Raw genomic sequence first — 138,728 nt, forward strand, 5'->3', positions numbered from 1 at the left:
ATAGACAACACTATGAAACTTAGAGTAATAAGAGCATTTATAAGGGAACACTATGGATAATTGTATGGAACCAAAATTAGATAAACAACATAAAATAGATAAATCCTTAGAATAAAATGAACTACGAAAACTGACTGAAAAAAATAGAAAATCTGTATAGATTTACAGCAAGAAATTGAATTATGAATCAATAAAGTTTCCAAAAAGAAAAACACAGGTTCAGAACCTGTTTACTAGTGGCTTCACTAGTTAATTCTATCAAAAGTTAAAAGATGAACTAATATCTATTCTTCACAAACTCTTTCAAACATTAGAATGGGAAGGATCACTTCACAATTCATTCTATGAAGTCAATGTTACCCTGATACCAAAATCTGACAAAGATATCACAGAAAAACTACAGACAAACATCCCTTGTGAATATGGGCACAAAAACCCTGAACAGAATGCCGGCAAACAAATTCCAGAAATATAAGAAAGATTTATACACTTTGACCAAGTGTATGAAAAGCAATCAATGTATACATAAAATGATCAATTAAATTAATTTAAAATATAAAACTCAATTACTTCAGTAGACACAGAAAAAGGGATTGGCAATATGTAATACCCTTTCATGATTAAAAAAAATACTCAGTTGGGGGTAGAAGAGAACGTATTCACCCTAATAAAAGGGCCTTTATGAAAAACCCACAGTTTATCATGCTTGGTTACAGATTACATAGGCACTTTTTTTTTTTTTGGCACGGTGTTGGGATTGAACTCAGGGCCTTGTGCTTGCAAGGCAATCACTCTACCAACTGAGCTATATCCCCAGCCCCTCATGCTTGGTTATAAAAGACTGGAAGCTTTCCTCTAAGATCAGAAACAAGACCTGAATATCTGTTCTTGCTACTTTCATTCAAAATTATACTGGAAGTTCTATCCAGTACAATTACACAATAAAAAGAAAAAAATTGTCCAGACCAGAAAGGTAGAAGTACAACTACTCTATTTGCATTTGAAAATAATCATGTATATAGAAAATCCTATGGTATTCAAAATAAAATCACTAAAAATATTAGAAATACAGCAAGGCCACAGGACATAAGATCAACACTTAAAATCAATTGCATTTCTAAACACAAGCAATGAACCATCCAAAATCAAAGAAAGAATGAAATATCACTTAAAATAGCGTCAAAAGAATAAAATACTTAGGATGAATTTAATATGCCCACATAAAGACTTGTACAAAAATGCTCATGATAGCATTATTCATAATTGCCAAAAATTGGATACACCTAGATGTCCATCAACTGGCAAGTGGATAAACAGAATGTGGTCTAGCCATGCCATGAAATACTATTCAGCAATGACAACAAACAGACTACTAATACACACTGCATCATCGATGAACCTCAGAACCATTTTTTTAAACGAAAAAAGACAAACACAAGTGATCAAATATTGTATGATTCCATTTCTATGAAATACCTAAAAAAGAGAAAGTAGGTCAATGATCACCTAGGTTTGGGGATAGGAATAGCAATTAAGTGTAAATGAACACAGGAGATCCTATAGGGGGCTGAAAATGTTCTAAAATTTATTTATAGTGATGATTACATCACTCAGTAATGTTCCTAAAAATCACTTTAAAATAAGTGAATTCTATGATACATAAATATATTTCAATAAAGTCCTTGTAAAAATTAGAACTGACAACATAGTATTTAGTATGCAGCAGACACTGTTTGAAGTACTTGGAATATAGCAACTCATTTAATAGCAACTCATGAAGTAGATAATACTATTTATCCCCCTTTCCTAAATGAGAAGACTGATGCACAGAGAGCCTATGTAACTAGCCATAGAGCATACAAATAATAATTTGTCAGGATGGAATCCAAACACAGTTTGTCTTACAATCTGTGATCTTAACCTTGGCTTCCTTGTAGGAAGAAAAGAATGTACAGATATACTTGAATATGGCAATGTGTGGAAAGAATCACAAGGAACCTTAATCTGTGATCCCCCCCTGGGCAATAAGAATGAGGTAGGCAAGAGAGACTTTCACATATTACTTTATACTTCTTTGAACTGTTTTTAATACATTTTTTAATAATTCATGTGTTCATTTCATGGATAAGCAATATCTATTTTTAGATCAAAACATTGGTTATCTTTGATTTGTTAGATTATACATTTTTAATTTTCCCTGAACCTTTTTATCTTTTCCAAATTCTTTGGGGTATATCTTTATGCCAAGTTCTCAAATAATTGCCTTGACTTGTTTTCTACTGCATTTCATTCTGCCAATGTGGGAGCTCCATGATTGGGTTGAAGCCAAGAAGGGTTGGGTAGGGGACTGAGGGAGACTTCATGAAAGAAGGGCCTGTGTGGTTTGCTCTGCTTGGGTGAAATGGTATTTGGGCTGGATTCAAGGCTGCACTGAGATGTAGTGTTCATCTCTCAACCTGCTGAGTTCCCCTGGGTCACACCAGGCAGGCTGGCTGCCTGGGAAATTGCTGCTGTTCTACAGGAGGATAGATTCTCTGCATGCATGTACACATGTGCAAACCAACCCATTCAATAAAAACATGAGTTTGGATTTGTGCCTATAGGGTGAGAGTGATTATGCCTCTGGCATGTGTCTGTGCAGCAGAGGTTTATTTAGTTTTGGTTTTTGTTTAACTTAATAAAAATATTCACATGGGAATATACTATGAAAGCAACCAAATGTTTTGGAGTATATTTAGTAACATAGATATTAGTATATAAACTTTAAAAAGCATTGGACAGTGTGCAAGGAAAAGAAAATGGGAGGGGTTGATGTTTAAACTGTAATTAATTCTTTGTAATTATTTCCTTTGTTCAAGAATATAGTGGAGGTCAGCAATAACAAGGGCATGGTATGAGAAAATAGGATACACTTTCATAAGGGTTCCTTTCTAAAGATTTCATATTTAATGGATTAAAAGATATTTTGAAGGTAGGACTTTATGTCTGGTCCCTGGCTATGGGCTGACACATAATCCCCTTTGCTATTAAAATGCAATAAAATCAGGGCTAGGGGCAGGGCTCAGTGGGAAAGCTCTTGCCTAGCATGCATGAGGGCCTGGGTTTGATTCCCAGCATCACAATAAAGAAAAAGGTGCAGCAAAATCCAGGGAAGAAGCATGGGCTACAAGCAGCTTTAAGTTCAAATCCCAGAACTGCAACATAGCAGCTGAATGACCTTGGGCAAGTTATTTAACAGTTTTTCGTTTTTCTGGAAAATGAGGATAATGCTACCTCCCCACATAGGTTAGACAATTGGAGCAATTAGTAAGAGCTCAATAAATATTCTCTTACCTCCCCTCTGGAGAAAGTCTTTGTGCAAATGGTCTTCTCTTATATACCATTTTCCTACTAAGGAAGTGCATGACCTTCTCAGAGAGAAAAGGCATGCAATGCCATCCCTTACCTCTCAAATTCCATTATGCTGTACCCTAGGTGAGTTGTCCTACCTGTACACATAATGTAACTACTCTACCTTTCCAGCAATGATTCTGGCTAGTTGTTTCACCTATTATACACTGTATAAACCTACATTTTAATTTATTGTATATACCCATATATCATATCAATTTGAGTTGCTATGAGGATGTTATGACTAGATTGTGTTTTCCCAGGAAATGTGGTGAGAAACTTCTGTTGCAGTAGGAAAAAAGCCTTTCCCACTCACCATTTTAATTTTTTAAATAATTTTAAGGATATAGTTATGAGAATACTGTCCAATCAAGTATGATAATCTCACCCAAAGAACTCATGTTCACCTGATAAATGCAGGTGACAGAGCCAATGAGAGTAAACTCTTAGAGCAGCTGCCCCATTTTCCCCAGTTCCCACAAATGGGGTTACTCTGGTGAAAGAGCTCAACATCTAATGAGTGCCTACTACTGTCCATACACTAGATGTTATAGGAAAGATGTTTTTATATTTTTAAGTGTTCATAATGCAAGGCTTTTAGGTGTTGGAGAGTCAAGGAAATGGAAGCAAGGTAAACATACAACTAAAGCACATGACCTGAAAGTAACACATTAGTCATGTTGATCATCCACATTTAATTCCTTAAAGTAAGGTTAGCATAATCTAAGATCAGAAAGCTAAATATAAGCCCTTGGGAGCTGCCACACTGGAAAAAAAGAAGGCAATTCAAATAGCAAACTCAACTAGAGAGAACAATAAAAGGGAAGAAAATCAGAATATTACAAAGTCAAAATGAAACAAGAAAAAAATTCAGTGGTATCAAATCAGCAAAGAATTCAAGAAAGAGAAGCAGGGAAAGTGATTTGATCAGGAGGAAGTTAGCAGTGGTTTCTGAGGTTAAGTGGTTTCTGACTGGGCAGGTGGTTTCTTTTATAAAAATAGTGGCTTTTTGGATGAGGACATATATTGGGGGTGGGAAGGGTTAGCATTAGGTTTAGGGTTAGGTTTAGGGTTAGGGATAAGGAGTGTGGTAAGAATGAAGGAAAGAAGGACTGTATAGAGGGAAAAGAGGGGTGGGAGGGGTGGGGGGAAGGGAAAAAAAATAATGAATCAAACATCATTGCCCTATGTGAACATATGATTACACAAATGGTATGCCTTGACTCCATGTACAAATAGAGAAACAACATGTATCCCATTTGTATACAATAATAATAATAATAATAATAAAAAAGAAAATGACTGCCAATTTGGCCTAGTCTCAGCTGACTGCATGCCCAGGAGGGAGGGTATGGCAGTAATAAAGCAGTTTAGTGGAGAAAGATAAAAAAAAATAGTGGCTTTTATAGAAAGAGATGTTTAGATCAACATCTTATTTCACACAGAATATTAAAAAGTAATTATAATTACACCCACTCATTCATTCATTTATTCATTGGCATTGACTGTGCTCTTACAAGTGCCTAACTCTACTAAGCTAGAAGAGCAGTAAACTTTAAAATTTTTAAATAAAATCTCAAAGTAGCTTATGTATGTTGTGAAGAAAAGCCAAAATGGTATTTAAACCTTGTTAGATTTTTTTCTACAAACACAAAAATACCCACACAGAATAGTCCAAAGGAACCAAAAGTTTTCTCAGTTTCACACACAAAAAAATGCTTACATTGCCTTGCATCTCATAATTTAACGGATTTGTTTGGCCACATCACTAGCAAAGTACCAACTTGGATTCTGACAAGAGGTTAAAAACAGCAAGTCTCAAAGAATCTTGTGTGAGTTCTGAGAAAAAACACAAATGGTAGTTATACCTTGTATTAGGTATTTATTTCCATAGAAGTTTGATGCCCACCATATAAAGCCAACAACCCACATGGAATAGACCATGGAAAGCTACTAGGCTTTTCATATTTTCAGAAAATATACCTATACATCTCTGCTTTTCAAAGTTGAGTTCAGAGCCACCTTGCAGTGAGAAATCTGGTGTCTGGAAATAAGGCAACCCACAGGATACATTTGGCACATCAAAGATGAAGAATTATTTTAAATTTAAACATAGATATATAGAAGAATAAAATATAAAATTTGCCAGTTTTTTTTAAAGAAAACTTCAAAGGAATTTCATTATGAAGACCAAAGTTCAGGCCTGCAACACTTGAGCAAATTTACTCCCTCTGCCATTAGGGATTGTCACCATGGAAAGATGCAGATGTACTGCACCAGTGGAAACTGTTAATGTTTAATTTACATCAATAGATAGCCTCACTCTAACCAGCTGTTCTAATTAGCAAATTATTAAAGGCACATAAACATTTCATTTCTCTAGTTATAATCAGGTATAATTAATGTACTCATTACCATCAGATTTAAGGTTTACAAACCAGTAAGCACATACACAAATGTCAGATGTAAGGGATTTTGGAGCCAGTCATCCAAAATAAACTCATTTTAAAAACAAACCAATGTTTATAGCAGCATAATTCACAACAGCCAAGTTGGAACCATCCCTGATGCCCATCAACCAGATGAATGGATAAAGAAATTGTGATTGATAGAAATCACAATTCTCAAGAAATTGAGAATGATAGATATATAGATACATACATACACATACACATACAATGGAGTTTTTTTACTCAGACATAAGGAAAAAGTAAATTATGGCGCCTGCTGGTAAACGGATGGAAGCGGAGAACACGCTAACTGAAATAAGCCAGATTCAGAAAGTCAAGGGTCAAGTGTTTTTCTCCCATATGCAGAAGCTAGAGCAAAATAAGGAAATTTTAAAAAGGGATTCTGTGAAAACTTAAGGGAGAACAGTGGAGTAGAGGAAGCACATTGATGAGGAGGGAAGAGAGATGGTAAAGGGGAGGAATTGTGAAATGAAATTAACCATACTGTGTGCATGTAAGAATATATCATAATAAATTCCACTTTTATCTATAATGTGCCAATTTAAAAAAAAAACAATGAATAAGTAAAATTAAGACCAGTGGAGTAGAGGAAGGAGATCAGGGAGAGGAAGGATAGGGAAAGGTAAGTACTGGGGAATAAAATGGAGTAAATTATATGTATGCATGTATATGTCAAATTGAACCCCCTATTATACATTTAACTATTATGTACTAATAAAAACAAAAAAAATAATTGAATCTACTGGACGTGTGATGTGTGATTTTTTTTCTACTTTCCATATTTTAATTTTCCATAATTATTTTTCATTTTAATGAAAGAAGCTGGGGATGCAGAATGCTTGAATAGTATTTGTGAGGCCTGGAGAAAACCTTAAAAGATTTTTCAAGGGGTTGGGGTTGTACCTCAGTGGTAGAGTGCTTGCAAAGCGTGTGTGAGGCACTAGGTTCAATCCTCAGCACCACATAAAAATAAAGGTGTTATGTCCATCTACAACTAAAAATACAAGGTTTTTAAGGTAGTTCTAATGAAAAATTGCTGATAATCCTTTAAATATTTGTTTACCTTCATTAATCCAAATAGTCAGAAATCTGATTTTACTACATCTGTAGTCACTATTTTTCAACTGTTTTCTTATCACTCTTGTGTCACAAAAGCCACTTACTAAATGTTCTAATGGAAAATACCCTTTTTATGCAATAACTCCAAACATTTTGAGACATGTACCCAGAATTAATTATTATTACTTAACTAGTTTTGTCCATTTTATTTATAACAGTAATTGACTGCACTTACTATCAATTTAAGAATTATGTGGCAATCAGAAATGAAATAGATTCTAATAGATGCATAAAGAGACTCAGAACACAATAATTACCAAATTTCAAGTCAAATTTTAGTAACTATTAATTCACTTATTATCCTAAGGTACAGGTTAAGTTTTCCCTATATAGCTTTTTAATACAAACTATACAAACAAAAAAGTCTGCTTTCTAGGAGAATGCTAAGCTATTTAATAACATGGAATATGATCCTATTATAAAACAGTTTTTTAAATAGGAACATTAATTTTTTAATAACACAAGAGTTAAGGCCTCAGCTTTCATTTCATACCTAAAAAATACTCCAAGTAGAAACTTTGGGCTTCATTTTCTCAGTGGAAAACAACCATCCCAGAAGACTTTTTAAAAGTTAAACACAATTCTTTTAGAGAAAAACAATATTTATTGAGTGAAAGACTTTTATTAAGTGCACAAAACTAAAACTATTAAAGTTGACCATAATATTGACAATTAAGTCACATCAATCAGGTAAAGAAATTTTAGGTAAAGTTAAATGAAAAGTTCCATTGAGTTTCTAAGGAAAATACAATAATTCTAGCACCACTAAAGTAGTAATTGGAATCTTTCAAACAATAGGGAAAGTATAAACACCAGTATAAACACCTTAATTTGGAAGCAAAACATGTAGATTGCATGCTGAACTCTGATGTATCACAGAACATGGGTAGTACCTTTTAGTTTCACTGCTTTAGACCAAGGCCTGAGACTATTACCACCACCCAGGAACTCCAATGATAGGTTCTATCCGATGACTAGCTGGAATTAAAGTATATAGTGTGACCCTCTGACTGTCAGTAAACAGAGACATGGAACATTTAACTTTCTTGATGTAAATTATACAATCAAACCAGATAACCTTAGCTGGGAAGGGACCATTCAGAAAGGTCAATTTTCTATCACACTACATCAACTAGCAAATTCAGAGGGGTCAAGTTTCCCTCAATTACACTGTATAAAAGAGCAAATTTGCAGTGCCTTTCAAAGGCTACACTTTGAGAAAAACAAGTCAAGAGAAACATAGTTTTACTTCATTTTACAATTTACTAGCTCTTCCAGTGTTTCAGAGAGATACAGGGTTCCAAAGGTCTAACATGAATGAGACATCATGGGACAGAAAGTGGACTTAGAACATACTGAACAAATATCTTGATTGAACCAGTCTACTGGTATACTTTTTCAGTCTACTGATGTAGTTTTTCAATCTACTGGTGTAGTTTTTTCAGCCTACTGGTGTAGTTTTTCAGCCTACTGGTGTAGTTTTTCAGCCTACTGGTAACTAGCGACGTCAGTCTTCCAACCAGGCGATTTTATAATTCACAGGGGGGACTTAAGTATCCTAAAATTAAAGAAAAAAAGTTAATTTACTTGTTACCTAAGTTTTAATAACTACAGTCATTTTTTACCTCAATGTTAATATATGTATTCATCTGCCCACATTCTAATCTATTCCTCCTACTGAAGATCTTCTCATCTGTTTCTCTTCAGTGGCTCAATTACAATGTGAAAGGTGCCCTTGGGGATTCAGCCAGCCAACAGGTCTCCCAATATTTTATTTTCCTCAAAATCTGGTTCCTGGTTAGGCATGATAAATTGATGGCTCCTAACAATAGTCAACCAAAAACATCTCTTTACCAAGAAAGCAACACTTGAAAGCACTAATTAAGACTGTGGTGAGCCAGGTACAGTGGTGCACATATATAATCCCCATGGCTCAGGAGGCTGAGGCAGGAGGATTGCAAGTTCAAAGCCAGCCTCAGCAACTTGGTGAGACCCTAAGCAACTCAGTGAGAACCTATCTCTAAATAAAATACAAAAAATGTCTAAGGATGTGGCTCAGTGGTTGAGTGCCCCTGGCTTCAATCCCTAGTACCCAAAAAAAAAAGAGACTGTGGTAAATGAAAACTAGGGAAAGGACTAGAGAAAGAACCAATATTGGCCAATGGTCAAATGGTCAAGAGCAGGGTGTACTTGCCAGGGAACCTCATGAATAAAGTTGCTACTGAGATTTTCTGCTTCAAATATGTGAGAAAAGGGATGACTACTTATGATCTTTAGGTTGCCATGTGCATGTAAACATGTAAATCCATAGGAGTTTTTCTGTTGCATAAACACAGAAAGCTAAGTTCTTCCTTTCTGGCCAGGTCTTGTATATAGAGACCTAACCTACCTAATGCAGGGCTTACACAGCATAAGCAAGATTTGAATATGCTACTGGACAAAGCTTGGCAAACTCAGTCCATGCGATACACACATAAGCTGGAGTAAATATCAGTGCTAACAGAGCTGAGACCCAAAATGAACGCACCTTAAAGTTGAAGAGAAATAAGCCCTTGTTTTTTCTGGTCACACTATCTCATACTGGTTATTTGTTATGGCACGAGAGAGGCAGTAGGCTAGAAAGATTCCAACTAGCTGAAAATAAAATACAAACAAAATTAAACACACATACACGAGATAGCTTGAAGACCTCAGGATACAGATGTAGTCTCCTTTCATTTGTAATTCCACCAATAATTTGAGTTTATATAAAGTTATGTTTGATATTCTGCAGACCCTAAATCACATTCAAAGAACATAAGTGAAGTTTTACTACTACTGTGGACCCAGAATTTCACAATTAGCACTGAAGGAAAATTCAGGAGTCATAAATATTGAAGAAACCCTCGGTTAACTGGAATAAAGAAGAATAAATAGAATAAGCATCTTATCAAGTAAAATCTCCATCTATGAGGGCACTGATTTCCTTGAAAAGCAATGCTGTAATGATGTAAATGTTCTAGAATATTCTAGAATGTGTTGTCCAATACAGTAGGCACTAGCCCCATGTTGTTACTGAGCACTTTGAATGGGGCTAGAGTAACTGAGATTTTAATTTTATTTAATAATTAGAACTGTTCAAAACGAGTTACTGGCTACTGTTATTAGTACAGATTTAGATAGTTCTACATGCTACTTTATATTAGGACTACCCTTGGATTCATCTTCTTTTTAGAATGTTGAATATAAGAAAAAAAAAAGCCCATGTCCTAAAAAAATAATTTAAACCACAACACAAATTTTTCATGTTAAAGCAAGAAACATACTTGGTAAAGACAACTCACCTACAAAATAATGTCTACAAAAAAATAATAGGCACATATTGAATGTGAAGTTGCATGGATCTTAATTCTCATAGGTTGGAAATTATATGCAACTAACTCACTAAGGCAGCTGCAGTCCAGGAAAGATCCTCATGTTTTTAGAATCTTGACTGATTTCTGAGAAAAAACAAGGTTCTCATCCATCTCAAGTTTTGTTTAGTTAACTAAGATGTCACTGCATCTTCCTATAGTTCATGCCTTGAAACAACAAAAGTCACGGTAATGGTAATAAAAAATGTACAGAACTCTGCAGTTGTGGAAAGTTGTGAAGGAAAACCTAAGATCCAAGGCATACTCCCTTCTTAAATAAAACAAACCTAAAGAATGACCCAATCACAAATCAAAATCAATACTATGTGTTATGGTTTGGATGTGAGGTGACCCCCAAAAGCTCATGTGTGAGACAATGCAAGAAGTATTACAGGAGAATTTTGTTATGAAAGTCTTAACCCAATCAGTGAACTCATCCTCTGATGGGATTAACTGAGTGGTAACAGAAGGTAGGTAGGGTGTGGCTGGAGGAAGTGGGTCGCTGAGGGGTGTGCCTTTGGGGTATATTTTGTATCTGGCAAGTGGAGTCTTTCTCTCCCTGCTTTCTGATCATCACGTGAACTGCCTTCCTCCACCACACTATTCCACCATGATATTCTACCTCACCTCAAGACCCAAGGAATAGAGCCTACTATCTATGGACTGAGATCTCTGAAACCATGAGCCCCCAAATAAAGCTTTCCTCCTCTACAGTTGTTCTTGTCAGGTCTTTCAGCCACAGCAGTGAAAAAGCTGACTAAAATGTTATGTATACAAAATAAGTTCAATCATCCCACGGTAAGGAAATTAAAAGGATTTCTATACTGTGATGGCTGAAAGTTTTTTTAAAATGTGACTTTTCTTATATTGTTCCCATTATCCAGACTCCTGAAGCAAAACCTTCAAGCACTAACAGTGAAAATCTAGCTTATACCTACAAGGGGAATGAGGAGACTTACCTGGAAGCAAGCAACTCCAAAGGAAATTCCGGCAACAACTCCCATTTCTGACTCTATAATGGTCATCACCTTTATAAAACAACCCTAATGGGAGGGGGGAAAATCATTAAGTATGACACAAGAAATCTTGTGCTTTTCTATATGATAATAAATACTTTGATTGTATACCTTTTGCAGAAAGAGAGCTTTAACAACCATTAGCCTGTCATTTTTATTGAAATCTCTTTTTCTGCAAATGCTCTCAATCCCAACTATTTCCACTTTTTCAATTACATATGTGAGGGCTGGGGAGATAGCTCAGTCAGTACTTGCTTTGCAACCACAAGGCCCTGGGTTCAATCCCTAGCACTGCATCAATTACATATGTGGAAGTATTACTTGTTTGTTGCAAGAAATCAAGTCATACTTGCCCTGCCTACTTTAGATTATGTGCATAAATGTGAGCAAAAATTAAATATTGAGTCAACTCTGTATTAAGTCCTCAAATATTGTCAAATAAATTCTAAATAGCTCCTTGCCGGGCATGGTGTGTACACACCTGTAATCCCAACAGCTCAGGAGACTAAGGCAGGAGGATCACGAGTTCAAAGCCAGCCTCAGCAACTAAGCAGGGCCTAAGCAACTCAGCAAGACCCTGTCCCAAAATTTAAAAAAATAAAATAAAAAGGGCTGAGTATGTGGCTCAGTGATTAAGTACCTCTGGGTTCCCCTGGTACCAAAAGAAGAAAAGATTCCTTACTTCTTTGTTTACTTTATCTGCATCTTTTTGTGGAGAACAATCTTCAACCTTACAGCAACTCTTGGGAAATCCTGTTTCTATGTAATATTTAGTATCTTTCCAATCACTATAATCGGTGACACCGCAACAATGCAACTGAAAAATCCAACAAAACAGTTCACAGGACAACTGTGGAGTCAAATATTTAACCAGACATTATCTTCTAACGCAATTTGTGCTCAAAACAACATTTATTGTACTCAATGGTCTCTCACCTCAATTGATTCAAGAGATTTCACTTGGTTCTGACACCAAGCATGACAATTTTGGACCGACCTTACTTTCCTGCTATAGTAGGCACTAACAGTATTTGTCTATGATGTAAGTGGGGAGGGAAGAAAACAGGCACACATGTGAGGAGAGTCCACATCACAAGTGAACAATATCTAGTAGCCTGGCTCTATCCTTTTCTCTGAGGCAACATGGGAAATGTTCCCCTCTTTAGAATCCACCACCTATAACCAACTTACCGTACTTTGGATCTTGTCCACTGCTTCACTTCTATAATCTCCCGTAGAGTTGTACTGCTTTAAAGCCTTCTCATAATTATTCTGAAAGCTGTTCTTAATCTACAGCAAAGAAACACAATGCCAGTAAACAAATATTCTACAAAGTTATTTTGATTTCTGGGGTCAAATAAAAAATTCTTGCATGTATCTTTGATGTATGATGTTCAACTTTTATTGTCTAGTCCTGTCTTCTTAGGAATAGAGTTTAGCTGAGGAGACTAAGCAAAACATCACAATGTAAGACAATAACCATGATGATTTCAAAGTGCTGTGAGAGCATTTATCTATCCAAATGGCAGCTCTGTACTGCCTGTTCCACACCCCTCACCCCCAATCTTTCTCCACTTTAAACTGAGTATAAATTTGATGACTACGGAATTAAGCTATGAAACCTACTTTGGGAGACAGTATGGTTTGTTAGACACTAATTAATGAGCCTTTGCTATTCATTGAATGATTTCCTAGCAACCCCAGGTACCTTTAATTTTCTTCTGGTGATTGTCAGTCTATAATTTCTAAATTTTCATTCATAAATTCAGTAAGAGTGGGCCAGAATTTTTACTAGAAAGCCATTAATGTCAGCTACAGGTTGAAATTAAGCTTTAAGAGACTTTTAACTATTGAAAGTTCCCTAATGCTGCTACCTAATCCATTTTTATTGTCTTAGAGGATATATTTTACTACATCAAGATTCCCTACCATCAGTTTTACCTCATGTCTGAAAACAAATCCTACGATGGCAGCAACCAGTTCGACCAAAAAAATGAGAGTCAGAAACATTGCATACTGTGGGATAAAAAGAAAGTACAAGTCAGCATAAATAAGATCACAGCTGCAAAGGGTGGAAAAGTATTTTTCTCAGTCAGTTCAGCATATTTTTATTGAAAAGGGTAGGGAAAAGAGTATCAAAATGTCTACTTTGAAAGTGGAAATTGGCAGAACTGTTTCTTGGCAAAATTTTCATAAGGAACAGGAAAAATTGTAAAGGGCTGTGACCAGTTCCAAGAAACAAAGACCATAACATATAAGATTTTTCAAAGGCAAGAATCAAATCTAAGGAAAACACAGACTCACCAGTTTCAGCATCCATGCAGAAGCTCGGCAGGTAGCAAAACAGCCAAAGGTGCCCAAAAGAATAATGACAGTGCCTGTACCGATGAGCACGAAGGGGACATTGGTAGCCTTCTCATTTAAAAGTGAAAAATAGTTTTCCAGGCTCACCTTGCCCCAAATGCCAACAGCAAGAAGGATAACACCTGTGATCTATGTGAGAAATCAAGAGAATAGAAAGTTAGGCACTGTATACACAGCATTTTCAAATCACAAACCAGGAAGTATTTAAAACGCAATGGGTGTAAAAACTAATTTAGTAGTCTGGGGGCCAGACCATTGTAGCTGGGATATGGCAGACAAGTGAGGAGGGTAGATGAGGGTATGAAGATCTTCCCACAGATGTAGGCCGTGGACAAAGCACCTTATCAAAATTCTTTAAATTCATCAGTTTTCTTGTAGTAAAAACAAGCTCATGGTATATTTGCCCGAGGGATCAAAACTTCCTTAACCCTTTTACTCCAGTCTTTAAAAAGAAAAACTTCCTGGGGGGGGAGGGGACGTCGTGTTTTTCAGTTCCAGAAACCTCCCCCATCCCCACTCTCTAGCTTAGGGTTGAACAGGATACAAAGAGATAGTATACAAAAGCAAACCCAAGAATAGACTGGCGGGAGTGGAGCCAGACTATACTTACCTGAGAGAAACACTCCCCTCTTACGAAGCAGTGAAAAGAAAGACACTAGTAGGCAAGCGAGCCCTCACTGGCTGGGCTAGTCTTGCCTCTCCAAACGTTCACGGACACCCCTCGCGTGCTCCGGGGGTTTAACTCCCTTCCTCGCCTCCCGCATCGAACTCGAACGCTTGGCGTGCCTGCGTCCTAGCTCAGCCAGTCAGCTGCCCCTTCCCGCACCCTGACCCCAGTACAGATTCGAAGCCCAGCTACTAGTCGCCGGCGCCCAGGAGCGACGGTCGCTCAAACCCCACCCAACCCTCGACCTGAGTTCCCTCCACTCAGGGTCACACCCCCCCCACAACTAAGCCCGGAACCCCAGGCCGTCCGTGGGCGCCTCCGTCTCTCACCCAGAAGATGAAAGTGTAGATCAAGAGAACGCTCTTGAAACAAGTAATGACTGGTTTAGTCTGCAGTCTCCGAGACGGGGACGCCATGACTATCCCGAGACCCTGCACCACCGCACCAGGCAATCGAACAGAGCGAACCAGACGCGGAGTCCCCGAATTTCTCCGGAAACTGCCGGAAACTTACGAGCGTCTGCAACTGAGAAGAGCCGGAAACACTGTACGATTTTCTAGAGGGTAAAGTCCGGGAGGCTGTCCGGAAAGTAGCGATGATTTCCGAGCACCCCCTGCCGAAGGTTACCGAAAACTGTATACAAAGGTTCTACTGTCGGAAATTTCTTAGATCTTCAGTGGAGCTTTCTTCAGTTTTTTTTTCCCCCTCCCAAAGAATCTTACCCGCCCCCCACATTTCTCCCGCCCTTATAACTTCGTCCTATTGTTTCTGTCATCAGCACCGCCAGCAGTGCTCTAAGATTCGGCCTCCCTGGCCCTGCTGCCCTAGAAGGAAGAAAAAGAATGAAAAAGGTTAGAAATTATCTAAGAATGTTGTTACGTGGTAAAATACCCACAAGAAATATATTTCCAAACAAACAAAACAGATTGCTAAGCAATACATACAGTAGAATTTGTTTAGACAAAAAGTTAAATTTACCTCTAGTGAAGTCCGGCTGATTTTACTCCTCACTTTTGCTTTCAATTTATGAACATTGTTTTATGGGGGGGTAAGAATAAATGGAGGGAAATAATCACTTTTTGAAAGAATTCCAAAGCTAAGTATTAAAAGAAAAATTTCAGAATGTCCTTCAGGAGTTTGCAAAACTCCATTAACCCACTGGTTAACATAGAATTCAGCCACTAACTGCAAACTTATTAAAAGCGGGGGTACTAAAGAGAATATCAGGTAAATGTGAAGCCCCTCTGAAATGTTAAAACTGAAAAGCACTATGTATTCCAGTCCCCCGATTTTTCCCATTAAGAACCAACTGATCACAGATTAAAACCTAAGGTCACACAGTTAATATCAAAGCCAAAACTAAGATTCCTGTGCTTTCTAATCCAGGCTGCCTCTTCTATTTTAACAGCTGTTTATGACACTTGGTTTTGGGGTGTCTTTTGGTGAAACTAAATTAGTACAACCATTATGAAAATCATTATGGAGTTTCCTCAGAACACTAGCAATGGAACCACCATATGGTCCAATTTAGATAAATTCCTTGATGTTTATCTAAAATAATTAAAGTCAGCATACTATAGCAATACATGTATACCATTTTATAGCAACACAATTCACAATAGCCAAGTTACAGAACCAGTGTAGTTGTCCATCAACTGATGAATGGATAAAGAAAATATAATATATATATATATATATATACATACATACATACACACACACACACACAAAGGAGTTTTATTCAGCCATAAAGAAGAAGGAAATTATGTCATTTGTAGGAAAATGGATGGAACTGGAGAACATTATGCTAAGTACACTTAGAAAGTCAAGGATCAAATGTTTTCTCTCCTGAGGAAGCTACAAAGAATAAAGGGGAAAAGAAAAGGGGCAATCTCATAAAAATAGAAGGGAGACCAGTGAGTAAGGGAGGAAATGGGAAAGAGGAGATACTGGGTAATGAGATTGACCAAATTACATCATGCGCATGTATGAACATGTCACAATGAATCCCATTTTTATGTATAATTAAAATGTACCAACAAAAAATAAATCCTAAAATACTCAATTTTCAGTTAAGTAGAAAATATATACTTCATGAAACTTTCTCTAGGTCTTCCTGCTTCCTCTATAAAAATATATCCTTATATGGGAAAATATAGTTACCTCAAGGAAATCTGAGTTAAAACTAACACAAATAGTATAGATTCATATGTTCTTCTATCCATACAGTGAAACAGAGCATTGAAGTTTTATAAGTGGACATCACTAGTAAATTATGTCATTTAAAATATGAAAGTGAAATTGTTTTCCCTCTTAAATCCTGTATGTAGGTTCATGTTTCAATAAGTATTGTAAACATATTGATCTATATTGTTACAGCACAGAACGTGTGTTAAGGTCTGATTTCTCAACCAAAGTGTTAAGTTTTTTGAGGGCAGAGACTGAATGTCAAATAACTGTATGTTATCCCTTAGAGCAGTGGGGTTAGAAGGCATTATCAGTTCCCTATCCATCCCATCTCATCACTGACATAAACTTCACATCAAAAGGGACCATTTATTGTGTTGCTAATGAAAAAAGTCCTGTTTTCATGGAGTAGAGGTGGATGCCCACATTTTTCTGCTTGAAATTTTGCTTTAAACATACACCACAGAACCAGAAAACAGGAAAGTTCCATTGATTTGGTCACACAGAGCTCCCCTGTGCTTTGAATATTGACCTAGGACCAGTTCCTATAACATCCTGCCAGACATCTGAGGTCCAAGGGAATAACTATTGGAGAATGAATTATTGCACTGCCAGTCTTTATCCTAAAATTAGAAAGACCTAACACAAAAAGACATAGAATGGATAAATTATATTTTATATATAATTTTATTTATATATACATATATCCTATGAGGGATCCTTGTACTAAAAACAAGCATCCAGAGAAGTCTTCTAACTGCTCATCTTAAACAGAAAGTTTCCTTTGAAGCTTAGGTTTGTACCATGTCCTGAAAAGGGTTTTCACTTTGCTCCTGAGAGCAAAGAAATATTTCTGGGGCTGACAGAAAAACAAAATTGCTAAAAGCAAAAGCCACATCTTATTTCCAAGAATGTGTTGACTTTCCTCCTCACCCTTCCTCTGCCACTCACAACGCTGCTTTTGTTTGAACAACTGTCCTTGCCAAATTAAACCAGAGACTGACATGGAAATTAATATTCCTATGACCACAACATCTTGCACCAGTGCCTCCCACCCTCCTGCACCCAGTCCCCCTCACCCCCCACCCTTGCCATACCACCAAACTCAAGACGTTCAGTTCAAACCTAGGCCTATGTCCAGGTCCAAACCCAAACCAAAGGGACACCTAATTCCATCTAAGGCAATTTAAGAAGTGTTTCCTTAGGCCATAAGATAAATTTATTTCTTAAAATAGTAACAAAGTAACTGTAATAGTGAGTGCTGACTATGTACCAGCCACCATTGCTAAGCACTTGACACTGGTTACCTTGTGAATACATCACAAAAGCCCTATTATGAGGTCAGCATTGCTACTGCCCTCATTTTATAGATGAAGATACAGGTTTGAAGAGACTAAGTAGCTTCCCCAGATCTAAGCCCAACCTACTTCTGTTTTCTTCATCAGGAACAGGGCCCACTCTCTGATGAGACATGGCTGCTGTTGTACATCTATCTTGACTCAGAATAACCTAAGCAAAGACTGCTGTTTCTCAGACATTTAGCCATCAATAAGGGCTCTTTGGAGCCCCTGAAGCATAAGGAACTTGATGATTGCCCAAATTCTGTCTTGCTCTTGGGATGTTTTTGTTGAGGTTTATTCTTGCCTTCCCTTACATAACGCAATCACCCAGGAAGTAACCCTGCCTGTCTCAGAGTGGCAAGGTAGAGCATTCAATAATTTCCAGTTAAACCTCTTAGTTTCTCCTTTCTAAGCACCAAAATACATTTGATATTAAAAAAAAAAAAAAACAGAAAAAAAAGAAACTACTTTAAATGGTTTCTTTGGCAGACATCAGGTAAGGGAAATGACATAAACAAGATTTCACTTTTAAAGCAGACCTTCCCTATGCTACCCCCACCTCCCACCCCTTCTAACCACCCCCCTACAACACAATGTTAACCTATTTCCCACTGCTTTCCCGGTGTGAATTCTCTGTTATATATTAAGCCAATATGATTATCCCCCACAATAAGCAAGGCCTGTTTTCCTACTCCCTGCCCACCCAAACCCAATTTATTCCTCTACACAATGTCCATCTTCACCCCAACTAAATGAGAATGTTCCCTTCCCCAACCCCACCTCTTTCTCTAACATCAGCACTCATAGTCTGACCACACAGTCACTCTAACTCGGACCTTTAATCAATCACTACAGTATCAGCTTTCCATTTCTACTTACCTACTCTACATCCTGCTGTCTAGATGTTCAGAAACTACAGAAGAGCCAGTGTGGCAGGGCTCCTGCATCTCCTTTTATACTACCCTGAACACCCTAGGACATAATGCTCAATTGATGAGCTCACTGGGTGCTCAGCCAATCCCTGTTGTGTTCATTGCTCAAAGGTCTTTGCTGGTCTCTAGGGGTACCTACACAGTAGTTACTCAAGGACTGATTATTTAAATTAAATAAAAAACTAAGTGTTTGAGCCACCCCAGTACCACACTATCATAAAAAAGGAAAATTAAGTTGAGCTGCTAGATAAGGTTTTGAGACATTCCTACTGTTAGGAACCAGTGAAAAAAGCGTTTGCCATTTCATTCAGAATACACCTCTAACTCACATAATAACCTTTCATTTCATAAACACACATAATAAACTTTAATTTTCTAGTTCCTTTACTCACATCTCTCCAATTACCCTTTGGCTAAGTGCCTATTATGAAATTTCAAAGTACCTCCTACTCATTTTCTGAAAATGTCATATTTTTACGTTATGATCATATGATACCTTATCTTTTCATCAGTTAATTCATATCCTCAATTTAAAAATTTATTTCCTGAATAGGAATATATATTTTATTTCCTATTGTCTCTTGTATGTTCTTGTTATTCCTTCCCTGAAATTCTCTTTTGTGTCCAGATTTTGATCACTTTTTCCATCTATTCTTTTCAGATTCTCCATGAAACTTTTCAATTCCTGATATTGTCTTCTTCAAAACTCATAATAATATAGTTTGGGACATAAAGAAATGAAAATTCTTGTTGAATGGTATCAAGCTTCACAATTCAATATCTGTTTTCTGATAAAGTTGTTTCAAGTCTAGCCTCATGGAGCTTTGCTGAGATCTCAGCTAGGTAAGTCAGTTTTTGTATCTAGTGTTTTAAAAATAATACTTTAGTGACTGCCTTTAGGATTAAGAGTCAAAGTTGAAAATGGTACCAAGCTTAAGAAATTTAATTTAATGTGTATTTTGTCTATGTCTTTGTCTTTATCTTCCCATCCAAACCCTACAGAGAGGTCTGGGGTTTTTTTAACTTTATATCCCCCACAGTGTTGAACATAGTGTTTTGTGCACATAGCAGTTGCTGTAAAAAAATATTTTAAAGTAACCCCAACTGTTTTGAGTAAGCTCTCCACATTACTCACCCCAGTGTTTCTCAGAAATGCTGTCCCTCTCCTCTCACTTATCCTCTTACTTTTATCTCCATATGATCTCCATATTCTCCCCACTTTGCTTTCTCCTTTGACCTTTCTCTGTTTCACTCCCTCTAGCTTTATGTCGGATTGAGGCCTTATGCATCTGTGTTAGGTGCTCAGAATATGAACAAGACTAAAACAAAGTCCTTGCCCTCTAAGCCCTCACAGTTTACTGGGAGTCAGAGATAAATAAACAACAATGACCATAAGTGCAGGAAGTCCTATAATTGAGATGTCCACAGTGTGTTGTGAGAGAAAAAGGCAGGCAAAGTGAACTACCTCTGACCCAGATGAGCTGGAGGAGCCCTCTCAGCAGAGAGGATGGATGCAGTTTCAACAGGCCAAGAAAGAAGGGAAGGGAATACAGAGTAAATATGTAAAAAGGCACAAAAGTATGAAAGGAAGAGCAAGGAAATCACTGTGTGTAGAATGAGGAATAACAAGATGAATGTTTAAATCTAGGCTGCAGACACAGGTACAGTTTGCTTGTGAAGGATATGGTATGCCATGCTAAGAAGGTCAGACTGTATTCTATGCCAAGAGGAATCCAGTGAAAGTTTATTTTAAAAAAGAAACAACCCTGTAGAATTTATTGCTTTGCCTATCCTGTTTCTCATATTCCATTCTTTCCCACTCTCTGTTTCTCTCCAACACACACACACACACACACACACAAACACCCTCATTTCTTATATTCATTTTTTCCTCTAACATATGAATTCAGAATCAACTCCTAAATTGAATCTTCTAGCCTAATCCTATTTATTACATTTTGTTTCCAATCACTCCCCTGAACCATCTTACCAATCAGCCACTCCCACTGTGATCTAACAATGGAGCTCCTGTCTATGTCAATTTCTTTGCCTGAAAATAAATCAAAGCCCACCACTTCCCAAGTACCTCTCACCTCTATCTTCCTAGAGTCCTCAGAGTCTACATACAGCTTCTAGCTCTTGGTTACTGTATACTGTCTCATTGTTTTCTAATTATCAGTGTCCCCCTTCTCATCCCTACTAAACATAAATTCTCTGGAAGCTTTAAAGTAAGCTCAAATAAGATGAAGGATCACACATTCCTTGCTCACCACTGTATCCCATATGCTTGCCTTATAGTAGATGACCAAATAAAGATTCCCTGAACACACACACATGTAATTAAGACTATTTCTGCCTGATGTCTGTATGCTCCACTCCATAAAGGCAAGGATTTTGTATGTTTTGTTCATCGCAGTCTCTCAAGTGCCTAAAATAATGTGAAGCACATAACAGATGCTCAACAAATATTTGTTGAATTAATTAGGATGTCAGGGATTTTGTCTTGTTCACCACTATATTCACCATCTTTGTTTGACACAGTACATGCTTGATAAATTTATTGAATGAATTATGCCAAGATCATGTCTTCCGCTACTTTATATTGCTATCACAATTGTGAACACATGGTATATATTCAATATGTATATTTGTGATTAATTAATTGGATATGAAACAGTTTCAACTGGTTACTAAACTTTGTATTATTTTAAGTATAGTTCTTCCCTTGATGACTGAGAGTTAACAATTTGCTTATATACACAGAAGAGAAACCCTTTCAACAATGGTTAAACATATTTTCATCTACAACTACTAATTTTTCAAGAGATAGAAATATCAATTGTGAGGAAAGAAAGAAAGTAAAGATCCAGTGTGTACTATGCAAGAACAATCTCATTATTTCTTTAAACAAGAAAACTTGATTAGTGAAGAGAAACAGCCCTCCATCAGAGACCACTAGGTGACTATTTAGCAATGGCTACCAATATGCCATGCTTAGATTTGCTTAAACAGCCTCCCACAAAAGCCTCTCTAGGCATGCTTTTCCTCCATTCTTAATATGGAAAAATCATTCTTGATTCTTCTGATAAGAAATGCATGGTAAAGCTAGTGGGGTAGTTCAGTTGCAGAATGCTTGCCTGTCATGTGCGAAGCCCTGGGTTCAATCCCTAACACCATGGTATTTTTTTGTAAAGATAATCTTATCAGAAACTGAAGTCCTGAGAAATTAGGTCATTGGCACAAGGATTTCAAAGTGTGTCTGACCCTGTACCATATAGGTGGAAAGGCAACTTGGAGTTTGAGAGTAGTAAGCAATTATAGGAGAAATCTCCAGGGAATGTCAGAGTCAGCTAACACTCTTCTCCTCAACACTCTTCTCCTCTCCGTGGGGTTTTGAGTTTGTGAAATTCCTTTTCATTCAGTCCTGATGTCATGCTGAGTCATAAAAAGTAATGTTCTTCAGCACAACACATCTCTGGAAGCCCTTTAACCAGCCTCTGTTAGTCATCACTATACTCATGGGCTTGAGGCCAGTGCCATTCACACTTCCCCCTGTTCTGCAGCAGACAGACGGAGCTCTTCTAATCCTTCTGTCTCTTCTCCCCCATCTCTCTAAAATTCTTCTCTAAGGGAGAAACAGCTATAGCTTTGGGGATAATATAGCTTTAAGGCAACTTTTGGCAAATGTGAACGTCCTAACATCTGGGCAGTGTTAACAGAATCCCGGAGGCCCGGACAAACCAGGAGCCACTCGTTCTAGGAATGTTAAAGTAGAAGTTATTTTTTCCCCCGACTGATGAGAGGAGCAGAAAGGAAGGAGAAAGAGGAGGAGAGAGAAAGAGCACAAAAAACTATAACACAGGTAAGATCTGCAATTAACTCCTCATACTACTCTACCTCGTTTCACAGCTATGGACCAGTAAGGAGACCCAGGACTTGGACAACATGGCTGGGGGTAGAATGGGGTGATAATCTTTTATGAAATTGGATCACATGCTGTTTTCATTTGTGCCATGACCTGGTTGCAGACAAATGTTCCCACTAACTTCTCAGCCCACAGTAAGGGATGGCTGACTCCGGTGAGTCAAGTTTTCAGTTTGAGAGATTGGGGAGGAGGTGGGCAGGTAAAGGGTCACCTGAGTATCGAGTCTGAAAAAGGAAAATCCCTGCTGCAGAACAAAGGAACTGAATTGAGGCTAGATGTGGGAGAAGGATCAGTGATTAATTTTATAGCTGTTCATTTTCCTGGATCTTTCTTTCATCCTTTTTTTCTTTTATTACTTCTTCTTCAATCCACCTCTTTTCTTCAGATTTTCTTTTTTTTCTAGCATCATTTCTACATCTTTCCACTTTCTTTACCTTCCCCATTTACTCTCACTTTTTTCTCTATCCAGCTTAATTGCCACTATCTAAATGCAATCTGAAGTTAAATAGCAATGAACTACAAAATGTCCTAACGGGACACTGGCCAGAGTCTGCCATCATTTTGCTTTTCCATTTCTGGAACTGACTCCTCCTCTGAGCATGACATTTCATTGAAAGCATGCAAGTGAATGGGTGCTTGCTAAAATGTCCAGTGGTCAGTTTTTACCAATGGGCAGCAAATTTTAACACTGTCATTTATGAAGTTTTTGCCCACTGGGAACCACAAAAAGTTCCCATCCCATTAAAGTGAGGGACAGATTTGGAAGTAAAAGGGCAACTGGAGCCTGCTCACCCTCTCCTCATGGACCTCAGTGGGTCCTACCTAACCTCTCTGACTTCCTGCTGGCTTAGCAAGGTAAAACTAGAAGGTTAGACTGGATTTGAAAGCCAGAAGCCATTACCACACCACTAAGCCTCAAAACCCAAAGCTAGGAACAGAGCCAAGATATAGTCACTGCCTGGGAGACTAGAGAAGGGAAACATCTAGTCCTGTCCAGTGTGAAGTTGGTAATAATGTTAATACATATTGATTGGTTCCCTATATGCCAGGTAATAATATATTCTTATATTATAAGAATATAATATAATAATATTCTTATAATAATATATTCTTAAGGTAGATGCTATTCTTATTCCCATTTTATAGATAAGGCAATAGAGGCTCAAATAAGTTAAGGAATTTGTTCAAGGTTCCATAGCTAATAGGGGACAGAATTGGATTCCCATCCTGATTTGTATAACTGTAGCGATCAAGTTCTTAGATCATATATGCTAATGCTTTCTCAGATCAATGGTTAGAAAATAAGAGCTGAATAAATGAAACCATAAACTGACAGCCTTTAGATCACAAGATTCCCTTCTGGTTCCGAGTGACTTTTTTTGTTAGCCTTTTCCTGGTCTTTTACTTCAGTATCCATCCCCATAACTTGGTCCAAGGAACATCTACATCTGATCCCGTCAGGATCAGTTGAAGAGTGTTCATTTAATGTCCCAGGAAAAGAGACCATAAATAACAGTCTTGTTATTCTATAAAGTGGAAAATATTTTTGAGGGGGACAATGTAACAGGCATTTATTAATTTTAAAATCTTTTTTCTTCCTCACAGATCCCATATATCTGTCCTTCTCACTTTTGGAAGCTTATAAGTGGCTGGCTTCTGAAAGCATTTTCTGGGTACTTTTGACCACATATCCCCATTTTTACTTCCATAACCCTCCCTTTCAAGGATGGTTGGTCAACTAATTCAAAGAGGAGCTCTTTCTCTGCTGCTCTTCCTAACTCCGGCTGTGACACCGACATGGTATGCAGGTAAGTTTTAGAGCTGTTGGCCATTATTTCCAGGGAGGGCAATGCCTAGACCAAGACCTGAAGAAGGGAAGAGTTGGACTATCATGAAAGATCTTTGTTTTAGATATGGAGAAAAACTACTAACAGGAAATCAAGATGACCAAACATTCTAACTGGCTACCAAGGTTAGCCTTTGAGGCCCCCTAATAAGAGCTATTTGAAAATAGTTTGTGAGAACACAAAACTGAGAAGGTTGGACAAGATGGCCTTTGAAGCTATTGTCTCTCCTGCTTTTGTACTTAACTTCCTAAAAACTGTGCTCTAAATCACTTCTTTATCAGTTAAATCTTTATTCATATTTTGACTCAATACTCTTGTCAAGATCACAAAAATGGATCTAAGTGGTCTATTGGATCTAAATGGTTTAAGTGGAACTTAGACCACTTATCTCATTTGGGAAAAAAATAAGGGAGACAGGCAATCCATCAGACTTTTTCTCTCCCTTTCCCCTCCCTCCCAGACCTTATATAAGATCATGATAGCACCTTTCTGGTAAAGCTGTTAATAGAAATACAGATCACATTCTCTTAATCAGGAATTCCCCAGTTTCTCTTGTTTTATTCCTTACTTCAAGAAGGGATGGAGATTTCTGGATTCTTCAATGTTTCATCCTATGTCCCTGGAGCCATAGAGAGCTACAAGAATGAACTTAGTGAGGAGAGAGAAAAGGAGTAGGGGGGATGAGGGAAGGATAATGAACTGACATATAGAGGTTTTTGATGGGGCCCAGCTGATATTCCAAGTGCTAAGAATATTCTGTGACCTGCAGTGTCTGTCCTCACAGGAGCTGGGGGTAGGGGGTAGGGGAATAAAATAGGCACAACCAATGGGGTTAGGAAAATATCCAGAGATGAGTAAATAACAAACTGCTTCCATCACAACCACAGTCATTGCAGCTAAAATTTTCCACATGCCCTTAGCTCCTGGTGGAGGCCTTTGGCAGTAGCTCTGTTTGTCTGAAACAGCTGCATCAAGCTTTCATACAAATATGCAAACTTCTTCCCCTTTTTGGCTTAACCTGGCTTTGTAGGGGGTGAAACACAAGGGCTGACATTGAGATGAAGAAATTCATATGAAGCCCTTGGCAGAGTACACACTGTTTGGGGTTAAAGGTGCCCCAAGTCTCCAGGAGGTAAATATGCAGCTGTCCTCCCCAGCCTCCCCCTTGCTTCAGTTCAAGCATGCAAGACCAAAATCCAGGCAAAGATCACAGGACTAAGGGAGCAGAAATAGATGGCACAAAACCCAAATCTGAATAACTGTGTGAAACCTCATTGCATGCAAAGGCCTTTGCCTTTCCAGGATGAGAGCCTGAACTGTTGGAGTTCTGAGGTCATGGTTGTTTTTTAAAATTTAGATTCATTTGAGGGTCTCAAAGGGCTTGTTTGCAAAGGAAGCAATCACTGCTCCTTGTGAGGAGCCCAAGCTGGTGAGGTGTCTGACAGCCCTACAAATTCTTCTTAGGAGACTGCATGATGAGAGACATTTGGGGTTCCTATGATTCTCCCCTACATCGGTAGCTCAGCCACTGAACTTGCCTCTAATCATTTGTTCATTCATCCAACAAATATTTATTGAGCACTACCTATACACCCAGGACTGTTTTGGTCTATTCTATAGCCTGTGCTCAAGTGGGAATGGAACAATGCAAAGTAGCCAAGTGTGAATTCTGTGCTAATCAGGAAAAGGGTCCAGGTATAATTAGCAGAGGGTGGGAAAGGTTGGGAATATAAATGAATCAAAGAATGGGTTAAAAGTGTGTATTGGCATAGCTGTGCTGTCCAGAAGTCAGACTGTATTTATCATCATAAGCTAAGCATTAATGAGGATCTTAGTCTTCAACTGTCAGTTACATTTCCAACCATTCCTTTATAAATGACTGTGTTTAGCAGGTCTGACTGTGCTGTGGAAGTTGGAGGAACGCAGTAATAGACCACACTGTAACCAACCACCAATTGATCTAAAGAACTGAGAAATGCTGCCCAAGCCCCTCCCCCAGTGCCAGAGAAGGACACGCAGTGGAATAATGTAAAGAGTGTGCTGCTTTAGTTTCATTCTTATACTCCACCTCAACATCCCAATATATGCATACAAATACTAAAAGGCAGGCAAAGAGGAAAAATGGAGAGGTTTAAAGTATAAAGTGGCCTGAGCCCATTCCTGGTGCAAAGGAAACTTGGCACTAGTCTACCTACCTCTGCACTGTTGTGGAGGCTATAATTATCTGATTGAGGCTTCTCCTCAGTTTTTCCACATCCCCTGTAATTCTGGATTGATGTAAAACGCTTGGTGGCCTTCCTCCCCCTCCACACACACACACAGAGTAAAAAAGCTGGATTCCAAGAAAGATTGTGGTTTTTTTTTTTTTTTTTTATCCATGGTACACATTGTCAGAAGATCTCCTCTACAATTATTTTTAGTGGAGTGTCTAACTTTGGTAAATGCAGGTCAAGTAGATCTGGACTGGAATGCCCACTCTGCTACTTACTAGCTGAGAGACCTTTAGCAACTTCCTTAATTACTCTGAGCCAACCTCTTCCTCTGTACATTGCATAGTGTTATTAGTATCTACCCCATTGAGATGTCACAGTGACAATAACATATGCTTAACACAGAGTAGAAACTGAGTGATGTTGGCAGTCATTGTTGTCTTGTTGTTATTGTTATCCAGCCATAGACTTCTGACACTCCTGTTTTCTCTTCTGGTAAACAGCTGTTTGTTCCCTGCTGAGCATTTCTTCCCAAGCTAGCTCTGTAACAAGTGTGGGGAGACCTAATACTTTAGGGAGCCACACACATCTGGTCTGTTTACAGGAGCTGTGAGGTTTTGAGGCTAGTACTAAACTGAAACAGCTGACAAGAATTCCATGCCTCACAAAGAAACCTCCCATGTGGGAAAAGAGAAAGCAGGGGAGATGAAGCCTAAGGAGAAATAAAGGGAAGCCAGAAGACATGAATTGGGAAAACTGAAAGAAAAAAAAGAAAAGAGAAAAAATGAACTTTTTCCTTTGGAATGAGGGCAAACCAACAAGGACATGATTTCATAAGGCAAACTTTCAGTTTGATTCATTCCCTCGTTCACCAAGTTGGACTGGTTTCCCAACACCCCCCACACCCCCATCTGGATCTGTGGGGAGTAAAGGAGCTTCATCATCTAGCTCATTGCTCCACCCTTTAGAGCAGGGGGCCCTCTGCATCTTCCCAGAGAGGAGTCCTCCAGCTTGTGGTCTGTTTATACAGACACCAAAACCCAGTCTTGTCCTAGAAGCACACCCTCCTAAAAATGGAGAATTCTCTTCAGACTTGAGCACTGGTTGGCTATCCTATTCTTATGCATGCATTCGAACTTAGGGGGGCTGGAAGAAGGCTTTCCGGAAACTTCATTCTGGAAAGGACCAAGTTGTTTTCCAATTAGTTCGTATTCATGACCGATTTCCTGCCGTCTGGTGGAACATACTGTTTAGTCTCCTAGACAGCTGCAGACCTGCCTCCACCAGGGAATGAATCACTTAACTGAATGGAGGTAGATTAAGAATGTTCTCTAGTTCAGCAGCCCCATACTAAAGCTCCTGCTGATTAGAGGAACAGGAAATTTATCCAAAGGACTCTGCCTTGGGCTGAGATGTAACTCAGTGATAGAGCATTTGCCTAGCAAGTATGAGGTCCTGGACTCCATCCATAGCACTGCAAAACAAAACAAACAAAAAAAGGAAAAAGAAGAAAAAAAAAGTATTCTGCCTCCTCATTTCTCAAAACCAGGACAAAGTGCTCATGAGACTGTTTTCATTCCTTCTTGCCTTTTGAGCCATCCATCTCTGCCTTGGCATGCCACCCCCAGCAACAGTAGGCAGTCAGGTGACAAAAATACTCCTGCCCTGTGGGCTAATAGGAGCTTGAACTGTTTTCCTCTGAAGACTTTGAGCAGGACTGTCACTAGGGGAAACACTTAGTTTTTCTTTTTTTTCCTTCTACCTGGGACAAGATTCCATACTCTGAGTTTGGTCATCAAGTGTCTCACCAAGAATCCCAAGTCACATCAAGGTCACTTATAATCCAGATTGATAGGAATGATGGATGGTCAAGAATTTTAATTATTTTTCTTTTGAAAGGAGTCTTCTAGTGCTATTGCTGTGTTCCCTGACCATGAGCTTGCCTTCTACAGTGATCCTCTTATATGCTGAGGGTCACCCACAGTAAGTTAATGCAACTTTGCAAGTCACCTGGCTCCCTGTCCATGGAGTACAAAGTTGTGGGGGAGCTGGGAAGAATTTAGGAAGAAATCTACACACCATCTTGATACTGTCTTTTTTTTTTTATAGGCTCAGGCTACTATCCAGATGAAAGCTACAATGAAGTGTATGCAGAAGAGGTCCCACAGGTCCCTGCCCTAGACTACAGAGGTAATCTTCACTTCTCAGTCTCAGGAACACTCTTTTTCTGGCCTAAGGCCTAGGCCCTTCCCTGAAGCATCATCCTCCAGGCTTGACTCATACGTGCCAAAAATGCAGCACAAGGAATTATCCAGGCTGATTTCTAAACATGAGCTTGGTTACTGACTTGCTGTGTGACCTCACCTCTCTAGGCATCTATTATTAATCCTTAATATTAACTGAGTACGTACTGTATGCCTAATCCTATGCAAGGTAACCCAGTGTGTGATGCAAAGTCTAAGATAGGGTTTTATCCTCCTTAAATGCTTGTATTCTATTGGGGATTAAGAGAGGATAAAATTAGCACATGCCAAGCAAGTAAGCATGAGACTAGGGGTAGCACTAAATGCAATGGGAGTTAAGATAAAGAAGTCAGGAAATCATTCATGAATGATGACATTTAGGCTAGATCTTCAATGATGAATGGAATTTTGAAAACTAGAAAGGGGAGGAGGAAAGGGCACTTGGCAAGGGAGGTGGCCAAAGATAGGAAGGTGAGAACAGACCCATTACAGGAGGGAGCTAAGAAAAAAATAGACTGATTGGAGGAGAGGGAATGTTACAGGAATAGTAGAGAATGAAGTTGAATATAAAAAGTGAGATCAAATTAGGAAGGGCTCTATGACATAGGGACCATTCTAAGGAGAGACAGAGGAATACCTGTGAAGAATGCTGAATAGCAATACCTGAATTAAAAGGAAGGTTAAGCCAGGTGATAACTAATATCCCTTCCATGTCTGATTCTGTTTCTATGCTTAGCATATCGTTGCAGAAAAGTTTAGCTGTTGTGCTAAGGGATATAAGGACCATAACACATGTTTTTGCAGTGGGGAGTGACATTGTAAATAATAATTTCAGAACACTAACCTGCTTATTCTGTTCAGAAAGTAAGGATTTGGAGGAGTCTGGGAAGCTCTCCAGGAACCTTATAGTAAGGTTAGCTAGAGATGATTGAGGGTAGTGGCATAGAAATGGAGAGTAAGGATATGCTCTAGAATGGGCCAGGTTGTAGCACAGTGGTAGAGTGCTTGCTAGCATGTGCAAAGCCCTGGGTTCAATCCCCAATACTACAAAAAAAAAAAAAAAAAGATGTACCCCAGATACATTTCAAAGAAAATGAGCAAGACTTGGTACAGATTAGTTGTACCAAGAAAGAAAGAAACTGATTCTGAAAGCATCCAATCTGAATACCTGGGAGAACTGTAAGTCTCCTCTGAAAGACAAGGTTTAAAAAAGAAAACTAGAGCTGACTACAGGGGTGCATACCTGTAATCCCAGTACCTCGGGAAGCTGAGGCAAGACTGAGGACAACCCCAGCAACTTAGCAAAATCCTGTCTCAAAACAAAAAGGGCTAGGGACAAATCTCAGTGGTAAAACACTCCTGGACTCAATCCCCAGTATCACACACACACACACACACACACACACACACACAAAAAAAAAAAAAAAAAAAAAAAAAAAAAAAAAAAAAAAACCAGAAGCAAGGAAGAAAGAAAACAAACTGGTTTGGTAAAGATACTCTATGGACAGTTGGAAGTAGAAATATGGAGCTTTGTGAGTCCCTGACTTAAATGAATGGGCTGTCTGAGGAAGCAGAGGGCCAAGGTCAAAGCCTTAGAAGATATCTGTAGATATGAGTAGGAAAAAAGGAGCCAACAAGGCAGAGAGAGTTAGCAGTCAGCCATATGAACAGAGATCAGGGTAGTGTCTATCATATTACAGAAGGCACATAAGAGAGTTTTAGGAAAATGGAAAGGTTAAGAAATCAATTATGTCAAGTATTGCAAAGAGATCACATTGAAAGGAGAAATTTTATTTAACAAAAAGGAGGTGACCTTTGACAAAACAATTTCAGTAGAAAAATGATCAGAAATTTTGGTTTTTCTATGCTACTTTTTAGCTACTTTCTTCTTATTATCAATGGTCCATACCCACTGCCTCTGTCTCAGTGCCCACTAATTCCTAAACGTCCTGTAGTCTGTTTTCTACCCACCCACTAATCTCCAAACTGCAGCATCTCTTGAAGACAGTGTTGCTCTCCCATGACCAAATCACATGACCTTGAGCTTTAGTCTCCTCAGTCTCTCCAGCAGCAATGAGCAGGCCTCTTTTTTCTAAACTCCTCTTCCTTGGGATCCATGACATTTTACTATTCTATTCATAGCTGAAGCAAGAAAGAAGATGGACTTTCTGGTGGTAAGAATAGGGAGAATGAAACTGGGATCTTGGGTAACCTTGACTGGTCTCAAGCTCCTGGACTAACTCTCCAATTGCTGCTAGACACTTCCATTTGGAGATGTCTAAAACAAAATTCTTTCATCTTGCCTGAAAAAGTTCTACCAGTTGACATTTCTACTTCTGACAATGGTACCATCATTCTCTTAGCTAGAATAACTTGATGTCACTTCTAATCATTGTCATTACCTTTAATAACTCCTTTTCCTCATTCATCAAGACCTACCACTTCATTATTAATCCATGGGAATAAAACTTTTATTACCTTACACCTGAATAATGGTAGTTGCCCCAGCTGCATTCTCTGACTCATGTTTCTCTATCCCCAAAACCTAGTGTCCCACTATAACCATTTTTCTTTTTCTTTTTTCTGGTACCAGGGATTGAACCCAGAGACATTTAACCACTGAACCACATCCTCAGTCCTTCTTTATTTTTCATTTTGAGACAGGGTCTTGCTAAGATGCCCAGTGCCTCACTAAGTTGGTGAGGCTTACTTCAAACTTATGATCCTCCTACGCCTTAGCCTCCCAAGCTGTTGGGATTACAGACATGTGCCACTATACCCAGCTCCACTATGATCATTTTTAATCAGAATCTGGTCACCATCTATCTTCCCAGCCTGACATCTTTTCACCCTTCTCCCCGCTTGAAATTTGTGCTTCATTCAGAGTGAGCTTTTCCTCACTCTCTCCCTTTCACCAAATATTGAAAGGTACTACTATATACCTCTTCTGAAATCAGCATTTATTGCCTAAACTACTCATTTGGCCTTCATCATATACTGACTCTTTAATCTACTTTTTATTACTCTCAACAAAGTGTCCATTTAACAGAAGGAACCATGAATATCACTCCCACAGAGCCTTGTAACAAGTAGATTCTGACCACTGACATCCTAGGAACAGAAGCCAGATTGCAGACTCTAAATGGGAAAAGTAGATAGTAAAAAAGCAACAAACATAGAAAGTATTTTCAAGGAATCTAGCAACCCTATGATTAATATTAACTGCCTCATTGGTCATTTTTAAATTAGCAAAAAGGCCTTTAGAAAAATATAAGTCAGTTTGGTGTGGTGTTGCATTTCTGTAATCCCAGTGACTCAGGAGGCTGAGGCAGGAGGATTGCAAGATCCCGCAACTTAGTGAGGCCCTAAGCAACTTAACAAGACCCTGTCTCAAAATAAAAAATAAAAAGGGCTGTGATGTGGTTCAGTGGTAAAGTGCCTCTGGAATCAATCCCCAATACCAAAAAAAGAAAAACGGAAAGAAAAATATAAGTCACATAGCAGCCTTTGGCCTTGGGGTCTAGTGTCTTTACAACTTACTCTCAGGACATAAAATGAATTGAATGAGGTTATTAATGATGAGTGGGAAGGAGTGACCAGGAAAAGTACAACCTGAGGTCCTAGCCTTCCTTGTAAGACACTTGTGACTTCATACACAACAACTCTGCAACTGTAGTGATTGAGGACTTTCTGTAATTTGAAGATGGTATCTCCAGATGACAACCATATGTGTCACAGGCACATGCCAAGACACTGGAAGTCACAGTATGTTGTTGCTTGAGGACTGATGAGACAGTGGCTCAAACCCAGACACTGATTTAGGAACTATCAATCATACGGCTAGATATTTTACATGTGCGGTTTTAATTGATTATAACCACACTTCTATAGAACTGGTTTATTATCCCTCGTTTTACAGATCAGGAAACTAAGCTCAGGGAAGTTAAATTTAGAGTCACAGAGCTTAGCAGAGACAGAACAGGAATTTAAACTCAGGTCTGTCTGACTCCAAAGCCATACTGATTCCATCTCTTTCATTAAAAATATAACTCATTACCTAAAAAGAAAAAAAGATAACTGCTAAACAATAAAAAGCATATGATTATTGTAGAGCAAACTGCCCATGTAGTTTGGTACCATTTTCACTAATCTTGCATTGCCTGTTTTTCCTTTTCATGAATCCTAATTTGGAGTCAGAAATTCTTCTCTCAGGTGTACCCTCAGTCTACGGTATTGCTGTGTTCCTCACAGCTTCCCTCAGCCCTGGGAAAACTAGTCACTCTGCCTGGGTTATCTGAAGATAATTACAGAGAAGGACCTTCCAAACCCGTTGCCAGTGCTCTTTTCATTACAGGACTTTTTTTTTTTTTCAAAAAGAGCCCTTCCATTTCTTTGTCCCTGGACAAACTCTTATTATGTGTCACTGTACTAAGTATTTTATAAATGTTATTTCATTTAAATAAATCACATGGTTACTATGTAGTGATATGGAAACATCTCTAAGATGCAACATTCATCCTATTTTTTAAAAAAGCAATGGTAGTAGCTGGAGGTATAGCTCAGTGGTGGAGCTTTTTCCTAGTACATATGAAGCCCTGGGTTCAAGCCTCAGGAACACACACACAAAAAAATCAATGGTGGAAACAGTGGACATAATATACTGTTCCATGTGTTATAAAGGATGGGAAAACAAGATGCTATACCAACATTTGCATTATATGCATAAACTATTAACAGTGGGGTCTTAGTGAGAATGAGTAGGATGGGGGGCATTTTACTGTGTAACATTTTATACTTCTGGGGGTTTGACCCATGTGGATCGACCTCTTCAAAACGGTCAATAAAGTCTTCAAAATAGCTGCTGCAATAGCAGATTTTGTGCTTTGAAAAAACATGGAATTTGGAGCAGAAAAAGCTCGGGTCCAAATCCCAGCCCTATTCCTTATTTGCTGAGGGACCCTGGGCAAATTGCTTCCTCATCTGCAAAATAAGGATAAATACCTACTTAACCTCAGAGGGCTGTTGGGAGAACTAGATGAAGTGATTTATATGAAGGAAAAGTATGTAGTGTAGTACCTAATCACAGTAGATACTCAATATAGACTAACACACATTTCCAAGCAGACATTTTCAGCATACAGTCTTTAATTTTTTGTTTTGTTTTAGGGATTGAACCCCAGGTCACTTAACCACTGAGCCACATTCCTCACAGCCATTTTTATTTTTTTTTATTTTGAGACAGTGTCTCACTAAGTTGCTTAGAGCCTCGCTAAGTTGATGAGGCTGGCCTTGAACTTGTCATCCTTCTGCCTCAGCCTCCCAAGTAGCTGAGATTATGAGCGAGAGTCACCACATCCAGCCACCATGCAGTATTTAACCATGTTCTTAGTTTCATTTTCACACTGGCATTCCTTGGGTATAGTTGTTCAGCCAGTTATGAATCTCTTTAACTGTTTTGTCACCTCTCCCATATTTCCTCATCTCATCCACATCACTGGCATGAAAAGTAATGACACATGCCTCACTTCATTTCTCCTGTTGTACCAGTCTGGTGGCCTTACCCGAAAAGGAAATGAGGTCAGTCTGGAATTACTTGTTCTCGAGGGCTCCTGGAGATCATCACTTCTCTAACAGATCATAAGTCATACATTTAAATATTCTAGAACACTATGCTGTCAGTGTCACCAGGCTATGGTTCTCAGAGGCTATCTTCTTCTTTATTTGAAAATGTGGATTGTTGCTTTGCCCTTCGCCAACCTTCCAACATTTTGTCTTTATGCCAGGATTCCTCTGGGCCAGCACATTTGAACTTATTTACAATAGTTGGGCCCCTCTAATACTGTCTCAGTATTTATCTTGAGCTTTCTATTTCCCTTTACCATTCTTTCTTCTTCTATCAGTTTCAATCTGATGTGTATTTTCCTTGACAGAATAAGGGGAAAAAATAGAATGGAAGTGATTGTTGAGGTCCCAGCCTCCCATTTAAGGTTGTTGTAATATGTGTTGTGACCTTATAATCAACAGCTCTACAACTATAGTGCTTAAGAGACTTTCTGTAATTTCCAGATGGCAGTCCTGTCACTGCCACAGGCTTGAAACTAATGCTGGAAGCCCCAAACGTGGTGTTAGTTGAAGAATAGTTTTCTTTCTGTCATTCGTCTTCATTTTCCAGCTGCACTCAAGCAGAGACTCAACCCTTTCTTTTATCCTATAGCTCCTGATGTGCTTTTGTTTAAAGTCTCAGGGTTACTTTTTGGGAATCAAATCAGCTCACATGGGGCTTTAGTCTTCCCAACCTTAGGCAAACAGATATGGTCCATGCTGTATAAACCTCCTTGCACAGATGGCCCTCCATTTGTTTACATGTGTCCCTTTAAAATCCAAATCCACTGAAGAGTCATTTATTTTGTACTGTATGGAGGCATCTTTATGATACCCTGTAACCTCTTTTGCTCAGTACTGAACTGAGATTGAACTTTCATTCCTAAGCAACCTCCTTTGCTGTCACATTCATTTTCTGACTCTAGTGTATATTTTTGTGTTTTTAAAATTTTTTGTTTTATATTTACATATAGTAAGATTCATTCTTTTGGGTATATAGTTCTGTGTGTTTTAACAAATGCATAAGGTGGGATAACGACCACTATAGTACAAAACGCTTACATTGCCTCCAAAACTTGCCCAGTGCTACTCCTTTGAGATTATCCCTGATCTCAATGCCTTATCTTCAACAACCACTGATCTGCACCCTCTCCCTATATTTTTGCCTAAATTATGCCCCTATAGCTTTGTCATATAATGGAATCCTACAGAATGCAGTCTTTGGAGTCTGGCTTCTTTCACTTCCTAAAATGCTTTTGAGATTAATAGTTGTCACATGTATCAGCAATTCATTCTTTTACATGGATAAACCAAAGTTAGTTTACCACTCACCCATAGAAATACATTTATTGCCAGCTTTTGGCAATTATGAATAGAGTAACTTTAAACATTTGTGTATATTAAAATAGATTTTTATTTGTTCTTTTTAGTTATATATGACAGTAGAATCCACTTTGATATATTTATACAAGCTTGGAGTATATCTTATTCTAATTAGGATCCCAGTCTTGTGGATGTACATGACAGTGAGATTCATTTTAACTTAAAAAAATAGCATATAAAAAATACCTTTGTGTACAGGATTTTTGTGTGGACCCAGGTTTTCATTTCACTAGGGAAAATACCTTAAAGTGGATTGCAGGATCATCTGGTAAAGATACTTTTCTTTGCAATAAGATATGGTGTTAACTTTATAACAAACTACTAAACTATTTTCCAAATAACTATGTTTTTGCATTTCACAGCCATATATGAGAGTCCCAATTTCTCTCCTTCACTGGCATTTGGTACTGCCATTTTTTAAAATGTAGACATTCTAATGTTTCTACTAATGATATCTCATTGTGGTTTTAATTTGCATTTTTAATGTCTAATGATGCTCAACATCTTTTCATGTGCTTATGTACCATCGGTACTTTGGTAACATGTCTGTTCATATCCTCTGTCCATGTTATAGCTGGATTGTTTACTTTACTGTTGAGATTTGATAGTTCTTTATATATTTTACATGTATTCCTTTGTTGGATATGTGGTTTGCAACTATTTTCTCCCAGTTTGTGCCTTGTCTTTGATCTCTTAATAGTGCCTTTCATAGAGCAAAATATTTTGACAATGTCCACGTTGTTGACATTTTATGAATTGTGTTTTTGGTGTCATATTTTAGACCTTTATGTCTACAGCTAGTTCCCAGAGATTTTCTATGTTTTTTTTCTATAAGTTTTATATTTTTTCTCTTTAAGTGCATCATTCATTTTGAGTTAATTTTTGTATAATTTCTTGCATTAGATTGTTTTTTCTTTTTCCCTTTTCTTTTCTTTCCCTCTTTTCCTCTTTTCTTTCTCTCTCCTTTCTCTCTTCCTATGAAGTTTCAATTGCTCCAGCTCCATTTGTCTGAAATGTTCTTTCCTCCATTGTATTGTTTTTGCACCTTTTTGTCAAAAAAACATTTTGGGGGGCTGGGGAGATAGCTCAGTCGGTAGAGTGCTTGCCTTGCAAGCACAAGGCCCTGGGTTCGATCCTCAGCACTGCAAAAAAAAAAAAAAAATTTGGCACACTAGTGTGGATCTATTTCTGGGATCACTGTTCTGTCCCTTTGATATATGTGACTGCCCTTTGCCAATGCCAGATTGTCTTAATTACTATGCTTGTAGCTTACTTTTCTTCTGTTGCTACAGTCCCCCGATGGTGTTACACATTAAATATCCAGGATGGAGAAGCCACGTGCTACTCACCAAGGGGAGGAAATTATCACAGTAGCCTAGGTACGCGTTGCGAGCTCTCCTGTGACCGGGGCTTTCGACTGATTGGACGGAGGTCAGTGCAATGCCTGCCAAGCCGCCGTTGGTCTGGAACTGCCTACTGCAGGCGTAAGTTGCGTGTGTGCATATGCTGACATGGTCATAAGAGAAGCCAGCCAGTCACTTTGGGTATCTCCCTGGAGGTGTTATTATGCCTTTCTTTCAAGTGCAAATTGGGAATTTTCCAGAGGCCCTCACTGAGGTCTTTCCTTATCCTAACATTCTACTTTATTTTCTATCCCTGAGGTTACTGTCTGAGCAATATGGGCATTTACGTAGCAGACAGCCTTTCTAACTTAGGAAACTCAGAAAAGCATGTAGGAGGCTGAGACTTGGCCCTGAGGCCTGATATGGACCTGGACCTTCTTTTGGAGCTCCAAAGGACATATAGTCTCAGATTCTTTCTGGCCTATAGCCTTAGAAGGCCTTGCCAGTAAAGCTATGAAACATCTACTATTCTTCATTTTCTTCTGAAAGGCAGAAAGGAGAATCCCTAAGGTAGGATAGGAGGATGCTAATAGACATACATTCCAAATCGTGTCTCCCTTTAGCTTCCAAACCCGCAGCTATTATTCAAGCTCCATAGCCTATCTCCTTTTAGCAGATGAGCTTTGACTGTTCACATGTCCATCATCGAATACTATTTGTAGGACATCCTCATGTGTGGAGTCCTGTATTGGACCCTGCAGGAGCTTACTCAATTCCTCACGTACCCTCAGGCCACTTATAGCCTACTGGGATAGAAATCCAAATGTGTGCACATGAATGCTGGACACAGAAGCATTCAGAAAAATGAGGTTGGTCAGAGAAGGTGCTGTGGAGAAACCTGATAGCCAGAAAGAAGTCACTACAATCCTCCTGGTGACTATAATTAAGTTGTTTAAGAATTTAAACCCCATTATTTCCAAAATAAATTTGAATTGGCCTGACAAGTTGAAATAAACAAGGCCATAAATTATAAACGAGCATAACACCAGTTAAAAGAATGGAGACATACATATTTCCAGGTTCCTAGAGTGAGTTGATTATTACATTGAATACTAAATCTAGCTTTGAGCTTCCTTGTAAGAGAGGAAAGGACAAACACTTTGAATCTATCATTTTCACTGTCATATAATACTAAGCAAACAAATTCATCTGAAGAGACAAACCTTTTCTCTTGACTGATTTCAAGATCATTTTTGCATAGGTCTTTACATAACAGGTATTGGGAAACAGAAAAGGCAATAAACTTCAAGTCTGGTTTGGCCAAGAAACAAAATGAAAATAGCTTATATAGAATCTTTATTCAAGGCTTCAACAATTCAACTTACACAGGATTTGAGCTTAGACAATCTAAAGAAATATATAGCCTACTTAAGTATCAGGTATCTCAAATAAGACTTCTGCAAACACAGGCTTACAATTATTTCATGGTGGCAGTCTCTGGCACATGTGCTGTCTAAAGCACACAGATTCCTCCTTCATCAAATACCACCACACCTGGCCCTCCAGGTACTGACCTGACTTGTACTGTCACATGGACAGAAAGTCATCCCACTCTGGCATATAAGTGGGCTTCAACTGAGAAGTGGCTATGCAAGCATCAGAATGATACTCACAACATACTCAACATACTCTTGAACATATGCAAGAGCTTATAGCATCTGATGAATAAGAGATGGAAACTAACAACTGCTTAGACTCTAAATGAGCCCATAGGTTTTTATGCATTGTCTCTGTTAATTTGCACAACAATCCTGTGAAACATACACATTTTACAGATAAAAAAACCGAGACTTTTTCAAGTCACAGAGCAAATAAGAGTTGGAGCTGGCATGCAAGCTCAGGTCTCACTCTGAAGTTCATGTGTTTGGAGAGATAATTTACTTCTTTGAGACCTCCCCCCCACCGTTTGCACACACACCAAGAGTGCTTCTGCACCTTATAATGTGAAAATAAAAAAGACAGTTAAGGGGTAAAGCAGTGTGGCATAAAAATGTAAAGCAGTTTGGGTCAGGTTTCTGTATATTCATTGTCTCTGATATGGTTCTCCCTTGAGCTAGATGCCCAGGCAACACCCCCAGTTAGTCCCATAGGCCACTGAGATTGCCACTTGCTTCTCTCTTAGAGATGAGATGTCATGCACTGCCATTCATCACTAGCGGCACCTACAGCTGCACAAATGGAGTGCTTCTTGACTCCCGCTGTGACTACAGTTGTTCTAGTGGCTACCACCTAGAAGGTGACCGCAGCCGAATCTGCATGGAAGATGGTCGATGGAGTGGAGGCGAACCTGTATGTGTAGGTAAATGCCAGTTGCTCCTATTTGTCTTGCTGCAAAGAGTCATCCTAGCATTATGTCCACAAGCAAAATGGAATTCTAATTGCAAAGACATTCCTGCTGTGAGGGTGGCACCTTGAGCATAAGCTTAACAAAATTATTACTTCCCCTAGAGTCAGGCTTTATTCCCCAGTCTCCCTAAAAACCTTGAACTTTTTACCTACCCAGTGGTGTATGGTATTGTTTCAATGGGTTCCCTCCAGGGAAGACAGGAGTCCCACAAATTAACACCTGATTTTTGACCTTCATAGACATAGATCCTCCCAAGATCCATTGTCCCCACTCACGTGAGAAGATAGCAGAGCCAGAGAAGCTGACTGCTCGAGTCTACTGGGACCCACCTGTGGTGAAAGATTCTGCGGATGGTACCATCACCAGGTGAGCTTCACTAAAACATGCCTCCCAAGAGCCTCCCAGTCCCTCAGGTTGTTCACATTGAAGCTGCACAAGCTGAGGCCACAGTGATGATGTTCTTCAGATCTCAATTCTAAGTATCTTTTTCCTTATAGCTCTTTCATCCTGTCTCAATCAGGGTAACACTTCGGGGCCCTGAACCTGGTTCTCACTTTCCTGAAGGAGAACATGTGATTCGTTACACTGCCTACGACCGAGCTTACAACCGGGCCAGTTGCAAGTTCATTGTGAAAGTACAAGGTCAGAAAAAAATTCTTCAGTTTCCACATTGTTCATTGTTCCTGCTCTGCTCTGAGCTTCTAGAAGCCCACTATGACCCTCTCCTCTCTATGCCTGAAACAGGATTCACCAAAACAGGCTCATTCATGAAACTTCTATTACATGTGCATACAAATGTTACAAAAACCTTGACTCTTTTTTCTCACTCTCCTAAAACTAGATAAAATTCACAAAGATATTCTGCATCCATTTTTTTTCTTGACTTTCAGAATTATCAAATCTAATCAGTCTTTATTCTGAATCATTCACCTCCTCTGAAACAGGTAGTGTTGGCTGCCTGATTCTTCCCCTTTGTTTTGTGTCACATTGTTTTGTTTAGCTTTTCTTATTATAAAAATAATTTGCACTCACTATTGGACATCCAAAAAATAAGGAACTATATAAAATGAAAAAAATCTATGACCCCATCATCCAGAAGCAATTGCCATTAACCTTTTAGCATTTCCCTTCCTTTCTCTATGCATACTTGAAAAATATAATATTGAGATTAGACTGCATATTCAATCATGTATCACACTTTTTATTTTTCATTAAAACACAGTTTTCCCATTTTCTTTAAAATTTCTTCAGAAATATTATCAATGACAGCAGAACATTCTGCTCTAAGAACATATCATGGTTTGATTAATTCTTCTCCAAATCATGGACATTTAAGACTCTTCCAACGTATTTCTGCTATTAAAAGTAATTCTGTAAGGTAGTCATTGTCACACAGGGTGTCCATAGAGTCTGCAAACATATATGACAATATTTTCTTTCACAGATTGATAGTTTTTTGAAGGCAATGTGTATATTCACCTCTGTTTCCAATCTCTGCATTTCAAATTTAATTCCTTAAGAAAGGAAAAGTCTGGCTCTATCTCCAACCATTGGAAACATAGAAAAGTCATTCATTCTCATTATTTCAAGTGTCTTGCTCTAGAAAACCCAGAGTAGGCTCCTTCTAGAGACACCATAACTCCTAACTTGAATTTCTCCTTCACAGTAAGACGCTGCCCAGTTCTGAAGCCACCACAGCATGGCTACCTCACCTGCACCTCAGCAGGCAACAATTATGGTGCCACCTGTGAATACCACTGTGATGGCAGTTATGAGCGCCAGGGAACCCCCTCCAGGGTCTGCCAGTCCAGTCGCCAGTGGTCAGGATCACCACCTATCTGTACTCGTGAGTGAAACCAGGAAAAGGGGAGAGTGGACACGTTAATCAAGGGTACTTTGGAGGATTCCCCCATGGCTTAGGGGTCCAATAGCAATGTGAATGATATGGGAATAGGGGCTTCTGAGACACATCTATTATGAGGGGCAATATTTCACTTAGAATACTCATACCCCAAGAAGGGTTAAAATCTCCAAGTTTCTTTCAGGATTTCTCTTCATGGAAGGGAAAAAAATAACCAGAAAGATTAACTCAAAAGATTGGAACTCCTTAAGATGTTAGCATTACCCATTCAGGGTGAAGGAGAAGGACAGTCTCTGACTAACCATCTGCTTCTGCTCTAGCTATGAAGATTAATGTCAATGTCAACTCAGCTGCTGGCCTCCTGGATCAGTTCTATGAGAAACAGCGACTCCTTATCATCTCAGCTCCAGATCCCTCCAACCGATATTATAAAATGCAAATCTCTATGCTACAGGTAAGACCCACTCCCCTCATGAGGACTTAGCTCCTTTGTATTACCCCCTTAGCTTTCTCAAATCAAATCATTGCTCTCTGCAACACAAACCCCACTTCTTCAAACTTTTCGTTGGTAGCATTTGATCAGTTTTATCATAGATGTATTTACTAGATGGTTAAAAACTGCTGTGTTTTTACTGAAAAGACAACAAGGCCACTGAAGCAGTAGATGTGACTTGTGGGAGACTGGGTAAAGGTTGGGAAGGGAGTGTGGCAAAGCACTCTAGCAACACTCATAAGACAGATATGATCAAATATGAATGCTAGGAATTAAATACATTTGTGTTTTCAAGGAGTAATTCCACTAATGAACACTTATAAGTGCTATGTAATAACCAGATTCTGATCTACATGTTTTGCACATACTCATTTAATTCTCACAACAATCCTTCTAAGGTATGTGCTATTATAATCTCCATTAAATAGGTAGGGGAACTGAGGCATAGTCAGATTAAGTGATTTACTCAGAGTCACTATATAGTAAGTGGTAGACCTGGGATTGAACCCAGACAGTCTAGCTCCAGAGTTTGTGCTCTCAACCACTACCTGTAAGAAAAGTAAAATTAAAGTTGTATGATGATTGTATTAGCTTTGCATCACTATGACTGAGATACCTGATAAGAACAATTTACCAAAGGAAAGTTTATTTTTGGGTTTATGGTTTCAGAGGTTCAGTTCACAGTTGGCCCACTCCATTGCTCTGGGCCTGAGGTAATGCAGAACATCATGGAAAAGGGGCAAGGTAGAGGAAAACTTCCCAGTTCCTGGCAGCCAGGAAGGCAGGGAGGGAGTGTGTGAGCACACACAGGGAAACAGAGACAAAAAATATGTAACTCCCAAGGGTATATCCCCAGTTACCTTCTTCTTCTAGCCACATTCTACTTGCTTACAGTTACTACCTGGTACAGTGGTCCTTTCAAATTATTCATTCATCACATGGATTAATCTACTGATTAGGTTGTATCAATCATAATCAAATCATTTAACCTCCTGCCTTAACATTAGAGCTTTTTGTGGGGGATACCTCATGTCCAAACCGTAACAATTATTTTTAACATATTAAGAGATACCTAGCCAAATTCACTGTTGGGGAAGGGAGAGGTAGATAGGATAGAATAGATAGGACCATGGGGACTTATATAGAACATAATAGGTTGCTAAAGAGAATTCAGGATGTGCTGACAGGACTAAGTGGCTCTAGGGAGCTGCAAGGGGCCAGATATTTAGGTAAATGAAGCAGCTATGTAAGGGTTTCCTAAAGGTTGAATCATAGAAGTTGTCAAGTTAATGTTCAGAGGCCCACGATGGTGGCAATTTAGCCAAAAGGATGAACCTGGGGGGTCTAGACCAAAAAGGATCTTGTTTCTCCATAAATAAAAAAAAAAAAAAAAAAAAAAACCAAAGGCAACAGCTTACTTTAACAGGAAACAAGAAAAAACATGTGAACCTGCCAGCAAGGACAGTGACTTTGAGGTCAAGACTAGATGAGGAGACCTAAGGCAAAACAGACATAGGGCACCAGGAAATGTTCAATGCCACTTTAAACCTCACCCTGGCAACTGGCTAGTAGGAGACAAAGAGCCAGGAAGGGTAGTTACAGGGTGTGCTGCCCAATGCGAAGAAGGGAATGAAGGGAATGAAGAGCATTGGCCATATTTTAGAGAAATCCTGGAGACTAGATAAGGCCCTGAGATGTAGCCTAGTGATAAAGAGCACATACTTGGATAAGTGGAATCAGTCCTCAGTTGAATCTTGGCTCATCATCTTATTGTCATACAAATTTTGGCAAATTACTTTTGCTCATTCAGAATAAGAATGACACCAACTACTTTGTTGGGTCTGTTGTAAGGATTAAATTAGATTATTTCTACAAAGTATTAAGTATATGTAAATAAGTAAGAAACAACAGTCATTATTATCATATCACAATAGCCATCCATTAAGAACCTAAGTAATTTAAAACCTATGAAAAGCTAAGCAATGACTGATTATGTTCTTGCAGTTTAGCTGTTTAGTGATTATGTTTTTCTTTTCTATTCCTCATTGTGTGACCAGTTTCATACACTTTGGGAGAAGGAAGGGAACACCTTTGCAGGAATGATGGAAGAAAAAGATTTCGTGGATCTCATATTGTGATCTGTGTGACCCTTGCAGAAGTCCCTCCTGTCCCGCCCTGCCTCATGTGGTCCCAGAAGGAATCAGTCAAGTAGCTTGAGGTTTGAGTGCAAAGGCCTGTCCCCTCAAATGTTCTCTCCCCCTTTCCAGCAATCCACATGTGGACTGGACCTGCGGCATGTGACCATCATCGAGCTGGTGGGGCAGCCACCTCAAGAGGTGGGGCGCATCCGGGAGCAACAGCTGTCAGCCAGCATCATCGAGGAGCTCAGGTTCAGGCTGGGAGGCTGTAGGGTGGGGGCAGGTAGAAACCCTAAACAAGACTTTGGTAACAGGGGGTTGTGGCAAAACCAGCAGGCACTATTGTCTTGGGACACTTGTGTTTGAACTCTTATGGATGCATTAATTGGGTAAGACCAGAGAGTGATTCTTAACACTGGCAGGACATGCAAGTCAAATGGGACTTGAAAATGCAATTACCAGGCCCCACCTTGGTGGTTTTTTATAATAGCATCTCAGGTGACTTTGAAGCACAATCAGGACTGAGACAGTTAACCTCAGATCCTGTTGCTTCATGACCTCCTCTTTTTAACAACAGAGCAAAAGGCTTCTTTAGGCACTAAAATTTGAATCATATCCATCAACCCATGAGGGAAGAGAAAGTTAGAAGTGACAGGTGTTAGAAACTGACTTTTCTCATCATCTGTACATTATCAGCCTTCCAATGCTTCCACATATACTCAGGGACAGTAAAACCATCCATGTTGTCTGTTCTAGAAACAACACTGGCTCAGTCTCAGTGGGAATATTCAATCTCAGTTAGAAAGACTAGGAAACACTCAGAGGAAGGAGACTTCAGACTTGCAGCCACAGACAGAAGAGGTAATCAGGTAGTATTTATCACCCTCAGGGCTGCCATTTATGACATGCATGCATATCATACTGTCTATGATGGGCGCCCCCTGGGGTTATTCCATGCAGGATCTTCTTTAAAAAAAATTTTAAATTTGTTCTAATTAGTTATATATGACAGTAGAATGCATTTATGCCTTTTGACAAATCATGCAGGACTCTTAGCTTTATGTAATAGTTCTGCTTAAAGGAGCCTACAATAGAAGCCCAGCCTGGGAATAACAAAGCTGCCTAGCTGGGGTGAGGAAAGGTCAGCTTAGCAGTGCTAGACACCTAGAAGCAGCAAGACTCAGACCTGAACAGAAAAAAAGCAAAGGGACTTGAGGTAGGTAGTGGAGGGGTTGGAGACAAGATGCAGGGGGGATTAGTCATCAGTATAGCTGTGAAAGGTCAGAGGGTAGTAGAGCCCTGTGGGACAAATGCTCAGTCAAACAAGGTCTCATACCTCCCTGGGCTGCTCTCTCTAGGCAATTTCAGCACCTTACTCGCTCCTACTTCAATATGGTGTTGATTGACAAGCAGGGTATTGATCGGGAACGCTACATGGAACCTGTTACCCCTGAGGAAATCTTCACATTCATTGATGACTACCTGCTCAGCAACCAGGAGCTGACCCAGCGCCGGGAGCAAAGAGATATATGCGAGTGAACTTGAGCCAGGGCAAGGTTGATATCAAGGGAAAATTCCCCCAATTAGCTGAAATTGAGGCCTAATTAAAGGAAGAAATGGTTTCCCACAGCTCTAGGGACAGGACTCTGAGGTGAGTGAGGTTTGCCAATCCAGGGATATTTCAAGACATCATTTTAGTTCTGTCATAGTTTTCCTAAGCAAGTCTCTGCTTCAAGTAGCACTGGAGAAGCCTAAGAAGCTAAGCAGGGACAGGCTTTGGGCAGTGGACTGGGGGTAGGAAGTCTTCATTTCCTGATCTGGGACTCTGCCCTGCTCTCCAAAGTCTTTCAGATAAGTAAATGCTAAATTCATTCACTTACGGGTTGTGTTTTAAATGGCTCCTATACCCTGAGGTGACAGCAGAGGGCAGCACAATTGCAACAGACATCCAGGACACTTCAAGAAGTGTAGCTGCATTTTCCTTACAATTTAACTATCTCTGGCTGGGGTGGGGTGGCATGGATCTAAAAAACATTCTTGAACCTCTTTGTCATTTCCCCTTATAGGGCATTGGGCTAAAAATATTGTTTGAACCATTGCTTCATCAAGAGTTAGAAAAACATTGTGATGGGAGGGAGTTTGGGAAGAAAAATTCAGTCACAGCGTAATGCTGTCTCCTGACCCTTCCAGCTGGCTCACAGGCAAGAACCTCTGCCTACTGAGGCCTCCAGTCCCATAACAAAAGGCAGACAATATTGTTTCTTTATTAGAGAAACCTCCTCCCATCCCATGATCTAGGGTACTTTAAAACCACCACTGAAGATAGTAGGGAAAGAAAGCAGACTCAGCCTCATGTATTAACTTCCTCAGACAACCACAGAGCAGGTGGTATCTACAGTGGCACAAAGTCAAGTCTTAAGGATCAGGCCTGAAAGTAAATTAAGAATGGGCTATTGGGCTGTTAGAGAGTGGAGCCAGAGTCCTGGGTTTTGTTGTTTTGTGTGTGTATGTGTATACTGGGGAATCAACTCATAGCCCTGCATAAGCTATGCATGTACTCAACCATGGAACTACATCCCCAGCCCCAGATCCTCCTTCAGTCCTACCTAGTGGTGTGTCAGTGTTTGAAAGAAAAGTTTTCTTCCCCTTGCTGTTGAGAACCTTCTTTTATAAATTCATGGAATCCAGAGTCATAATTAAACTAAGCAGTCTTTTTCCTTCTGTTTTAACCAGGGGATCATTAGTGGAAAACTAGAGGGGAGAGGAAGTAGACTGGGTGGGAGGCTCAAGCATTCACTGTGTACCAGGTGCCATTCTAAACACCCTGATGATTCACTCTGAGGTCTTCACAAGACCCCTATAAGGTAGGAACTGTTATTAGCTCCCTTTTACAGATGCGAGATTAGGCAATCTACCTAAGATAACTAATAAGTGCCACTTATTAGTGACAGAGTTAGGATTAAAACAGTAGCAGCCTGGTTCCAGAGTCAATGTTCTTAGCCAGTATGCCATCTGGCTACTACTTCTTTTTCTACTCCCCAGTTAAAGACAGCTGAATGCTCTAAGCAAGAAGAAAGGTTCCATCTTCTAAAATCCTACTCAGATATAAGACTCAGAGTAATCCCTGGAGGAAAGAGGGAAATGAAAGTCTCACCACCCAGGAAAATTCACTCTTTAAAGTAGTGATGGGACATAAATCATGAGTCCAGAACATATGGGGTTAGTAGTGAGTCAGAAAGAAGCTATTTCCACTGGGGGTATAGTGGAAATCTCATTTTCAAAATGCAAAATAAAATATTAGGCAGCTTCTGGGTGGAATGGAACATGGAAGAAATGATCAAACTTGGAAAAAAAATTCCTCCTCCATCTTCCCTCCAGGGGAATACAGAAACTTTGAAAGGCCAAGGGCAAGTTATGGGCGGAAGGCAAAATACAATGAGTTCATGTGGGAAATAAATTTCTGGTTAGACAAGGTCTGTCGTTCCAAAGGCAAATATTGCACACTGGGAAAGATAAATGCCCTTCCTTGTCTTTATCACTAATACTCCAAGTGGCAAGTCAGGACAGGCTGCAAGCCAAAGACCCAACAGATAACAGAGGGGGGCCCATTACCTCCTGAACAGAGTTCTCACCTGGACCTGATTCTTCCATGTTCCTCTAGTTTAAAACAACTTAAGAGCTTTTATTTCATTTTGAGTAGCAAAGTCAATCTTGCTTTTTTTAACTAGTTTTACTATAACCTCCTTTGTAGATTATGACTAGAGAAATCCCAACTCCTAAAGCAGGGGAAAGAAACTGGAGCAGAATCAGCCCCACAGCCAGACCCAAAGGGACTAGCAAGACCCTGATATATACATATCTCTATTTCTCTCTCTGAACCTCTCTGGCCCCACATACACACACTTACACATGTATGTGCACACACACACTCTCAGTTTCTCTTTCTCTCTATCTCACACACACATACACACACACACAACACACAAACAAGCTATAGTCACAAAGCTAAGTAATAACCCAAACATTCTGGTTTTTCTACTTTGTAATTAAACCCACTTCTCTAAGATATTTTAGAAGAGATGAGTCATCCCTTCCTCTTTTTCTTCCCATAACACATATACCATTCTCACATGCTTCAGTAGAATCAGACCTTGATTCAAATCTGTACTCTGTTATAAGGACTCAAGTTTCCTCATCTGTAGGAAGGGAAGATTTCCTACTGCAAAAAGTATATTGGAAAGATCAATATATAAAGCCTTGTACACAAAAGACATTTGATAAATATTAACACCCTTTTGAACAAGAGATCAAGAATCACTTGGGCTCTACCCACAAACCCAGCAACTAATTTCAGAGATGGGTTACTTAGCATCTGTGTTATTTATCTCTCAAAACTAAATTATGGTAGTAGAAGTAGAGCAAGAAATCCCCAATTCCCAGAAAAATGGAAGAATACAGAAAGAAGTGCTTATATAGCAGGGAATGTCTTCCCTCACCTCCTATGTGAATATCCCCCCCAACAAGGGAGTATCTATAAAGCAAAAGATGGACTTCCCTTGGTACCTGAGAAAGAGAAAAGGGGTGCCACTTTTAAGATGGATTTTCAGTTCTCTCCTTAGATACCAAACATACAGGACAAAGGATTCAAACTCAGGAAAGGTATCAGGCAGCAATGTAAAGAAAGGCAAATTTTCTTCAAATCAGCACAGGATGATTAGGGAAAGGCATTTGTCACTCTGGTTCTTACCCTTCAGGCCATATGTAAAATGAACAACAGTTAAGTCAGTATATCATAGACAATGGCTTCCACAGAACTAACAAATGAAAACATCTGACAAGAAAGCTTTATTGAAGCACATATTCATGTCAGGAGTGGAAAACAAAAGAACAAGTTACAGCCCAGGATCCCAAGTTATGCTTTCCATTACAGTATCAATGCACACCAAACAAATCTTTTAAAACATTCCTCAATTTAGTTCACACATACAATAGAAACTACCATACCTGCCCTCAAACCAGTGGCCTCATAGAAACATCAGCTAGCAACTGCCTCTACTGAAAGGTATTTCTTTTCTGGTATAGACTCCCTTCTACACACAACTTTGTATGGAATACACTCACATGAATAAAAGGTCAGTTTGGAAGAGTATCAGAAAATGAGTTAGTTTACTAGAACCCTCTTCAAAAAGTCTCAACACCACCACACCCATGTTACATGCAGGTCAAGTTGAGGAAACAATAGAAAAAAATTAGAGCTGAAACCATATCAGGTAGGAGGTCAGAATAACTGGGAGATTCTCTATCCACTTTCTCTTGGAGCACTAACAATCCCCAGCCTGGGGAAGCACTGTGCCATTTAGACATTCTTTGGCTCTTCTGACACAGAGGTATGTAGTCCATAGTCTGCATGGCAACATATCCCAGACACAAACACTGAGAAAGATGTGGTATATGAGAGTGAAGATGTCTCATCTTTTATTAGAGAAATGAGGACTTCGTTCTCTCTCAGTTAACTGCCATTATCAGTTTAAAACACAGAGACATCAGCACGGGCTGTGAAACACTTTACCCTCAGTCACTCAGGTCCTCTGGAATCAGCCAGAAGGTCTCACTGGGCATGTTCATGACTCCATCAAAAGGCCATTATCTAATTAAAGTGCTTTTCTAAACCAACTCCATTATAAGATTTTCCCAAAGGTCTAGTAAAGGCATCTAGAACTGGAAGGAACTGGGGAGTTTTCTTAGCATTTCAAAGAAAACCATATACCCAAGCAAGGTGAAAACTACTTAAAAACAAGAAAAGATAAATTTTCCAGATAGAACATGAATTAAAAGTGTAAATTAGAGAGAAGGAGAGGACCTATTTACCTCTCCTGATATTCCCCTCTTTAGTGACCCAACACTGTTTCCCAGAGTCTTAACCTCAGATCAGGCACACTTTGAACTACAGACTGAAACTAATAACAAAGGTAGCCAGGACTTCCTGGAGAAATAGGAACAAAGATATTAAAAAAGAAGGTAGAAAGTTGTTTTAAAAGATTTTTAAGTTAATTAAACCTCATAATTATGCAAGAAAGAATCTTAAAATATACTACATTGTGCACAAATAAAAACATTTCAAAGAGGTCCTTTCTCTTGAGCCTGCTTTTAAAAGGGGAACAAGGCCACATCACTCTAGCTAGCATAATGAAAGCTGCAGAAATAGTGCTTGTACATACACATCTAACACACACATATTAAATTAGAAATCTTTGCTCTTAGTTTTGTTACTTCCTCTGATTTGTCATGGCCAGGGCTGGACCTGTAGAAGGTCAGGAATTCATAAACCCAGCTTCTGCTTGGCCATTGAGGAACGGAGTTGCAGAGTCCCTTCAGCCCAAGACCCTGGGTATTGTCGCATCTTCTGCCACAGGCTCACTTCTTCCCCAGTCGAGTCCATCCAGTCCACCACTTCCCCATTACTGATCCCTGAGGAGAAACACCAGAGAATGCTGACCAGGGACCCCACTGCTTGACCCATCAATGATGAGTTATATAGCAAGGGTAACTGCTCCAACGACAGTGTGCTATGAAGATGGGCTGATGAGGACAGCAATCTGGGAAGTGTTCCCTGTTGATCCTGCTCAGAGTTTTCTATGCTCCTGAGACTATCAGGAGATTCTGGGTTGGTGAGATAGTACTACAAATACCACATGGTCACTAGAGACTTCTTATTCAGAGTATGTTACAGAGCTCTGGAGTCTGCCACCCATGCCAGAGCTACTGTCATTATATTATTACCAAATTGATTTAAATTTCTTAAAAACTGAACAGCTTTTTCTCTAGCTGTAGATTCCAGCCAGCCTAAAGTTAGAATTATGTGGCGTAATTCCTATTCTTTTGTTCATTCATTCTTTTGGTAAGTATTTACTGAATACCTTACTATGTGCCAGGTATTCTTCTAGGCTCTGGAGATACAATGATGAAAAAAGTTGAAAACTACCCCTGGCTTCAGGCAGCTTTAATTTGAATAAGAAAGAAAATAAAACAAGCAAATTAATGAGATAGTGAGGATAACATTATGAAGTAAATCAACAGGGGGATTTAGAGTATCTGGATCCGGACTTACCATAGAAGGAATGGTTTGAGGGACTCACTGAGAAGGAGACATGTGAGTTAAGACCTAAAGGATGAGAAGGAGCCAGTCTTTCCAGACAGAAGGAACAATAATTCCAAAAGTTCTGAAGTGGGAATGAGTTTGGTATATTTAAAGAAAAGAACTAAATCATCATGGCTGGAGCACAGTGAGCAAGTAGGAGAGTGATATGAGAAGGATCAGAAAGAACAGAGGATCCATATTATGCCAGGGCCTGTAGGCTTGGTACAAACTTCTCTTGTTTTCTAAATATAACAAGTCACTGAAGGATTTTAACCAGGAGACTGACATGAACTAGCTTATATGTACTCTAGATGCCTTATGTTAGTTATTAAATATAAAAATAATATTTAAGGCCATGGGAATACAGATTGTAGAGAGAGAAAAGAAGACCTGAGACTAAGCCCCAAGAAATACTAACATTTAGATTTTGAGTATAGAATGAGGAATCCACAAAGAAAACTGAGAAGTGGTAAGCAGTTGGCTAAAAGGGAATCAAAGAGTGTAATATCAACAGAAGTATTTCAGGAAAAAGGGAGTGATCAGCTATGTTAAATAGTGCTAAAAATTCTAGTGAGATGAGAACAATACTTGGACATGAGAACAAAGGAAAGGTTAGGAAGTGGAGACCATTCTTTTTAAGAAATTGGGGGATGTGTGGTCAAGAGAAGGTTTGTTTTTTATTTAATAAGATTTAGAAACACCAGAACATATCTGTATTCACCTCCAATAAGTAGGGAGAATGAAACTGATCATATGGGACAGATGGAGATTAAAGAAGTGAGGTCAGTGAGAAGGGGAGAGGGTGGTACAGAACACAGAGAGATTAGCCTTTACAAGTGAGAACCTTCATTCATTATGATAGGATAGAAGATGATAGTGTTATACATACAGGTATATAGATAGGTTTGTAGATTGTGTGTGTGTGAGTGAAGATGATGGAGTTCATGGCTGTCAGGGTGACAATTATCTGTACACGTAATAGCAATGAACTCAGTCTTGCTCTAGGCCTGGCACATAGAAGGTACTCAACAAATATTTGTTGAATATTACCTGAAAGGAAAGAAGACAAGTCCTGTCATAGAGAAGCTTTGTGTTTCTGGGGGTGGGAGTTGCCCCAAGTGAAATAGACAAAAGGCCTTTAAGGCAACTGAAGATGGGAAGAAGAATCTCACCAGTGCCAACACCTAGTCTGACCCCTCCTAGGAAGTCATTGCTGGCCAGGGGCTCCCGGTCCCACACAGTAAGTTCCAGGCACATGTGTTGTAGATCTTCCAGTCTCACACCATTGTAGACAAATGTATGGTTGTAGTGGGGATTCAGAGTCTTCTTCATCACAGGAGTTTTACGCTTACTGGCCTTGTTCCTTGTAGGAAGGAGGTATCTGGCAAAGGGTAGGGAATAATCAACACCTACTCAAAGCTGGCAGTATGTGTCTAAATTCCCCTTTCCCCTACCATAGGCCTAGCCCAGTAAGATGAGTCAACACCCAGATCCCAGTGCACACACCCCTCCTTTGAATCTGCTAAAGTTCCTACTCTTCCCACTAGATACTTCCCCTGATTTAATTCCTTTAACTTGGAGAGAAAATGAATATATTATTAATCAGGCTTTGTCTATGCTCTACCAAAAATGAGTTTTAAATATTTGGTTCCATTCCTCCTATGCAAGGTAAATAAAACCAATAGTAATATCTATTGATTTGGATTGGTTTGGTTTGACTTAACTGAACTGATTTGCTAGAGAGCATAAGTCAGTGAGTCATCTATAATTTGGGGAAAGCTAGAATTGCTTAAATATTATGGGAAACAAAGCCCTGAGTCCCCAAATTTAGTCAGGGAATACAGATTCTTTCCTAGGATTAATTAAGAGCATGAATCAGAGAAAAGTCAGAACCTATCTGTCTACCACCCTCCTCTTTGTATATTAGCACAACAGCCAAGTCCAAATTGAGCTCAGGCCAATGCAAAAGTGGTGGTGGAGGTCATTCCATCACCTAATTTCAGAAACATAGTTGGTTCCTGGGGATGGTAGGACACACAAGCAGAGCATCCACAGGGAAAGGTTCAATTGGATTCCTCTGTTAACTCTCTTATCTTGAAACTGGTTAGTTTGCTGCTAGTCCAGGGACTCACCCCTTGACAAAGCTATCTGAAGTCCCTCCTGATTTGGCAGCTGTCAGGTTTTTGGCTTCTTTGATCCATACCTGGAGCTCTCCTCCTTCCCCACTTTTACCTGTAAGGGATGTTAGACATAGCAAGTAAGCTCCTATACTTCCAGGTTTATCTTGAGATTTATCTACATAGTTCTGAAGGTAGCAAGATCCATAAAATAACTGAACCATGCCTGACTTGCACTCTCAGTACCTAGCACAGTGCCTGTAAGCAGTAGGTGCTCAATTAATTACAACCCCAATAGCAATAAACACTCATTGAAAACTGGCTATGTATGGGACACTGCCTTAAGCATTTAATTCTCAAAACAATCCTATGAGATACACACTATTATTGTCACTTTATACATGAGAAAACTGAAACTTAAAGAAATAAAGTTGCCTGATGTTTGCTGAGTGATTTTAAAAAAGAGCTAGGTATGGTGGTGTACTTCTGTAATTCTAGCTACTCAGAAGGCTGAGGCAGGAAGATTACAAATTCCAGGCAAGTCTGGGCAATTTAGCAAATTCAGTGGTAGAGCACACTTGATACAAAAAAAAACAAACAAAATAAGAAAGAAATGAATTAAATAATTAAAAATTTTTAAAAAAAGGGAATTCCTCTGCTTGACTTCTTGATCCCATCCTCACTTCACAGAACTAATCAATTTAAACCCCCATGACCACTTCAATATATCTTTCTTCACTGATCCCCTCCTGTTGGTCTAAACATATGCTAATTTCACCTCTTCTTCGTTAAAAAAATCCATTTCAAAGAAGACCTCCTTTCAACCTTATCTATTTTTCAGGCTATTCTCCATAGCTCTCTTTTCTTTCACCATCAATCACCCTGGAGGGGAAAAAGTCCACATTTACCACCTCTACTTCTTTGCCTCACTCAGCCTAGTTTCTAGTGAAATCAGGTTTCTGCTTCCATGAATCAGCTGAAAATGCAATGAAATGCCAACAAGCTGTGTCCTCTCAGTCCTCATCCAGTCTGACCTCCCTGTAGTATTTCAGTATTATTAATACTATCAACAACCCCTGCCCCCTTCTTCCTGAATCTCTCTCTTGAAGTTTCTCTCTCGATAACCCCCTACCTCACTGACATTTCTTCCTGTCTTGTCAAACTGTTGCTGCTCCCTATGCTGCTCTCATCTCTAGTCATTCTGTACACCCTCCTTGGGGACCTCATCATTTCCCCAAATCCTCTAGATTAGCCCTGCTGAAGGTATAATTTTAAGAACTCTGATTTCCCATAGCCAATGAATCAAGTTGAACTTACATTCAAGCCCTTTTCATTGGGGCTCATCTCCAATCCCAGCCCCAATCCCACATAAACAAATACACACCATAACGCCAGCCCCACTGAATGAAGAGTTTCATTCCCCAACATTCACAAACAACCCCACATTTCCCAGGCATTTTTGTTTTGTTTTGTTTTGTTTGGATTTGTTTTGTTTTGTTTTCGATTGAACCCAGGGCCTTGTGCTTGCAAGACAAGCACTCTACCAACTGGGCCACATCCCCAGCCCCACTTTCCCAGGCATTTTTTAAAACCTGTGCGCGTGCTATCCCTTCTTCTGGGCATGTTCTTATTTCCTTGTCCTCCCTCCTCTTCTACCTGGCAAAATCTGAAGATCTAATTTCAATGTTAATTCTTCTTCAAAGTTTTCCTAAATGTAACCAGACAGAATTCATCACTTCTGTATCTGGATGCCTTTTAGCACATGACTATCTTTCTTGCTAATCTAACCACCTCAAGGGAGAGCAAATATTATGTCTTATTCATCTACATATCTGTAGTCACTAGCATAGTGCTTGGCAAGTTGAATAATTATTCCTCAGCCTTCAACTGCCTGTTTTTCATACTTTATCATCCTTTCCAACCACCATTCTCAGCCTCTAAGGTTTTGCTGTCTTTTGCCCTCTTAGTACTTGCCATAGCTGGATCAAGACCAACTTAGTTTTAAATCCTGAAAAATGATTTTTCAAAAATGAATGCCAACCCTTAAACATTCCCTTCTGGTTGAAAAATGCAGAAAAAGCTTCTAGGGAAGAAAATCCAAGGAGCATCCCAATCTGGCTTCTTCAACAGTGCCAGAACCAGCCTCGCACAAATCCTGCGCAGAAGATAAAGAGTTAATTTGGGACCCAAAGAAAACTTACTTTTTTTCCGGTCACCTCCAGCAGGGAGTTTGGAGGCTGGGATGTATTTCAGTGAAACCACCAACTCCCCTTTGTATGATGGCACACCAGTCGGAGACTCACCACTGATCTGAAACACAGGGAAACCCAACAGGTCAAGTCAGACTTCTCAGGAATTGCAGGGACTTCACTCTGAGGTGACACTAAAATTTTCCCCCAAGAACAACTTTCTGGTATAAGAGGATCCTTCTACTTCTGAATATAATCCAGGGTCCCTAGGCCATGACAGCCACAGGCTTCTAAGGCAGTTTCTTCCAGAAGAGAGGCAGAAGAACCAACAAAGCCTCTTCTACAATACCCACTATTGTACCACTTTGGCAAAACAGTTTCCAGATTCTGATACTCTGGCAGAGCATGGTGGTGCACACCTGTAATCTCAGTGTCTTGGAAGGCTGAGGCAGGAGAATTACAAGCACAAAGCGAGGCCCTAAGGACTTAGTGAGACTCTGCCTCAAAATTAATTGTAAAAACAAAGGCCTGGGTTCAGTAGTTAAGAGAACCTGGGTTCAATCCCCAGTACCAAAAATAAATAAATAAATAAAAATAACCAATACTCAAAAAGGTCTACCAGCATAGTTGCCATATAAACTCAAAAAGGATTGACACCATGATGAAGAATCTTGCTACCAGAATGGTCATTAATAGCCCCAAAGTGGAAACAATCAAAATATCAATCAATATAGGAAGGGTTCGATGAGTGATTTTAATGCCTTCATGTGGCATATGACATGCAGTCGTGAGAAAGTATGCAGGCTTTGAAGGTGACAACTATCTATGATAACCCAAGTAAAAGTAACATTGGGTGGAGTGCCACTGCAAAAAGAAAATATTCCTTTGGATAACATCTTCAAGATGGACTTCCTGTGACAATCTGACAGGTTAAAACAGGAATTACTTAAATGATTCTAGCGACAACTAACTATCTTGGCTTATGTGTTTTTGTACCTTGATAGAAAATGATTTTTTCAGGTTAGATCTTGGTTATAGATAAGATTTTCTTGGTTATAGATAAGATTTACTTAATCATATGCCTACAAAAAGTCTACCTTATATTGGTAAAAAAAAAAGCAAATTTTGTGGTTTCATTTTTATTCTAAAGAAAAAGGAATGCTGACATGTAAAGATATCCAAGACATACTATTAAATCAACAAAGCAAGATACAGAAAAAACTCACTTGTATTAAAATATATTCATGTGAATATATACATATGCAAATAATAATTATCATAATCACTTTTATAGCACTTATGATGTGTCAGACACTGTTACAAGTTTTTTTTTTTTATCATTTTGCTTAATCCTCAATATAGTCCCTATGGAAATAAGTTTGTTATCCCCATTTTACAGGCTATGGAACAGAGGGATTAAGTAACTTGCCCAAGGTCACACATCTAATAATTGGCAGCACCAGGATTCAAATTCAGGCAGACTGGATCCATACTGCTTTAATCATTATATACTACATAGCAAAACCCAGAAAGATCTGGACAAACATTTGTTTCCTCTAGGAAGGGCAGCAGAATGGAGAAAGGAAAGAAGACTTTTCCTTTTCACTCTATATTGACTTCTATAGCGTCTTTTAAAATGAAAATGTCATATATCACTTGTATGATTTTTTAATACAAAATATACTTTTTTAAAGAGGGCATGTGGTATGAGAGTATAGCCCAGTGGCAGAACACTTGCCTAGAATGCACAAGGTCCTGGGTTCCATCCCCAGTGCCAAAAAAATTAAAAATAAAAGAGGGTTTAAAACCATTTGAGATCAAGGTAGAACTCTGTTATGAGGTTTGAATATGCTATAATTTTTAATATATACTTATTATAGAATTTTTCTTAATATTTGTCTCTACTATTAGAATCTAGATGCCAGGAAGACAGACTTCAAGTCTATTTTTGTTCATCCTAGTTTGTCCAACCCTTAGCCAAAGTACCTGGCACATAGTAGATACTCCACAAATATTTATTGAATGAATTTATTGAGTGAATGAATGAATGTCTGGGATGAGCCTATCATCTCTGACTTTGAGTGGCAGAACTGTTTTACCTTCTTGGCTCTTTCTACAAGAATCTCCTCTTTATGATTTGGCTTTCAGATCAGGAGCTGCTACAGACTAGAGGTACTCTCTCACCTGCTGGTGTTCATTTGGGTTCCTCTAATCTAGGCCTTCAGTGCTGAGCATAACTTGTGGGGGTTATGCTTTCCTACCATCTTAAGTACCTAAAGCATTTGGCATGTAAGTCATTCTCTCAGTTTGGATCAATATATCACATATTCAGAATACATCAAATTTAGTATATGAGAGAGGTACAAAAGAATTGGGAAGGGTAGGCCAGCAAGAGAAAATGGAATGGAAGAAAATGGATTGCTGGGGCAAAAAAAAAAAAAGAAAAGAAAAGAAAAGAAAAAAAAGAAATATCCAAAACAATAAGTGTAGAATGTTTTAAATTAAAGGAGAGGACTGGGGTTGTGGTTCAGTGGCAGAGTGCTTACATAGTATGTGTGAGGCACTGGGTTTGATTCTCAGTACCACATATAAATAAATAAAAGTAAAGGTCCATCTACAACTAAAATATATGAAAAAATAAAGGAGATATGTAATATGGGAATAGTGTTTTTGTTGTTTATAAAATGTCTACACAATTTGTTAATTTTTAGATTGTAAACTTCAGTGCTCTCTTAAAATGGAAGTTTAATATTTTTTCAGTAGTACATTTTTATTCTGAACCAAAATATTTGCAAACAGCAAGTAACTACATTTTAATGCAGCTTATATCTTATGTTTTTATATAAGATATTTTATTAATAGTAGTTCATGATGGTTTACAGTGACATTTCCAATATATATATATAAACTGTAGGCCACTTAGAGGATGATTTTCCTGCCAAATGCTTAAGAAATTCTAAATTTAACAAGTTAATAATAACATGTAGTAGCTTTGTTAATAATTGCTTTCTTGTTTTTTATGTTTTAAAATGAAGTTAATGCTATTAATTGTTTTAGGACAACAGCTACCAAATTATTGGATGTAAACTTCATTTGACTCAGCAACTCCATCACCAGGAATTTCTCTGACAGTTATATTCATAAAAGAAAGCATAGATATATTACAGTCTTAGGAGCAAAAAATATTAACAATTTAAATGCCTATTAGTGGGGAAATGGTAAATAAATTTTAACACAGGCACATGATGGAATTTCATGCAGCAATTAAAATGAGATAAATCTGTAAATGGTGACATAGAAGGATGTCCAAAATAAATTGTTAAATGAAAAAATAAGAAATACAAACAATTTGGCTCAGGTGAGCCTATTTGTGTAAAAAGAAAAAATATCCATAGATGCGTATCTGTGCTCCTTAATAAAATCCTAGAAGGATACCTAAGTAGATGTTACCAGTGGTTATTTCTTTTTTTCTCTTCCATATTTTTATTCATACATTATAATTATACATGATAATGGGATTCATTAACAGTAGTTATTTCTAATAAATGAAATTCAATTCTTTTTATACACTTTAAATTGTTTTAATTTGGAATTACATGCATATAAATTCTTTATGATTAATTTTTTTACATGGTAAGAAACTCAAAAGTGTTTAAAAGGGCATATAAAGAAAACTAAATCTCCCTTCCATCTCAGACGCCCTTCCTCTACTAGTATTGTGTCTACCCCTCCCAAAGATATCCCATGTTCCATACATTGTTAGCATAAAAATTTTTGAAGAACCTGTTTTCATATAGTTCTGATAATTAAGAAGTTACTGACTAATTTATCTGTTTTGGCAATTTTATCTAACCAGAATGACAGTAACCTATTGAATGTCCATTATGTGTCAGGTATGACCGGTACTTTCCATAGCTCCCTGCAAAAGAGGAATAGTATTTTTATCTGTATTTTATAGATGAAGAAATGGAGGCTCACAGAAATTAGGTGACTTCCCTAAGTTACTTTATAAGTTAAGTGACTCACCTAGCTGGAAAGTGACAGAACCAAGATTCCAATCCAGGTCTGCACTCAGATCCCAGACACAATTATGCCACACTGCTACACTCTCACTTGAGGTGCCATCTCCAAAGTAAAACGTTCCCTAGCCTGTGTAAGCAACCAAGAGTACAGAAATTGGAGCTCTGTGAATTGCCTTATTTGCCACTTCTTTAGCAAGGTTAAATTGGGAAAGGGGTGCAGATGAGGATGCACCCAGGTTAGTGTGAAGAAGAGGTGCAAGTTAATAAAGTTAGGATACACCCAGATTATGGAAAGTTAGGAGGCAAAGCCTGGCACACGTACGAAAGACTTTCTGAAGCAAATCCACGGCTGCATACTGTGCCTGCCTTACACAGAAGAGATTTCTCACAGTTGACATACAAGAGCTTCTAAAATTGCTGTCAAACTCAGAAATGCCATCGGGGTGCGCTAGAACTCTACAGGAGACTACATTCAAAGCTGTTACCAACAGACCAGCAGAGGCCACTGTGGACAATTTTACTTCAGGTTCAAGCTGTGGAAGAAACTATTAAAGCAGACTACCTTTCCGTGTAAAGGGAGACAATGATCCAGTTTCTTATCAAGCTTCCAGGAATCCATCTGGACCTCTGCCTCTCCAAGGAAAGTGTTTCTGCCAAAACGACCATGATGCCAAACTGAAAACTGCAAGGTTCTTTGGGCCAGGAGAGATTCTGGGATCTCATACTGTGAAGGGAAAGTACAAGTCCAAGATAATTAGTTAGTAGTAATTCCTCAAAAAAAGATTTTTTTTCAAACCCTAAGCAACCCATACTTAAAATCCATAGTCCTAAATATCAAATTACTTTAGTCTCTAAGCACTTTGAGTTTCCTCACTAAAAAAGCCTCAACTTACCCCATTTCACAAAAACCTACCACACTCCATGGGAAGACCTGGAAATTTAATTAATTTTTTCATTGAGTGAATGAGAGGACACTGGAGCATAGCGAAATAATTTCTAAGGAGACTCTTTATTCCAAATAGCTTTTTTTTATTGTAAACAAATGGGATACATGTTGTTTCTCTGTTTGTACATGGAGTAAAGGCATACCATTTGTGTAATCATAAATTTACATAGGGTAATGTTGTTTGATTCATTGTTATTTTTTCCCTTCCCCCCACCCCTCCCACCCCTCTTTTCCCTCTATACAGTCCTTCCTTTCTCCATTCTTGCCCCCCTCGCTAATCCTAACCCTAACCAAATAGCTTTTTAAAATGAAATTTGTGGCCACCTGAATCTCTAACCTTGCAAAAATCCAAGAAAGCCAGATCACCTTTTCTCTCTTCTCTAAGAGCTCAGAATTTGAACAGATGCCTAGAGCAGATCCTCAGACACAAACATGGCTCACTGAAACACACATCAACCAGCCATGTTGCGGGCATAGCTCCAGCCTAGCACACAAGACAGAATAAAGTCTTCCCCCTCTAGATACTTACCCTGAGGATTTCATCATATAGTGGATTGACAGTATCCCGTTTGATGCTAGTTTTTCTTTTTCCTTGGCGAGATTTATCAGGTAGGAGATAAGTCTTCACATATCTAGCAACCAAACAGAGTACTGAGTAATGTGCTGTCTTTTCTCAAGCCCCTTTTTCACTTCTCTGCTCTCCATATAAATATGCCATGATGAAATGCAATATCAAAGATGTCACATCAAGCCCTATAAGATATGTTATTCTTGCTTTTTCCCAGTCCTGGGCCCTTTCCTACATCCCATGTATCCATCTCTCCAGGAAGTCATAATCTCAGTTCAAGAGTACCCAGACAAATGTCAGGGTCTAATCTATCATCTCCGAGCATCAGTTAAGTTTCAGAAGACTCACGGGTTAGAGCGTTTCTTGGCTTCATCAGCATAGGCCAGCTGGTGGCACTCCTTCACATGGATGACCAGAGTCTGTGTTTTCTGCTCAAACTTAAGGGAAAAGGCAATCTTGCCAGTCACAAAGATGTTCCCAAAATCACCAGCTTCACTATAGATGCTCATCATGCTGCCAATGGTACTCTGAAGATAAAGCACCCACAAATGTCTGAGGAGGGCACACTCTGCCACCCACAATGCTCACACATTCCATTATAATAAAATCACAGTCACTTCGGAAGCTCCTTCAAGGAGCAAGTATTTCCAGCAGTCAATTACCCAGAGGATGAGTCAGAGCTAGCAGCGTACTCACAATTGTTCAGGTTAATAAATCAGTTCATGGCACTTGTTCAGGTTAATAAATCAGTTCATGGCACACCAAGGCTCTTAGCTTCTCTTTTCCCCTCCTTTTACATATTTTATTGTTAATTTTTCACTTGCCTCAGAAAGTGGGCAAGGAGTAAAGGTAAAGTGCAGTTAAGTCTATTTATTGTTTGTGTTATATATGTTAAAACATAGGGGCTGTGGCTGTGGCTCAGTGGTAGAGTACTTGCTTAGCATGTGTGAGGCACTGTGTTTGATTTTCAGCACCACATATAAATAAATAAATAAATAAATAAATACAAGTATTGTGTCCATCTGCAATTAAAAAAATTTTTAAAACATTGGCTAAAAGAGGTTAGTTACTAATCTAAACAATGTGCCTTTATTATCTACATTATATCTATTAAAACCTATACAGAAAAGAGACTGCCAGAATTGGAGACAGGGATAAGGAGGAAACACCACCTGAAGTGCAAAGGCATCTTCCTCTTTAGTAGTGATTAGCTGTGTGGGCCTACATTCTCTTCCTATGTGTGAATGTGAAACTACTCACCCTTGTTCCCAACTGTTTCCCCTAAATAATATCAATCCTTATACACATCATAGAACTAGGCCAATTTTTTTTTTGCTTTTGCTGGTGCATTGTATTTGTATATAATAGTGGGGTTAATTTTGACATAATCATACATGCATGGAATTTAATTTATCCCATTTCAGTCCCCAGTGCCTCCCCTTTCCCTTTTCTCCTTCCTTCCTGATTACGCTTCTACTCTACTAGTCTACTTTGCACTCGTTTATATATTTTTAATTTGTTTTATAGATATGCATAAAAGTGGAATTCACTGTGGCATATTTATAAATGCACATAGGGTATTTGTCAAGTTCATTCCACATTTCCTTCCCTTTCCTATCCCTCCTCCTTCCCCCTCAATCATCTTCTACTCTACTGATCATACCTCTCTCTTTGTGAGATCTGACGCCCACCCCGCCCCACTTTTCTCCCTTATTTACTCTAGCTTGGCTTTCCGAATCTGGCTTATTTCACTTGGCATGATGTTCTCCAGTCCCATCCATTCACTAGCATCTGTCATAATTTCATTCTTTGTGGCAGAGTAAAACTCCATTGGGTATATACACCACATTTTCTTAATCCATTCTGTTGATGGGCACCTGGGCTGGTTCCATAACCTGGCTATTGTGAATTGTGCTACTTAACCATTGATATGGCTGCATCACTATAGTATGCTGATTTTAAGTCCTTTGGGTATAAACCAAGGAGTTGGATAGCTGGGTCAAATGGTGGTTCCATCCCAAGTTTTCTGAGGAATCTCCACACTGCTTTCCATAGTGGTTGGTTGCACCAATTTGCAGTCCCACCATCAATGTATGAGTGTACCTTTTGCCCTACATCCTTTCCAGAAATTATCATTGTGTTCTTGATGATTACCATTCTAACTGAAGTGAGATGAAATCTCAGTATAGTTTTGATTTGAATTTCCCTGATTGCTAGGGATGTTGAACATTTTTTCATGTATTTGAGTTGCTTCTTTTGAGAAATGTCTGTTTAGTTCTTTTGCCCATTTTATTGATTAGGGGGTTTTTTGGTGTTTTTTGTGTTCTTTATACATACTTGATTTTAATCCCATCAGAGGAGTAGGAAGCAAAGATTTTTCTCCCACTCTGTACGCTTCCTCTTCATGCTCTTAATCATTTCCTTTGCTGGGAATTTCATGCTGTCCCACTTATTACTCTTGGTTTTATTTCTTGCAATTTCAGAGTCTTTTTAAGGAATTTAGTGCCTATACCAATATAATGAAGTGTTGACCCTAAGCTAGGCCCTGATTCTTAAATATCACTTTAACTTCATGATCCTGACTTATGGTATTATTGATATTTAACCATACCTTGATGCCAACTAAACCTGCCAGAGCCCTTCTCAGGACACTTACTTCCCTTTACTGTGAAAATCTGGAGTAGACTATGATGAAGAAATCTGTTCCTGTTCATTTCATAGCTGAGTACTACTTAAAGGGAAAAGTTACAGTTAACTGTTCACAAAGCTATGATAAAGAATGTCCCTAATCCTAATTACCTAATGTAAGAATATCCAGGGTAGAGGTTCAGGAAATCATATAGATACACACTAAGCATAAGACCATAACCAACTGGTCCCGGTTGCTTTGGGTCTATGATTGTACAGTATATCTTTGCTTGTGTGGCACGGAAAGCCCATTCATTCACCTCATGGTTGAGGATAAGTACAAACAAATGCTTTACCTGGAAAACGTATTTAGACTGATTATCCCAGGTACTGAGTCTGCTCTAGGGAGGATCTTCTTTCCTTCCTGGAAGTGTCTTTAACCACAGAACTAACAACTTACCATGGAGGAGCCACTTTGCATGCTGCTTCTAGCTAGTTTCTGGCGATGCAACTTTACCAGGTGGTCAATGTCTTCTTCTTCTTCCTCTTCTTCTTCTGCTTCTGCTTCTGCTGTTGCTTCTGCTTCTGCTTCTTCTTCCTGGAACAGTAAATATGGATTAAGAATTAATAAAAATAAGAGAAGCTTCAAAAACTAATATATTTCCTTTAGTGGAAACCATAATTGCTGCAAAGCTCTGAGATTTCATGTAAACACATATGCACTTTTTTATTTTTATATGTTTCCCCATTTCTGGTTTCCCAGCAAGAAAGCCATCTTTCTCTTATTTAAAAAAGAATAAGTTATAAGTACTTAATATTTATCATAGGAAATGTAACTCTCCCAACTACTCCAACCCATCCATCCCTTTACATTTTTTAAATAGGTATTTATTTGAGCACTTAACCATATATCCAGCAACATATTAGAAGATAACAGAGAAAACGGTCACTTCCTTTAAGCAAAACAGGAATAGGATTTACTTCAGAAATTGGGGGCAATCAATATTCATGTTACCTTTTCCTTAATAATTAAACAGGTTGACTAAGAATATAAAATACTAAAATCACCTCTACATTTTAAAAAAGATGAATATATTAACCAAATGAAACATAGGGGTACTTACCATATCTACACTGAGGCCTGGGACAGATTTACTTCTGCCTCCCAAGGAGCCACTTTCATGCCCCATATCTTCTGGGCGAAGATCTATCACAGATTGAGTGTATTCTGAGTAGAAGACCAAAAACTCAAATCAAAAGAGACCCACTCTACTCCATACCAAGAACCAGAAAGGGTACTCGAAATTTCAGTCCCAAAGGCCATAAAGGGAAACTGGCTACCTGAAGGCCTGAGGATTTTTCTGGCATTCTTCTTGAATATCATTTCACTCTCATCAACAGATCCCACATTTTGACCCCCTGGATGAATTTCCTAAGAAGGAATAAAGATAAGAAAATGGAAAAGGACAGTTGAGCAGATGGTAGGAATGAGTAAAGAAAGATAGCCTGAAGCAGAATAAGGCTCAGATTTTCAGTCAACTATGACAAATTTACAAGAAAGATTAAATGTCTGGAAGTACCACAAAATCTATCTTCTCATGCATTTCAACTAAAACCTTAGGAAATGCTTCCAGATGAATCTGAAGTGAAATTTGTTTAGTTGAATTCCTGATTTAAATTTGGCCTGAGGGGGCTGGGGTTGTGGCTCGGTGGCAGAGCACTTGCCTAGCATGTGTGAGGCACTAGGTTCAATTTATTTATATACAAATAAATAAAATAAAGGACCACTGACAACTAAATATTAATAAACAAATAAATTTGGTCTGAGAAAAGAAAGAAGGAAGAAAGGAGATGAGAAAGAAAGAAAGAAGGAGGGAAGGAAGAGAGAGAAGGAAAGACAAATAACCTTAAGTTTACCTTTTCTACTTGAGATTTAGGGGAAGACATCTTCTTCCATTCTGGAAAGAGGCCAGATTTATCCAGAGAGTCTCTCCTGGAGGCAGAGTCAGAAGTTAGAACTAAGTCACCTCCTCCCCATCTTCTCTTAATCAGGACTCAAAGCTCTAGCAAGGAGAGAGTCACTGGTTTGGGGTCATCACAGTAACCAAATACAAAAGATACACTTCATATCTGATTTATCTTGAAGGAATGCAGAAGATCAAATATGCAACTTTGTATAAACACAAACACTTACACTCCCATTCCTAAGGGAAGTGGCATCAATTGCTGCTGGGTTAGTAAGAATCCTCTAAGGTACAGCAGACTGGGGAACTTAACACACTCTAGGAAGCTGTGCCCAGAGCCAAATCAGTAGAGGTTCTACTGAAAGACTTCTGGTGAGAAAATACTGCATTCTATTTCCTGAGGACAGGAATCAGGAACACTCAAGGCATAAGAGACATGCATTCTGATGCTAGAGAACAAAATGGGAACTCAGGTTGAGCAGAGGGAAGGGAAATGGGAAATGGGGGGAACCCAACCTGGAGGTGCTGTCTGAGTCAGCTGTGTAGCTATCCAAACTCTCACTCTCAGCCTCTAGTGCACTCTTTCCACTTTTCTGCTTTGGCACTTCAAACGGTATGCTAAAATAAAAAGAGTCAATATTTAAAGGATGTAAGCCCTTCTGCCTCCAAGTTGGGCCTCCTTCTAATTCATTCACAACTGTAGCCTGAGTGATTTTTCTAAAATTAAGTATGAGAAGATTTTAAAAACTTCACTGGTTCACCATTTCTGTTGGGATTGAATTCAAATTACTTGGCATGGCAAGAAAATCTTTATGATTTGAACCCTGCTCACCTCCCCAGCCTCATCTTTCACCCTCCACTCCTCTTCATACTTTCATTCTGGAAAGATGAAGTCCTTTTGGTTCCCTGAATATCCCAAAGCTCTTTTCCTTCCTTCTTTTCTTTATCTGGGATTTTCTTTTCACAATGGCCACTTTTCTTCACTGAGCTGAATCTATTTCTTCGTGAGATCTCTCCATACACCAATTCCTCCAGATTTCTCTGACCATATCCTAAGTCTAGATTTAAAAATTTGCTCCCAAAGTATCCTGATTTCTTGGTAGCATTCAAAACATATGTAATTATGTCTTTAAAACAAATTATTTATTTTGTTCGATGATTTAAACAAATTATTTAATGTCTTTCTACTCAATTAGACTAAGTTACATGAGATCAGTGACCACATATCTTGTTCACTGCTGTGTTCCCATTGCTTAGAAGACAGGTTAGTATAAATCCAGTACTCAAATGGTTGTTGATCAAATTCTTGAATAAATTCCTTCAGTGAGACTTAAGTATATCCACAAATAATCAGTATGTCTTAATGGAAGTATGAGGAGGTCCAGAGTGACTTTAAAGCTTAATTATCTTAGTGAAGGATGACCCTAGGCATTTAAAACAGCAGTCCTCTTATTCTAATAGGTTCCCACTCTTGAGGTTATACATGATATAGATTCACTGAGGTATATTCATATATGTACATAGGAAGTTATGTCAGAATCATTCCACTGTCTTTCCTGTTCCTGACCCCCCTCCCTGCCCTTCATTCCCCTTTGTCTAATCTACTGAATTTCTATTCTTTCCCTCCCCACCTTGTTGTGTGTTAGCGTCCACATATCAGAGAGATAATTCAGCCTTTGGTTTCGGGAAATTGGCTTATTTCACTTAGCATGATAGTTTCCAGATCCATCCACTTAGTGGCACATGCCATAATTTCATTCTTATTTATGGCTGAGTAATATTCCATTGTATATATATATACCACAATTTCTTTAACCATTCAACTGTTGACAGGTACCTAGATTGGTTCTATAGCTTAGCTAATTGTAAATTGAGCTTCTATAAACATTTATGTGGCTGCATCACTGTAGTATACTGCTTTTAAGTCCTTTGGATATACACCAAGGAGTGGGATAACGGAGACAAATGGTGGTTCCATTCCAGGTTTTCTGAGGAATACCATACTGCTTTCCAGAGTGGCTGAACCAACTAAGTCAAATTATACTCTACTATCATGTATAACTAAAAAGAACATTTTTTTAAAAAAGAGACATCTGTACCCCCATGTTTATTACAGTTCACAGTATCTAAGAAGAAGAAGCAAACAAAATGTTCATAAACTGATAAGTGGGTTGAAAAAAATGTGGATATATACAATGGAATACTGGTCAGCCTTTAAAAAGAAGGAAATCCTGTCTTTCTACAGTATGGATGAACCTGGAAGACATTATGCTAAGGGGAAAAGACAAACACAGAAAGACAAATACTGCATGATCTCACCCATGTGGAGTATAAAGTCTAACTCACAGAAGCAAAGAGCAAAATGGTAATTGATTTTGAGAGTACAATGGTGGAGAATTACTGGTGGGGATGAGGATGAAAATAATCAAAGGGTAAAAATTTCAGTTAGATGGGGGAACTTTAAGCTTTGGTTAAAAATCTTTTATTTTGGGCTGGGGAGATAGCTCAACTGGTAGAGTGCTTGCCTTGCAAGCACAAGGCCCTGAGTTCGATCCCCAGTACCACAAAAAAAAAAAAATCTTTTATTTTGGGAGTGGCCTTGTCCTGCGCCTTTTTCTTTTCTTGTGTGGACGCTGTCCCGCTCCCATCAGCCCCCGGCCCGCCGTCTTCTGGAGACCAAACACCATGCCTTCAATTAAGTTGCAGAGTTCTGATGGGGAGATATTTGAAGTTGATGTAGAAATTGCCAAACAATCTGTGACAATCAAGACCATGTTGGAAGATTTGGGAATGGATGATGAAGGAGATGATGACCCAGTTCCTCTACCAAATGTTAATGCAGCAATATTAAAAAAGGTCATTCAGTGGTGCACACATCACAAGGATGACCCTCCTCCTCCTGAGGATGATGAGAACAAAGAAAAGCAAACAGATGATATCCCTGTTTGGGACCAAGAATTCCTGAAAGTTGACCAAGGAACACTTTTTGAACTTATTCTGGCTGCAAACTACTTGGACATCAAAGGTTTGCTTGATGTTACATGCAAGACTGTTGCCAATATGATCAAGGGGAAAACTCCTGAGGAGATTCACAAAACCTTCAATATCAAAAATGACTTTACTGAAGAGGAGGAAGCCCAGGTACGCAAAGAGAACCGTGGTGTGAAGAAAAGTGAAATGTTGTACCTGACACTGTAACACTATAAGGATTGTTCCAAATACTAGTTGCACTGCTCTGTTATAATTGTTAATATTAGACAAACAGTAGACAAATGCAGCAGCAAATCAATTGTATTAGCGTAATATTGTCCTTATTGCATGTGTAGTTTGAGTATAGACTCCAAACCTATGGCTGAATTTTTTCTAGTATGAGAGAAAGTTTCTTTTTTCTTTACTCTGAATAAAATTGAACTGTGGTTCTCTGTAGAAAGTGGCATTTTGGGCTTTCCCTCCTTTTGTAAAGCAATTTCTGCATAGTTTATTGTCCAGTTAACTTTAGTGAGCTTTTAAAAGTTGGCATTGTAAATAAAACAACTTGCAAAAAGTTTTCTGAAATAGAATTAACAAAATATTATCTTTATTCATGAGTTGGAAACTGGAAAAAGGCTACTTGAAGTAAATGTTTTCTGTTGGGAGTGTTAGGATGTCTTCCAGCCTTCTGGACTCAATCAGTACCACTGGGGTTGATTAGCCTGTATGTGACAGGGCTCCCTTAACTGGACTGAAGGACTTGGGTTTTTTGGGGTTTTTTTTGTTTTGTTTTGTTTTTTTAATCTCAGTTTTGAATATGTTGCCTAAAGACTCAGTTATTACCCAGTTTGTGGATTTTGGGGGGAGAAATGTAACTAGACAGTTTGATAGCTTTTCGATTAAAAAAGACACTTAAAAAAATCTTTTATTTTTCTTGTTTGCTTCACTTTTTAAAGGATTGTTTTAATGCTTACATTTTATAATGAACACATATTATCTTTGTATTCAGATAAAAGGCAAAGAAATATTATTCCCAAGTTTTAAGGATTAAATAAAATACAAGTTTTTAGTTTAAAAAAATAATAATAAAATAGCAGTCATCATATCTAAAAGGCAAAATATCATTCCTGGGCCTCTTATCTAAAAGAATTAATGAGAAAAGCAGGAAAAGTCATTCCACTTCAAGTATCTCAAGTAATTTCCCTTGACTCCCAGGACACTATACTCCCCAGATTTCTTCCTTCAAGCTCACTGGCTGCCCCTTCTCAATCTCCTTTTCTGGACCCTCCTCCTCTCCAGGGGCTCTAATATTTGGATTGTGTCCAGGCTTCTTCTGTAGGTTGCTTCTCTTCTCTATCTAGAATTACTGCTAAGTGATCTCATCTTTTTTTTTTTTTTTGCGGTACTGGGGATCGAACTCAGGGCCTTGTGCTTGCGAGGCAAGCACTCTACCAGCTGAGCTATCTCCCCAGCCCGATCTCATCTTTTATTGTGGCTTTAAATATCACCTATAAGCTTATAACTTAAATGTATCTCTTAAATACAGACTTGCTTTTCCAATAGGCTACTCAACATCTCCAACTTGGATGGGTCAAACACAACAAGTCTAAAACCAAAGCCCCAATCTTCCCCCAAACCTGCTCTTCCCTCAATCTTGTCAAATGGAAACTCCCTTCTTTTACTTCTAAGGTTGAAAATCTCAAGAATTATCCTTGACTTCTCTCTTTCTCTCATAATACAAATAAAATATGTCAGCAAATCCTCTTGTCTCTATCTCCAAAATATATCTAGAATCTCATCAGTTCACATCCCCTTCCACTACTATTACCCTGGTCCAAAGCACTAATGTTTGGCAAGTGAATGGTTGCAACAGCCTCCTAACAAATCTCCCTGCTTCTTTACCTGTCTCCAGTCAATCTATTCACAATTCAATAGCCAAAAACAGCCTTGAAAATATAAATCAGACAGTTAGCATATGATTCAGCAATTCTACTCCTAGATGTATGTATGAGAACATTAAAAAACATGTTCATGCAAAAACTGAAATGTTCATAGCAGCATTATTCCTAATGGCCAAAAATGTGGAAATAACCCAAATTTACATCTACGGATGACTATATAAAAATGTTGTATATCTATACATGTAATATTATTCTCCCATAAAAGAAAATGAAGTTCTGATACATGGTGCACTATGAATGAATCTTGAAAATGATATGCTAACCAAAAGAAGCCAAACACAAATGGCCACATTTTGTATGACTCTGTATGAAACAGAATACAGAATAGGCAAATCCACAGAGAAGGAAAGTAGAAAATGGTGAGTGGATGCTTACTGGGTACAGGATTTCTTTTTGGGGTGATGAAAATAATCTGAATTTAGACAGTGGTGATGGTTGCACAACATTCTAGAAGTACTAACAACCATAGTATTGAACACCTTAAATTTGTTAAAATGATGGTTTTATGTTATGCAAATTTTATCTCAGTTTTTAAAAAGAAAAATGAGATCATGTCACTCACTTAGAACTATCCTTCTCACAGAGTAAAAGACAGTCCTTTCAAGTGTCAATGTTCTGTACGATCTGCCCCATCTCTGTCTTTATCTCCTCCCATTTCTACCCTACTTACTCAGTTCCAGATTATCCAAAAGTATCAAACACAAAAATCACTTTAGGATATTTATACCTACTGTTTTCTCTTCCTACAATGTTCTTCCCCTAGATACTCTCAAAGCTTGCTCCTTCATTTGCTTCTTGCCTTTGCTCAAATGTTGCCTTATTAAGACTTTCCCTAGCTATCCTAAAGAAAAGGGCATATATATACATGTGTGTTCCTGGCACTCCCTTTCCCTTCAAGTCTACTTAATTTTCTCCATTGCACTTGTCTATATCTGATATACTATTTGTTTACTTAACTATTTGGTTTTTATGTTCCCTACCCCCAAATTTAAAGTCTGCAAGCAAGGGATTTTTATATATACCAGTGTATCCCATTGCCTAAAACAGTGCCTGCCACATAATAGGCATTCATACACATTTATCAAATAAACCAACAAAATAATAAGTGAACAAAGAATGGTAACCAAATCTGTACTATCCTAGTCAGTTAAGAATAAACTTTCTAAGTTGTCACATGATGTTAGAGATAGTCTGTAAATACAGACAGCAGGGGTTGAAATCCTAGGGCTTGCAAGAGGTGAAACAGCAGTCATTCCTTAAAAAAAAATGGGTTAGCTTTATAAGACATAGCAGGGAGCTTGATTTTACATTTTTGCTTTAAAACAATCCCCCCACACCTTTGCCCCAAAGAAAATAGAACTCCAAGCAAAATCATTCCCCCAGAGAGGTCGTTTAACAATGACCAACAGAGAGTGGTTTTTGCTTGTTTTTTTTTTCCCCTAAAGATTAATGCGTACTGATCCAGAGCTAATACAAACAACCCCAGGGCAAAAAAGCAATTATTTGACATCTGTTTAGCAAAAAATAAACTAAGAGACAGGAGTCCTGTGTTCTAACTATCTGTATGATCACAGGTAAATCACTTATCATGCTTTCTTTTCTATAAAAATAAGGGGGTTAAATTAGATTATCTCTGGGGCTCCATCATTTTATGGAAAAGATCACTTATGTCAATCTGTTTCCATGTTTAGGATAAATAAGAATCTTCTTGGTCCAATGAGACTAGAGGTCATGGACAGCCAGAAGCAGTAAGTTTCAGAAATTACATTCTGACTGATGATATCAGATGTGTTAATCAATTTCAGCAAATAAAAGCCATTCTTATTCTTATCCACAGAGGATAAAGGGCCCTCTTCACCTAGAACAGATGAGTCACCCCTCCCCCAGGGCTGTGTGGATAAAATCACAGTGCATACATATAATGAAACACCACACATATATATCAAGAAGAATGAGTAGACACTTGGTGCAGCATGGAAAAAATCTGTTATATTTTTCAACATTTTTTCCTTTTATTCCTTGAGTTATAACTGATATAAATAAGCTCCATGTTTAAATGTGCAACTTGATGAGTTTTTAAATTTTTTTAGTTATAGATAAACATGATACATTTATTTTATTTATTTATTTTCATGTGGTACTGAGGATCAAACCTAGTGCCTCACACATTAGGCAAGTTCTCAACCCCTGAGCCCCACAACCCCAGCCCCAGTTGATGAATTTTGATGTATGTATATACCTATGAAACCAAAACCACAATTAAGTTGAAGAACATATCTGTCACTCCAAAAATTTCTTTATGCTCCTTGATAATCCCTCCCATCCCCCTTAGCCCTGTCCTCAGACAAATAAGAGTCTTATTTCTGATTTCTGATTATCTGATTTGTCATGAAAAACTAGTTTGTATATTTTTTAGAATTTTACATAAACAGAAGAATCACACTGTAGGTAGTTTTGTTTGATGTTTTATACTTGGTATGATTATTTTAAAATTCATCCACATCATTACTGCATGTAGCAATAGTTCATTCCTTCCATTGTATAAACAAGACCAGTTTATTCATTCACCTTTAATAGACATTTGGATTATTTCCTTATTTCCAGGTTTTAGCTATTACAAATAAAGCCACTATGAACATTCCTGTACAATTCTTTGAATGAAAATATGCTTTTGCTACTCTTTAATAAATACCTAGGAATGGAATGGCTGAATCACAAAGTAGGTATACAATGAACTTTTCTCAGGACACTGCTAATTTTTTTCAAAATGGCTGCACCATTATGTGTTCTTATAGGGAGGTTATAAGAATTCTAATTCTTCTATATCCTTGCCTATAAGTGGTATGGTCAGTGTTTTTAATTTTAGTGGGCACATAGTAGTATCTTATTGTGACTTTAATTTGCATTTATCTAATGACTAAGGATGCTGAACGTCTTTTTATGTACTTATTTGACATCTATACATTGTAATTGGTGGAAGTCTATTGAAATCTTTCCCATTTCTATGGGACTGTCTGTACTATTAAGTTTTTAAAGTTCTCTTTTTTTATTTGTTTTTAAAGTTCTCTTTTTATTTATCATACATATAATGTCATCTTTTTTAAAAAGAGAGATTAAAAGTTTAGGTATTCAACCCAAATATGTGTGCTTAGACAATTTGTTAATCCATTTGCCAAAACTATTAATGACTTATAACAATAATTGGGGCAAAGGCAGTTAGGTTCCTGGAGGACTTAATTTATATATTTTTTTAAAAATCATATAAAATATCATGAAATTCTTTCTCTTTGGTTGAGGGAAAGTTAGGGGGAAAAGGTACACATGCGCGTGCACACACACACGCACACGCACACACACACACACACACACACACACACACACACAAAAGCTTAAAATTCACCAGCAGCAACCAAAGAGGCAAGGTATGGCCTCAAGTCATACAGTTCAGAAGTTCATGGTAAAAACAGAAGATTCAGCTCAGAAAAGCTCCTTAACAATGCTTTTCAATGGTGGTACAGTGCAGAGTATGTAAGTAGGCAGTCCTGAGATAGGTCAAGTAAAACAAAAGTCCCCAAGACATAATCCCATGTTCCACTGTAGAACCTCAACGGAGACAAATGAGACTACTCCCCGGACACTGGCATCAACTTGAGGATACACCCAGAGGTGGGCCAAGTAAACCCTGATGAGGACATTTAAAATAATTTCAGGAAATTAAAACCAAGGACCACAGGCTGCTTTCCACACCTTCCATCAAGTTACAAGAAATGACGAACATTGTGGTATATGTTGTAATCACAGCAACTAGGGAGACAGACAGGAGGATGACAAGTTCCAGTCCAGCCTCAGAAACTTAGTGAGACCCTCAGCAACTTAGCCAGACCCTGTTTTTTTTAAAATAAGGACCAGGGATATACTCAGTGTTAAAGAACTCCTGGGTTCAAACCCCAGTACAAAAAAAAGTTACAAGAAACGAAGTACAATAATCATTTCAATAAATGGTGCTGGGAAATTGGATATCCACATGAAGAGGAGTGAAACTTGACCCCCATCTCTCATCAGTTATAAATTTCAACTGAAAATGGATTAAAGACCCTAATGTAAGACCTGAAACCATGAAACTCATAGAAAAAAACAGAGAAATGCTACAGAACATTGGAATGGGCAAAGATTTTTAGGGCAAAAATCCCAAAACAAAAGAAATGAAAGCAAAAATAGATAGGATTAGATCAAACTAAAAAGTTCTGTACAGAAAAGGAAACAATAAACATAGGGAAGAGACAACCTACAGAGTGAGAGAAAATATTTGCAAACTACACATATATCAAGTGGTTAACATCCAGAATATATAAGGAACTCAAACACCTAAATAAAAACTCAACAAAAATAATAATCCAATTAAAATGAGTAATATATCTACATAGACATTTAGGAAAAGAAAACATACAAATGGATGATAGGTTTATGAGAAAATGCTCATTAAGACCATAATAAGATTATCATCTTACCCCAGTAAGAACAGCTATTACCAAAAAGATAGAAAACAGCAAGTGCTGGCAAGAATGTAGAGAAAGGGAAGTCTTGCATACTGTTAGTGGGAATGTAAATTAGTATAGCCATTATGGAAACAGTATGGAAGTTCCTCACAAAATTAAAAGAACTACTACATGATCCAGTAATCCTGTTACTGGGTATTTATATAAAGAAAATGAAATCAGTATGTCAAAGACGTCTGCACTCTCATGTTCACTGCTGCACTATTCACAACAACCAAGAAATGGAAAACAACCTGAGTGCCATCAACCTATGAATGGATAAAAAATGTGGTTCATATATACAACAGAATACTATTCAGCCATAAAAAGAACAAAACTCTTCCATCTATGGACAACACAGATAGAACTGGAGATCACTGTTTTAAGTGAAATAAGCCAGGCACAGAACTAGGGCTGCATGATCTTATTCATATGTACAATCTAAAAACGTTTATCTCATACAAATTGAGAGTATAATGGTAGTTACCAGAGGTCAGGGAGAATAGAGAGAAAGGACAGTTGGGGAGAGTTTGATTCATGGATACTAAGTTAAAGTTAGATAGGAAAAAGAAGTACTGATGTGCTATTATACACTTGTCTGACTATATATGATGATAGTGTATTATTTTGTTTTAAAAAAATAGAAGATTTTTTTAATGATTCCATCATAAAGAGGTGATGACAGCAGAGATATGTTTACCTGATTTGAACATTACACAATGTATGCATTAATTGAAACATAACATGGTATCCCATAAATGTACAATTTTATATATCAGTTAAATTTTTTTAACTTAAAAATAAAACTTTAGATCATAAGCTACACAGTGCTATTTCAGTCAATGATGGATTGATGATCCGTAAAGTAAGTTATATCACTCAGTGACATCATAGCAATCTTAGTTTGTACATGTGAACTCTCTGATGCTCAAATGACCACAAATCACCTAATGATGCATTTATCAGAATGTATCTCTGTCCTGGAGCAAAACATGACTATATACAGAAAGCAGTGTTGAGTCCTTATACTACAGTAGAGCTAAGTGTGGTAGAGCAGATAAATTGTTTCAAACTGACGTGAGAAGTTTGTCCAGAACAATTCACATAACCTGTATCAGGGCAAACAAAAGATATAGACAAAACTTTCCTTATTAAACACTACAAAAATGAAATCAAGTGATCTGGCAGACATAAGTAGCCATGGAGTAGGGAGAAACAGAAAAAAACTTGTGAGATAGGCAAAGAACATATTATGGAGCAGAATATAAACCTAGAAAACTGAACAGTTTTTTTGTGAGTACTTTACACTACAGGTAACTTAATAAGAATACAGATTTGATCACCCCAATCAGAATGGCGATTATCAAGAATACAAGCAACAATAAATGTTGGCGAGCATGTGGGGAAAGAGGTTCACTTATACATTTCTGATGGGCCTGAAAATTGGTGTAACCACCTGGAAAGCAGTATGGAGATTTCTTAGAAAATTTGGAATGGAACCACCATTTGACCCAGCGATCCCACTCCTTGTTTTATATGCTTAAAATTAGTATACCACAGTGATGCAGTCATTTCAATGTTTATAGCAGCTCAATTCACAATAGCCAAGCTATGGAGCCAACCTAGGTGCCCTAAAACAGATGAATGGATAAAGAAAATGTGGTATATATACCCAATGGAATATTATTTAGTCATAAAGAAGAATGAAATTATGACATTGCCAGTAAACAGATAGAGCTGGAGAATATCATGCTAAGTGAAATAATCCAGTCCCCCAAAACCAAAAGCAGAATGTTCTTTCTGATATGTAGATGCTGACCCATGAGGAAGATTAGAAGTCCACTGGATTAGACAAAGTGGAATGAAGGGAAGGGAAGGAGGATGGTAATAGAAAAGATAGTAGAATGAATCAGACATATCTTTATTATCTTCACATATAAATACATGACAAATGTAATTCCACATCATGTACAACCATAATAATGGGATCCTAATTGGAACAAGTTATACTTATTCTATGTATGTATAATATTTCAAATTATAATCTACTGTCATGTAAATGGTAAAAAAAGAAAAGAAAAGAAAAAAGTTTGGAGAGCCCAATTAAACAAAACAATTTCAAAAAAGAATACAGATTTGATTAAAACAAGAGCTCAAATACAAGATGATAAAAGAAAATAAGAGAAAAAAGAAAACTGAGAGCAAAGTAAAAATATTGAAACCTAAAAAATCAATTCACTCAAGTAATTAAAATTAAAAACAGTAAGAGAAAGGAAAAAGGAGAAGGAAATGAGACAAGGAGGGGGAGAGGAGAAAGAAAGAAAATAGTAAAAAAAAAAAAAACACTGATAGCATGGAGGATCAAGTTTGGTTAATCATGGTTAACTACTTTCATTTCTCTCTCTCTTTCTCTATCTCTCTCTCCACTATTCAGTAAAAAACAAAAAGAATGGGTAGAAATAGACTATAAGGAATTCCAATACTCCTGAGGGGTGAACTTAACTAATAAAACAAGAGAAAAAAAGAATTCAGAGATATAATTCAGAAAAAATTCCAACAATGAAAGAACTCATCAGGGGTATACCACAAATCAGAAAAAATGGTACAGCAAATCCAATCACATGCACACAAATACACCCATGGGCATACCTATGCATATATACACACATGTATACAAAGGAAGAAAAACAAATCATGCTGGCATTAGACTTCTTCATAGTTACATTCAATGGCATAAGATAATTGAGCAATGTCTACAATATTATGAGAGAAAGAAAATGTGACCCAAGAATATCCAGTTAAGACACCGTTCAAATACAAAGACATTTGGGAAATGTTCTTAACATGAAAGAATGCAATAAATACTGCAAGTCCTTGTTGAAGGAACTTCTCAATGATGAAATCCAAACAACCAAGAAATAAAGAATTCAGGAATAGAGAAACCATGGTACAATTGTCAGCATATAATTCTTTTAAAATTAAACAAATGATTTTAAAAAGCTGATGATTTATGGTTGTATAACAATTTAAATGTTATAAACCCTGATAAAATATAAATGACTTGAGTGACAAACAGGAATAGGGCAAAAGAATTGGAAGGAAATGTAAGAAATCTAATCTCTTCCTCTTTGATAACAGAGAATCTAATGATAATGCTTAATATTGAAACAGGAACATTAAAAAATGATTAAATAACTGCTAACCAAAGATTAGCAGTTCTTCCATTTTAGTGTTTTATTCTGTTAAATTCAAATAAAATTAAATGGAATGATTTGGGGCTGTGGATGTGGCTCAGTGTTAGAGCACTTGCCTGGCATGTATTAGACCCTGGGGTTTAATCCCCTGCATTGAAAAAAAAGGGAATGATTTTAATTTATTATATTATGATCCAATATTTTAAAGTTTTTTCAGTCCATCCAGTCATCTCTCTATAGATAGAAGATATCTTAAATGATTTTCACATAATGCATAATGTGAAAAGGGGTAAAAAGAATCTCAGTGATTTGTGGCTTTTTCTTTCTCATTTCCTATACTGTTTAATTTTTAAAATAATGATTACATGTTATTTTTATTTATCTTCAGCTTGTTCTTATGAAGTAAGTAAGCCAAAATGTTACTATTTACATGTGAGTAGTAGAATTAGGATTGATTTTTCCCCTTTACTCTTTCTGTATATTCCAAATATTCCTATAACAAACATCTATTATTTTAGAGACAGAAGAAATTTAAAAGAATAATAAAAGAATTAAAGGAATGTTGTAGCACTGTCTTAAATAACTACTTGGCTCTCACCTGGGTTCCTGCTGTTGCTCCTGAATGATCTTTCTTCCTGGCCAGATATCACCCATCTGTGTCTGATGAAGGAGGGACTGTCCCACTGTCTCTCTTTTATTTGCTTAAAGATAAAAAAAAAGCATGTCAGGGTGATGTTGATGAGGGCAGGAAAGGGAAAAAACCCTCACAGCTTCTGCCCCCAAAATGCATGACACTTGCAGAAGGGATGGAAGTATAATCTTTTGTAATTCCCACAAACCAGTTAAGCCCACGGAGTTAAGATACCAGCATTCATAATACACTAGGATCCGTCACTGAGGGTAAGTCCTATAGGGAAATATCCCTAGATAAGCCCAGTACCTGCAGGTTTACGTCGCAGGGACATCCTGATTATCTCACTGCCTGTGCGGTAAGCAAAGCGGTTCACTTTCTGGTCATAAAACCAGTCTCCAGTTGCTTTCTTCAGTTCTCTGGGAAGGAATGGAAGAAATACCAAGGTGCCAGGTATGGTTGTGCACACCTGTAATCCAAGTTACATGGCAGGCTGAGGCAGGATTACAAGTTCAAGGCCAGTCAGGGCAAATTAGTGATACCTTGTCTCAAAATAAAATCTAAAAGGGGCTAAGGATGTAGCTCAGTGGTAGAGCACTTGCCTAGCATAGGTTTAGTCCCCAGCACTGGGGAGAAAAAAAGGCAGAATGGCTCTTGTCATTCAACCAACAAAGGCTAAGGAAAAGAATTTAATACCATAGTCAGGACTCTTCTGTCACTCAGCCATAGATTAACACTCACATTTCCTTGGCGCACACCTTGCATCTCCAGGTACCATTGCTTTCCTGGATGCGGCAGTCCCGACACACCAGGTGATTACAACTCCAACAAGTATTGGTCTTGGGAGTCAAACGGCCCAGGCTCTCTTGGCACCGGGCACAGGTCCGGTCACTGTAGTGTTGGCTACCCCGCTTGGCCCCTTTCCTTTTGATTTCCAGTAGTTCATTCTTCAGTCGCCTGTCAAGTCCCAAAAGAGAAGCACAAGTGGATTCAGGATCTGTATAGGTTGGATGGAGAAGAGTTGAGGAGCAAAGACTTTTTGATTCTGTGAAAGCAACAAACTCAGAGTCCAACTTGACCCAATAAGGAGTTGTAAATGGTATGTATAAAATTTCCTCTGAAAGTCAAATGAGAAGCAAAAGGGAAAGCCTAGATACCACTGATTAAAGGAATGGGATTCCATAGTCTTTCTGGGACTCTTACCTAATTCTTTTCTCATCTGCTTTCCGGAGCTCCTCATCCCGCTGTAGAACATTAAGGATCAAATCCCTTTCTACCTCAGATAGAAAAGAGAGGTCTAGTATCTCTGACATGATGGATTCTTTCCCTTGTACTCCTCTTTCTTTAAAGCAACCAATCAAGGATACCTCCCAGCGTTGCCTGAAATGAAAGAACAACTCATTTCACACAAATGATTTATCCAGAATAGGTTCACAGCTCTAGAGCCTTTCAATAGGCTACTTCCCTCTTGAACTTGGTTAAAGAGACAAAAGTATCTGACCCAAACAACATGTATCCCATTTGTTTACAATTTAAAAAAAAAGCTTAGGAAAGATCTTGCAGTTTAATATAAACAGATCTTTATATAATAAAATCATGTTATGTTTAAAAAAAAAGTATCTGACCCATTTACCATTCCTGTTCTGACTTGAATCATGTCCTAAAAATTAAGAGGTTTTGATTTTTCAAGGAGTTTTTCATAACTGTGGGAAAGGATTGGGTCTTTCAGCATAAGCACCACAGTCTAGATGAACACAGAGCAGTCAAACTCTCCATCTAACTAGTGGATCCTCAATCATTCAATTTTCTTTATTTTAAATTTTCCCAAGTCCCAATACTATTAACTGAACTAAATGGGCAGCTGGTCACTGTAGTAGAGGGAAAAAGTACATGAGGACTCCTGCCAGTTTAGGCCAACTTTTCCACTACTGACCAGCTTCCATGTTCCTGGATTCAGTCAGTTTTTGGCTATGCTTCAAAAAATTACACTACCTACTCTATCTCCCAAAGTTCTTGTTGCACTATCACTACAACTGAAGAATATCTTCCCCCATTTCATGAAGATGTGTAAAGCACCACTGTGTCAGGAATTATGCAAAGTGCTAGAGATACAGATATGAATAAGACTCAGCTCCTGCCCTTAAGAAGTTTGCAGAGTAGAGGAGGAGACAGACACACTGGAGCATAGTACAGTGCATCAAGTGCTGTCAGAGGTATTATAAATTATGTTCTATGGGAATTTACAGAAGGAAGTAATTAATTCTATCTTACACAGAGAAGGGAGAGAGAGCTATATACAAGGGAAGGTTTTACAGAAGACATGGATTTTGCCTTATCAAACAGAGAGCATATTTGTTGGTGGAGGGAAATGATAGGAAAGATAGATTGGGACACAATCATAAAGTTTAAATACTCTTGAAGAATTTTAAAATTTATTGTATAAAAAATAGAAATCCAATAAATATCTTTGGTTTTGCTTTTTAACATTAGAAAATGATATGATTTAATTCATTTTACAAAGATCACTATCTGTAGTGTGAAAGATTTATTCAAAGAATTAATTGAAGGGCATTTTGGTAGCACCCAGCACATTCTAAAATAGGCAATAAGAATCTACATAAAAAAGTAGTCATACAAATATTATGGAACGGCCTATTTATAAAAGTGCTACTGCTACATTATTTTTAAGAACAAAAAAAGTTCTTTAACAGATAAATCATTAAACAAAATAATACTTCCTGGGGCTGGGAAGATAGCTCAGTCAGTAGAGTGCTTGCCTTGTAAACACAAGGCCCTGGGTTCGATCCCCAGCACCCAAAAAAAAAAAAAGCAAAATAATACTTCCATATAATGGAATACTATGCAGCCATTCAAAAAATGTGGTAGATATGTATACACATGGAAAATATGGCCATGAGTGACAAAAAAGTAACTTTAGGACAATACAGAATTATCTCTTTCATAAAATATCTAAACATTTATATAGGCAAATAAAAAGATCTAAAATTTAAAAAGCATCATCATTGGTTTTTCTTAGGGAGATTTGGGAGGAGACTATTTTAACCTTTTACTTTATGTAGTTCTGATTTTTTAATCTGTGTCTTCCCTTTACATTTCAAAGAATAAAATAATTCAAAGGAAGCAGGGAGATTATTGCAATGGTCCAGGCAAAAGAGAACCTAGGATTAAGAATTGTGCCTCTAATTGGACAAATCATTTTATATCTCTAATCCTTTGGTTTCTCATCTACAAAAGGGTGTACCTCAGAAGGTTGTCAGGAAAATTAAATAATGTCCATTAAAGGGCCAATAATGCTTGGAATACTTATTTGGAATATAAATGCTTATTGAATTTTCTAAAATTATAAATTCCTGAGCCAGGAAGTTGGATGAAGAAACCAAGAATAGGTTTGAGGAGAACTGATGGAATGGAGTGACTGAGTAGAGCAGATGAAGAAGGTGAAGCCAAAGATGTCTGGCTCACATGTCTAGGTTAAACAACAAGACTGGCTAGTGACAGCCCTCACAGTGATAGGAGATAAAAGAAAAGAAACAAGTTTGGAAGGCACTAAGTTTTCTTTTAACCATGTTGTTTGTGCTGTATACAGGATATCCAGGAATTAGGCCCAGGTTGTAGTTGGAGTTACCTGGGCCTCAGGAGAAATTGTTCTGAAAATATAGATTTGGTAATCATGGCAGTCAAAGAGTTCAGAGTAGACAGATTAGGAAAGGGAATGAGAATCATGCTTACCTTCTCTGCTCTCCCCTGAAGCTAGAAAATAAGCCCCTTTCACTTTGTTATTTTTTACTAATTGCCTACAAAACAATAAAGAGTATAAGCAATACAGGAAAGCTACACAGGTTCCTAAAACCTCAATATTTTCTTGACTTGTCAATTTTGCAGTCTTTATTGAATGGTAAGAACCAAAACTTCTTTCATAAACCCTTTCTTAAATAGTCTTGAGAAAGTCTCCTTAGTTCTTTACCCCAGGGGAATATATACTCTCCAGGTAAGCAAGGGCTTTTTCAATATTCTCTCATACATCTGGCCCAGCACCTAACCCAATATCTGATAGATAATTTTTCATATGACACCAATATTTTTGATTACCATCACTGTCCCCATCACCCCAACAGTTCCATTTATTCAGCATTTACTAGATTCCAAACAAATACTTTGCATATGAACTAATTAATTTAATTCTTACAACACCAAGAATGAGTGACTATTATTATCCTCACTGGATAAGGATTCAGGGGACATGAGGTTAATTTGTCTAAGAATAAAGTGAACTTGCTGGGATTCTAGCCCAGGTGATCTGATTCTAGAGCTAGTATTCTACTGGCTCTATCCAGGCAGAATCATGGCCAAAGCAATTATAAAATATTGAGTAGAGCAATCAAAGCATTGTGAAAATAAATTCTCATATGCATAATTATGGCTGAAGCACTGCCCCAAAATCAGTGGTTCCTGGATTAAATAGGTAATACCAGTTGCCTTGCAGCTACAGACCAAGGATAGCACAGGCACCCTGGAAATAAGAACAATACCAGATTTATTAGAAAACTGGTTCCTGTGGAAAGGCAGCAGAATTCTGTGATGAGAAAGACAAATGGCACAATAATGAGACCAAGTAATATCAAAAGCCAGGGAAGTAGGAAAATCTTTGAGGAAATAAGGATAGCTCCATAAAGAAATAGAACTGTTAGCACCATATATCTTCCCTTTAGTTTTCATTTATGGACCAGAACTGCCTCACTCTGAAATGTTAAATTCAAGAATCCCCTCTTTCCAACTGTGTTAGTCAGCTTTGGGTTACTGTGACAAATACCTGAAAAAACAATTTAGAGGAAGAATAGTCTATGTTGGCTCATAGTTTCATAGGTCTCAGTCCATAGCTGACTAACTCCATTACTCTAGGCCTGATGAGGCAAAATATCATAGTCAAAGGGTATGGTGGAGGAAAGCCCCATTCATGGCAGACAGGAAGCAGAGAGAAATTGAGAGAGAGAAAGCGGCCAAGGACACCATGTAGTCCCCAAAGGCATACCCTCAGTGACTTACTTCCTCCAACCATGCCCCACCTGCCTATGGTTTCTACTCCTCCCAGTAGTCCAATTACTCATCCATTATATGGATTAATCTACTTATGATGTTATAGTCCTCATGATCCAATCATTTTCCCAAAGCCTTACCTCTGGACATTGCTACAGTGCTTTCAGCACATGAGGTTTTGGGGGATGTTCCAATTTCAAATCATAATGCCAACTACAGTTCATTCCCACTGTACCTGTTCTTCAACATTCTCCAGACCAAAGTCTCTTTAGCCCTCCATTTTCTTTTAGTCCTCTTGCCTTTTGCTAATATCTTCTTTTCCTACCCATTCTGGATTCAGACAGCTCAGCTCCTGAATATCTCTCACCAATATATTCCATATACATTGTAATTGTGCTCTAGCTTAGATTTGAATTGTCCCCCAAAGATCCATATGTTAAGCCCTTGGTTCCAGCCTGATGCTAATGGGAGGTGGTGGAGCCTTTAAGAGGTGAGGCCTACTGAGAGGGTTTAGGTAATTGGGGGCATTCCCTCAAGAGGGACTGTGGGAACCTGGTCTCTTTTTCTTTCTTTTTTCTTTTTTTTTTTTAATGCTGCTAACATTATATTTTAATAATAAAAACACAACCATGGAGAAGCACTCTATTTTCCCTCTATTACAATAGCAAATACATAGAACAACAATTAAAAAATAGACTTTACTTCAAAGCACTGGCTCTTACAACCACGTACATGTCAGAATTACCTGTGCAGGTTTTAAAAAATATTTAGGTAAAGGCCTCACTTTTGGAGAAGGTTGCAATGCAGGTTAGAACTGAGTATTTTTATTTTAATTTCTATTTATTTTCTGTGGTGCTAGGGATGGAATCCAGGGCACTGTGCATGCTATAGACTTGTACTTTACCACTGAGCTACACTCAAACTCAGGACCCAAGTATTTTTGGGAGAGCGCCTTCTGTTTGAGTCATTGATTTGGGGTTGACTGGGCCACTTTGGGCTTCTTCAGCCTCTGCTTGGGGGTGTTGAGAGCTTTCCTTGCAGATTTGCTAGAAGCAGTGAAGAGCTTGGCCTCTGGCTTTTTAGGAGTCTGTTTTGGGTCTTTTTTCCCCAGTGCAGATTTTCTTTCTTTCTTTTTCTGTTCCACTTTCAGCTTCTTCACTGGGCCTTTACCTGGGGTCTCAGGTTCCACAGTTTCTGGGGTCTCTGTAGGTGGCAGGGCCTTTCTCTTCTTGGCACGAGGTGTGCTGGGACCAAGACTTTTTATTTGGAGACTTCTTTTCTGTGACCTTGACATCTTCTTTAGCCAGAGAACTACCTATTCATACTAGTTGTGGAATTTCTTGGTCCGATGCATCTGCTGCTTTTAGCTGAGGCTTTACTGACTTGGTCTTTTTCTTCTGGGACCCAGGGCCCTTCACTGGACCACCAGTTTTAGGTGCCACGCCACCTTTACGTAGGGCTGCAGCCTCCCTAGTCCGTCGCCTTAATTTCTTGTTTTTCTTCTTCAACTTCTGTTTTTCACGGATTTTTCTCTCTTTCTCTTGTTTTTTTGCCTCCTCTTCCTTCAGTTTGTGGAAGGACACTCTGTTGTTCTCACCCCAACAGCTGACAAACGAGGAAAAGATGGGAAGGGAAACTGACTTCTCAGTCTTCACAAAGAGGAGTTTCACACTGTCCCACTTCTCTGGCAGTTTTTCTGAGAGACTTTTTGTGACGGCAATGATGTTTTCAAAGATGTGCTGAATCTGCATCCCAGCGTGTCCGATGCGTATTGTACTGCAAGAGCCACTCTTGGAGATGTTTAAGACAGTTCCACCTACACAGCTGTCGATCACTTTCGATAAATTCTTGGCCAGAAGGTTTACAGGCACTGGAACTTTCTTCCTGCGATAGAAATGACTCCCTATGTGTGAGGGCAGAAGCCGCCGGATTCTGTCATCAGCAAGGAAGAAGTCAAAACTACCTAGAAGGCGGAGCTTGGCTTCATAGGCTTTATATACCGTTTTTAAGGCCCTGAGAGGGATAATCCGAGAGATGGTTTTAATTCCGTGCTTGTTCAAAAGTTTTCTGTAGAAACGTTCCGTCTCTTCAGTTGATTTGCACTCATCCTTAGTAAACAAACAGACGTCTGACAAATCTGATCGAATTCCATGAGGCAAGGACAATCTGATCCTTAGTTCCTTTTCTGGAATTTTCCATAATACCACCATTAAAAATAAATTTTCACTTTCATTCAAAAGCAATCCATTATCGTTTTTTCTGGACTTGGAATGTGTCGACAGAGCTTCCAACGCCTTTGTAAGTCTTTGTCCAGCTGGTTCTGCGAGGTCTGATCAGTTGGAGTCGCAGTGGAGGTTGCCTGTGGGGTGGAGGACGAACCCTCCACTGCGTCCTCACCTCGTGTGCACTAGCGCGGGGAACCACGGCACTGGTTTCTGGGGCGCACGCGCGAGCGAGCTCTTTCTCTTTCTTTTGTGCATTCAACTATAAGGCAAATGAGCTTTCTCTGCCATACAAGCAGAGATGTACTATACCACCACAGACCCAAAGCAATGGGACCAACTGATCATTGAAATCTCAAAAACTGTGAAACTAAATATTTTCTCTTTATAATCTATCTCAAGTATTTTATTATAGTAATGGAATGTTTATCCCTCTGCCACAACTGCCCCTGAAATTTCCAAACTAGTATCAATGCCTGCACTGTTTGCCAGCATATCCACGTACTATGCAATTCCTGATCTAAAGTCTCAGCTTTATCCCTGTTGTCAACCACAAATCCAGTTTCTTGTACTTTTTCAGTTTGCTTACCCTTTGGGTTCTATTTTAAGCCTTTGCTTATTTTACATTCCCACTTTACTTCCCTCTTGACCGATTAGGCATCCTTGTCTCACACTTGAAAAAAAAATTTTTTTAAGCCCATCAACCATGAATTTGATTAGCTCCCTGCTTTCCCTTCCCCCATCACTTGCCAATCTGTCTCCTTTCAGAAAAGCTTTATCACACCCTAAACCTATCTTCAACCATGGATAGTTGCTATTTCCAAAACTGACCCTGCCTGTATCAGTCAGCTAAATTGAGATGGGTTCTTGCAGAATCAGTAATGGGGAAAAGAAAACAGAATAAGAAGAAAAAATACAAGTTAGAGTAAAAGGAAAACATAGGGGGTAAAAGACAAACAGAAAACAAGAGGTAAGATGGTGAAAACATTCAAATATGTCAATAAATATAAAATACACATGAGTAAAACTTACCCTTTAAATACAGAGATTAACAGATTCAATAAAGGCAAAACACTGTAATGTGTCATTATAAGGGAGATATCTAGAATATAAATTCAAGGAAAGACTGAAAGTTAAAAAAAAATGGAAAAAGACATACCAAGTAAATGCTAACCAAAAGAAAGTTTAGGTAGCCATATTAATATCTAAATGTAAAAATTCAAGACGATAAAGAATAAAGGAGAGAGAAGATCACAACATACAGATAATAAGCCTGGATGCACTAACAAAACATCTTCAAATACATAAGGGAAGATTAAATACAACTACAGAGAAATTTAAAAATTGACCATCAAAGTGGTAAGTTAGCATACCTACAAATCATTGCTTCAATTATTAACATTAGAAACAAATAGAAAATTAGTAAATATATAAGCAAGCTGAAAAACAAAATGAGTTTAATTTAATGGCCATGTAAAAATTCTATATCCAATTGGAAAATTATATTATTTCAAGCACATATGAAATATTTACCCCAAGAATTAACCATGTATTAGGCTGTGATGTAAGTCTCAGTAAATCTTTTTAAAATCATTTTCATACAGACCATGATCTTTGACTTCAAGGAAATTAAATAAAAAATCAATAAAAGAATTTTTAATCTCAACACTTTTCAGACATTTAAGAAGATACTTCCAAATAACCTGTAGGTCAAAGCACAAACCATAATGGGACTAAATATTTCATTAAATCTTAAAAAAGAAACTTGCCTTTTGCCTCACCCCCACCATTCCCTATACTATGGGACAAAATATTCTCTAGAAATTCTAAAAGGGAAATGTGGAATAAAAATAATGCTTTCATGTACAATGAATTAAGTGATTTTTTGTGATAAATGGTGCATCACATTTTGAAAACTCAAACTCTGAAAAATAATGTAGGTACAAACATAGATGTATATAATAAGAAAACCAGACAGATGTGAAGTTAGAGGAGTTATGACCATAAAGATACTATGAATTTACAGATACTAGAGTTTAATAGAGAAACCAAAGCTCAAGAAAACTTGTTAAGGCCCTTTATTTTCATTCAGTCACAGGTACATAGTCAAAAGGGCAAAGTTACCTACTGGGAAGACCACACAGCTCGGATAACATGAGTGTCAGAACCTGAGCTTTGATGGACAATTTGTTCCATGTTAGTCCTGCAGTGTCAAGACTCAGATGAAATATCTTAATATAACATCCTTGTGGGACCCATTCTCCCCCTACCCCCAAAAAAAGATATTTTAGAAAAGGTGGCTTGTTCACTTAGCAATTATGTACATTTATTGCTAAAAATCAGGTTGCTATTTTAATGAAAATACAAAAGCAAGGGGGAAACTAAACTTTACCATCAAAATCAGAGACTAATATATCTCTCTCAATTACTGATAGTACAAGCAGTTAAAACTTACTAAACATGTAAGCAAGTTAAACAACACAATAAGTTTGATTTAATAGACATATATATAATTGTACATATCCAAACCTATAACCTAATCTTATAGATTAAGAATGATGAATAAACATTAATACTAACATTCTCACAACTGGTTTTCAAGAAGGGAAGGAAAAAGTTATCTCAAATTATCTGAGATTCTAAAGACCAGTTTTAAAAATGTAAAAGGAAGCATGGAATAATGAAAATGGTGGTTTAAAACAGACTTGAGTTCAAATTCTAGCTCTGCTATTTATCACCCATACAATCTTGGGCAAGAAACTACAATATTAAAAAAGTTGCCAAAAGTATTTAAATCCATATGAGAATAGTATATAGATTAAAAATTATTGTTGGTTTTCCAAAATTGAAAACTTAAGTGAATTAGGAAAACACCAAGTAATAACTCTGCATGGGGCAGCAAATATACATTTAACTCTGTTACATTTGTTGGAAACACTAATCCCCCTACTTTCCCAAACATTCAGGTTATGTATAAATGTAAAGATGATAATACTCAAGTTCAAAATAAAATTTCTACCAGAGGTGATCTCCTCGAAGGCAAGGTCTGTATCTGGATCTTATACCTCCAGAGGCTTAGCATAGTGCTTGATACACCATATGAGTTGAATAAATATTTAGTGAATGTTTTTACTTAGAAACCTATTTGTGTCTATGTGTTTAAATTTAAACCCACAGAAACTGAAAAGCAGTATTAGAGCTGAGAGGAAAAACATTTTTTTTGTTTTGAGACAGTATGTATGTTGTATTAGAATTGAGCAGAAATTTTTTTTTTTTGTCCTGAGACAGTATGTGTGTTGCGGTTAAAATCTTGGACTATGGAGTCAGACTGTCTGAATTTGAATCGCAACTTCACCACTTACTAGCTATGTGACCTTAGGAAAGTCACTAAACCTTTTGGTGACTCAATTTCTTCGTTGGTTAAAAAAAAGATAATTGTATCTACTCATTTTGGCTTGTATTATACAGATTAAATGAGTTTTTAAAATATTTTAAGTGTTTAAAAATGCAAACACAGAGAATGCTCAGTGTTAGTTAATTTTTTTGAGGAGCTAGAGATCAAACCCAGACCCATGTTCAAGCTATGCAAGTGCTCTATCACTGAGCTGTATCTTCAGCCCATATTTTGTCACTTTATATATGTGAATTCATGCTTGCAGACTTAACTAGGTCTTAGAAAATAACATTCATTTCCTTTTAGATGATACAGATAAATTGTGAGTTAAACTGTGTCTGGACATCATTTAAAATTTCAGGCTTTGTTTTTAGATTCACTATGTTGTATTTATATATGAATATTGGAAACATGTCAGATTTCAGGCCTTTTTGAATGAGGAATTATGCTGAAAACCTTATAGGTAAAAGAATAATTTCTGAAAAATTAACCCATGCTCATGGTCTAAAAAGTTGAATGGGCATTAAATTATTCCTCTAAATGTACAAACTATAATTATATGGCAGCTTTACATAAAACTCTAATGGATTATCACTCATATTCTACCCAAGTGATATGATAAAAGTATTTTGTTGTTTGGACTAAGGATGACAATTTTGGTAACATTTATACCTAAATGAACATGAAAAGTAAACCAGACTCTTTCAAAGGATTTTAGTTTAACCAAGAAGCCCTAAACTGAACTGCTATTGTTAAGTGATAATACATATTACACAGAAAGTGATTTGTGATTCATTTATACTGCTGCATGCCACACTTTGTATACATTTTAACATATTTAGAACTGATTAGCTATGTCAAACAAGATATGTAATGGCGTCTAAATTTTTAAAAGATGATAATTGAAATTGGGCTACAAATTATAATTGATCACAATAATTGGGGATTACAAAATGTCATTTGACATTTGTGAAAGATGAAATAACAAAGAACTAATTACTACCCTGCCTTAAACAACAACAAATGGACAAAATACATAAAACAATGGGTTTCAAGACATTGACCATCAGTCAATGCAGGACTGTGGTCTCTGAGAGATGGGAAACAAATGAGTTGAACCTTTTGATTTTCCCAATTTGCTGTCTTAAGAGAGTTTTCAGGAACAAAGAAGCCTGGGAGAAGTTGGCGAACTCTCCAAGTTGAGAAAACAGCACTGAGAGTCTGAGAAAATCCAAATAGCTAGAATTCGTAAGATATAGTATTGCTAGAACTGCACAGAGAAAGATATTTAGAGACCTACACTTAGTCTCCCTGACATATTCAGCAAAGGACTGATCAATGCATGGGATACCTGTGAGGAAACTACTCTAGATTAGGAAAAGAATCAGCTGAAAGGATTCAAAATCACCATACCTGTTGCTTACACAGGGACAGAACAGTGCCTATTCTCACCAAACTGGAAAATCTCATGATTTACAGCATACCGACGAGAGTACTTGGAGTTTCACCTCAGTTAGGGGAAATAATTAGTCCTAGACTGCACTGCTCTGGTCCTCCCTACCAAATCTAAATGGAAAAACCTGAAAGAATCAATCTGCACATCCCAGAACAGAACTCAAGAATATTTACAGTAATATCAAAATATGTAGAACCCAACAAGTTAAGCTCTCAATAGCTGGTACCAAATAATATTTAGCAGGCATGCAAAAAAGGAGAAAAATAGAATCTGTAATGAGGAGGAAAATCAATTAAGATAACCAAATGACATAAATGTTAGAATTAACCAGGTCGTTAAAGTAGCTATTATAACCACATTTTATATTCAAAAAGTTGAGGAGAGACATGGAAAAGATTTTTAAAAACAGACTCTAATCAACCTAGAGATAAAAACTATAATATCTCAGATAAAAAATGCACTGGATGCAATTCACAACAGATTAAATATTACAGTGAACTTGCAGACACAGAAACTATCCAAAATGAAACATAGAAAGAAAAAAAATTTTAAAAAGATAACACAATTAATGAGCTATGGCACAACTTCAAGCTACCTAATGTACATGCAATTGTAGTCATCGAAGGAAGTTGAGGCACTGAAAAAAATATTTAAAGAAATAGTGACCTGAATTTGATGAGCACTATAAAGTCTTAGATCCAAGAAGCTCAATGAACTTCAAGCACAAGAAATAAAGAAAACCATGCCACATGATCAAACTGTTTAAAACCAGAAATAATGAGAAAACTCTTAAAGCAGTCAGGGTAGGAGAAGGGGGACACTACATAAAGATGCACAAAGATAATGATGAAAACAAATCTATCATTGGAAACAACTTAAGTATGACAACAATGGAAGAGTACCTCTAAGATATAAAGGGAAAAAAATCTCATAAATCTAAAATTCTACACCCAGCAAAATATCATTCAACAATAGAGGAGAACATAAAGGTTTTTCATACATGCTAAAGTTGAAAGAATTAATCATCAGACCTGCTCTATGAAAAATGTTAAAGGAAGTCCTTCAAGCAGAAGGAAAAGAATACAAAAAAGGAATGAAGAATACGTGTAATGGTAATTATGTGAGTATAAATACTTGTATTATTTAAATTTAATTTTAAAATATAATTGATTGCACATTTACTGAAGAACAAAGAGCCCATTCAACAAATGGTGCTGGGAAAAATGGAAAGCTACATGTAACAAAATTAAATTAAACCTTTATCTCTCATCCTGCACAAAACTCAACTCACAGTGGATCAAAGACCCTGTGACTACTGGAAGAAAACATAGCCCAAATCTTCATCATGTCAGCTTAGGATTGGACCTCCTTAACAAGACCCCTAAAGTTCAAGAAATTAAATCAAGAATCAATAAATGGAGTGGATTCAAACTAAAAAGCTTCTTCTCATCAAAAGAAACAATAAATAATGTGAAAAGAGATCCTACAGATTGGGAGAAAATCTTTATACATGCACCTCAGATAGAGCATTAATCTCCAGTATATACAAAGAACTCAAAAAACTTAAGACCAAAAAACAAATAACCCCATCAAAAATTGGCTAAAGAAATGAACAGACACTTCACAGAAGAAATACAATCAATTAATAAATATATGAAAAAGCGTTCAACATCTCTAGCAATTAGTGAAATGCAAATTAAAACAATTCTAAGATTTCATCTCAATCCAATCAGAATGGCAATTATCAAGAATACAACCAACAATAGATATTGGCGAGGATGTGGGGAAAAGTTCCACTCATAAATTGCTGGTGGGAATGCAAAATGGTGCACCCATTATGGAAAGCAGTATGGAGATTCCTAAGAAAACTTGGAATGGAACCACCCATTTCACCAAGGTTTATACCCAAAGGATTTAAAATCAGCATACTGAAGTGACGCAGCCACATCAATGTTTACAGCAGCTCAACTCACAATAGCTAAAGTTTGGAACCAACCTATATGCCCTTCAAGAAATGAATGGATAGAGAAAATGTGATATATCACACACACACACACACACACACACACACACACACACACACATGATAGAATATTACTCAGCTTTAAAGAAGAATGAAATTATGGCATTTGCTGGTAAATGGATGGAATTAGAGAATATCATGCTAAGCAAAATAAGCCAAACCAAAAAAAATCAAAGGCCAAATGTTTTCTCTGATATGCAGATGCTAATTCACAATAAGAGGGGCAGTTAGGGAAGAATAGAGTTACTTTATATTAGGTAGAGAGGAGTGAAGGGAGGGGAAGGGACATGGGGGTAGGAAGGATAGTAGAGTGAAACAGACATTATTACCTCATGTACATATATGACTGCATGACTGATGTGATCATACAATATGTATAATCAGAAAAATGAGAAATTACATTCCATTTATGTATGATCTATCAAAATGTATGAATGCATTCTACTGTCATATGCAACAAATTAGAACAAATAAAAAATTTAAAAATAAAATATAATTGTGCTTAGAGGAAAACTAATCATGAGGTTCATAACCTATGTAGAACAAAATTCAAACTCACATAACTTGATTTCAAGACTTTTTATTCATCTAAAGTAATCAAGCAAGTGTGATATTGACATGAAGATAGACAATAGATCAATGGAACAGAATAGAGAGTACAAAATCAATTCTCATGTTTAGAGTCACTTGTTTTTCTTTATAAGGCTACAAGACAGTACAGTGGAGAAATGATAGTGTTTTCAACAAGTAGCACTGGGAAAACTGGATAGCCGTATTTTAAAAATGCAAAGATTTATTATATGAAGCCTAAAATATGATATAGAACTTAATAAATTAAAATTTATCAAATTAAAATTCTGGCTATTTTAAAGATAATTAAAAGAAAATTAAAAAATCATATATGGAAGAAAAAAATTGTGAATAGCATGTCTGATTAGGACCAAATATCTAAAGAACTCTCAAAACTCCATGATTTTTTTTTTGGGTGCTGGGGATCGAACCCAGGGCCTTGTGCTTACAAGGCAAGCACTCTACCAACTGAGCTATCTCCCCAGCCCCAAAACTCCATAATTTTAACACCTCAAAATTTTAAAAGTGTACAAGATATGAACAAATACTTCACTAAAGAAGATATGCAAATGGCAAATGAGCACATGAGAAGATTCTCAATGTCATTAACTATTAGGAAAATGCAAACTGAAACTACATATCTCTACATGATTGGTAGAATGGCAAAATAAAAAATAGACCAAATGTTGGCCAGAATTTGAAGCAACTGGAACTCTCATGCACTACAATGACATGGACAAGATATAAAATGTAAAATGGTACAATCGCATTAGGAAACAGCTTATTAGTTTTTTAAAAAGTTAAATATGCATTTCCCATATGACACAGGCTTTCCACTTTCAGGTACTTACCCAAGAAAAGCAAAAGCATATGCCCACCCAGAAAAGATTTGAATGTGAATGTTAACAATGACATTATTCATAATAGCCAAACTTGGAAACAATACAAATGTCCATTAAGAGGTGAATGGATAAACAAATTGCAGAATAGGCATTCAATGTTGTACTATTCAGCAGTAAAAAGGAATGAACTACTAACATACACAGTAATATGGATGAATCTCAAAATAATTATGGTGACTGAAATAAGTCAGGCAAAAAAGAACACATATTGCAGAATTTCACTTCTATAGAACTCTAGAAAATGCAAATTAATCCATAATGACAGAAAACAGATCAGAGGTTGGAGGTGGGCAATAGAATAGGGAGGAACAGGAAGGAAGGTGACAGCATCATACCAGAAAACTTAGAGGTGTCATAGCCATTTTGTGCTGTTTTAACAGAATACCAGAGATTGGATAATTTATAAATAAGAAATTTGTTTGACTCACAGTTCTGGAGACTAGGATAAAGGAGCCACATCTGGTAAGAGTCATCTTGCTCCATCATCCCATGGCAAAAGTTAAAAAGGCAAGAAAGTGCATGCACACAAAAGAAACAAGACAGGGGAAAGGAAAGGACAAGTGGGGTCAAAATTACTTATATAACAAACCCACTTGCACAAAAATGACATTAATCTATTTATGAGGGTGGGGCCTCATAACCAAAACACCATTAGGACCCACCTCCCAACACTATTGGATTGGAGAGTAAGTTTCCAGTACATGAACTTTGTGGAACATATTCAAACCACAGAAGGACGTGATCATATGTTCATTATCTTTCATGGATATTCATAGATGTCCAAATTCATCAAATTGTATAGTTTAAAATATGTGTAATTTATAATGTCAATTATGCCTTGATAAAATTATTTTAAAATTTTAAAGATTATATATAACTAAACTTTCTTCTTGTAATCATAAATTTTACAATCCCAGAATACATATAAGGCACCAGAATATTTTTAATTAACCGAAACAATAAAATATTTTATGCCACGGTTTTTTAAATAGAGAATAAACAATATGAAGTAGATTTAAAACATTTCCATTATTGTATAATTTTATTGCCTAAAAGATGTGTTTCATCTTGTAACTCTTTCAAATGAAAACTTTCAATGAATTGTAAACAATTTGTTAAAAATGTAAAATGTAACATGCTCAGACCAGGGAAGATGGTACAGCAACAAAACATTTGTATAATTGGTTCCTGGAACTAGAATATGACTGTGATTACTTACTAAGTGTATCCAACAATGTAATTCTTTTATTTTTAGACAAATCTTTTGTGAAGTATCAGTCATTAAAATCAAGTACAAAAATAAACAGAAATTAGAGGCTGGGGTTGTGACTCAGTGATAGAGCACTTGCCTGGCATGTGTGAGGCACTGGGTTTGATTCTCAACACTGCATATAAATAAATGAATAAAATGAAGGTCCACTGACAACTAAAATTTTTTTTAAATAAATAAATAAAAAATAACCAGAAGTTAGAATTAGATCTTCAAGTAACTGCATCTTAAACCAAGATTTTGTTTAAATGAAGCATACTTAATGTCATTGCTCTCATCAAAATGAGAGCAAGGTTATTGGACCATTAATAAATATTAAAATTAATATTAAACACTGTTCATCTTTTATCCTTTATTTCCAGCTTTGTACATGCTTTATAATATACTATTAGTATAATGTTAAATATATAATATATATAAATATATATATTTTGGATAAGAGTGAGTGATCAAAAAGTTGGAGAAATTTTGCTAAAAGGATAGTTGAAGGAAACCATTCTTACAAACTGCCATATATTTTCATGATTCTGCTTGTATACAGAGAAAATCTATTTTAATTAGGAAAGAATAAGTCATTCTGATGATTATAATCTTTGCTGCCATAAGGCATATTCCAAAGCGGACTCTATCAACTAGCACCAAGGTAATGACAATATCTGAATCAGATCAATCTAAAGAACTGTCATAATTAATATTATTATGATTGTGGGTTTCCAAAACACAGGTGAAGCATATCTCTAAAGGTTAGCAAACTCTAGTACCCAAGGTATGGGTGAAGCTAGTTGTTTTATAAACTAAAGGTAAGAGTTGATTTTAGAGCATGGAAAAATGAAACCAAATCTGAGGTGTGTGTTTAAGTGTACAGAATCTGAAGAAAAAAATCCATATAGAAAACAAAGCCTCCAGGGCCAGGCACAATGATGCATGCCTGTAATCCCAGTGACTAAAAAGGCTGAGGTAGGAGGATCAAAAGTTCGAGGCCAGCCTCAGCAGTTTAGTGAGACCCTCAGCAACTTAGCCAGATCCTGTTTCAAAATTAAAAATAAAAAGGGCTGGAGATGTAGCTCAGTAGTAAAGCACCTCTGTGTTAAATCCTCAGTACAAAAAAGGAAAAGAAGAAAGAAAAGAAAAAAGAAAGTTTCCAGGAATCTAGGACTTCCAGAAATCAGAAATCCCCTTGTCTGGATCCAGCCACCTATACACACAGGTACTAGTTGATAACATCTTACATCTTACTGGTAATATCTGATAATATCTGAATGAGTATGCAACATTGTTTATAGTCAATACAATATTGACATTGGGATACTGTGTTTGTATTTTATGAAATGTGCCATTCAATTTTAGGGTGATTCCTCTCCTAGTAGTTTATAAATATGCTTATGAAAACACATGTGTTTTAGCTGTGTATTCTAGGCTACTCAAACGCAAAGTAGATTCAAATTGCAAAGATGCTAAGTCTAGTTTCTCAAAAGTTTTAAAGTCTTTCAGATATAGACCCTCACCCAAGCTCCTTCTGGCTCCTGAATTAAATAATGTAAATAGATCTTCCCCAAAGATTCCTCTGTAATACCTCCTTCTGCTCTCCTGGTAGTTATAGCTGAATGTCCGTGTGGCTTCTACTTCTTTCCCTGGCCTGAAGCTCTGTATCGTGCACTGTTTATAAAATGTGCACTAGTTAGGAGGCCACCACATGCTAAGTGCTATGCTAGCTGGCAAAGGATAAAAGAATAAAGCATAGTCCATGGCAAAGAGCTCACAGTCTAGTGAAAAGAGATACTTAAACAGGTAATCATATAAAAACATGATAAGCCAAAAATATATATGCATGGAATATTGTGAGAATACGAAGGTAGTGCACTTAATCCAGTGCGGGGAAAGGGAACAAGAAAGAGGATATCCAGAAGACGCACATGGACTGCAAATTAATGTGTAACACAGTTGGTTAACCAGGAGAAAGAGGGCTTTCCAGGAAGAGTACTTAGCATTTTCAAAAGCATGGAGGCATAAAGCAATGTGGTATGAGCAAGTGGTGCAGTGATGCTGGCTGGTAAGTTGTAAGGGAGAATGTGGAAGGGGTAGGTGAAGATCACATCACAAGAGGCAGGGGGAGTTCAGTATGCTATGTTCAGAAACATGGCTAATTGACTTTTGACAACAGGAATCACTGAAGAGTTTTAGATAAGGCAAGGACCTGTTAGAGAACTCTAACAGAATGTGAATTTGAGGTGGATGTGGCATAAATCTAGGGGGGCATGATGAAAGCCAAGAATACAGAGTAATGGTAGTAGGTAGGGAAAGGGGCATGTTACAAACACAACAATGATGTAAAATCTGAAAGACCAGGCTGGAGAGATAGTTCAGTTGGTAGAGTGCTTGCCTTGCAAGCACAAGGCCCTGAGTTCAATCCCCAGTACTGAAAAAAAAAATCTGAAGGACCTGTGAGTGTCCTGTAACACAGGAAAAGTCTCTTCTGCTATGACCAGGAGTTCTGATGTGCTACATTTCTAATTGAGGACAGCACAGAAAGTGCTTAAAAGTGCTGGGTCTGGACCCAGGATGCCTGAGTTTAAATCCCAGCTTCACTACTCTTTTAGTTGTATGAACTCTGGGCAAGTTATTTAACATCCGTGAGTCTCAGTTTCCCCATTTATAAAAATAGCAATAATAACTCCTGCCAAAGACTGTGAGGATTTAAGTATGTACCATGAGTAAAAAGCATGGAATAGTGAAGTGGCCTAAAATAAGCACCCAATATTAGTAGCTGTTTATTGTTAACCATATGCTTTGGGAAATATATGAGCATATGGCTACTTTGACATCTTTCAATGAAATTTGAGAAGTCTAATCAGCATTCTTGCCCAGATGGAAAGTCACAGTACCTCTCTGCATGAGGGTAGACTGACAAGCATAAATATTAAGCAAATGCTAGTAATTAGATATGATCAGTTTAAAAGATACTTATTTATACACTGTTCCAGACAGGACTTAAAGTGACTTACAAAGATGCATAAAACATAACAAAATAGCATAAATTTAAAAATTTGGATCAAAAGGAAGAAAAACAAGAATTGGGACAACGTGAAGGAGTCAGAATCAAGGCTCCAACACCAAAAAGCAACTTAGGCTTCTCAGTGATCAACTAGGGTCTATACCCCCACTGGTCCACCCATGGAGCATATTCATGGCTCACATAACAAGGTTTGCCCCCACTCAGTCCATTTTTCAGAAGTATTATGGTAGAAAATTGAATTTTGTTTTTTCCTAACATTGAGAAATTTACAACTCACTCAATTTTACAAGATTCTGATTTATGTTTTGCACTAAGATTTTGGCTCCCAATGATTCCTTTCAAAATTTATTCCATAAAAGTAGAGTTTGCAAGTGCTGAGGCATTTTGCAATTTTTGCTCCTTTTGAGACATGCACCAACTAATGAAGATGATGGTGATGATGATGACAGCAAACACTTCTATAATGCTTATTATGTGCCAGGCACTTTCCTAAGCACTTTATATAGATGAAGTTATTTAGTCCTGACAATCACACTAAGAGACAGGTATTATAATTGTTACATCTATTTTACAAATATCATTATATCTATTTTATATCTATTATAATTGTTATATCTATTTTATAAAATGTATTATAATTGTTATATCTATTTTATTTTATATTTGGAAAAGTGAGTCCCAAATTGAGTAAATAACATGCCCAAGGTCAATACCTCAAAAGTGACAGTCTACAGACAATCTGGCTCCAGAGTCATTATGTCATCATGCTATAATGTCTTTTCAAATTCTGCAAATATTACTCTGTGTGGTAATATTTGGAAAATGAGATATTTTACCCTTGGGAACTTGAGGTTTTTTTTTTAAGCTCTCAACTACTAACAGATCAATGATTGAAAGGCCCTCAGTATGGCTTACTTTCTCAGTTCTGTGAAGTGTCCTCTACATGCTGGAGAAGATTCATTCTCCTCATCTAGACATCTCTTCTGAAGGATGGTAAGAGCTTAATGGTTAGGGGTGGCAAAAGTAATTAAATAAAATCTCTTTTGTTAGCTCTTAGAATCATACATGTGGACTATTTCCTTTAGATAGAATCCACATGTTTACCTTTCATTAAGTTAGATTCATAAGTGGTTTGAGGAAATTCCCACTTCAAATAATATATACTTCTCTAAAATAAGTCCTACAGGGAATCTGGATATTATAATCTACATATTTCTCCTGCAGAGTAGTTATTTTGGATATGTGGAAAAGTGGTCTTATTTTCATGATTTCATACATTTCCCCCCATTTCCTCAGCAGTTCAAGGCATCTTAAACTCACCATCAATCCTAGGGAGCAGACCTCCATAAATGTGATCCATAAAAGTACAAAATATCATAAACTGAGGCCATGTGTCCAAACGCCCCACCTGGCCACAGGGGAAATACAAATTAAGATAAATCTCAGGATAGGGATATAGCTTGGTGGTACAGCGTTTGCCTGGCGTGCATGAGGCCCTGTGTTCAATCTCCAGTGCCACAAAAAAGAAAAAAAAAGACAAATTACATTTAGCTTTCTGAAAGCTTTTGAAACCTCCACTGGAAGCTTCTTCTCACATAAGCAGGGCAGGCTCCACAAGATCCCCATAATACTGTTCATGGGTAAAGAATAACCAGTTCACCCTCTCTGCTGCCAAAGCCCCTTTCCTTAAGAGTTCAGGAGTTTTAAAAGACCCAGAAATCCCCAACTAAAAGAAAAAGGGTATAGCTCAACTTAGTTGGCATAGCACTTGCCTATCATGTGGAAGGCCATAGGTTCAAGCTCTCACTCTACCAAAAAAAGAGGATGTTGTAAAATCAGATCATTTATATGCACAAAACATTTTTTGAAATGTTTACTTTTTCAATCAGCCCCATTACTACATAGAACACCACTATCTTTCCTTAGTTAACAAGCTTTGATAAAGCAGCACCCCCACAGGGAAGACCCTCTTCTCCTGCCAGGATCACAGATGGGGGGAATATCTAAACTGAACTCTAGTTAGTATCTGATTGCTTCTTGCAGGCCACGTCGCCTAAAAATCACACACACGCAGTCCCCTTAAATGAGAAATCATGAAGGTTTGTGACTAATCCAGCCCATGTTCACACATAACTGTGATTTCATGCATTTAGTTTCTTTTTAATTTTAGAGATGCTGTGATCTAGCTATGGTTACCGAAATTTTAAACACAACCAAATAACCTGTAGCCAAACTTAAATAAAGCTGCATACATGTCAGATGATTTTAAAGTGATAAGGCCTCTAAGACATTAAATAAATGCTAATTTCTTTCAAGTAAAATATTAATAAACATACATGAGCATATGTATACAAATGGCTAGGTATAAATTAGAAAATAATATAAAATAAGTGTAAGGTATTAACTTACTGCAAGCCCTCTTTCCCTCCTAAACTGTTCAACCATAATTACTTTACACATTGCATCAAATCCCCTTTGCAAGATTAGTACATGTATTATCAACATCTGGTCTACAGCTAGAAGCAATGTTCTAATATTTAAAAAATAAAGTATAAAAATTAAAACCACTAAACTGTTCAAATTAGATTTGTACATATTTGTTTATCTTCAATACTGACATAATACATAAAAGTACCTTAATATTCTAAGGAGGAAGAGGTATGAATTCTCATAATTCAGTTAGTAGAATTTAAGATAAAACAAGGCATCCAAAATGTTTAGATATAATTTCCTAGCCCCATGTATGTAATATTTGACCCCAGTATTATTATTAATTCTAAATAGAATTACACATGCAGGAAACAGCATATCAATGAAGATTCCTTTTATTTTATAAAAATGAAGACTCTCTACAATTATTACCTGTGAATTAAATGTTTTAAAAATGAATAATCTCCCCCACTACATTGTAAGCTATATGAGAGAAGGGACTTGGTGATTTGGGGGCGTGGGGGTGCAGGATTTCATTTTGTTCATTTCTTCAATGCCTAGGGTGCTGCCTAGCCCTAAAATGCACACAGTAATTATTTGTTGAGTAAATATTTGTTGAATGGCATCAAGAATACCATGTAACATTCAACCACACCCAAGAGCTTATCATTTAGGAAGTCGCCACCTTTGATATCATTAATTCAATACTACTCTCTGACTATAAGCCCCTAACTTTCTAGCCTGCTTACTTAATGACCACCCTCCAGCTCCAAACCTATTCTCAGTCCTCATGGGGGCAGTCCTCCATAGATCCTTCTACTTTCATCTTCTCAGGTCCCTCCTGTCTTCCCTTCCTGTCCTAAAAAGTTTGGATTCTATTATTTCAACTGCACTCTCATCAATATCCTCAATAACTCATAACTGCATTACAAATATCTGTGGTATTTTATGCCTACACAGGGACTCCTGATATCTAGTAAAGAGCAAAATCCATCTGGTAGATCATTATCCATATGAATTATTGGTTACCAAGCTTACCTCAACACTCCCTGGCACTGCAACTATGCTTCCCTGGTCCTAGCTTACTCTCCTGTTCTCCACAATAACTATTTCAAACCTTCCTCAAACACTTCAAATATCCAACCCAAATTCTGTTCCATCTCAGCCCCTGCTCTAAGAGACTGGTCTTACTTTTTACATCATAGAGAAATATAAATGCCATCAGAAAAGTGCCTCCTGCCAAATATATAAAACTATTTTCAGGATAATTTACCTCCACTTCATTCTCCCATCTGACATAAGTACTTTGCTGAATAAGGACTTTATCATTTATCCCTTCCTTCTCACCAGCCTTTAAAGATATTAAAGTCGCTCCTGCTACTACCCTTTCTCAGCTCTTCAGAACCAATTTCCCTAAGGAATTATCCATATCCACTCTTTCCACCTCCTCATTTCCCCAATTACTTCATAACCCACCACAGTCTAGTTTTCCACCTCACATTTCCCCAAAGGTTCTAACTAGGGTCACCAAGAGTCTCCTAATCCAACGGAGAATTCTTAGTCTTTATCTTCCTAGACCTTTCCTAGTCTTTAGCACCACTTACCCTTTTTGACAGAGCCATTCTATTTTGTAAACCTTACTCTACTGAACATAATATAGTCAACATATACTATACATATATACACACACATATATGTATATATGTTCAATGTCTGAAACAGCAAAAAATTAAAGAACATAAATATTCACCAATAGAAAACTAGTTATGGTACATATACACAATAGAATATTGTACAGTTGAGAAAAAAGGAGATAGTTCTATATATCTGACACTGAACACTTGCTATTGCATATTAAGCAAAAAATACCTTGCGAAACATATACTATGATTCCACTTGTATTTCTTTTTCTACCTTTAAGTGTAGACAGTGGGGTTGGATGAATGGATAGAAATATTTTATCTAGGCATGGAAATATTTCTGGAAATCAATACAAATTTAACATTGTTGCTTCTGAGAAATGAATTAGCAGAGGACAACAGCTGATTATATGTTATCTTTTACTGGGTCAAGTAATAAAACAAAATACTCAGATCTGTCAACATACCAAACTAGGTAAGAAAGAAGTTCAAAGGAGATCAAAAATGAATGGTCACGAAGACTTGGGGGAACGACTTTGGGATTTCCAGAGGTGAGAGAGGAGGAAAAGAAGGGTGATTAATAAGGGTTTTAAACAGGAAAGAAATCTACTAAACACAAGGAGAGATAAATATCCAATAGAGATCATGAAGAGATAATTCTTAAATGAGAAAATCAAGTAGCCAATAGATGTCAAAAAGAAAATGTTTTATTCTTACAGGCAATAAAGCTTTTTTGTTTGCTTATCAATTCAGCAAAATTTTCCCCATAATGTCCTTTATGGCTAGTTTCTCTCCCACCCCTGATCCAGAATCACACTGAGTTGTCAAAACTTGTTGGTCTCTGCCTTAGTTTGTTCAGGCTGCTATAAGGAAGTGTCACAGACTGAGAGTTCTAACAAAACAGAAATAAAACCCAGCTCTCTGTATAAGCAGGTTCCATGTCTACAGATTCAACCAACTTCAGATATTCAGAAAAACTGCATCTGTACTGAATGTGTATAGACCTCTTTCTTGCCATAATTTCCTAAACAGTGCAATATAGTATAACAACTGAGTACATTGCATTCGGTATCATAAGTCATCAAGGGATTACTTAAAGTGCATGGGAGGATGCATACAGGGTCTATGCAAATGAATTCAGCAAAATTTTATGAAGACAATGTTCAGTTTTTTAAAAAGAAGACTTAAGAGGTACTCTCATATTTTGTTGGCAAATATAAATTAGTAAAACATTAGAAAGCAATATAATAATTTTATTTCTAAAAAACTGAACTTCACAGAACTTACCACAAACTGCAATTAATAATTAATTACATTTAACATATATCTCCTCTGCTGAAATAAGCTCCAGGAAAAAAAGTCATTGTCTAACTTCATCTCCACTACATCTTCAAGTACATGGATGAATGAATGGATAGACAGAGAGACCCACTGTAGGATCCTGGCATACTGTAGGCCATGAGTGGGCAGATTAGAGGTACTCAGTAAATTAACCCATACTTTCTGATAAGTTGCTAGCAACAGTTAAATATACTGACACTAAAGCTATTCTAATGCCTGAACAAGAAACCATGTAGATACCATGGAAATGTCACATCTCTTAAAAATTATTCCTGTTCAAGGTCTATATTTATGGGATACAATGTGATATTTAGGTCTATGTATGCATTCTTAGAAAGATTCAATTTAGCTAATTAACATACCTATCACCTCACCAACTTATTTTTTCTTGTGGTAAGAATGTCAAAAATCTATTCTTGGGCTGGGGATTACAGGTCAGTGGTAGAGCACTCACCTAGCATGCACAAGGCCCTGGGTTCCAACCCCACAACCACAAAAAGAAAAAAAATCAGTGCAGGCTATATAGCCCATCTCGTAGAGTGCCTGCCTCTCATGCTAGAGGCCCAGGTTCGAGTCCCCAGCACTCTGGGTTTGTGGAAATTACAAACAAATGAAACCAAGAAAAAAAATCTATTCTTTTAGCAATTTTAAATATATTCTACATTATTATTAAACATGTTCACCACGTATTGCTATAGGTTACTAAAATGTATTCCTGCAGTCTAACTGAAACTCTGTACCCTTTGATCAACATCTCTTGACCCAGAAATTCTCCTACTAGAAGTCAACCCTCAGAAATACTTGTGTGTGTGTATCCTTGCATTATGCAAGGATATTCATTGCAGTCCTGTGGTTTGGACTAGGGTCATAGGCAGAGGAGGTGGGGACACATGGCAGAATACATCATGTAGTCTGAAGATCAGATTGTCAGGACTTCCTCATGAATTAAATGTGGCAGTGGTGTAAGAAAAAGAAAGGAATGAAGGGTGACCCTATGTTCTTGGTTTAAGCAACTAAGTGGATGATGGTGCCATTTTACTGACATAAGGGAGATGAAGGAAGGGGTTGAGAATGTGAGTGCAATGAGGAGTTGTTTCAGCTATGTTATATTTGAGATATTATCAAACAGACAAGTAAAGATGTCAAATAGGTTAGTGAATGAAGCTGATGCTTAGAAGAAAGGCCAGGTCAGAGACAAAAATTTGGGAGTGGTAAGTGTCTTGATAGATACTATTTAAAGTTTTGGGGTTAAATGAGAGCCTGTAGGATTGAGAAAACTCCACTGACTGAGTTCTAGGTAACTCCAAATGTTTGAAGTTTATGGAGATAAATTTAAAAGAGACTGAGCAGTTTCTTGTATAAACTTGAATTTTAAAGAAATTGGTACATATTAAATGGTAAGAATCACATATTTATCACCTTTTCCAGAGTTCAATTCCTTCTAAGTCTGTTTTTAATTCCTTCCAAGTCTGGCCTTTTCCTGAACCTTTCAAAACACATTTAAACAAAATAGCACTCTTTTTTTTGTTGTTTTATGTCACACAATGGTTTTCCCAGAGTTGCATAGTCCTCCTAGTATAGAACTTAGTATAGAACTAGTTCAAGTACTACACAAGTCACACTCAGCTATTGATTTACCATAAAGGTTATAATTCAGTTACTACCTCACACCTCAAAGGCTAAGGGTGACTTGAGGGCAGAAGCCTAATTTATGGCATCTTTTATTCTTTTGAGCTGTTCACTTCCCTGTTGCATAGGGAACCTCTTCCTGACCTTGCCAAATGCCCAAAAGGCCTCAGGACATCTGACAATCCATACCCCCTCTTCCCAATGCAGCCCCCATTCCTACCACCAAGAAGCACAGCATCTTTGCAATTTTACTTTTAAACTTTAGAAGTTTCCATCCAAAGACCTATACTTCAAAGAAAAAGAGGAAGCACTTCCAACTAGGTCAAAGTTGTTATTAGGAATGTAATCTCAAAGGAAAACTCAGTAGAAGGAAAGCTGTGAGAGAGCTGTGCCTGGGGCAACCTTATACCTGTAGGATGACAAACTGGGCAGACTTAGTTTCAGGCCCAGGAGCATACAAAGAGTGCCAATTCCTAGAATGGGAATGTCATTCATTAATTCATTTAACAAATATCTGTATGCACCAATGATATTCCACACACTGTTTTGGGTCCTGGGGTCCACCAGTGAATACTACAGACAGCAACACTATTCACTTGAACTTTATGTTATAGAGGGGGAGGAAACAAGTAATAAGCAATAACAAGGTAGGAAAGGGGTATAAAGAATGTTCAGGAACAGGTTGCAAGTTTAAATACAATGGTCAAGGAATGCCTTGCTATGAAGGCAACACTTCAGTACAAACTCCTAACTGTGGGGATTTTAAGTGCCTCAGGATGGTGTTTCAGTCCCACCATCACCACACCTCAACCCCCTTGAAGGCATGGTATCCCCAGTTCCTAGCACAAGTTAATCTTTTGTGCTTAAGACAAAGAGAGTTCCAACATCCAGCCAGACCTTGCCCTTAAAGAGGTTATGACCTTCCAGGCGAAAAACAACCAAGAGTGGTGTTAAGGGCTTTATTGAGATGTAAATAAATTGCTTTAAACAGAATAACTAGTAATTCTGCTTGTGGGAAGGAAGTGTGGGTTCAGTAAGTTTGTCACTAAGGAAGTGACTTTAGAGTTAAATCTTGAGATGAACAAGAATTAATGACAAGGGATGGGGGATATGGGTGATAAATTAACTTTTCAGGAAGAAAAAAACAGGAGAACAGTTTGCTGAAATTCCCAAAGCTGGAGTTGGGGAAGACATCTTCCTCCCGAATATCATGGTGTAAGGTACTCTATTCATCCCACAAAAAAACAAGCACACCATCACCCTCATGCTGTATGACCTGGATGATGGGAAATTCTTATCACCTGCCACACCATCATTTCTCCCCTAGCCATCAGGAGACAATGAAGTTAAGTCAGATGTGCATCCCTAGAATCCTGGGTCACATTCTTATAACTTCAGGACAATTAACACAGAGTTAAAAACCCAAGTTTCGTTCATCCAGGTATGCTAGAGTGTGTTCTTATAGTGACAATATAGCAAGTAGTCTTACATGGGAAATGAAGTGAGTAAGACATTAGAGTAGTAAGTAGTCCAAAGCCCCCACAGTGCACCTATGATGAAACCAAAGGCCAAAACATGTTTGAGCTTCAAAGGGAAGTTTTTAATTACTTAGTCCTCATCCATGAGCTACTGGCGTTCCTAACATCTAAGACAGTAGTGGTAGTGTGACAGGATAAGGAACACAAGCTCTGCTCCCCATCAGAGTGTGATCTGAGGCAAGGCACTTAATCTCTGAGTCTCCATCATATCCTGGCTATACCTATAACCTACTGCATTGAGTTATCTTGAGAATTGTAGGAGATAATTATGTAAAGAACTTATTACCATACCTAACATAATGAATTCTAACAACCATTATTAGTAGCAGCCTTTAAGGGGAAATGCTCAGAATACCAACCAGAATGCTACATACACTCATTGATAAATTACACTAGAACAGGCCTCCAAGCGCCATGTGCCTGCTTTAACCTAGAGTGAAGCATCTGAAATTGTGTTACCAGAAATATTCATCCCCTTCCCGAGAAGAGTCTCAAAAGTCAAGTTGGTGGGCTTTTTCTAGTAGGATTTCTGGAAGGTGCTTTTACACACACACACACACACACACACACACACACACACACACGTGGGCAAGGGGGTGGGAGAGAGAGAAAGAACCAGAAATTTTTATCAGGGACACAACTCTGCAATAGACATAGTTATCGCGGGTAAACATTTTAGGTCATTATTCCCTTACAAGTAGCGGATTTATGAGTGGTGGGGGTGGGGAACTGAAAGAGCAGAAAAGAAGCCAGTTAAAAATAGGAGGTCCAGGAAGTACTGAAGACTAATTTCTGCCACAGACGTACAGAGTCTAGGGTCAACCGGCCAGAAGCAATATCAGGAACGCTAAATCATCTGGTACTAAAGAAGCAGAGTACTAGGGGAAGAAATGGTTAGTAAGGAGCCGATCATTTTTTCAAGCCACCAAAATTCTAACTGAATTTCCCCACTAAAACCCTATCTTATTCAACGTTAAGGGCAGGAGAAATACTTTCTACCTCTTTACAAACCATCACAGGTGATAGAATTGTTCTATGTCCCTAGTGTAGGCTCTGGAGGTGCTCTCCCAGGAGCAAATCACCACAGCCTGCTTGACGAGCTGCAAGATAAAGCAGTTCAGCTCCAGAGAGCAGAGCGGGACCCCATCCCCAAGCGCAGAGGGCTCACTGAGGCAGAACCAACCGGCCTCCAGCTTTTATCTGTGGCTGACCAGTCGAGGCCAGGGAAACCAACGCCTCGAGGTCTGAGTACAGACAGGGCAGGGCACAGACCCAGTGCGACTCGGGAGCGCTGCGAGAGAAACCAAAGAAAAGGTGACTGCACGTCTCCAAGCATAGATCCCGCTAGGAACTCGGCCCCACCCCCGCCCCCAGAGCCAAATCTCTGGAGGGGCCCCGGCTGGCGGGAAAAGACCGAGGACACCGCGCCAGGGATGACAGGGATGAGGCAGCACCCAGAGCGATAAGGTCCGCGTTGGCTCCGCGTGGGCGAAGGAACCGGACTGAAGAAGTTCAAGAGAAAAAAAAAAAAGTGGCAGGGAGGGACCGCCCCAAGCAGACGGGACTCAAAGCGTTGGGGGTGCGGTCCAAAGAGACCTATAGGACGGAGGGTACAGACGGTCAGCTAAGGAGGAGGAAAGACCGAAGGGGGCTAGAGAAGGACTTAGGTCCCTGATATGGGGGTGGGGGAGCTTTAGCAGCGAAAAGGGGCTGGGGGCCCAGAAAGAGTCGTGGACGGAGGGCGAGGGGGCGGCCACTGGCTGCGGACCTAACCTGTCACCTGCAGTAAGTGTCACGAGAGGGCTAGTCGTCCCAGTGTCGGATTCTAGGGAGGGTCTCCGGCTCCGGGGAGACCGCAACCCTGCGCCGGGCGGCTGTCCCAACTCACCCTCCCAGGAGGCGGAAAAAGCTGCAACTTTCCCTGGAGCGGGGAGGAGCTGGACTCTTAAAGGGGCCGCATAACGCTCCGGGCTCCTTAGCCGGGGACCCACTCGGCCTGAAGGTGAGCCAAAGCCCTAAGACACTGGAGGAATGTCTTCCACGGGTAGGAAAAGGAGCTCAGGGACTGAGTCTAAAGCTAGACGTACTTCCTCCTCCGTTTACTTTCCATCTGTGGTCACTCTTAAATAGTAATATCACCTAACTCTCTTCTGTTCTGCTGAGCCCAAAGTTGTCAAATTGTCCTGTATTTCTAAGAAAATAAAAGGTTCTAAACTATACAATCTGGGAAAATAAAATATGTGGCATTCTGATTCTTCGACTTTCAGCTTTTTATGATAAATATAAGTGCCCATCTAAAATAGAAACGTTTTGGGCAAAGGACATAGACTACATTCACATATTCGCACTCTAGGACACAACTGGTTGCAATATTCAACTCACTAGTAATAAAAGAAGAGCAAATTAGAATAATGAGATTATTTGACAAACAATTTCTTGGGTTTTTAAAATAACATTTAATAATGACAAAGTGACAACCAAACAAATTCTCTCAAAATTGCTGCATGTTGTATTTTGTATGTTTGTAATTGGGTATGTTGGTTTAAAAACCCTTTTAGAAAGCACGTGAGAACCATCAATCAATAGACTTTAAAATGTTTATATCTGCCCAATAATTACAGATCTTCTCCTTCTTCTCTGTTCCCTCCTTTCTTCACATCAGTCATTACACATACTCAAGTCTCTCTCTTCTCCCATCCCCAATTAAATCTGTTCAAGCCTCTATCCCTACCTATGTATGAGGCTCCTCTTCCAGTTCCCCTTTATGGGCGAATTTATTGAAAACATATTTACATGTGTGTTTGCAACTTTCATTCCCTTACTTTTCATTCATTTTTCAGCCCTCAACAGTCTGACTTCTTCCCCCACTGAAACTGCACTTAACCAGATATCCAACCAAAGACCTCTGTATTAACAAATCCCTCAATAAATAAATAAATAAACAGGGCATTATCAGCCCTTGTCTTTCTAGACCTGTCCCCTGCATTTAACAGTATTAAGCATTTCATCCTCCTTGAAACTATTCCTGGAGCATCTATGACAACATTCTCTTCTTCTTTTCCTCCTGCTACTTTGCCCTCTCTTCAGTCTCATTTACAGGTTCCTCCCCTGCTATCTGACCTCTGAAAGTCAAACATTCTCAGGGTGAGAAAAAATATAGTCTCTCCCTAAATGATACTCTTCAATCACATGGCTTTAATTATCATCTATATGACCCAAACTGCAATTTTCTAATTATACCCAGACAGCTTCTATTTTCTTGACATCTCCATAGGGATGTCCTGTAGTTACCTCACACTCAACACATCCAAGGCTGAATCCACCATCAATTCACTTAAATTTGCTATTCCTCCAGTGTTTCCTATCTCATTAAAAGACAACATGCCACTCAAGGCACAAACCTGGCACCTAGCATAATATCTGGCACATAGCAGGCCCTCAATAACAATAATATAACAAATGAATATATGTGTCCCCAGGAAAAAGAGATGCACACAAATTTTTGCTCAACTACATTAATCCTAATATTACATGGAATAATAAAACACTAGGGGAAAAAACCATGATTCAATGGTTGAGTAAATTATAGAATAGTCATAAAATGGAACATTATATAGACAGACTGATATTTCCATGTAATTTATTATGCCAGGGAGACGTTTATGTTATAATATTAGTTGAAAGTAGGATACAACATTTAATATAAAATATGATCCCAACAATTAAAGGAAATGGGATATACATGGAAAAAAGATTAGAAGGAAATATGCAAAATACTAACAGTGAATATCTGTAAGTGATAAAACTAAGTGAATTTTTTGTTTTCCTCCTAATTTTCTGTGTTTTTCAATTTTCTTATAATGAGCATTATGGCTTTGATAATTTAAAAGTCTTTTTTGAAAAATCTTTAAAAGGCAAAAATCATTTTAATTCTTGCAGACTAAACAATAAAAATCCAGTCCCAAGCTCTGAAGCCTGGTAAACTGTTTTCTTTCATACCTTAGCCTCTCGGTACCTTGCCCCCACCCCAAAGTGTGAAAAAAAAAGGAAATCCTTTTGTTTTGTAACTTTGCCAACTCAGCCCTTGAGTGGGGTGTTCTGCTCAGCCTTGGTCTTTATATGTGGTCCACTCCCCAAACATGAACTGTGGCAACTCCTTTGCAAGTGGTGCTTGACAGGAGCTGGAAACATCTTCAGCTAGAAGTAACATCAGAAAACATTTAGCCCAACCCCCTTATTCCTCAGCAAGATTTTGTTTTTACTTCTTTCTATGTGTGCAGTTTCTCACTCTCCAAGGTCCACTTCACTGAAGAGGATGTGAGAATCTGACTCCCCTAAGTGGATTTCACTGACCCACTTGCAAATATACAGAGTGTGTCAAACACCAACAATAAACCAAAACAAAGTTAGAAAAGTTAGCACATATTCTGTGCTTTGCAAACCACTGTCTGTTTTTATTTGATCCTACTTGTCTGCCACAAGAATTCTGTGCTCAAATTTTCATATTAAATATTGTGAGAGGTCCAAAGCAAACAAGTCCAGGCACTATCCTGTGCAAAAATGTAAACAGGAACTTATGGATTATGATCCTACATACAGTATGTAATCTCCTGTCTGTAGTGAATGATTGGATTCAATGAGTTGTTCGATTTTGCCACGTTGAGAGTGTTCCGGCTACTGCAAACTTGAAAATATGGAGATTTTCTTCAGCTCCCAGAGACAGAATACTCAATATTTAGCAATTTCTTTTTTTAAAAAAAAACTCTTAGAAGTTTCAAAAATACATAAACATATGGGGAATAATATACCAAAGATATGCCCACTACTAAGCTAAAGAAATAAAGTATTACTAATACAATTAAATTCCCTTACGTTCTTCTCCATTGTAAGTATTTCACTATCTCAGATTTACTCTTGATCATTTCTGTGTATCTACATACATTTACTACATATGTATCTATCTCTAAACAATATTTAATACTTTACATAAATAGTATTACTCTGTATGTTCCTTCTGCAATTTGCTTTCTCAATTTTATGCTTATGTGGTTTTTGCTTGTTGATAGATGTAGCATAGTTCATTCATTTTCATTGCTATGGAGCATTCCAGGGCACAAATATATTGCAATTTATAGTCTCCTATTTATCAGATACTTTTTTTAAGTTTCTTTTTTATACCTTTATTTTATTTATTTTCATGTGGTGCTGAGGATCAAACCCAGTGTGTCACAAGTACTTTTTAATTGCCAAAGTTTTAATTCTGGTTTCCAGGACACTCCCTCTTCATCTCATATTGAGTAATAGTTTACTTTTGTAAATAGAGTGAGAGAGAAGAAAGAAAAAAAAAAAGAAAAAAACAGTCTTCCTGACAAAGTAAATTTAGTGCACTAGTTGTCTATAGGGAGTCAGTGAATACAGGGTATAAAAATTAGGTCAGTCAAGATGAGGAATTATCAACTTGTACACTTTTAACATTTTGGACAGGAAACTTCTTTGTTGTAGGGTATAGTGAGCCATCCTGTGCATTGTAGGATATTGAGCAGAATCTCTTACATCCATTCATTAAATGCTAATAGCATTGTTCCATTTGTGACCACCAAAAATATCTCCACATACTGCCAAATGTCCCCAGTTGAGAATATCAACATATACTGATATGCTCCATATGCAAAGCACTTTAGTAGGTGCTAAGAGAAAATAGAAGAAGAACAAATGCTGAAAACAGTCCATTCATTCAGAGATATGTATCAATCACTATGTGCAAAGTATACTGTGCTAGGCACTGGGATTTGGACGATCCTTTCCTCAGGAAGTTCAGTTTATTTATTGGTGTGGGGAAAGGCAGGCAAATTATAAACATAAAATTATAACAGAATACAGAAAATGGGAAGCTGAGGAGGTACCTAGGTTATGTGGGAATGCCTAGGAAAACCATTTGCACCAACCTGGTGGGAAAGTAGTCAGTGAAGAGTCCCTAGAAGAAGTAATAGCTTCTCTGAATCTTAAAGAATGAATAGGAATTAGTTAGACCAAAAAGATAGAAAGGCATTCCAGGCAGAAAAATAGCAAAAGTCAAAGCAAAAAGGCTAAACACTGGATATGTGCAAAGGAAATACAAAGAAGGTGGTATTGCTAGAATATAAGGGGAAAATGATAATAAATGAAGCTAAAAATTGTATATTAGATTTTTAGGCCTGTCATAACAAAGTACCATAAACTGAGTGATTTGACAACAAAAACTTTTTCTCACAACTCTGGAAGCTAGAAGTCTGAGATCAAGATGTCTGTAGGGTTAGTTCCTCCTGAAGGATGTGAGGAAAAATGTGTTCCATGCCTCTCTATTAGTTTCTGGTGGTTTTCTGGCAATCTCTGGTATTTTTTTAGATTGTAGAAACATCAACCTGATCTCTGCCTTCACTTTTATATTGTGTTCTCCTTGTATGTATGTTTCTATGTACAAGTTTCACATTTTTATAAAGGGTAAATAATATTGGAAATAATGAGCTTTTCTTAATTATATTTGCAATGACTTTGTTTCCAAATTAGGACATTTTTAAAAAAAAATTTAGTTGTAAATGAACATTTATTTATTTATTTATTTATATGTGGTGTTGAAAATCGAACCCAGTGCCTCACATATACTAGGCAAGCGCTCTACCACTGAGCTACGACCCCAGCCCAGGACATATTTTGAGGTACTATGGATTAGGACTTGAATGAATGAATTTGGAGACACACTACTTAACTCATTACAGATGGGCAGAGGCTAGAATTTCAGAGATGTTGTGAGTCATGTTAAGAATTTGGGCCAAGCATGGTGGTGGATACCTGTAGTACCAGTGGTTCAGGAGACTGAATCAGGAGGATTACAAGTTCAAAGCCAGCCTCAGTAACTTAGTGAGACCCTGTCTCAAAATAAAAAAATAAATAGGGCTGGGATGTAGCTCAGTAGTTAAATGCCTCTGGGTTCAATCCCTGTTACCAAAATAATAATAATAATAATAACTTGGGATTTATCCAGTAGCTAATTATAGTCTTTCATAAAGCCCTGAATTTCCCTATTCTGCCCTTTTTTGTTACATCACTCAAATCAGTTTTCAACCTTTTTATGGCTAAATATTATTCCAATATAGGATATACCACATTTTGTTTATATAATCATAAATTGGTAGACATTTAGGTTGTTCCTAAATCTTGGCTATTACAAGCCAAAGCAATCCTGAGCCAGAAAAATGATGCTGTAGACATCACAGTGATTGACCTCGAATGATACTACAGAGCTATAGAAACAAAAACAGCAGGGTACTGACATTAAAACAGACATGAAGAACAATGAAACGGAAGGCACAAAGACAAACCCATATAGATATGATCATCTGATACTAGACAAAGATGCCAAAAACACGCTGGAGAAAAGATAGCCTTTTTGACAAATGGTGCTGGGAAAACTAGATATCCATCTGTAGAAGAATGAAACTAGATCCCAGTCTTTCACCCTGTACAAAAGTCAACTCAAAGTATATCAAAAAGTTAGAAATTAGATCAGAAACTTTGCAACTATTAGAAGAAATCAGTAGCAATATTCCAACACATTGGTGCAGGCACCGACTTCCTTAACAAGACCCCTAAAAGCTCGAGAAATAAAACCAAGAATCAATAAGTGGGACAGCACTAAATTTAAAAGCTTCTGCACACCAAAGTAAACAATTAAAATCATGAAAAGAGAGACTATATAATGAGAGAGGATCTTTGCCAGTATATATCCAGAACCTATAGAGAGAACTTTAAAAACTTAACATGAAAAAACACAAATAACCCAATCAATAAATGGGCAAAAGAACTAAACAAACACATCTCAACAAAAGAAGTACAAACAAATATATGAAAAACAATCAATATCCCTAGCAAACAGGGAAATGCAAATCAAAACTACATTGAGATTTCATCTCATTGCAGTTAGAATGGCAATCATCAAGAATACATACAATAGGGGCTGGGGAGATAGCTCAGTTGGTTAAAAAAAAAAAAGAATACATACAATAGGCTGTAGCAACCCCAGTTGGTACCCTTAGGACACTTTTTGTGCTTTGACTAATGTGCTTTGACTCCCGGGGTCTTTGCTAGCCCATTTGTGGTGGATGGCTTGCTCCATATGCCTTGCAAGTGATGGTGCCATGGGTCTGACTACCCATTCCAGTGTTGAATAGATTACAGCAGTTACCATTGCTGCTGCGACAGCTGAGGTTGGTTACCTACCTTACAGAAGATTCTGTGCTAAAGATCATTGCAATAAAGCAATGGTGAACCTTCACATCCAGAAAGACAACCCCAAGATAGTACGCGCTTTTGATAAGAGAATCTGAGAGATAAAGCTGTCTTCTGCCATTGCTGGAGGTCCAAAAAGTTCCCATTCTGTGATGGTTCTCACACAAAACATAACGAAGAGACTGGAGACAATGTGGGGCTTCTGATTGTCAAGGAAAAAGGAATTAAATGAACAGTTTTGATGCTGCAGATCAACTTGTCATGATGTTACCTGATTGTTTAATTATATTGACTACCACTTCTGTCTAATTCACCTCCCCTGGGTTCTAGATGTGGTATATTGCAATCTTCAGCTTTCACATTCATGGCATTTGCCTTACTTGTTGAAACATCATGGTGCACATTTATTTAAACAAAAAAAAAGGAAAAAGGAAAACCAACCTATGGCTGTGGGTTATTTTGGTCTTGTAAGGATTCATTTCTTTAAATTTGAAATAATGGTATTAGACTATAGTTGTATCTTCAGGTTAATGTATTAAGTTATTCTCAAAATCATGTATCTGCAGATTGTACTTGTGAGTTTCAAAGAAATTTTATCACCTTTTTATATTGCTTAGTTAACCTAAAAAGTAAACAGGGTGTGATTAAGCTACATTAATTTCTTAGTATAATCTAAGAAAAACCTGTTATAACCTTGATTTTCTTCTTGACAGTGGTAATAACTCTAAAAAAATATAGCTTCTGTGTTTTCAAAGTTTTCAATCAAAATGAACTATGATGCCACTCTACTTAATTATAAGTTGGTCAGGTCAGTAATAAAAGGGCAGCAACTTCAAAAAAAAGAATACATACAATAATAAATGATGGTGAGAATGTGTGGGTGGGGGGAAGGTATGCTTATACATTGCTGGTGGGACTGCAAATTAGTACATCACATTGGACAGCACTATAGAGATTCCTCAAAAGACTAGGGAAAGAATTACCATATGACCCAGGTATCACACTCTTCCATATTTATCCAAAAGAACTAAAATCAGCATATTTTAGTAATACAGGCATATTAATGTTTATAGCAGCACAATTTATAATATTCAAGTTATTGAACCAACCCAGATGCCCATCAACAGATGAATGGATAAAGAAAATGCTATATATGCACAGTGGAGTTTTGCTCATTCATAAAGAAGAATGAAATTATGGCATTTGCTGGTAAATGGATGGAACAGAATATCATGCTAAGTAAAAGAAGCCAGACTCAGAAAGTCAATGGTTGAATGTTTTCTGTTGTATGTGGAAGCTAGAGTGAAATAAGGGAGGGAACTGAAGGGATACACCATGAAAACAGAAGAGAGATCAGTGAAGTAGAGGAAGGGGATTGAAGGGGAGGGAGGAGGGACAGGAAAAGGGAGGAATGGTAGAATGAAATTAACCAACTTATGCTATGAACATAAATGAATATATCATTGTGATTTTCACTGTTAGGTGTATCTATAAAGCATCAATTTTTTTAAAAAAATCTATAAATGGATAGAAGAAAGACCAGTAGAATAGAGGAAGAGGAATAGGGGGAGGGATGAAAGAAGGAAAAGAGGAAGTACTTGGAACTGAAGTGGAGCAAATTATATTCTATGCATGCATGATTATGTCAAAATGAACCCCAATAGTAGTATAATAATGTCCTAATAAAAATATTAAAAAGAAAATGGCTATTGCAAATAATATTCCCATAATCATTCATGTATGAAGTTTTTATGAACACTTGTTTTCAAAACACTTGTGAATGTACCCAGTAATAGAATTGCATGGTAAATTTATGTTTAACTTTCTGAAGAATCATCATACTGATTTCCAAAGTGATTACCCCATTTTCTATTCTCAGTAATAACAGATGAGGGTTCCAACTTCTCTATACACTATTTATTTATTTATTTATTTATTTTTGTTACTGGGGATTAAACCTAAGGGTGCATTACTACTGAGCTACATTGCCAGTCCATTTTTTTGTTGAGACAGTGTCTCACTAGTTGTATAAAACTTCACTAAGTTGCTAAGGCTGGCCTCAAACTTGCAATCCTCCTGTCTTGGCTTCCCTTGTGGTTGGGATGATAGTCATGCACCGTCGCACCTAGCTTCTACATACCTTTTATTTTCAGTCTTTTTTACTACAGACATTTTAATCAGTAGGGAGTGGTATCTCATTGTGGTTTTGATTTGCACTTTCCTAATAACTAATAATGATGATCATCTTTTCATGTGGTTAATAACTTTTAGTACATAGTCTTTGAAGAAATATCTATTCAGATCCTTTGTCTATTTTTTATTGTTGTCTTTTTTATTATTGAGTTATAAGAGTTTCTTAACATTTTCCTTATACTTTTGAAACAGGTAGGAGGAAGGGAGAAAGCCATTATTGGAAGGGGAGGTGTCGTGGAGTAGTATACAGTCATAAACAGTCATTTTGTTGTTTGATTCCAGAGGAGATTTCAGTTCAGGGGCAAACTTACTGAATTGTATTGAGGATGTGTCCTTTGTCATTATGGTCAAAATTGCGTACATTCAGGAGGTTGGTAATGCAGGGCTGAAAACTTTTAATACTAATTTTCAAAGATTTATTCTGAGTAGTCATTGATTTTAAATAAAGCATTTTTCAGAATCATTTTAAGGAAAGCAATATTCACCAGGATATGAAAGCAAAAATCTGGGCTACTTTGTTATAAATGCAATGATAACTTTTATTTTCTTTTGGCCTTCTAGCAATGTTTGACATTTGCCTGGTTGTTCCTTGCTAAAATCTCCTCTTCTATGGTTTCTGAAACATTATGGCCTCCTGGTTCTCCTATCTCTCTGGCTCTCTTTCCTAATCTTTTCAGACTCCACTTTTTCCATACGCACTTTAATACTGAAGACTTTCGAATTAGTTTATTCAGAATAAGTTTGAGAGCATTAACATTTGCTGGTACATACTATATGCACTTTCTAGAAGCTGGAAATGTAGCAGCAAATAAACAAGATTTTCCACACATTGAACTTATATTCTAAGTCAGAAAAATAAACAATAGCACTAATAATAAGCACCCATAGTACTTACTACTATTCTAAATACTGTCCTAAGGTACTAATCTAAAATATACAAACACACACATGCACACACACATTTAGTCCTCATAAAATTCCTATGATATAGATATAATTATTATCTTTACTGATAAGGAAACTGAGGCACAAAGAGGTCAAATGGTTAACTCAGGATTTGAAGTCAGACAGTACAGTTTCAGAGTCCATATTCTTAACTAGTTCTCTATGTTCACCTCAACAATAAAAAAAATCATATATATGAATACACACATACACATACACACAAGATATATATTTGTGTGTATATATGTGTGTGTATGTGTGTGTGTGTGTGTGTTTCTACATAGATATGTAAAAAAGTGTTCAATGGGAATTTTTCTGTTGTTTTCCAAAGTTTTGACTGAGTTCTCCAGATTAAGGACATACACTCTAAGGTTAATCCTGCATTCTAAAGATAGATGCTACACAAATTCCCACAGAACTTGCTAAGAGGTAGCCAAACTAGTATTTCAATTATTAATCCCCATTACTCAATTCCAGCCTATAAAAGAGAATTCTAGAGATTAATAAGAGGAACAAAGAGGATTTTAAGGGAATTCATGGGAGTAGAAAGCACCACACTCAAGTCAAGAAAAAAAAAAGATCCCAATTAAAATTTCAAAGGGAAAATACTGGCACCTTACTCCAGTTTGGAAGCTTGATGCACTCCAGTAATTCTTAGGTCTGCCTATATTGCTACTGAAGCAGTAAGAGTTTGTGGAAGAACATCACATGTATCCTCTGGTGTGTGAAAAAAAAAAACTTATTCTTGACTTTTACCTAAAGTAGTCTGAAGCAGAAGGCTGGTTTAAGTTGCTGACAATGGCAGGGCAAAAAAAGAGATCTGTACTTCCAATGGACCTGTTTTCTATGGACTGGTTATTTTCTTTTGAGTATTACTAGCAATTCTAGCATAAGATGAGGATCCCATAAGAAGCAAATTGTATGGACAAGGGTCAAGAGGAAATGCAATCAGACTCTATATTTTTCCTATCAGGGAATGGTACAGGGAAGAGGTCCCCACTAGAAAATCGAGGAATGAGGGATAGGGTGTCCTTGAACAACCCATGAAAACACACTGCTAGTTTTTCATAACTGTGACCAAAATACTTGACAAGAACAACTTAGAGGATACAAAGTTTATTTTGGTTCACAGTTCCAAAGGTTTAGTCCAATGTCACCCAACTCCATTACTCTGGGCCCAAGATGAGGCAGAACATAATGGTGGAAGGGCATGGCAGGGAGCACTGCTAACTTCAAGGCTACCAGGAAACAGACAGAGGGAAGAGAGAAAGACCCACTGGGAAGATGAACCCTACCAGGACATGCCCCCAGTGACCCACCTTCTCTAGCCACCTGCCTACAGTTACCATCCAGTCAGTCCATTCAAACTAGGAAGAATTTATTAGGCTACAACTGTCATAATGCAATCAGTTTACCTCTGAACACTCCTGTGTTAACACAGGAGCTTTTGGGGGACACCTCACATCTAAACCATGACACACAACACAGGACAAGGCAGTATTTGGGTATCTCTTTCAAAAAAGGATACTGCTAGCAAGATTACACCTGCACATCAATTAAGCTTCTCACCATTCCTTTAGGACTTCCCTGTTCCTATCCTAAACCCAGAGGATTCCAAAGCAGAAGAACAAGTAGGGGAGGAAGAGAAACAAGGAGAATGGAAGAACATATCTAGTCACTTTTCTTCTCTGGAGATCTGTGGGATCTCTAGGCAAATTGCACTTGAGGTTGGGGACTGAAGGAGAAATTTTGAGTTGGATATGAGATGAAGTTTTTTATTTTGAGTGGTTGAACTTTTCAATGTCTGCAAATTAAACTTCTAAAAATATTCAACAGTAACCAAAAGTAAATGGGCTATATACACAATATAACATAGTGATGTTTTAACAAAACCAAACAGTGTAAAGGAATAGAGATTGGCAGGGAGAATATTTTAGGTATGTTAGTGTATTAGTTTGTCTATTGCTGTAATGAAGTATCTGAGGCTGGGTACTTTATAAAGAAAAGAGGTTTATTTTATTTTATCTGGTACCAGTAATTGAACCCAGGGTCACTTAACCACTGAGCCATATCCCCACCCCTTTTTATTTTTAGACTGGGTCTTGCTTAATTGCTGAAGCTTGCTTTGAACTTGCAATCCTCCTGCCTCAGCCTCCTGAGTCACTAGGATTACAGGCTTGCACCACCATGCCTGGCAGAAAAGAGGTTCATTTAGCTCATAGTTCTGAAAGCTCAAGGGCATGATGCCAGCGTATGCTCAGCTCACTGGTGGAGGCCTCATGGTGATGGCATCACAATGGCAAGAGCATGTGCAAGAAGGAGAGATCATATAGCAAGACAGAAGGTCAGAATGAGGGGGAAAGCCAGTCTTGTTCTTTCTATAAAAACTCTTTCATGACAATTAAATCAGGGTCCCAATAAAATCACCTTAATACCTTCCAAGGATAATGCTCCCCATACCCTAATGACCTCTCACAAGGCCCCACCTCTTAAAACTCACCACCTCTTAATGTTGTCACTTTGATGACTAAGTTTCCAATAAATGAACCCTTGGAAGACACATTCAGACCATATTCAAATCACAGCAGATAGCCAAGGAAAGCCTCTTAGAGGAGGTGACACACACAAAATGAAGAAGTGAAATGAAGAAGCAAGCCTTGGGAATATTCTTGACCCTCATCTGTTTTCATTATACACATTCTCCTCAGATGATAATGAGATCATCCATTTCTATGGTTTCAATTTCCCCTAATGATTTTTTCTTTTCTTTTCTTTTCTTTTTTTTTTTGTTACAGGGACTAAACTCAGAAGTGCTTAACCACTGAGCCACATCTCCAGCCCTTTTTATTATTTTATTTTTGAGACAAGGTCTCACTAACTTGCTAGGGCCTTGCTAAGTTGCTGAGGATGGCTTTGAACTTGCAATCCTCCTGCCTCAGTCTCCCAAGCCCCTAATTACTCTTAATATTGCATCACTTCCATAAATTTTCTCTTTATCATCAGTTTCATATTTAATTCTACCTATTCCCCACCTCAATGGTCACAATCACCTCAAATTCAACTTTTCTAAACTTAATCTCCCTTCCAAACCTCTTTTGTCACTAACATCTATCCAGTAGCAGCACCTAGAAACTGTCCCCACATCCAACTAGTCCCAGATCCTATTCCCATCACCTATACAGATCTTGAATTCCTTCCCATTATAATTACCTTAAGTCAGGCCATAATCATCTCTCACCCAAACTACAATAACCTCCTAATTGGTCATCCTATTTCCAATCTATTTTCCACACTGCTGCCAAAGTAATTCTCCAAATTGGATCATGGAGAAACAATCATTGGCTCTTAGTGACTCTCAGAATTCAGTCTTTTACATGACTAGAATTACTTTTGTGATATGTTCTCTATCTTGCAAATCTTTTCTTCTACCACTCCTTATTATTGACCATTATGCTCCCCGCCAACTAAATGATTTACATTTCCCTCCAAACACCAAAGTCTCTCTTGTATCTCCTATTTTCCTTTATCTTCACTATGCTAATCTATATGCAACCTTCAGCTCAGATATGATCTCCTGTGGAAAGCCTTTCTTATACCCATCTAGGGTGAGTGTCACTCCTGTGAGCTCCCATTATTCCAAAGCACCCTGCATATATTTCTGACATAACACTTACTACATGATATTCTAATTATCTCTTCAAATGGTTGCCTTTACCACTAAAGTGTGAACTCCTTGAGAGCAGAAACTGTCTTATTAATCTCTGTGTTAATAAGTCCTGGCATATAAAATAGGTTCTCCTTCAAAATCCAAACTGTTCCTCTGCCTGAACTCTTTTTTCCCCACCACCTATCTTGCCCTTTGAATTTCCAATGACATCCAAATATTCAATTTAGCCTACCCCTACAAGGTATTTGTATGCCAAAAAGCTAACCATTTTGCTTCTCTGAGGGCTTCTTCTCAACCAGGGACACCATCCCAAGGGGACATTTGGCAATATCTGGAAATATTTTTAGTTGTCAAACTCAAGAGAATGGTACCAGTGGTATCAAGTGGGGTAGAGGCCTGGGTGCTGCATTAGTGCACAAGACAGCTCCCCACAACAAAATATGTAGCCCCAAAATCAATAGTATTGAGGCTAAGAAACCCTACCCTAGTACAAGCAAAGCCCAACAACCTCTGTAACTTTGAGTCTTTTTTTTATGCTGAATTACAAAGTTGCCTATGAAATTCAGCCCTGTCTCTGGAGTCTAAGATAATGAAGAAGAGGAAAAAAAAGTCATAAAGATAAAGTTCTTTTGGTTAGGGTTCCACTTTATCTTTCTGGATGAGCAAAACACATTTCAACATATGCTAAGACCCATATTTGAGGAAACAGTCACTTACAAAGAGATGGGTCATTTACAAAATGGTTTTAACTAAATTCAGAGAACTCTTTAGAGGCAGTATTTTTTTACTCAAGCTAAGCATATTAGACAAACTCCTATACAAGTGGAAAAGGAAAGGGAAATCATCATTTGTTGAACTACTTCTATATGCCAAACACTGTTTAAAGTGCTTTACATGTGTTATCCTTTTTAATCCTTGTAATAGCACTGTGAATATCACCATTTCACAGATGAGGAAACTGACTCAGATAAGTGAGAAACACATTACTACTAAGTGAATAAATAAGGGCTTAATTTCAGTTTCTATTATACCATGATAGGATGATCCACTACTCAAAGCACATCAAAATCAAGTTCTCAAAACAGAAGATATTTTCCAATACTTTCAACATTTTGTTCTGTCAGGTTTAAAAAAGATAAACAGAGGCTGCAGTTGTATTTCAGTGGGACAGCACATGCTTAATATGTGAGGTCCTATGTTCATTCCCCAGCACACCAAAAACAAAAAAACCAAAAGCATATTGGCATCTACTCTGTCTACTTAACCTTTTCTTTGATCTTCCTACTTGAATAGAATCCATTTTCCTTTTATTTATTTCCACTTGGGGATGTGTAATGCTTCATAGGCATGGTGGTCTTTGTAATATAGTGCATATGTCTTTTAATGTCTCAATTACTCAATCATCAACAATTGCTCTAATGGAAAGAATAGTTCATGCTGATACTGTAGCATATGGACTGACCATTTTGCACCATAACCTTCATTACTGGCCCTTCTGCTACTCTGCTTATATTTACTTTAATATCTCAAGCTTCTGCTTCAAGGATCTTAGAGTCACATTCTCCACCTACCTTGCTATTGCTATTCCATTTGATAACACAGTTCAAAATTTCTCTTCAGACATAAAAGGAGGAGCTATATACAAACCCCTTCATCTGGGTTTAACCAAAATCCCTTCTCCTAAAATTCTCTTTATGGTTTTACTTTCACTCATACTTGACAATCTCAAGACTGTTCTTACTGTGTATCCAAAGGTGTATGAAAATAAAGCTTGAAAAAAACACTGCAATCATATGTGCAGGCAGTTACTAGGAAGCTTTAGCAAATTTGTTGAGGTCTGGCACTCGCTCAGATTCTTTCTATTTGCATAAACAGAAAAGGTGCCACAAGATTTCCAAAAGTAAGGTATTTGACTAGCAGAGTTAAGGTGAAAATTAGTCCCTTTTTAAAAAACAATATTGGGTTCATCTATGCTCTAAGTCCTACGATAGGCCTGTGATAATTTTTTCACATTGATATCTCTTTCTTTAACTCTTCAAAAAAGCAGATTCACAAAGAGGAACTTTTTATGTAAAACTAATGGTTTGAAAGATGATAGAACAAGAAAGGACAAGCATTCAGATGGTGTCCAAATTCTATCCTTCTGTTGCTACTGCTAACTTTTTAGAAGGAACTAATAGAAAGTTGATGTTTTGGTTGCTCTTAGTAGTGAGGCAAATAATCAGATGGGAACCCCTCAACTCCTTGGAACTAAGACTGCTTTTGGCATCAAATCAGCTAACCCAGTATATCCTCCATTCTGTGTATGTCTCTGCCTATGTGGATTCTCTCTCTCTGGGATCTATTTTACCAGCCTAATTTATTTACTTGATGACAGAAAGGTTGATTATATGGGGTTAGCATAACACTAGTCAGTGAAAAAGCAAATGCAAGAAACAATATGTTCTACACATACAGAATAGTGCTATTTCTTTGGAGGAGACCCAGGAATCAAAGAGCAAGAATCTTTTGCTCGATATACCAAATAAGCGCCAGTTCCAACAATCAAAGTTATTATCCACTATAAGATTAGATTCTTCCCTGTGGGAACATATTTGCATTCCACAGTCAATTTGGGATGAACCTTTTCAGGGTTGCTGGTGAATTCACTGGTTCTTAAATTCTCTCTGGGCTGCTTTAGGCTTGAGAGGTTTCCATGTATTCTAAAGGAGCTTTGTGCAGAGCAGCCAGTTGAGTAACAGTGGCTTATTTGCCCGTGCTACTGGCGCAGATTCTGCCGAGTGTGAGATGTGGAGAAGGCAGCCACTCCCAGAGAACACACAAGACCAGCCCAGCCCAGCAGGACTTCATGTGGGTGGGGTCCACCTAGTGCATCAGTTATGACAGCCTAGAAAGGGGCTGAACTATGACAACACCCCAGGTCTGCTTCCTCTTCTGTTGTGTTTCTATTTTCTTCAGTTGCTCCTGCTTTGCCCACATTACCAAAGATAGGAGCAGTCATGGAGATTCCAAAAGTCAAAGAATTCAAGCTGGCACTGACTCCATAATTGTAAATCTCTTTGTATTGGTTGCATAAAAACTCTACAGAATAATGGGTTTCATTGTGTAATTTCTGTACATGCACATAACATAATTTGATCAATTTCATTCCCCAATACCTTCCTTTGCCCTCCTCTCCTCCCTCCCCTTGAATTCTCCCTCTACTCTACTGGTTTCTCTTATATTTTCATGAGATTCCCCTGGGCCTTTTTTCCCTTTTTCTCTCTAGCTTCCTCATATGAAAGGAAACATATGACCCTGGACTTTCTAAGTTTGGTTTATTTTGCTTAACATGATCCTCTCCTAGTCCAGATTTTTAAAGCAGCATACAACTTAGACATATGCAGTTTAAAAATATATATTTATCAACATGTTAATATTACTTATTTCCGAGGAGTGGGATTACTGATGATTTTTATTTCTCTGTTGTTTCCTAAATTTTCTCTCACTTGTCATGTATTATTTGCGTAGATTTTTTAAATTTCTTTTTAAAAAGTAACATAGATGAGTCATTTTTATTTCCTGAGTGCTCTGTCTCCAAGCACTGTAGAACAACACAGAAAGAGTACAGGAAAAAACCCAAGTGAGGAGTTTCCACTTTCAGCATTATCATATTTTAAAAATCATGAAGATATTAACAGACTTTATCAGCAGGTCCTCAGCAGGAAAATAATTCACATGGTCCAGATGAAAAAATTTTGTGAAAAGACTATCTGCAAGGAATAGTCAGGGTTACAAGATAAACAAGGAATATTGAGGTTTGAGTGGGAAACCCATAGAATCAAGAGGGTAAGGGAAGGAATACAGTTGCAAAGCCTGAAGAGAGCCAAAACTATGGAGGAGGAGTTTCCCAGAGGGAAACTTATTGTGCAGGAATGTAGTCACTGTCACAGTAGTTTTAAAAGTGAAAAAAATACAGACCCCTCTCTCAAATATCTGTTTTCCTACTAATTCTACTCCTTTTCCAAAGCTAACTTCAAGTCAACAGGCAAGAGAATCAAGACTATATAGTCCATAGTGGTAAACTGCCTAGGACATAGAAAATGACCAGTCAAAAGGTCCGAACTTTTCCAACATCCCACATAATCAGTCCAAAGGTTTGGGGAAATGGATATAATGGAATGTATCAATGTACAAATTGCTTAGCTATACCCTAACCATGCCTCCTAGGAACACAGAGGACATAATCACCAAAGCACTAGGGGAAAAGCATTGATAGCCTCCATCTTTCCTTTCATTCCTAAGCAATGTCATCTAAAAAACATTAGGTGGAGGTAGGCCAAGGGAGATATCTGGAGGGCAAAGTGCTAGATCATAGGTAGGATAAGAAAGGCATTGCATAGGGTTAGAGATCAGGTCGTGGAGTACACCCATGCAGCTGTGGAGGGCAACACACATAAGGAAAGCTTGGCATGGAATATCAAAGCCCAGAAGAAGGGAGCTCATGCAGAGGCTCGGCTTGCCATATACTACTGGCACCACAGTATGGTTAGAAGAGTGCCCACAGTAGAGGACAGCGCAGCATGGAAGACACAATCAAGGCAGAGGAAAGACAAAGAGATTCCCCCAAAGAGATGTAGGCTGGTAAGAAATATCAGAATAGAGATAGGGTGAGGAAAGCATTGAAATATAGTAAAGGGGGTTGCCTGGTGTAGGAGATAAGAGCCCAAGTAGAGTGAGAAAGTCATCCTTTCATAATTAGTGTACTGGTAATGGGACATCAGAGCCAAAGAGAAGTTTGAAGGAAGCACAAACCAACATTCAAAGCCAGAACTCAGCAAAGTGAGGAAGGTATTTATAGAGATGCAACCTGGTATGCTATACCAATGACCAAGTGGAATGATAAGATGTTCTAGTCTGTTTTTCATCACTGTGACCAAAAGACCCAGCAAGAACAACGTAAAGGAGGAAAGATTTCCTCCTTTCATGATTTCAGAGATTACATTTCAGAGATCTGAACCAGAGAGATTCAGTTTGTGAAAGTTGAATCCATATCTCTGGGCCTGAGATGAGGCAAAATATGGCAGAAGCACATGGTAGAGGAGAGTAGTTCAGGACATAGCAACCAGAAAGGAGAGGGAGGTATGTGTGTGTGTGGGAGAGAAAGAGAGAGAGAGAGAGAGAGAGAGAGAGAGAGAGAGAGAGAGAGAGGAAGTGCTGTTCACCAGGGACAAAATATAAATCCCAAAAGCACACCCCCAGTGACCAACTGTCTCCAGCCACACCCTATCTGCCTGCCTACAGTTACCACCTAGTTAATCTATGTCAGGGGATTAATCCACTGATTAGGCTATACCTCTCATAATCTAATAATTTTACCTCTGAATGTTCTTGCATTGTCTCACACGTGAGTTTTTGTGGGATACCACATATCCAAACCATAACATTCCATTTCTGGCCCCCAAAAGTCAATGCCCATCTCACAATAAAAAATACATTTAGTCCATATACAAGATTCCCCATAGTCTTAACCATTCCAGTATTGCCCAAAAGTCCAAGTCCAAATCTCACCTGAGATTCAAGGCAAAGTCTTGGATGTTTGAGGGTAAAGATTAAAAGCAAGTTCCATATATCCAATATATAATGGCACAAAGTAAACATCTCCATTCCAAAAGGAGAAATGAGAGCATAGAAAGGAAAGTATTTGAACAAAGCAGAACCAAAATCCAGCTGGGTAAACAAGTCCTATAGCTCCACATCCACCATATGGAGTACATGGCATTGTATTGTACAACTCCACCCCTATAGCCTTGCAGGTTGCAGCCCAAATGACCTCTCTCCGATTGTCTCTGTGCAAAGTACTTAGCATCTGTTTAGGGATTATGATCTTTTTAACATGCCTTTCCTTGGCCCCAGTTACATGCATGGTTTTGGTGAGGTTTTTAAAATCCTTCAGCTCTGATTTCTTCTCCTGATTCTCACAGCACATCTGGCTAAAAACTGATAGTTATATCCATGCCACCTACTGAATGCTTTGCTGCCTTGAAATTTTTTCCACCAGATTATTTAGTCCATCACTTTTAAATTCAACCTCATACAGTCTCAGGACATTGGCAAATTGTGGGCAAGTTCTTTGCCAGAATATAACATAAGTGGCCTCTAGTCTAGTTCATTTTCCTCTGAAACTTCACAAATATGGTTCACATTCCTACTGGCATTCTGGTCTTCTGAGCTCCCACCAGATTCACCCATTAAGTTCTGCATACAAAATTCTAAGGTTTCTCTATGCTGCACCTCAAAACTTTTCCAAACTCTTCCTGCAAACCATCTCCAAAGACTTCTGAACCACATGGTCAGGTTAGTCACAGCAATGACCCCACCCTAGTACCAATCTCTATTAGTCAACTTTGTGTTGCTATGACCAAAATTGACAACAAAAACAACTTAGAAGAGGGATAGTTTATTTTGGCTCATGATTCAGGGGCCCATGGTCAGACAAGTTCATTGCTCTGGGCCCAAGGTGAGGCAGACCATTATGGTGAAAGGCACAGCAGAGAAGCACTGCTTCATTTATGGTTGCCATGAAACAGAGAGAAAGAGAAGTAGAAGTGGCTACAGGGAAAATGATTCCCTCCAGGGCATACCCCCAATGACCCAACTCCTCCAGCTATATCACACCTGCCTTACCGTCCAATCAGCACATTCAAATTAGGATGAACTGATTAGGTTACAGCTCTTGCAATCTAATCATTTCACTTCTGAATATTTCTACATTAATATAACAAAGCTTTGGGGTGATACCTCATGTCTAATCCATAATAGAAACAAACCAGGAAGTAATCATTATGGGAGAACTCTCGGGCAGATAAAACTGTTATTTTAAGGAAATTCAATAAGCTTGAAGAAAACATGGAAACATTTTAATACTCTAAGAGAAAAATAAAGAAATTGAAGCAATTTTTGGAAAATCCAACATATTATTGAGCTGAAAAGTACACTCAATGAAATTAAAAACATGATAGAAGACATCAACAGCAGGATAGATCAAACAGAAGATGAATTATTGAGTTTGACAAAAGGCTATTTGTAAATACACCATTGGAAGAGGAAAAAGTAACAAAGGAAGAAAGGGTAATGAAGAAAGCTTACAGGAATGTTGTAAAGTATTAAAAGTGTACAATATTAAAGGAGCTAATATTGGCAAGAATTCCCTGCAGGAAAAGTAGGCACAGAGAGGTGGGACCAGACCAGTCAGTCCCCAGCCCACAGTCTACTGGCCCTGCGGCTGACCATCTGTCAACACGTGGAGGGGCCTCTGCCCCACCTGGAGTCCACCATCACTAAAAGGGCAGCATACTTTTTGGGTCTGCATTATCAAGTACCTCCAAGACTTCAGGCTACTGAAGACTAGAAGAGGGGAAGATACATGAGCAATATGAGAAAACAAGGGAAGAAAGTGTCCCAAACAAACCTAGAGGCTACGTCAATAAAATCAATGACAGCATGGCAGAAGAAATGTCTGAAAGGGAGTTCAGAATGTACATAATTAAAATGATCAGAGAAGCAAACGATGAGATGAAAGAGCAAATGCAGGCTTTGAATGATTGCACCAACAAACAGTTAAAAGAGCAAATGCAGGAGTTTCAAGATGGCAGCCTAGAGGGCGGCTGCATTTCACGTTGCTCCAGGACGCAGGATTCAAAAGAGGAGATAGTGAGAGACTTGGGACCAACTCAAAGCCGCCGGGTGAGTCTCTCCCATTGGGGAGGCGTCCCGGATGGGGCGGTAGCCCTGGAACGCAGGGAATTTGTGAAGTGGAGTTGCTCGGCGAGACACCCCTCCCCCCGCTGGAGCGGTAAACACGGACAACTGGGATCATCGTAGAGGAGGCGGCTCAGCACAGCGCTTGGACTCGGAGCAACCACTGGGGCTCCGGGCGGCTGCCTGAGGAGGAGCTGCGTGGCGAGCTGTTTAGACCCAGAACAACCACTTCTGAACACCGGGGGGCTGCCCGGAGGAAGAGGAGAAGTGCGGCGGGTCGCTTGGTCTAGGAGTGACTGCATCAGAGCCACAGGCGGTTGCCAGAGGAGGAGGCGAGTGGTGAGTTGATTGCACTCAAAGCGACCGCTCCTGAACACCGGTGGCCTGCCTGGAGGAGGAGCGCGGTGGGTCACGGAGCCACCGCCCCTGAACACCCGGGGGGCTACCCCGAGGAGGAGGAGGAGGAACAGCGCGGGTCACTTGGGCTTGGAGTGACTGCCTAGGGCTACGGGAGGTTGGCGGGAGGAGGAGACCCGAAGTGAATTGCTTGGACTCCTAGTGACTGCATCGGAAACCGGGCGGCTGTCCGGAGGAGGAGGTGTGTGGCGGGACTCTGGGTATCGGAGCTATTGTACAGGGCTCCAGGTGGCGGCTCAGAGGAGGGGCCGCATAGCCAGGCGATTAGGTGCAGAGTAGGGTCCCAGGAGCTAAGTGGCTTCTTGCTGGAAGAGCCACACAGAGACACGCCTAGGGGCGGAGCGAACTTTCCAGGACTGCGGGCACATTATCTGGGAGAGGCAGCATAAGGAGACTCGCCTGCGGAGGGTGAGGCTCCCAGGCCCAGGAGGTAGGTCCGGGCCCCTGGGAACGTTGCAGAGGAAGACAGCCCAGCCCAGGCGGTAGTTGTAGATTGAGGGGAACCTTTAGGAGGGGAACTGACCTGCGAGACGTTCCCACTGAGTGAGTCTTCCCTACCGGGAGAGGTTTTCCCACAGGGACGGTAAAACCAGAGACACAGGCACAAACAGGACTTGCCTCAGCCCACAGCCTAGTTCCCCGTTGGATGACCATTGGTCAACAAGTGGAGACACCTCTGCCCACTAGCAGGGAATATACGCCACCTGAGGGTCACCACCCTAGAGAGGCAGCTTCTTCGTGGAGCTCCGCATTATCAACTTCCTCCAAGACTTCAGGCTACTGAAGGATAAGAGGGGATATACTAGCAATCTTCAGGGACATTATAAGTCAATAGAGGAAATCTGCAATATCTTAAGGACCCACTGATTCCTGAACAATATGAGAAAACAAGGGAAGAAAATGCCCCAAACAAATCTAGATGTTACATCAATAGAATCCAACGACACCATGGCAGAAGAAACGACAGAAACGGAGTTCAGAATGTACATAATTAAAATGATTAGGGAAGCAAATGATGAGATGAAAGAGCAAATGCAGGCATTGAATGATGAGATGAAAGAGCAAATGCAGGCATTGAATGATCGCACCAATCGACAGTTAACAGAGCAAATTCAGGAAGCAAAAGATCATTCCAATAAAGAGTTAGAGATATTGAAAAAAAAACAAACAGAAATCCTTGAAATGAAGGAAACAATAAACCAAATTAAGAACTCCATAGAAAGCATAACCAATAGGATAGAACACCTGGAAGACAGAACTTCAGATATTGAAGACAAAATATTTAACCTCGAAAACAAAGTTGAACAAACAGAGAAGATGGTAAGAAATCATGAACAGAATCTACAAGAACTATGGGATATCACGAAAAGGCCAAATTTGAGAATTATTGGGATTGAGGAAGGCTTAGAGAAACAAACCAAAGGAATGAACAATCTATTCAATGAAATAATATCAGAAAATTTCCCAAATCTGAAGAATGAAATGGAAAATCAAGTCCAAGAGGCTTATAGGACTCCAAATACACAAAATTACAACAGACCCACACCAAGGCACATTATAATGAAAATATCTAACATACAAAATAAAGACAGAATTTTAAAGGCTGTGAGAGAAAAGAACCAAATTACATTCAGGGGGAAACCAATACGGATATCAGCAGATTTTTCAATCCAGACCGTAAAAGCTAGAAGGGCCTGGAACAACATTTTTCAAGCTCTGAAAGAAAATGAATGCCAACCAAGAATCTTATACCCAGCAAAACTTACCTTCAAATTTGACGATGAAATAAAATCTTTCCATGATAAACAAAAGCTAAAAGAATTTACAAAAAGAAAGCCAGCATTACAGAACATTCTCGGTAAAATATTTCATGAGGAAGAAATAAAAAACAAAGAAGCAAATCAGCAAAGGGAGGAATTATCCTAAAGGAACTGTCAAATAAAGGAGGAGCCAAGATGTGTCAAAAAAGAAATAAATAAATAAAATTTTAAAAATGAACCAAATGACCGGGAATACACATCATATCTCAATAATAACCCTGAATGTTAATGACCTGAATTCACCAATCAAAAGACATAGACTGGCGGATTGGATTAAAAAGAAAGATCCAACAATATGTTGCTTGCAAGAGACTCACCTCATAGAAAGAGATACCCACAGACTAAAGGTGAAAGGATGGGGAAAAACATACCATGCACATGGACTCAGTAAAAAAGCTGGAGTATCCATCCTCATTTCAGATAATGTGAACTTCAAGCCAATGTTAGTCAGAAGGTATAAGGAAGGACATTTCATACTGCTTAAGGGAAGCATAAATCAGCAATATATAACAATCATAAACATCTATGCCCCAAACAGTGGCTCATCCATGTATGTTAAACAAATCCTTCTCAATTTTAGAAACCAAATAGACCATAACACAATAATACTAGGTGATTTTAACACGCCTCTCTCACCACTGGACAGATCTTCCAAACAAAAATTGAACAAAGAAATCATAGATCTCAATAACACAATCAATAATTTAGACTTAACAGACATTTATAGAATATACCATCCAACCAAGAGCGAATACACTTTCTTCTCAGCAGCACATGGATCCTTCTCTAAAATAGAAATATATTATACCACAAAGCTAATGTCAGCAAATACAAGAAGATAGAGACACTACCTTGTATTCTATCAGATCATAATGGATTGAAGTTAGAAATAAATGAAAGAGTAAAAAACAGAAACTACTCCAACATCTGGAGATTAAACAATATGCTATTATATGATGAATGGATAACAAAAGATATTAGGAAGGAAATTAAAAAATTCTTAGAGGTAAACGAGAACAAAGAAACATCATATCAAAGTCTCTGGGACACTATGAAAGCAGTACTTAGAGGAAGATTTATTTCATGGAGTGCATTTAATAAAAGAAGTAAAACTCAAAAAATAAACAACCTGACACTACAACTCAAAGCCCTAGAAAAAGAAGAACAGACCAACACAAAAAGTAGTAGAAGACAGGAAATAGTCAAACTCAGAGCTGAAATCAACGAAATTGAAACAAAAGAAACAATACAAAAAATTGACAAAATAAATAGTTGGTTCTTCGAAAAAATAAACAAAATTGATAAACCTTTAGCCACACTAACAAAGAGAAGACGAGAGAAAACCCAAATCACTAAAATTCGGAATGAACAAGGAAATATCACAACAGACACGACTGAAATACAAAACATAATTAGAAGATATTTTGAAAATCTATACTCCAACAAAATAGAAAATTTCAAAGACATCAACAGGTTTCTAGAGACATATGAATTGCCTAAACTGAACGAGGAGGACATACACAAATTAAATAGACCAATTTCAAGTAATGAAATAGAAGAAGTCATCAAAAGCCTACGAACAAAGAAAAGTCCAGGACCAGATGGGTTCTCAGTCGAGTTCTACAAAACTTTTAAAGAAGAGCTTATTCCAATACTTCTCAAAGTATTCCATAAAATAGAAGAGGAGGGAACCCTCCCAAACTCATTCTATGAAGCCAATATTACCCTGATACCTAAACCAGACAGAGACACATCGAGGAAAGAAAATTTCAGACCAATATCCTTAATGAACATCGACACAAAAATTCTCAACAAAATTTTAGCAAATCGCATACAAAAACATATTAAAAAGATAGTGCACCATGATCAAGTAGGTTTCATCCCAGGGATGCAAGGTTGGTTCAACATCAGGAAATCAATAAATGTCATTCACCATATCAATAGACTTAAAGTCAAGAATCACATGATTATTTCAATAGATGCAGAAAAAGCATTTGATAAAATACAGCACCCCTTCATGCTCAAAACACTAGAAAAAATAGGGATAGTGGGAACATTCCTTAACATTGTAAAGGCCATCTACGCTAAGCCCATGGCTAATATCATTCTAAATGGTGAAAAACTGAAAGCATTCCCTCTACAAACTGGAACAAGGCAGGGATGCCCTCTTTCACCACTTCTATTCAATATCGTCCTTGAAACTCTAGCCAGAGCAATTAGACAAACCAAAGAAATTAAAAGGATACGAATAGGAAAAGAAGAACTCAAACTATCCCTATTTGCTGATGATATGATTGTATACTTAGAGGAACCAGGAAATTCCACCAGAAAACTGTTAGATCTCATAAGTGAATTCAGTAAAGTAGCGGGATATAAGATCAATGCACATAAATCTAAGGCATTTCTATACATAAGCGATGAATCTTCAGAAAGAGAAATTAGGAAAACTACCCCATTCACAATAGCTTCGAAAAAAATAAAATACTTGGGAATCAATCTCACAAAAGAGGTGAAAGACCTCTACAATGAAAACTACAGAACACTAAAGAAAGAAATTAAAGAAAACCTTAGAAGATGGAAAGATCTCCCATGTTCTTGGATAGGCAGAATTAATATTGTCAAAATGGCCATACTACCAAAAGTACTATACAGATTCAATGCAATTCCAATTAAAATCCCAATGACGTACCTTACAGAAATAGAGCAAGCAATTATGAAATTCATCTGGAAGAATAAAAAACCCAGAATAGCTAAAGCAATCCTTGACAGAAAGAGTGAAGCAGGGGGTATCGCAATACCAGATCTTCAACTCTACTACAAAGCAATAGTAACAAAAACGGCATGGTACTGGTACCAAAATAGAAAGGTGGATCAATGGTACAGAATAGAGGACACGGACACAAACCCAAATAAATACAATGTTCTCATACTAGACAAAGGTGCCAAAAATATCCAATGGAGAAAAGATAGCCTCTTCAACAAATGGTGCTGGGAAAACTGGAAATCCATATGCAACAGAATGAAACTAAAACCATATCTCTCACCATGCACGAAACTAAACTCAAAATGGATTAAGGATCTCAGAATCAGACCAGAGACCTTGCATCTTATAGAAGAAAAAGTAGGTCCAGAGCTTCAACATGTCAGCTTAGGACCAGACTTCCTCAACAGGACTCCAATAGCACAAGAAATAAAAGCAAGAATTAATAACTGGGATAGATTCAAACTAAAAAGCTTTCTCTCAGCAAAGAAAACTATCAGCAATGCGAAGAAAGAGCCTACAGAGTGGGAGAAAATCTTTGCCAATCATACTTCAGATAGAGCACTAATCTCCAGAATCTATAAAGAACTCAAAAAACTCTACACCAAGAATGCAAGTAATCCAATCGACAAATGGGCTAAGGAAATGAATAGACACTTCACAGAAGATCTACAAGCAATCAGCAAACATATGGAAAAATGTTCAACATCTCTAGTAATAAGAGAAATGCAAATCAAAACCACCCTAAGATTCCATCTCACCCCAATTAGAATGGCGATTATCAAGAATACAAGCAACAACAGGTGTTGGCGAGGATGTGGGGAGAAAGGTACACTCATACATTGCTGGTGGGGTTGCAAATTAGTGCAGCCACTCTGGAAAGCAGTATGGAGACTCCTTAGAAAGCTTGGAATGGAACCACCATTTGACCCAGCTATCCCACTCCTTGGCCTATACCCAAAGGATTTAAAATCAGCATATTACAGAGATACAGCCACATCAATGTTCATAGCTGCTCAGTTCACAATAGCCAGATTGTGGAACCAACCTAGATGCCCTTCAATTGATGAATGGATAAAGAAACTGTGGTATATATATATACAATGGAATATTACTCTGCCATAAAGAATGATAAAATTATGGCATTTGCAGGCAAATGGATGAAACTGGAGAATATCATGCTAAGTGAGATAAGCCAATCCCAAATAACCAAAGGTCGAATGATCTCTATGATAAGCGGATGATGATACTTAATGGGGGGGTAGGAGGGAGGCAAGAATGGAGGAAGGATGGATTTTATAGAGGAAAGAGGGGTGGGCAGGGTGGGGGAAGGGAAAAATAACAGATTGAGACAAACATCATTACCCTATGTACATGTATGATTACACAAATTGTATAACTCTACTTCATGTACGACCAGAGAAATAAGTTTCACCCCATTTGTTTAAAATGAATCAAAATAAATTAATTAAAAATAAACAAACAAATAAATAAATAAAGAAGAGCTAATATTCATGTTATTGGAGTTCAAAAAGAACTTCAGAATGTCAAATGGGTAGAAAACTTATTTTAAGAAATAATAACAGGAAACTTCCCAAAACTAGAGAAGTATACACATAGGGGTGTTGGGGCCATCTTCTTAACAGAAACCTCACAGGCCAGGAGAGAATGACATGAGATTTTCACAATGTTGAAGGGGAAAAAACTGTCAGCTGAGAATACTATACCCAACAAAGCTATTCTTTAGGACTTTCCTAGACAAACAAATGCTGAGAGAATATATCTCCACCAGACCTGTTCTACAAGAAATACTAAAGGCAGTTCTTAAAATTGAAAAAAAAGAGATGTTAGTGAATAAGAAGAAAATATAGGAAGGTATTAAACTTACTGGTAACAGTAATTATGCAAACTAATTCAGAATGCTCTAATATTGTAAACATGGTGGGTAAACCATTCATATATTTAATATGAAGGCTACAAATCAAAATAATTAAAAATTAATGGTGAAAACATTAAGCATGGACAATATAGAAAAACATAAAATGGGTTATCAAAAATTCAAGCATGGGGGAACATACCTGTAATCCCAGCAACACAGGAGGCTGATGAAGGAGGATCACAAATTGAAGGCCAAACCAGGGACAGTGGTACACACCTGTAATCCCTGCAGCTCGGGAGGCTGAGGCAGGAGGATCATGAGTTCAAAGCCAGCCTCAGCAAAAGGGAGGTGCTAAGTAAATCAGTGAAACCCTATCCTAAACAAATACAAAATAGGGCTGGGGATGTGGCTCAGTGGTCAAGTGCCCCTGAGTCCAATCCCTGGTACCCAAAACAACAACAATAACAAAAAAAAATCGAATACCAGCCTCAGCAACTAAGCAAGACTCTAAGCAATTTAGTGAGAACATGATTCAAAATACAATAATTAAATAAAAAAGACTGGGAAGGTGGATCAGTGGAAAAGCATCTCTGGGTTCAATCCCCAGTACCCAAAATAAGAAAATAAAAAATAACAATGTGGAAGGAATGGAGTGCAACTGTAGAATATTCTCATAAGTACATTTTCTCCTGTTCTTTGTTTCTCCTATCCTTATGATCATATTAAGTTTCTACCATTTCCAAATATCTTTTTAAAAAATTTTTAGTTGCCAATTGACATTTGTTTTATTTATTTATATGTGGTGTTGAGAATCAAACCCAGGACCTCACACATGTTAGGCAAGCATTCAACCACTGAGCCACAATCCCAGTCCCATTTCCAAATATCTTGCTAAAATCAAAAGATTTTTTGTAAGCCTCATGGTAACCACAAAGCAAAAATTTATAGTAGAAAAACCAAAAATAATCAGCAAAGGATATAACACACTTAACTACCAAGGAAGACTATAAGAGGGTGAAAGAAAGAAAAAAACAACAAAACTATTAAATAAGTTACATAATGACTTTAGCAAGACCTCACCTATCAATAATTAACCTTGAATATAAATGGATTAAGTTATCCACTTAATCATAAACAAGATCCAACTCTATATTGCTTACAGAAAACTCACTTCACCTCTAAAGACACACATAGACTGAAAGTGAAGGGATAGTAATGGAAGCCAAAATAAAGCAGGAGTAGTCATACTAACATAACATAAAATAGATTTTAAATCAAAAATAGTAAAAAGAGACAATGGAGATCATTGTATAATGATAAAGTATCAATCCAGCAAGAGGAAATATATATATATCCATATATATAC

The 138,728-nt window shown here is 37.9% G+C and overlaps 4 protein-coding genes and 2 pseudogenes across 7 annotated transcripts; 3 read left to right on the forward strand and 3 right to left on the reverse strand.

The window, feature by feature from the left end:
* Positions 1-7,586: 7,586 nt before the first annotated feature.
* Tspan6 (tetraspanin 6) lies at positions 7,587-14,922 on the reverse strand. Its single transcript, XM_047535839.1, has 8 exons — positions 14,749-14,922; positions 13,693-13,881; positions 13,330-13,404; positions 12,580-12,678; positions 12,071-12,205; positions 11,332-11,415; positions 9,508-9,614; positions 7,587-8,538 (listed from the first exon to the last, which is right to left on the reverse strand). The coding sequence occupies exons 1-7, from the start codon at positions 14,833-14,835 to the stop codon at positions 9,546-9,548; spliced, it is 738 nt and encodes a 245-aa protein (XP_047391795.1). The 5' UTR covers positions 14,836-14,922; the 3' UTR covers positions 7,587-8,538; positions 9,508-9,545.
* Positions 14,923-22,424: 7,502 nt separating this feature from the next.
* Srpx2 (sushi repeat containing protein X-linked 2) lies at positions 22,425-51,321 on the forward strand. The gene is made up of 11 exons (XM_047535663.1): positions 22,425-22,740; positions 24,409-24,611; positions 28,970-29,050; positions 37,380-37,571; positions 39,613-39,789; positions 40,077-40,203; positions 40,358-40,479; positions 41,504-41,683; positions 42,019-42,152; positions 44,459-44,580; positions 45,688-51,321. The coding sequence occupies exons 2-11, from the start codon at positions 24,530-24,532 to the stop codon at positions 45,866-45,868; spliced, it is 1,398 nt and encodes a 465-aa protein (XP_047391619.1). The 5' UTR covers positions 22,425-22,740; positions 24,409-24,529; the 3' UTR covers positions 45,869-51,321.
* Sytl4 (synaptotagmin like 4) lies at positions 48,899-109,563 on the reverse strand. Of its 4 annotated transcripts, none has more exons than XM_047535660.1 (17): positions 109,456-109,563; positions 80,396-80,572; positions 79,934-80,149; positions 79,502-79,611; positions 79,160-79,262; positions 66,418-66,519; positions 65,855-65,930; positions 65,279-65,369; positions 65,062-65,165; positions 64,398-64,535; positions 61,658-61,836; positions 61,271-61,373; positions 60,358-60,519; positions 55,786-55,894; positions 53,600-53,699; positions 52,640-52,848; positions 48,899-50,797 (listed from the first exon to the last, which is right to left on the reverse strand). In XM_047535660.1, the coding sequence occupies exons 2-17, from the start codon at positions 80,503-80,505 to the stop codon at positions 50,649-50,651; spliced, it is 2,061 nt and encodes a 686-aa protein (XP_047391616.1). In that variant the 5' UTR covers positions 80,506-80,572; positions 109,456-109,563; the 3' UTR covers positions 48,899-50,648. The 4 variants fall into 4 exon arrangements, with proteins under 4 accessions (XP_047391616.1, XP_047391618.1, XP_047391615.1 ...); XM_047535662.1 differs by having other exon boundaries at positions 65,062-65,144; positions 109,449-109,563; XM_047535659.1 differs by having other exon boundaries at positions 109,449-109,563.
* Positions 68,520-69,114, forward strand: LOC124971813 (S-phase kinase-associated protein 1-like). The gene has a single exon (XM_047535664.1). The coding sequence runs from the start codon at positions 68,587-68,589 to the stop codon at positions 69,097-69,099; it is 513 nt and encodes a 170-aa protein (XP_047391620.1). The 5' UTR covers positions 68,520-68,586; the 3' UTR covers positions 69,100-69,114.
* Positions 85,212-103,149, reverse strand: LOC124971560 (ribosomal L1 domain-containing protein 1-like; annotated as a pseudogene).
* Positions 109,564-115,849: 6,286 nt separating the features above from the next.
* LOC124971561 (CDGSH iron-sulfur domain-containing protein 1-like) lies at positions 115,850-116,172 on the forward strand (annotated as a pseudogene).
* Positions 116,173-138,728: the final 22,556 nt, after the last annotated feature.

This window comes from Sciurus carolinensis, chromosome X, assembly GCF_902686445.1.
Source record: "Sciurus carolinensis chromosome X, mSciCar1.2, whole genome shotgun sequence".
Taxonomy (NCBI): Eukaryota; Metazoa; Chordata; class Mammalia; order Rodentia; family Sciuridae; genus Sciurus; species Sciurus carolinensis.

Coding starts and splice junctions, on each gene's coding strand:
- Tspan6 (XM_047535839.1), bottom strand. CDS start 14,835: ATGGCGTCCCCGTCTCGGAGACTGCAGACTAAACCAGTCATTACTTGT. Junction 12,679..13,329: donor GATTTGTTTTCAGACATGAG/GTAAAACTGATG, acceptor TCTTTGCTGTAG/ATTAAGAACAGCTTTCAGAA. Junction 9,615..11,331: donor TTGGAGTTGCTTGCTTCCAG/GTAAGTCTCCTC, acceptor TTTTATTTTCAG/CTAGTTGGAATCTTTCTAGC.
- Srpx2 (XM_047535663.1), top strand. CDS start 24,530: ATGGTTGGTCAACTAATTCAAAGAGGAGCTCTTTCTCTGCTGCTCTTC. Junction 24,612..28,969: donor GACACCGACATGGTATGCAG/GTAAGTTTTAGA, acceptor TTTTTTTTATAG/GCTCAGGCTACTATCCAGAT. Junction 40,204..40,357: donor GCGGATGGTACCATCACCAG/GTGAGCTTCACT, acceptor TGTCTCAATCAG/GGTAACACTTCGGGGCCCTG.
- LOC124971813 (XM_047535664.1), top strand. CDS start 68,587: ATGCCTTCAATTAAGTTGCAGAGTTCTGATGGGGAGATATTTGAAGTT.
- Sytl4 (XM_047535660.1), bottom strand. CDS start 80,505: ATGTCAGAGATACTAGACCTCTCTTTTCTATCTGAGGTAGAAAGGGAT. Junction 61,837..64,397: donor TGCAAAGTGGCTCCTCCATG/GTAAGTTGTTAG, acceptor CTTTATCTTCAG/AGTACCATTGGCAGCATGAT. Junction 52,849..53,599: donor TCAGATAGCTTTGTCAAGGG/GTGAGTCCCTGG, acceptor ACCCTTTGCCAG/ATACCTCCTTCCTACAAGGA.